Source organism: Callithrix jacchus, chromosome 6 (assembly GCF_049354715.1).
Source record: "Callithrix jacchus isolate 240 chromosome 6, calJac240_pri, whole genome shotgun sequence".
Lineage (NCBI taxonomy): Eukaryota > Metazoa > Chordata > Mammalia > Primates > Cebidae > Callithrix > Callithrix jacchus.
In genome coordinates this window covers 94,921,310-95,043,124 of record NC_133507.1, presented here as the reverse complement: position 1 = coordinate 95,043,124, position 121,815 = coordinate 94,921,310, and the positions used below count along the sequence as shown (strand labels likewise).

The window sequence follows — 121,815 nt, the reverse complement described above, 5'->3', positions numbered from 1 at the left end:
AGCTGATATCCATTCAAGTTATAGTGGTTTCTGTGGTTATTTGGTAAATTTTTGTTAAATGACAGTAACTATTTACAAATCACATAGGCATTTAACATTTTGAAATGTCAGTGCTTATATTCTTGTTCAAGTGACTGACAAGTGACTCTGTCAATGTCAATTTCCACTCTTTCTAAATAAAGCATAAACAGTGCCCTTTGCCTTTCTTTCCGGACACATTTGACCAATTTGGTTGTGCCAATTTATAACCTCAAGGAGAAGGTGATATGGATTGCTTTTGTGCCTTAATTTTCTTTATAGATGTGCCTGCCTGGTTATATCTCTGCGAAAAAAACATAACATCCTATCTAATGAAACAGGATTGGATAGCTAGATAGTGTAAGGAAGCAACAACTCTTTGTTTTTGTGCTTTGCCAAATTCTATTCAGATAACATCCATAATGTAACTCCTTTTCCCTAAATATTTTTGTGAAGAATATTTTTACCTATGGGAGTGAGATTTATTTCCCACATAAAAATTAACTGAAATGATTTTTAAATATTTTGTTAACCTAGAGTAAATTGACTTGCCTTGGGTGAAATTGGAGTATTTATTTTGGGGGCTACCTCACTTTTCAGTTCTTTTATGTTATGGAATCAAAAATTAGACCCCAGTATAATAAAGTGATATTTTGAATTGTCAGTATCGATATTGCATTTTTGTTCATACTTCTAACTAAAAGTTTCACTGGAAAAACCACTTGTCTTTAGACTTCATGTGTACTAGCTTGCTTTTATAAGTGTTGATCCTAATTCTGCCATGCTTTGTTACATAGAGGAAGGTATTTAACCATGCATGTTTATTATTGTAAGCTACTGCTATCACATTGTTTCTTAGCCACAAACTCTGAATCCTTATTGCCACCCAAGTTTGCATAGTTGGTACTCATCATCACAAGCGATGGGAGGATAGAGGGAAGCAGAATGGTGATATAATTCCTGGAAGTTCTGATAGGCTGGTGGTGATTACTCCTGCTGACCATTAATACAAACAAAATTAACAGTACTGTTGGCTGGGCACAGTGGCTCACGCCTGTAATTCCAGAGCACTTTGGGAGGCCGCAATGGGCAGATCACAAGGTCAAGAGATTAAGACCATCCTGGCCAACATGGTGAAACCATGTCTGCTAAAAATACAAAAATTAGCTGGGCGTGGTGACGTGCCTGTAATCCCAGCTACTCAGGAGGCTGAGGCAGGAGAATTGCTTGCACCCGGGAGGTAGAGGTTGCAATGAGCCGAGATCGCGCCATTGCACTCCAGCCTGGCAACAGAGTGAGACTCCGTCTCAAGAAAAAAGTAGTACTGTTGTCTTCTGCACCAAAAAAAAATACATAGCTTCTCTCCATGTGAAAAGAATAAATTTACTTTATCTTAAGTCCAGTGCGAAGGAGTTACCATGTCATAATTACTCTTGAAATAAAGGTGCTCCATAAACACAAATTGCCCCTCTTCTTTGTACATAAAAATGATGATACAGTATTGCAGGTAAGAGCCTGAAATGGTGCACTAGTCCATCCAATTCAAATCATGGTTTCCATTCTTACTGGCTATGTGACCTTGGACAGATTACTTCATTTTTCTATGTGCCTTAGTTTACTAATCTATATAGGACAGAGAGATAATAGGACATACTTCTTAGAACTATTGTGTGAGTTTTATATGAATTCATTATGAAAAATAATACAACAGGGTCAGGCACATGGTAGATGTATATTAGTATTTGGTTTTGGTAGTAGTTGTTTGTATTCTTTTGTAACTTACCTATTCCTGTCATTCTCTAGTTCTTCTTTCCCTTGATTTATAAGAGCTGCTTTACTTTCAATATTTTGATCTTGTTGTGTTGGAAATAGTTCATTTGTGTCATTTGCCTTTTGTTTATGTTCTGTTTTGTTATATAGAAATTTTAAAATCTTATTCTAAGTTTTATAACTATTTACCCTGGATGGCGTCTAGATTTTGGTGTCATACTTGGGAAGGACATTCCCACCCAAAAATTATAAAAAGATTTTTTATGTATCTTTGTACATCCATACTGTTACTTTTTTAAGGTTATGACCTTTAATTTTACGTATAATTTCTTTTCATTTATGGTTTAGGATAGGTGCCAACCTTTTTGTGCACATGTAAACCCAAGTTTGCATAGTTGGTACTCATCTATGAGTACTCATCATAGTTGGTACATATGGCATTTCTTTGGTTATCTACCTGGTAGCACAGAAATTGTATATAATCAAATCTCTGACTTGTCCCTAATAAATAGCATATTAACAATTAAAATAAGTTTTTTTGAAGTTAAACATGAATTTTGAGCACATATATCCATCTCTCTTAGGTTGACCCAGATTCTGAAAAATTCTGTTTTTAAATTTCAGTAATAGTAGAGACTGAGATATATATACCTAATGAATGCCTACATTTTGTTCATTTTTTTCTCTAAGTTGTCTTCCTAAATTCTGTAAGTTCCTCAGTATCTTTCACTTACTGTACAACTATTATAATAAGGCAGTACATTTAATGGACTTCTAAATGTTATGTTAGAGACATGATGTGCCATGTCTGACTTGTAGCTTTCTATGCTTGACACCCACATGCCCACACAACCTTTGGCAAACTGAGAAGTGTAGGCTTCATGGGTTTACCAAAAAAGAGTGTTTTTGTTTTTCCAATGAGTTCCAAAGCCGAAACATTCTTTTTACTTTAAGATTTGGAGAGGGAAGCCATTTTTATTTCAAACAAATTTATTAGCTGGGCAGGGTGGCTCCCACCTGTAGGTTGAGAGCACTTTGGGAGGTTGGTACAGGGGATTACTTGAGCGCATGAGTTTGAGATCAGCCTGTGCAAAATAACAAGACCCCATCTCCACAAAAACAGTTTAAAAATTAGCTGGCTATAGTGGTATACCCTGTAGTCCCAGTTACTCAGGAAACAAGGATGGGAGGATAGCTTGAGACTCAAAAGTCAGGGCTGCAGTGAGCCAGGATTATGCCACAGAACTCCAACCTGGGTGACAGAGCGAGACTCTGTCTCTTAAAAAAAATAAAATTAAAAATTAAAGAAATACATTAATGTTTTGGAGAAGAATGCAAAGTTTGTATAATTTTTTTTTTTTTTTTTGAGAGACAGGGTCTTGCTATATTGCCCAGGCTTGACTTGAACTCCTGGTCTCAAGTGATTCTTCCACACCCACCTCCCAAAATCCTGAGATTACAGGCCTGAGCCACTACACCCAACAGTTTATATGAATTTTTAATATTCAATTAGAAGTCTTCAAATGAGAGCCATACACAAAAATGCAAAGTCACTTGTGCACAGTGGCCTCCTGTCAGTCTACTGTTGTGCATGGGTAGGGGTCAGGACCCAGTAAATTCAGGTTTAGCCAACTGCTGGTTTAAAGTGATTCTGACCGGGGAAGAGAGCTAAGGTTTTTGGAGGACCTACCCTGTCAGAGGCTGCAGTGGGTGCTCTGCATTTAAATCAGTCAGTCCTCACAACAAACCTGGAAGCTTTTTCCACTTTACAGATTAGAAAACTGCAGCTCCGAGAAATTAAGTTACTTAATATATAACTAGCAGAGCAGGGATTTAAACTCCAGTCTAATGCTAGTGCACTTTATCTTTTTATTGCCATTTCTATGTGCCATTGACTCCTTCCCAGGCAATAACTGGTCATTTTGATTCTGAATCATTTATTTATGTAGTCTGTTGTCGAGTGGTGTGGCCTATTAGCAAGTTTTGGTCTCACATACTTGTTGTGTGACTTTGAAGTAGTCATTTGACTTCTAGGCAATAGTAACTTGAATGCTGAATTACAGTATTGGACTAGGTGGTCTCTTGGTTCTTAGGGATTCCATAGGACCTTGGGATCCTAAGAGGATCTTCTAAGATGTTCACCTCTTCAGTGTTGCCCCTTCCTCACTCTCTCCTGTAGCTATTGCCTTATCTAGTACCTTAGTTATTTCTTAAATGATTAAAAGCCTTGCTTTTATGGAATTACAAATTTAAGGGATTCATGATTTAAATTGTAAAATCACTTTGCAAAGAACACAATTTGGTTGCTTAGTGAATGTTGCCATCTTGTGTCTACCATTTTATGAGACATAAAGCTAAAACTGAGAAAAATTACATTGAAGGATTTTTTTGTTGTTTTTAGTCTAACTTAAAACATTCATTTGATTTAGTGACTGGAGAATCTTGGTTAGATTGAGATGACACAGTATCAGTTAAAACATTTTTGACATTTGTTTTGAGACCCCCTTTTCTGTTATACTTGTATCAAACATTGTGAAATCAAACTGTGAGAACTAATGTAAGGATATATCGGGTATTTTTTGTTTTTTGAGATGGAGTATTGCTCTGTTGCCTAGGTTGTCGTGCAGTGGCACAATCTTGGCTCACGGCATCCTCTGCCACCCAGGTTTAAGCAATTCTCCTGCGTTAGCCTCCTGAGTAGCTAGGACTACAGGCACGTGCCACCATGCCCGGATGATTTTTTATTTGTATTTTAGTAGAGACGGGGTTTCACCATGTTGGCCAGGATGGTATCAATCTCCTCACCTCATGACTAGCCCACCTCGGCCTCCCAAAGTGCTGGGATTACAGGCCTGAGCCACCACACCAGGCCAGGATGTATTGGATTCTAAGGGATTGTATTTCAAAATGGTTTTTGAAGAGTTAGTATAAAATGTGAGTTACTCGACTAGGCACAGTGATTTGCTAGCCTGGCCAACATGGTGAAACCCCTCTCTACTGAAAATATAAAACAATTAGCCAGATGTGGTGGCGTTGCCACACCTTTAATCCCAATTACTTGGAAGGCTGAAGCAGGAGAACTGCTTGAACCCGGGAGGTGGAGGTTGCAGTGAGCCAGTGTCTAACCACTCTTCTCCAGCCTGGGTAACAGAGCAAGACTCCATCTCAAAAAAAAGAAAAAACTGTGAGTCCCTCTATAATGCATGCTTCGCAGTCCTAGTGTTAGGTCTCTTGGTGCTTAGACCTCGTTATATGCATGTATGTATACTTAGTTATTTCACATTAAAATTGTACTATTCTGTTTATTGACAAAAAATTGTCAAAGGACAATGGAAGAGGCATATAATCTTTTTAGAGTTGTTTACTTTCTAGGCTATATTCATTCATACTGAATAAATATAAACTGAAACTGACTTTAAAAATACGACACAGAGAAAATTTTGTATTTTGGTTTTTTGTTTTGTTTGTTTTTGCTCTGCCATCCAGACTGGCATGCAGTGGCATGATCATAGCTCACTGTAACGCCCAACTAAAGTGATCCTCCTACCTCAACCTCCCAAGTAGCTAGGACTACAGTTGCACACCACTACACCCAGGTAATTTTAAAATTTTTGTAGAGATGAGGTCTCACTGTGCTACCCATGTGGTCTCGAGCCTCTGGCCTCAAGTGATCCTCCTGCCTTGGTTTCCCAAAGTGCTGTGATTATAGTCATGAGCCATTGTACCCAGCTGACTTTTTTTTTTTTTTTAACTATGTAGATTTCATTGAAAATGTTAAATGGCTTATTATTTTTTTTGTATTTTAAAAAATCTAAAATGTTATTACTATTCAAAATTACAGTCTTAAGTCCATAGAGTTACAGCTCTAGAATAGCACTCTAAAAATCATGGTTCTTCGAGTTAAAGTGTTTCTAATTGCAATCTTTTTTCCTCTCCTTATCTATAGATACTATCTCAATTATAACTCTGACTGCATCATAGCTTCTCAGTATATATCATTTCCCCTTTTCTTCTCTCTTTTGCTTTTAACTAATCAATCCTCTAGACCTCAGTGACTTGTTCAGGTTCACATAGCTAATACATGTTACAATTCATAGTTACTAAGTGTTCTGACTCTTGTTTAGAAAAATAATATAATAAAACAACTGATAGTAATATTTTTAATTTCTCAATTTCGTGTGGAGTGTTCCATTTCCCTTGGCTATTTTGTTAAAATAGTTTCTTTTGTTTCATTTTAGGCCACGGAAAGTTATGATATATGTGATCCAAGACAGTCTATTTCAGTCCAGGAATCTACAGTGGTGACAAGGACATGGGACTCCTCCTGCCAGATTACAGATGGTTCACTACAATTGACATCCTGGCTGACAACTGTGAAAAAGAACCTTGGATTGTTTTATTTTATTTTTGTGAGACACCACAATCCCAAATCCAAAGGACACATCAGGTAGTACTTCCCTGTCATTCAGAAAAATATATTTCTTTTTCTTGCAAAATTTTACCTATAAAAAGCAAGGAGCCGGACTGTTTTAAGTAACTTTCCCACCCTCTCCCCACTTTGCAGCTGTTGGTTTTCAGAAGGAACCAATTAACTTTGGTATGGGTTATAATTAAGGAAAACGTGGGTGTTTTTTAATATAGTTCAATCTATCTGTGACTTTAGTATCTACTTCTCTTTGGCTTTTTAAACGTTTCATCTGTATTTATAAATTCCTAAAATCCAATTGTTTATTTATTTATGAGTCACACTCTGTCACCCAGGCTGGAGTGTAGTGGCGCTATCTTGGCTCAGTGCAACTTCTGCCTCCCAGGTTCAAGCAGTTCTCCTGTCTCAATCTCCCAAGTAGCTGGGACTACAGGCATGCAGAGGCGTGCCACCATGCCCAGCTAATTTTGGTATTTTCAATAGAGATGGGTTTTCGCCATGTTGGCCAAGGTGGTCTCGAATTCCGGCCTCAAGTGATCACTTACCTCACCCTCCCAAAGCACTGAGATTGCAAGCATGAGCCACCACCCCTGGCCCTGAAATCCATTTAGATATTTAATGGAAAACACTCTTTCAGGAAAGGAACTTACACATTTTTCAAATTGACATAGAGAAAATAAATTCCACTGGTTTTTTTCCCCCCACAAGATTTTATTATGAAAATATTCAGAAATACGGAAAAATTTAAAGCATTTGGCCAGGCGTGGTGGCTCACGCCTGTAATCTAAGCATTTTGGAGGCCAAGGCGGGCGGATCACCTGAGGTCAGGAGTTCAAGACCAGCCTGACCAACATGGTGAAACCCCATCTTAAAAAAAAAAAAAAAAGAAAAGAAAAAAATTTAAAGAGTTTTACAGTGAACACTCCTATAACCACCCCTTGATTTTATGGGTAACATTTTAGCATACCTGCTATAACCTATGTCTGTCTATCTCTCTATATATCAATCTGTTCATTCTTTTTAAATGCATTTTGGATTCAGTTGTTTATATCAAGTTCTGCCATTGTTGGTTTTTTTGTTTGTTTTGTTTTGTGACAGAGCCTCACTCTGTCACCCAAGCTGGAGTACAGTGGCATGATCACTGCTCACTGGAATCCCCACCTTTCGGTTTCAAGCAATTCTCATGCCTCAGCTTCCCAAGTAGCTGTGATTACAGGCATGCACCACCATGCCTGGCTAATTTTTGTATTTTAGTAGAGTCTGGGTTTTGCCAGGTTGCCCAGGCTGGTTTTGAACTACTGAGCTCAAGCAATCACCCACCTTGGCCTCCCAGAGTGCTGGGACTACAGTCATGAGCCACCTCACCCAGTCAAGTTCTGCTATTTTTATTACATTTTTCACATCTTAACATGATAGCTGTCTTTAGCTTAATCTCTGATACATTAACCCAGTGTGAACTCAGTAGTTTTCTTAAACTCACTAATGATATGAAATATATTGGAATCTTATGTATTTGATTTCCTGGGGATTCCATATTCTAGATTGCCTAGATAATATGTGTTGTTTGGCTTTGAATCACTTAATTCAGGAAAGTTTTCAATGCTTTCTTATTGCTGAACATACTTGTTAATCCAGATTTCCAAGTGTATTTTGTAATAGAATGTTACTGTTTTGTTTTTTTTAAATTATTTCCTTTTGGAAATATTTCAGGGTAATTAAGAAATTTGGAATTTTAGGAATCCAGATGAAAAAGCTATGATAGGTATCCCTTTGGAGAAAAAGATTTCTAATGTCTTCTAAATACAAATATATTATTCTCAGCCATTACATTCTACCTTGATCTGGCTCATTCCTTAATGTTTCTTAAGAATTGCCATAAGTAAATGTCCATCAAAATCACCTCATATTCTTTTTTTATTTTTGAGACAGAGTCTCGCTCTGTCGCCAGGCTGGAGTTCAGTGGCATGATCTCAGCTCACTACAACCTCTGCCTCCCGTGTGCAAGTGATTATCTTGCCTCAGCCTCCCACAGAGCTGGGTCTACAGGCACCCACCACCATGCCCAGCTAATTTTTGTGTTTTTAGTAGAGACGAGGTTTCACCATTTTGTCCAGGATGGTCCCAGTCTCTTGACCTTGTGATCCACCCTCCTTGGCCTCCCAAGTGCTGGGATTACAGGCATGAGCCACGTCACCTGATCATCTTTCTCTTTAAATGTATTTATTTATGTATTAGCAATAGGGACTCACTGTTGTTGCCCAGGTTGGGCTCAACCTTCTGTACTCAAGTAATTATCCTGTTTGACACCCAGGGAGCTGGGACTACAGGTGGCTACCACTGTGCCTGGCTCACATCCTTTTTATAGCTCTTTTCTCACTGTATTGTGATTTTTTTTTTTAATGTGGATGTATATACCACAAAATTATATACTCCTTGAAGGCAGGAATTTTGCTCCTATCTATATTTTTCAACATTATTTCTGGAACATAGTAGATAGTCAGTATTGTGCAGTAACTGAATGTAAAAATGTTTCAAACTGGATTAAATTTTTTTTCTTAAGGCTTCAAGCTCCCTGTAGAATTCGAAAATAACCTTTGCTAATGAGGATGTCTGATACTGTTACTGTAAAAGATGAAACTGCTACAATGAAGGATTTGGAGGCAGAAGTAAAAGATACAACCAGAGTTGAAAATCTTATCAAAGCAGAAAACTATGGGAAGATTTTGGTAGAGAAGAATGAACATTGTATTGAGAACAATATTGATTTGCAGGTAAACAGAATTTTTTCTCTGGCTACTAATACTAAATATTCAGCATATATTTATGTTTATTTTCATACAAAACTCACTTCTCAAAATTCTAAAAGGGTAAGTTGATCCTTGGTGACATGCTTACCAGCTGGTTTTGGACCCATGTGGATTAGCTTGCTGTGAGTCTTAACTCTCATTTGCTTGTATCATGTAATATAATTCTTTTTATTTGTATGTGACTAGTGCATTTTTGTTGACTTTATACTTTCTCATTCCACTGTTTTCCTAATTATCAGTGCTGTGAAAGTTTAAAATTTTAAACTTAAGATCTCTTAGAGGAAAGAGAAATAGAATAAAACTGCAGACAATCTATTAGCAAAAACAGCCTTCAGGGTGTTCCTCAGTCACTCAACCTGACTGATAAAAAGGATTTGTGGGGGGGAAAGATAATGCTTTTGATTCTGTACATATATAATGACTTAGAACTAGCCACTGAGAAGACTTCTGATTCCAGGAATAAACGGAAATTGAGTAGATTCACAGATTCGAGATAGGTAAAAATGGTCCCAAGTAATAGTATTTCTAGTAGTATTCATTTATTTGGTAAGCTTTTCTAGTTATCTATTTTCTCAAAATGAAGGACTAACAATTTTAAACCTTTTCATTTTGAGATGGAGTCTTGCTCTGTCACCCAGGCTGGAGTACAGTGGCGAGATCTTGGCTCACTGCAACCTCCCTCTCCTGGGTTCAAGTGATTCTCCCACCTCGCCCTCCCAAGCAGCGAGGACTACAGGTGCACACCACCACACCTGGCTAATTTTTTCTATTTTCGTAGAGTTAGGGTTTCACCATGTTGCCCAGGCTGGTCTCGATCTCCTGAGCTCTGGCAATCCACACCTCAGCCTCCCAAAGTGCTAGGATTACAGGTACACCCAGCCCGCAATTTTTTTTCTTTTTACTATCTCATTTATGAGTCAGGAAATGAAGCAGGACTTGGGCTGAGAGGATTTTCTAATTTATAAGGTATCCAAAGAGGTCCTTTGTTGACATTTAACAGGCCAGTGGACTGATCTAGAGCATCCTGGACTGCTTCTATCACCTCTCTGGCACCTAGGTAGGAATGGCTGGAGTGCTGGGCTCAGGTGGGACTCAGAAGTACCTATTTATGGCTTCTCCAACAAGGTGGGTCCAAAGTAGTCAGACTTCTTATGTGACAGCTCAGGGGTCCCAGAGAGAATGTTCCAAGAAAGCCAAGCAAAGCTGCAAGGTTTTTTGTTTTTGATGTAGGCCCAGAAGTTCCAGAAAATATTCTATCATTATTTCTATATCCTAAAGACTTTGAAGTCTGTAAGCCAAAAATTACAGCTTTGCTTTTTTTTTTAATTCCTTTTAGCTTCACTTTTTTAAAGAAACCTGTTTTTAAACGTTATCTCATTCTTTTGTTCAGTCAAAAACTTTCTTTTTTCCCTATTATGTACCAGACACCATGTTAGACAATAATAGCAATTCCTCCAGCTATAAAAAAGCATTTAGGCCCCACTGATTATAGTCAAGTGCTAATTATCTAAGAAATTGGGAGGAATAACATACTTTTTCCCAGTCATTTAAAAAAGTAATAGCACTTTTTCAAACAACAAAAAATTGCCATGCCTGTAATCAGTACACTCAGTGATTGGCAGCATGCCAGTGTCCTGATTGCATCAAGGAAAATCTGCTAAAGTTCTATTGCATTTGTGATTGAAATAATAAAATACTTCATTTTAGCCTCTTCTCTACATTAAATGTTTCTTCTCCTAGATCATGCTTATCAACAAGTCATTAACTTGGATTATTGCATTTCCTACCATGTCTGTTGTGTTGCCTTTGGCAGTAAGCCACAAGAACGTTCTGATGACCACTTTCACATCATGGCTCAGTTATTTGTTGTATAAGAAAATTTTCCACATTCTCCACATCATTTATTGAAAGTCTATTCTTTACCATACTAAGGAAATACCATAGTAAACAAACATGGGTGTGGTCTTGACCTCTTGTTTCCTATAGCATAGTGACTGTAACGATTTGGAAAGAGGAAAAAATAGAATGTGAGATCTCATTTTATGTTAATCCAGTGAATGCCATATTCATTTTATTTATTTATTCATTAATAATTTAGTACATGTATGAATATTGACTCTGCTTTGAGCTTTTGAGGTCCAAGATGCTTTCATCCAAGGTGGCTGGCAAGGGAGGTCCAGTTGAAATACCTCTTACAGAACAGATTTAATTAATGGAAATTGGGAATTTAAAGGAGATAAAACTGGAAAATAGGTCTGTTCTGTGTTTTCATTTAAAATATTGTAAAACAAAGTCAAGTGGTTTAAGCATCAACAGGAAATCAGTGTTTTGTTTTAAAAAGTCTGGTTAATATGGAGTTACTTTTAACTTTATGTGGGGTTAACTATTCTAACATAGTACCAGATATCTCATCTTTCCTCTAAGATACTACCTAAAGATTGTCATCTTGAATGGCAATTGCTATTTTCACTCATAAGTTTGGATGTATGTAGCAAATAATATAGGGTTTCTATTGAGATTTTTTAATAAACTGTTACTTTATTCTAATAGAGTAGTAAGATACTCTCTACTTTGCTCTCATTCTGAAAATCAGCTACCATGAATATTATAACTTATGTCTGTTATCTTGCTTTAGCATAGTAATATATAGAGTGATTAAAGGAAACAGAAATGTTTCCCTTCCAAAAGAAGCATTCATTTCATTCATTTATATAAAAAACTGAACATCTAATGTATACATTTTGAGTAAAGTCATTTTCAGTTAAGGGATATTATAGCCTCTTTTGTACTATGAAGAAACCTTATGATTTTCTGTTAAGGATAGTATTTGCATAAAAAATAATTTCATCAAACTAGAGAGAGGCCAGCAGACATGATATGTCGTCTCAGGTGATTCCAAGCAGAGATTATGTCAAAGAGCTCTTTGACCATTTAATTTACAAATAATTCTACTTGTGTTTTCTTTCTGGTTTTACTAGTTTTCTCTTTCTACTTTTAAAATGTATATGTTTTTTATTTTGGACTGTAATCTTTTATAGAAGTTTTAGGATTACTTTCGTAAGAATTTCTTAATACTTCAGAGCTAATTCAAGAAATTTGTGTGCATTAATGTCAGGAAGTTAACTTTCCCACGTAATTGTCTTGGAGTTGTTCTGAATTATTGATTATGGTCTTAATTACCTGACAGGTTTTTGGTCAGCAATTTTTCTACTGCCACACACTGTTTCTATTGAGAATGTGGAGGTACATTTTGGACTTTACATTTTTATGAAACATTTAGAAGGTTGGGGTGGTGGGTGCCAGGTTTCTAAATCCAGAAAAATATATTTTGTTAGACTACAAGTATCACTAATCTTTAACATGGGATAAGTGGATGATGAGAAATGTTTACTTTGATTTCCTATGTATAATTTACTGATGTGGTCTCCATTGTTTGATTTTCTTCACAGATAGGTTTTTCAGATTAAATTTAGAGCAAATCGGCCTGGTGCAGTGGCACATGACTGTAATCCCAGCGCTTTGGGGAAGGCTGAGGCAGGCGGATCTCAGGAATTTGAGACCAGCCTGGGCAACATGGCAAAACCCCGTCTCTACAAAAAAAAAATATATATATATATTAGTTGGGCGTGATGGCATGCACCTATAGTCCTAGCTGCTCAGAAGACTAAGGTGGGAGGATTGCTTGGAGCCTGGGAGATCGAGGTTGCAGTGAGCTGAAATTGTGTTATTCTACTCCAGCCTTGGTGACAGAGTGAGACCCTGTCAAAAAAAAAAATTCTTTTTAATAATCAATTTAGGATAAATTATATTTTTTATTGATTTTTGCAGTCATTTATTTGAAATATAAAATTAAGAACCCTGTGCTCTGCTTATTAAAGGTTCAAACTCAACTTTCCCATTTTTTTACAGTTGTATCTTTGTACTTAACAAATGGTTTGTCCAGGGGTGTTCATCTATATACATGTGTATATACACACAACTCAAAACATATTTGGGAACAGTTCAAACAATGCCTCTCCCTCTCCATTATTATTAACAATAGGATAGCCAATCCAGGTCATATTGGTAAACAAGGCCTTGTGTGCCGGAGTCAATGAATAGCTCTGACATATATGAGTGAATTTTCCACACTGAGAGTTAGCTAAAATACATATTTTATATATTCTGTTTCAGTAATAAGCCCTTTGATAATTAAGATGAGACTCTTACGTCTTGTATCCCTCAAGTTAATTCCAATGCATTTCTTTAAAAAGGGTTTGAGCAAGATAAGGGGCAAGAAAGCAGTGAATCTAATAAGGCTGTTAGAAAAGCTCAGAACACAAGGCCACACACTTCTTCCACAATGAGGGCAGTAAATAACAAATTCCCTAATTTGCTAGGAAAGTATTGATGAAATAATTAACTTATTTCATTAATCTGTTAAGAAATGAAGTGTTAAAAAACAAACAAAAAGAAATGAAGTGTTTTTTTAAAGGACTGAATAAAATTATCTTTATATAAAATAATTCAAATAATAACCTTAGCTGTTTTCCTGCTTGTCAATGAAAGATTAAAAGGATGTGTGTGGCCAAGCATGGTAGCTCATGCCAGTGCTTTGGGAGGCTGAGGCAGGAGGGTTGCTTGAGCCCAGGATATTTAGACCAGCCTGGACAACACAGGAAGATTTTTTCTCTACAAAAAATAAAAACAAAAAATTAGCCAGGCGTCACAGTACGTGACTGTAGTCCTAGTTGCTTGGGAGGCTGAGGCGGCGGTATGACTTAAGCCCAGGAATTTGAGGCTGCAGTGAGTTAGGATTGCACCAGTGCACTCCAGCCTGGGTAACAGAGTAAGACGTGTTCCTTAAAAAATAATAATAATAAATAAAAAGTATAGCGAGGCACATTGGTTCATGCCTATAATCCCAGCACTTTGGGAGGCCGAGGCAAGCAGAGTGCTTGAATCCAGGAGTGTGAGACCAGCTGGGGCAACACGGCAAATCTCATCTCTACAAAACATTAGGCATGGTGGCTACTCAAGAGGCTGAGGTGGAAGGATCATCTGAGCCCAGAAGGTCAAGACTGCAGTGAGCTGTGATTGCACCACTGCACTCCACCCTGGGTGATAGAGTGAGACTGTCTCAGAAAAAAAAAGATATCTGTATTGTACCTAGTTCTTAAAGCCTGACAAATGGTAGGTGGTATTAACAGTGTTATAATCATTATCATAATTGTTACCATTTATTAACAATAGCACAATTATATGGCTTCTCAAATTTGTCCCTTTAGTCTTGCAAGATAGATTTTTCTTTAGTAATAAAGAGTAAAACGTACCATAAACTTCCTACATTTTCAGTACATTGGTTTTGTTTATTTCAGTTAAATTCTGTAACTGTATGCTGTATTTTTATTGTTTTTTATTCATAATGAATGAGTTCAACTTTTTAAAACTTACGATACATTTTCCATAGTATGCTTTATTTTTATAATTCTAGGATTTGGTACTCTTTCTACTGAACTTGGATCATATATACATATGGTAGCACTTATAAGCCCATTTACTTTTCATGGTGCTTTCTTGGGATGTGTAAAGATGTTTGTTACATCTTGTAGAAATGCTTTTTCATACTTACTGTTTGTACTTCTTTGGATAATTATCATGTTCATCGCTAGTAGGGTGGGATGATCCTTGATCTTCATTTATTATATGGAATAACACTAAACCAGATGGTTTGTGACTTTCTCCATGGACTTTTCATTAGAGTCTAAGAGTCAGGCCTTTGAATATGTAACTCTGTGCTTTTTGGCTCAAAAGGTTAAATGTTAAAAATAAACTGATTGTGTTTGGTTTATTGGTTTATTGATTTTTAAAATAGCTCTCCTGCCTCAGAGAACTTCGTATCTTTTATTCCAGTAGAAATTAGCATCCTGGCATCCATTATTTTTACTCCCCTAATCTTAACTAGACATGGAACATTTTGTCTGCCTTATAATTCCCATTAATCTTTACTGTTACCTAGAAAAGTACCAAAAATTTGTAAGCTCTTCACGGTGTATTGAGTATCTTAAGATCAGCTAGCTTGGAGCTTAGTTAACAAATGCAAAATCCACCAGGGCACAGTAGTTCACATGTGTAATTCCAACACTTTGGGAGGCGAGGCCAAGGGGGCTGCTCACTTAAGGTCAGGAATTTGAGACCAGCCTGGCCAATATAGTGAAACCCTGTCTCTACTAAAAATATGAAAATTAGCCGTGCTTGAGTGCCTGTAATCGCAGCTACTCTGGAGGCTGAGGCAAGTTCTCACTTGAACTTGGGAGGCGGAGGTTGCAGTGAGCCAAGATCATACCATTGCACTCCAGCCTGAGCAACAGAGTGAGACTGAGTCTCAAAAAAAGCAAAATCCTTTCTCTGCAGTACCTAGATTTATGTTTGATTGAATAACCAGCGAATGGGAATCTTGGGATCCATCTTTAGAATTCTGCCTACCTCAAGTAGAATTTAATCCACAGTAAAGTTTTCTTAATAGATATTAAATGCACTGGACTAAGATTCTTAAGATCTAGGGTTCCGTTTGACTAGTAACTGATTCTGGACTGTGAGGTCTTTAAGACCAGGAACTGTGTCTTACTCATCTTCATAGCCCTAGTGCCTAGCACAGTATCTGGTATAGAACAGGAACCTAAAACATGTTTGTTAAATGAAGTCAAATTAAGATAATTTTACTTCTCTGTAACTTTAACTTTTCCTCATCTTCATCAAAGTCTCCTTGTAGATTAAAACTGAGATAGTTAATACATGTTTAAGTCTATGAATATTCTCAAGCATGATGATAGGGACAATAGAGGGCATTCCCATTTTATACACTTTTTTAAATTAGCATTTGTTAGATTAAGTAATTTATCTTAATCTTATTGCGGGTAAGTAGAGGAAGCACATTGGTTTTCTGACATGGTCAATTCCTAATCTTTAATAATTGGTTACATTTATATACATTTTAGAGTTTTCAAAGTCCTTTTTTTAAATCTACACTTTCATTGAATCCTTTCAAGAACCCCGTGAATTAGTGCAAATAGTATGAAAACTTTTAGACAGATTAAAGTAAACTGAAGTAATTTAACCATGGTTACCCACTAATAAGAAGCAAATTCAAAAATTTAAGTCCAGCTCTTCTGCATATGAATACAGCATTTACATTGCCAGTTAATGACCCCTTTCATTTTAGAGATTTTTTAATAGAAGATTTTATACCAGTGATACTTAAAATTACAAGAAATTAAAGCAGAAGACTGGGAGTAACTCAGAAACTCTTTTCCCTTCTGCTTCCTCAGAACTCATTTAGTTATGTGCATTTTCATAGTATTCACTGTTGCTTTTCTTTTCCTTTTTTTTCCTGTAGGCCCTAGATGGTGGCATCTACCACCTAGACTAGATGGTAGCACAACTTATTTTACTTCTGTTGTTAGATTTGAGTTACAGGCAATTAGAAATCCTCTTGAGCAAATTAGAAAGTAGGTAGAAACAGAAGACAATACCAACATGCGGAAGCCCTCTTAGGCAGCACTGCCATATGCATTTGTGCATACACATACTATTATCTTCTGTATAAGAAACAGAAAGTCACTTTCTTTTATTTTTTCTATGTTCCTTTTGTTATTATTCTGTAGCTTGTGTAGTCCAGGATTAAAATCCCGAGAATACAGTGCTTTTTCATTTTGAAGAACTTTTGGCTCAAAATGAGGGCAGGACATACTGGTACTGTAGCCTCTTATTTCTGCTGACTCGACAAAGAAGGCCGTTTTGAAGTAAAATGATGGCCTTTTTTTTTTTAATGTAAAGCATACTAGTCTGGATATTAAGGATTTTATATCTGTTTTATGTTTGGTATCAGACTGGGTCCCTGGTGTTAAGAAATAAAAATGATAGATACCTGGGCCCTATACTATTTGGGGTTGGGTTTGAAGAGGAAAATTGGAAGGAAGTAGAAGGAAAGAATGTTTAAAACCTATCTGGCTCTGGTTGACAGGTGCTTCAGCTGGTTTCCCAAACCAAAGCTTATATCACATACTTGAGTTAGTTTGCCTTACCAGCTTCCCCAGTCTTGCAACTGATGGTCCGTCTGTCAGTCATGCTGGACCTTCATATTGGAAATTTGCCCTTTTTTCTTCATTTCTGCTTCATTGCTTCACCTCAGACCTAATGAATAGGTTTCTGTCACTAATAAACTGATGGTATACTTCATACAGTGTTGAAATAGCTCAGTAGATTTGTAGTTGGACTGACTCACTGCATTTGAAACATTCTCATTAAGTTGAAAAATTTTCCGAGTTTATCTACCTTAAACTGCTGTTTTTGTGTGTTGTTTTTCCTTAACCTTGGCTAAACCATAATATGTTGTAAAATAATAAAGGAGTATATTTTATTTCATTACTAAGAAGTCACCATATAAATTTCATTGTACACAATTAACAAAAAAATTCTGGCCATTTGCTGATTTAAAGAAAAATGCCTAAGAAAGAAAAAAATAAACAAAAATGCCAACCTACCAGGATTTTAAATAATCTTCTACAAGTGTGCTTCTGGGAGGAATCAGTACTCTTTCACTGAAACCAACTTTGATTTCCTCATTTTTCATACTTTATGTGCAGTTAGTTTTTCTGTGGTTTAGGAGTATGAATTAAGAAGCAAATTTTCTGTTTCAGTGTGAAATTTAATACAAATCTTTCTTGTATATTCAGCGGCCATTGCAGTCATTTGGACAGACAGGAAAAAGGTCTAAGGTATAGTAAATATTTTGGTGTGCTGGCATGCCAAGGGCTTTCCTTCATGCTTGATGAATCCTTGTTTTCATATAGCACTACATTCAGTTTAGTTCTTTCATATTTTTGGGGGGGGCAGAAAGCTTACTTTGTTTTATTTGGGGTTTTTGTCTTGCCTAGTCGCTTTTGTGCATTGCTTTTTTTATCTTGATGGTTCTTTAGCTGTAGAGAAAATCGCTTTCTCACCATTCTTTGGGATATGAAGTTGGAATTATTCTCATTCTTTCTATTGCTGTAATTTTCAAAACTGCAATAGTTTGTTTTCCTTCTTAACAAAGGCCTTTAGTAGTGATTAATGATATATTTAACTTGCACATTTCATCTACTGTTATACATGGCAGAAACTATTTATAAAGAAACTTAGAAACTCTTTCTAGGGGGCTTTTGGATATGCCCTAGATTTCTGAAATGTAGTGTTAATTATAAATACTTCTCTTTAGTCAAGCTCAAAGTTAAAGCTAGTTCGGAGCCTTGCAGTATGTGAAGAATCACCACCACCCCCTGCAGCAGAGATATCACAGGAGAACCAGGTAAAAAAAAAAAAAAACAAAGCAAAACAAATGTTATTCCAAGACATGGTGGAACTGGAGAAATTTTTTTTATATATGATTAAATTAAGTTTGTGTTTGTTATGTTTGTTTTATTTTTACTAAATGAAACTGATTTAATAATACTTGGCACCCAAAATACAGATGAAAAGTTAGCAAAACTCTTTGCTTCAATCTAAGGCTTTGAGCAATGATTTCTCTTCTGCAAAAACTTAGGAATCATGTAGTTAATTAGGAATGTGGCTTTAAGAGAGTTATAAATTATTTTTGTAAAGTTAAAAAATATTAAGGTAGCACATCCAGTGAAATACAATTGTGATGAAATTTGCCATTTTAGTTTTACCTTTTAGAAATTTTTCAAATACTTAATGCTTGTATGCAAAGAGACTGCCCAAGACTTCTTCTTGATAGGTTATTTAATGTAACTTGAATGCATGGTGAAGCCAATTTTCATATTACTTTGGCTCTTCAATAGTTACCTAGTACTTCTAATTTCTCGCATGTCTATTCTTGTAAAATTTAGAACAATGAACTTTAGGCAAACCATTTACTTTGCCTCTTACATTCTTTTTAATGCTGTGACTACTTTTCTGTTAATCTCAGCTATGGGTTGATCTCTGTCTCATGTTTCATCTGTATATTTTTGCGTAAATATTTTTGGACACTTTACCAATGTTTATCATGGGATAACTTTGCCTAGTGGCTTGTTCTACTTAAGAATAGTTTGAACAACTTAAAATGCTTCTGTATCCCAACAAACAGTTTCCAAGGAATTGAGGGAATACTGTGGTTATTTAAGAAGCTATGACTGATCCATGACATGTATATCTTTTTTAGAAAGCAAATATCATTATACATTTGATGATTCAAACTAAAACTTTTATACTTTCCCTTGATTTACATGATGCCCTCAAAAGCCTATTATAGATATTGAGGATAGTTGTCACATATTTAGAATTATACCATTTTTAAAAAGCACTACATTTTTATTGCTTCAAAAATGCAAGGAAAATGTTTTAAAATAGATTGTTGTCAATGAAATGTACTTAAAAATCTATTTGCTTTGACATTTCTTTGCGTCAGAAACATAGGGCTGAAAATTAATTTGTGATTTTTTTTAATGTAGCTACATGGGAGATAGCTGTATGCATTTGTTTGATAAAATAGACTTTCTAGCAAAAAACAGAAATACGATCAAAGTATTTACCAAATCCTTGCATGGAGAACATTTTCAAATCCTAACCTTTGGGTTTTACATGGTTGTGAAAAGGCTGAAGCACTATAATACAATCTGAAAAAAAATCAGTAAAATTGTTTTTTGAAACAGCACTTTTAAAAAGTTCTTTTGGCCGGGCGCAGTGGCTCACAGGTGTAATCCCAGCACTTTGGGATGCCAAGGCAGGTAGATCTCCTGAGGTCAGGAGTTTGAGACCAGTTTGGCCAACATAGTGAAATCCTGTCTCTACTAAAAATACGAAAATTAGTTTGTATGGTGGTGCATGCCCGGCTACTCAGGAGCCTGAGGCAGGAGAACCTCTTGAACCTGGGAGGTGGAGGTGGCAGTGAGCCGAAATTGTGCCATTCCACTCCAGTCTGTGTGACAAGAGCGAAACTGTCTCAAAAAAGAAAAAAAAGTTCTTTTGCACAAGTTAAAGAATACACCTGTTTGGGATGGAGTAATAGGCACTGTAATGTTTTCGAAAATCCATTTATTTGTTTTGTTGACCAAAAAACAGATGTTATATCATCTTAGCCTCATAACAGTAAAAGAGATTGAGGAAAGAAGGATCAGGCATTCATAAGTCTGTTAATGAATGCCAGATTTTTTTTAAAAGTATACACTGCCAAAGACACTGTATACTTTTTGAAAAAAAAAAAAAAAGCTGTACCATCACCTTTGTTTTTTCGAGTGCATTTTACCTATTTGAAAAATGTTGAGGGAGAAACTGTTATGGTAGTAAATTTGGCTAGTTAAAATTTATATGAGGAAGAAATAACAGGAATATATGTTGTATATTGATACATACCTTATTGATTATAGATAATTTTTTGTGTTGACAATTCAGAAAGATGAGTTATGGCATATGGATAATAAATAAAGGAGCTATGTCACAACTCAGTTATTTCCCTTCATATGTTCTTCCTCAGTGTCTCTTAGATACAGTAAACTTTTTCTTTTTTGGATAATAGTCTATGAATAAAAATCCTCTGAATAAAAGATACTTCCTTTAGTAGGAAGTCTTTTTCGAAGCCTTGAGATAATTAAATTGCACCTGAGTGGAAATTGGAAAATAAATTATTTCTCATGAAATGTGCGAGTATCTAATCCTTGATGGAGACACCCTTTCCAACTAATTTGCTTGATTCAGCATGTGATTTTTGAGGAATTAATCTGGAATAAAACTCATTATTCAAAAAGTGGAGAGGCAATTAAGAGAGAGATGTCACTTGTATCTAATGAGAGCTTGTGAGTGGGAAGTGACCTCAATAACAGATGTCAATGACAGAGTGAATAGTAAAGGAATTGCAGCTTCCTATGGAGAGGTAGCTATTATTCCAGTTATTTATAGTCAGAAGACTTTGTATATAAGGACTTTAGCATTTAAAATATATCTTGTTTATGCACTACTGAAAACTAGGCCAACCGAAGACAAGACCTCAGTACCTTAAGACTACAAGATTTAAAAAATATAATTCATTTTGATAAAATAGTTTAATACCTATAATTAAAATATACGGCTTTTTAAGGAGAGCTTAGAAATGAAATCTGCTACTCACTGAAAGTGCCTTTTAGTGAAGATCGAAGAGGAGGTAGTGTGAAATCTCTTCTCCCAGCCTGGATTTCATTGGGTTCCTCTTGGGTAACCAGAATAGAACATACAAGTCAGGAAAACTAAATATTATACTTCTGAAAAATAGTTCTGGGATTCATTTCTAGATACCTGTTTTACAGTTAAGAAAAGAGTAAAGAAAATAGGTTGGAAAATGAATCACAATAAGAAAAATTACTTACTGATTAATGACTAAGGAATTTGCCAGTGTCTTTGGTAAACAAGACAGAAAGAGTACATAAAGCAAATGTTTGTCATCTTAGTGAAAACTGCCATTGTGTATCATTTGCCCTATATTATGAACACAAATTTGAACTGGTATGATGAAATAAGAGATGAAAATAGAAAGTAGTAGTCCTATTGAGGTTAAAAAAATCTATGTGTCTGATTGATTGATGGTTTTCATGACTATAGAACAACAGTATAATTTAGTCTAAAAATAGGCTACACCTTTTCTTTAGTAAAACTGATGTAGAATTTGTTATAGCTTTTTTTGTAACTTTACCTAAGTAAACAGAGATACATGATTTTTACCTTTTCTGTCTGTGTGGATTAATTTCTAGTAATCCCTTTGGGTTCTGGAATTGCATGTAATGACATTGCTTTTAAAATAAAATGTGGGAAAAAAAAGAAAGAAAAAAAATAAAATGTGAATTAGTTCTCCATTTCAACCTTATAGAATGTGGTTACTTTGCAGTTAAACATTACATATCTGTAAGGATACAGTCTTGTTTGAAATCTTTCTAAACAATTTTGTGGTGATTGAAGGATTAACAGTGATATATGAATCTCAAAAAGGAAATAAAGTGTGTGCCGTTTATTTCAGAAATTTTTGTACTTACATTTTTATATGGTAGGAGAATGAAGGAGTGTGTGATTATAAAGGCTACTCAGAAACCTAATTTATATTAATCATTGCCTTGACTCTTGTACATTTGTATTGTCATGCTTGATGATAATTATGCTTTTGCTTGGCATCTTTATTGCAAAAGTAGGTTAAGAAGACCTGAGTTCTCATCCTCCAGGGATTTTTACAAGTTGATGCACTTAAACTATAATAAGAAACAATTAGTTTCTCTAAAATAATCTTGAGAATATGTTTTAATGGTATATTCAACTCAGAACACTAAGTTTTAACATTTTATGTAAAGTGTTTGATAAAAGTGGTGTTTTTAAGTTGATTTTGAATATGAAGATTCCGGTTTGGTAAAATAATCTTTTTCCTCTGTACAATTTTGTGTTACTCAAAAAAAATAAATGTGTGGTATTAAATGAATTATGTTGTATTTTCATTGAATAACTGACTTTGCCTTCCAACAGGAGAAAATTCAGATCCAGTTAACACAATCATTTGAGAAAGAAGAGAGGCCCTCAAAAGATGAAGCAGAAAAAGAAAAGGCCAGTGATAAGTTGCCCAGAAAAATGTTATCAAGAGGTTTGCAGTTCTTTTTTTTTTTTTTTTTTTTTTTCAATAATTTTGCTATTAGTCATTCCATCCTTTACCTCTCGAATAATTATATGTAATATATCTTTATGTAAAATGATACAGAATGGAAGGATGATATCTGGGCAAAATTGTTTAACACAATTTTATATATCAGTAAGACATTTCAGCCAAAATTTGCAACACATAACAGACATTGAGGAAGGTAAACATCTTAACTCTTACTGGTCCCTCACTCATAGTAAAATACTAGAGTCATTATAATGTATATATTGTTTCCACTAAGGTTATTATCACTCTTTAATTCCTTATGATACAAAGAGCTGATGCCATAATGATTAAGTGAATCCAGTAAGAATATTCTTGGAAACAGAATGTTTATTTTTCTTAATTTTGGTGGATCTTCACTATAATCTAACATTGCAGACTGCAGATCAAGAGAAATGCTTTTTAAATTTAAAAACTCAGTTACCTTGGCCAGTACTATAAATAGTATAAGGATATTACATTTAAGGAGAAGATAGCATGAATATTTGAAAGTATTTTGAAAGCAAGCCTTTTTTTAATAGACCTGATAAAAATCTAAAATTCTTTTACATTTAAAATTTCTGTCTACCTCCAAATTATTGCCTCCATTTGTATTCATTTTGCTACTAATATAGTTAATTATGTAAGTCATTAAAATTTTTTACCCATGGAGGTATTTTAAATATGAGGATGTGGTGAGTATATAAAAGGATCTTTAAAGAATCTAGAGGAAATTAAATAGACACATATAAGAGGTTAATTTTTTTTAAGAATGTGCATGGACATGCAGTTATATAAACTCTTGTCATGCACATTAGATCAGAATAGAAAAATTGTCATGTGAGTTCATTGTAACTTTTCCTACTTTGTCATTTTTTTCAATGTGGGGCATCTTGTTTTATATAAGATATACGTCATATGTAAAAGGGAATGGGATTTGTTTTCAAACAACTTTATACTGGGTTTTTGTGTTGTTGTTTTTTAGATTCCAGTCAAGAATACACTGATTCAACTGGCATAGATCTACATGAATTTTTAGTAAATACATTAAAAAACAATCCCAGGTAAAAATTAAATTTATAAGGTTTCCATTGCTTCTAGAGTGCCATAATTTTGCTATATATGTTTTCATTATTGAGTTAGAGTATTAGAGTAAGATTGCAGATATTTGAAGTACACCAAAAACATTTTAGTTTTTCAGGGCAAAGATGTTGGTCTAGTATATGCACATATATAAATATCTTTTTGCATTTTGCATGTCACCATGATGTACGAATTTTGGGAAACAGAATCACTAAGATATTTAGACTCTTAATTTAGTTAGGTATATGCCATTAATCATGATAAAAAAGAAAAATATCTCACCATAGAGAATTCAACCAAATAAGAACTTAGTGTATTCACTTATAATTAGTTTTTGAACTTTTTAAATGCAAAATTTTTCTTCTTTCTTGCTGAGCTTATAAGCCATCAACCCAAAGATTTTTGAGGTCTTTGAGTCAGTACTTTAATTGTGAAATCTTTAATTTTGTCAGATCACTAAATGAGTAATTTTTAACTTTTTTGACAACTCATAACCCCTTTGAGGCATTCTCCCTACAAAAAATGACTACCCGCAAATTATCTGACCAATACTTTGATGGAGTGAAAGATACCAAGGTGAAGAAATCTTCCTCTAAATGTTAGCTTTCCATAGTAGTAGGTATTTGACATACATTTAAATAAAAATAAAATAATGTCACTACATATAGTCACATAGAAGATATGAGAGTTGTTTATCTCTTATATAGTCTTACTTCAAGATAATCTGTTTTTATTCAGATGTATTGTATTTAGTACTATCTTGACTTTCTGTTTTGTATTTAATATCAACGTGAAAGAGAATTACCAAAAAGGAAAGTGGTCTCTGTAATAGGAGCTGAAGGATTATAGGTATGGAGTTAGAAGATAGGCAACTCTGCTTGACTTTTTTCCTCCAGTTCAAGTTTATTCCTCAGTAGTCTCAACAGAAGGATAAATTTATGAGTCTGTTGAACAGCTCTAACCATGTGCCAAGCATTGTGCTAAACACTGTAGATAAGAAAAGGAATGAGATAAAAGTCTGACCCTACAGTATTCACTGTCTCTATTCTAGAAAAAGATGTGATAATTAAAATAGAACAAATGTAAAAGAGGTTTACAGGTGCTTTAATAGCCAAAGAAGGGCCCCAACCTCTGAAAGAATTTGAGAATGTGTCAAGGTGGCCAGAATGTGTCACTGAAAAGGTAGGGCCTAACCTGAATCTTGAATTAAAGAGTGTTTTGGCCGGGCGCGGTAGCTCATGCCTACAATCCTAGCACTTTGGGAAGCCGAGGTGGGTGGATCACCTGAGGTCAGGAGTTCAAGACCAGCCTGACCATCATGGTGAAACCCCATTAAAAAATAAATTTAAAAAAATAATAATAATAAATTAAAAAGATGAGCCTCTTTATTAAAAAAAAAAAAAAAGTGTTTTAAATTGGAGCTGTCCATACAGAGAAGCATGGGAAGGGCATTCCGGATAGAGACTAGAGGATTGCCAAGGCATAGCTGTGTGAGAGGAAGTGTTATATCTAAGGAAGGATAAGATTGTACCCCCTGGCTCTCACAGGCATATGGCAAGTTGTTCTAGAAAGTAACGGTAATGGGACTGGTGAGGTATGAAACATAGGTCATATCCACCTGTCCTCAACATAGAATAATATCAATACCCTACGGCAGGATGGAAATGTGAGGGGACCTTTTGATTGTTCCAGTGAGTGCAGCATGCTATTGGGAAGCCAGGGATGCTAAAAAGACCTATAAAACAGAATGAACAATAAAAAATTGTCTTGAAATGCCATGAGTGCATCTATCAAGAAATACTGAGTATGGCATGCTAAGTTAAGGAGTAGTTACAGAATTTTAAATAGGGCCATGCCGTAATGAGATTTGTGTTTTGGAAAGATTATTTTGGTAATTAGAAAGATTATTTTGGCAGAGATAACTGTAAACAAAGAGAGTGGCTAGGAGACCATAGAGAAGAAAAGGCACATTTGAAAGATATTTAGAAAATACCATGGCAGGACTTGATGATCATTTGTATATGGAAAGGCAACGGGAACAGTAGACTGGAACAGAATGGCCTACTGCTAAAGATAGCAAAAACAGGGCACGGAGGCACAGTGGCACATGCCTGTAGTCCCAGCTACTCAGGAGGCTGAGATTGGAGGATTACTGGAACACTGGAGGTTGAGGCTGCACTGAGCTGTGATCTCACCACTGCCCTCCAGCCTGGACCCCATCTCTAAAGACAGAGATGCAAAGGAATCCTGAAAACATTTGTCCTGGAACTCAACCAAAAGGAAACAGTTTCACAGAAAATAACAGAGGGGCCCGGGGTTCATGCCTGTTATCCCAGCACTGTAGGAGGCCGAGGCAGGTGGATCAGCTAAGGTCAGGGGTTCAAGAGCAGCCTGACTAACATGGTGAAACCTCATCTCTACTAAAATTACAAAAACTAGCCAGACATGGTGGCGCATGCCTGTAATCCTAGCTACTTGGGAGGCTGAAGCGGGAGAATTGCTTGAACCCGGAAGGCGGAGGTTGCAGTGAGCTGTAGTCACGCTGTTGTACTCTAGCCTGGGCAACAAGAGCAAAGCTCCATCTCAAATTAGTTAATTAATTAAAATAACAGAGATATGAAAATAGAAGTATTGTGAGATTATGAAATATATAAATTTGGTCTCTGTCCCTGTTTTTTAGTTTATGACTAAAATGCCTGTAATCTCCGAAGAGCTGTCTTTTTGTATGCTAATGCTGACAGCTTCAGGATAGGGCTGGTCACTGGAAGGACAAAGGCATGATTAGAGGGTTGGGGCTTCAGCCCCTGCTCCCAGCCTCCTGGATGATGAGATTGATGAAGGTCAAGTTGATCTCCACTAACAATCATGCCTACATAATGAAGCCTTCATAAAAACCCAAAAGGACAGGTTCACAGAGCTTCCAAGAGCTGAATACATGGAGGTTCCTGGAGGATGGCAGGCCCCAGGAAAAGCTTGCAAGCTCCATGCCCCTTCCCCTACACCTTGTATGCATCTCTTCATCTGTATCATTTATAATAAACCAACAAATGTAAGTGTTTTGTGATCCACTCCAGCAAACTAACTGAATTCAAGCAGGGGTCATGGGAACCCCAACTTGAAGCTGGTAGGTCCAGAGGCCTAGATTTGCAACCGGTGTCTGAAGTTGGGCAGTCTCGGGGACTGATTCCCAAACTGTAGGATCTGACACTGTCCAGGTATATAGTGTCAGAAGTGAATTGGAGGACACCCAGCTGGTGTCCGCTGCAGGATTGCTTGTGTGATTGCTGGTGGAAAGAAATCTCCACATTTTGGGGGTCACGGAAGTCTTCTATGTTGATTGTTGTGTTGGTGTGAGAACAGAGGTAAAACACGATTAAAGAGATTTTCCAACACAAGTACCAAAAATAATTCATTAGATTCCGAAATTAGAAGTTGTTGGCTATTTTAACAAGTAATTTCACATTTGGAATAGGATGGTGGAAACTAGAATCAGTGAGTTGAGGAATAAGTGGGAATGTAGGGAATTCATAGCTAGTATAAGTAAAACAAGATCCTAGGCAGGCAGATTTTTTTCTTCTTTCTAAACCTGTGGGAAAGACAACAGCAAAGAGCCAAAGATTATATATCAATTTTTATGGATTCCAAATTATGTTTTGATTGTGTATTTTTCCTCTGTAGATGCAAACTTTTTTTTTTTTTTTTTGAGACAGAGCCTGGCTGTTGTTGCCCAGTCTGGAGTGCAATGGCGTGATCTTGGCTCACTGCAACCTCCATCTCCCGGGTTCAAGCAATTCTCCTGCCTCAGCCTCCCAAGTAAGCTGGGATTATAGGCATGTGCCACCACGCCCAGCTAATTTTGTATTTTTAGTAGAGATGGGGGTGTCTCCATGATGGTCAGGCTGGTCTCAAACTCCTGACCTCAGGTGACCCGCCCACCTCAGCCTCCCAAAGTGCTGGGATTACAGGCGTGGGCCACTGTGCCCAGCTGATGCAAACATTTTTAAGTTATCCACAAATAGACATTTTTTAGCTGTACAGTTTAATGGTTTTTAGTATATTCGGTATACAGATAGAAGCACTATCACCACAGTTTTAGAACATTGTCATTGCCCCAAAAAGAAACCCCATACATTGTAACTATTCCTATGCTCCAGTAATAACAGTAATACTGATAACAGATGATCCCAACCCTAATCTATTTTCTGTTTCTGTATATTTCCCTGTTCTGGACATCTCATATGAATGAAATTATATAATATGTCATTCAGATGACTCACTTTTATTCACTTAGCATAATGTTTTTAAGATTCATCCATATTTTAGCATGTATAGGTTTTTTATTCCTTCTGTGTATGCATTTTTATTTGAGCAAATATACACGCGAGGCCGGGCGTGGTGGCTTACACCTGTAATCCCAGCACTTTGGGAAGCCGAGGCAGGCAGATCACCTGAGGTTGAGAGTTCGAGACCAACCTGACCAAAGTGGAGAAACCCCGTCTCTACTAAAAATACAAAAATTGACCGGGTGTAATGCTTCATGGAATTACATGTCTGTAATTCCAACTACTCAGGAGGCTGAGGCAGGAGAATCACTTGAACCCAGGAGGTGGAGGTTGCTGTGAGCCAAGATCACGCCATTGTACTCAGCCTGGGCAACAAGAGCGAGATTCCATCTCAATTTAAAAAAATATATGTATATACAAGTAAATAATCCATGTAATGGCTAATGTATAAGTTACTATTAATGTCATTGTGGGTTTAGGAAGTTGAAGCTAATGTTAAATTTTGTGAGAAATAAGGTTTGCTGAATAAATGACTCGGTATTCTCTCTCAGTGAAGCATATAGCTAATTTCCAGATATACCTGGTACACAATTAGTTAGAAATATACAGCAAATTCCCACTGAGCTTTCGAGGTTGAATATTGCCTGGAGAATTCTACTAGATGTTAAGCAGATTTATTTTTAGTGATATGAAAATTTAGTCAACCTTTCCATTTTGGATCACTTTTATTTAAAAATTGTTTTTCACATCCTTAAATCTTCATTATCTTGTTCCTAGCGCAATAACTAAACTAAATTTCACATGTTAATAAGTTAGCTGGAATTTCTGGGTGTCTACAATATTTTCAGAGGCTATCCTATTAAATACAGTCATTAATGAATTAGAACCTAGGAGTCTGAAGGTGTTGTTGATAAAGATTACACTCACTAACATAATTTTATACCTATTTTTGTGTTGCTTTTAGCCATATTGTATAAATTTTATATGTAGAGATATGGATGGTACAGATAACTATATTATGTAACTAACAGGAAAACAGCCCCATGGATTAATTCTGACCATGGATATTTTTTAAGTATTTTGTTTTGCTCTAGGGAACATCATGTATTTGTTTGCTGTTTGAAATATTTTCTAAAAGTCGTTTTTATTGGAGATATTGTTTAAGTCATTTTATTTCTTACCTGTTGCAGAGATTTGACCAAGGGCATATGAAACATTGGATGGAAGGTGGTCAAACAGAAGCATTACTGTTTTCTGCTTTTTAAAATTTGCCACTGTTATAACAGCTGTTCCCTCTTTCTCCAAAATTACTTCTGGAATAATGACTAGAACAGTAGTAGCTGAAAGATTCTTAGCCCTTCATTTTAGCTATTAGTAGTTGTTTATTAGCTTTTTTTATTCTTTAATAATAAACAGCATGTATCAGTTCATTTTAAAGCTTATATGATAGAAGTTTTACTTCGTGCCTACTTTTGGATGGTTTTGGCTCACCTACTAAATATCAATATGCCTTAAGAAAGTAATTTCTAAACCTCTTAGTTTGAGTCTCATATGTAGGGCCCCTGTAAAGGATTATTAACCTTTAACTTATGGCTATTACCAAAGTATGTAACCTTAATTCCAGATTTGAAAATTTGAAAGCTTGTATAAGCTACAGTGTGAGATAAAAGGCAGAAGGTACAAATCTTAAGACCACAGGAAAGTTGTCTCTTTTTTTTTAACAAGTGCTACTAAAAGCAAGGTATCTTTTAAAAAATAAGTGGCCCAGATAATAATCTAAAAATCCTCTGCAATCTATAGATCTGCATAGTAAGGGAGAGAAAGCTTAACTTTGTATCAATGGCTAGTAAAATTGTTAGATTTTATGTTATTTCATGGAGTTAGTGGAAATTTCAGTGGCAGTACATTCACTGAAGAACAGTTAAAATATCTTACACCTTCTGTTTAGCTCAAATACAGAAAATCAATATAAATGTACTGTTTTATGAACTCCAAATAAGTTGCCTGCTTTTTATTATTTTTATGAGTCAGAGTTTTGCTCTTGTCCAGGCTGGAGTGCAGTGGTACGATCTCGGCTCACCACAACCTTGCCGCTCAGTTCTCTTGCCTCAGCCTCCCGAGTAGCTGAGATTATGGGCATGCACCACCACACCTGGCTAATTTTGTATTTTTAGTAGAGACGGGTATTTCTCCATGTCAGTCAGGCTGGTCGCGAGCTCTTGACCTCAGATGATCCACCTGTCTCCGCCTCTCAAAGTGCTGGGATGACAGGCATGAGCCACCAGCACCCGGCTAGTTGCCTGCTTTTGATTCTCATCTTTATTTTTTTACAATAAGGCAATATGTAAATTATAAAAGTTACTGAAAATACTGTCTCAAGATAAATTAACCCCAAAAGCTTGGATGAGGCTCTGCATGGTGGCTCACGCCTGTAATCCTAGCACTTTAAGAGGCAAAGGTGGGCAGATCACTTGAGATCAGGAGTTTAAGACCAGCCTGGGCAACATGGTGAAACCACATCTCTACTAAAAACATAAAAATTATCTGGGCATGATGGTGCCCACCTGTAACCCCAGCTACTCTGGAGGCTGAGACAGGAGAATCGCTTGAGCCCAGGTGGCAGAAGTTGCAGTGAGCTGAGATAGCACCACTGCACTCCAGCCTGGGCAACAGTGAGTGAGAATGTCTCAGAAAGAAAAAAAAAAAAAACTTTGATGAAAGAGGATCTTATGCCGGGCGCGGTGGCTCACGCCTGTAATCCTAGCACTTTGGGAGGCCGAGGCGGGTGGATCATGAGGTCAAGAGATCAAGACCATCTTGGTCAACATGGTGAGACCCCGTCTCTACTAAAAATACAAAAAATTAGCTGGGCATAGTGGCGCGTGCCTGTAATCACAGCTACTCGGGAGGCTGAGGCAGGAGAATTGCCTGAACCCAGGAGGCGGAGGTTGTGGTGAGCCAAGATTGCGCCATTGCACTCCAGCCTGGGTCACAAGAGTGAAACTTCGCCTTAAAAAAAAAAAAAAAGAAAGAAAGAGGATTTTATAATTTAGTAAATAAATTTTTTGTTGGGAAAACTATAAGAAGTAAAAATTCTTTACCCTCCCCCAAAATTTAAAAGAAGCAGAATGCTAAAATACCTTCTGGATACTGTCTTATTTCATACAAAATATATTTGTTGAACCCTTTTATATACAAATAGTCCAAAGAACTATATAACAGTAATTGTTATAAATGCTGTTAAAATATGAAAGAAACAATTCCAAGAAAGAATATAAGAATGTGTTTCAACAAAGGGGGAACAACATAATATTCAAGGTGTACCTGATAGGAGCTTGGCAAATACAGAAATAAACCAGGATGGTAACCGTTTCATAAGTTCGGGTCAGGAGATGAGGTGGAGCTGAATGAAGACCGGTTCATGCCTGACTTGTACATAGGTTTAGTTCTAAGAGCAGTGAGAAACCTGTGATAGATTTAACCAAGGGAGTGATTTGTGATCACGTATGTGTTCTTAAAAGATTGTTATGCATGTTTCATGTAGAATGGATTAGAAAAGATCAGAGAAGACACAGGGAGACAGTAAACTCCTGCTGTAGTATTCAAGCCAAAAGTCCTGATTACTTGGATCCAGGGTTGTGGCAGTGGAAACACAGATCAAAGGTAGATAAAATGTGCAGTAGTAATTAACTGTACAGGAGGATTTGGAAAAGGTTGATTTAAAAAAAAACCCCTCCAGAGCAGCCTGACCAACATGGAGAAAGCCTGTCTCTACTAAAAATAGAAAATTAGCCAGTCATGGTGGCAGCCTCCTATAATCCCAGCTACTCGGGAGGCTGAGGCAGGAGAATTGCTTGAACCCAGGAGGCAGAGATTGTGGTGCACCAAGATCGTGGCACTGCACTACAGTCTGGGCAACAAGAGAGAAACTCTGTCTCAAAAAAAAACTTCCCATGCTTCTAGTATCATACTGAGTAGAAGATGTTACCACTTACTGAGATGGGAAATACTAAAGGAAAAGTAGGGTTGGAGACAAAACTGAATATTGCTATAATTTTTGTTAAAATGTAGTTACGTCTTCAGCTTGGGATTTAAAATCACCAAATAGACATGTTTTTCTCTTGATTTTGTTAAACTAATATAAAAATGTATAGTTAAGTATTTTAATGATGGGGGAAAAGTTATTACTTAGTTTTGTGAAACTTTTGCAATATAGGAAGAGAATCAAACAGAGGTCTGATGTGTAGACTTTCGGGTGACCAAATCAGGGGCTACCAATTCTTCTATTAAAATTGAGAACAATCTACTGCATAGTGTCTATTTTAGGGAATCATTAACCTCTTGGCCTCATTTTCTTGATCTATAAACTTTGGAAGACAAAACTGAATGATTTGTAAAGCTACTTCTAGCTTTAACTTCTGTAAGTTATTTTTTTTTTTCACGTGTACATGAAATTTCCAATTAGCACAGGAAAAATCTGGAGCCATTTTCTTGGTGTGTGGGCAAGGAGGTCTGTTGGGTAGTGATACCATTAATTTGTTGCAGCCTAAGTGCACTAAATAAGACTCTAGTGATCTAAAGGAGTACATACAGGTACTCCCTAGAGTTCTTATTTATTTTATATGTTGAAGGTCTTTGGTTCACTTACATTTTTATGGGAAAATTTCAAAATATATAATAGCAATTTATAGAATGGATTGAAATGTCCTCTTCTTCTGAGTTAGTGATATAATTAATACTTCTTTGCTGTAGTCCCATCTACATACTCCTATTGGATTTCCATAGGAGTATTTCTGTTGTTACTGGCATTGCATGTTCTTTCAAGTACTGTTTCTCTGGTGTTCAGTATGGTAACAGTCATGAGCCTAACTAAAGATGTCTGTTTTTCTGTTTGCTCTCCACTTTATTGAATGAGAAAATTAAAACTAAAATACTCTTATTATCCATACATTCACAGAGCAAACTCTAATCTAGTAATACCTAGTAGATCAAAATACATTTAAATTCCTTCATTATTTATAAACAAAAAAATGAATTTAAGGATAGTCACATGTTGATGATTGTTCAAGTTGGGTGATGGGTACAGCAAAATTCATTACACTATTCTCTACGTTAGTCTGTGTGTGAAAGCTTACATAATAAAAAGTTAAACTAAAAAAATCATCTTTTATTGTTTTCAAAACATTACTTTTTTAAAACATTAATAAATATTCTAGCATCAAGATTGGGATAGTCATGAATGTATAGTTTTTAAGGGGTAAAATTTAGCTGTATAAATCACAGCCTGTTGTTGTTTGTGATTACTTCATTGCTAAGTTTTACATATAAGAGTCTTCATACTTTGTTTCAGGGACAGAATGATGCTGTTGAAATTGGAACAAGAAATTTTAGATTTCATTGGTAATAATGAGTAAGTCCTGAAATTTAACAAGAAAAGAAATTGTCATCACCATTCTCCTTGACTTACTAAATTGGTTTTTCTTGTGCTTCTAGGTCTCCACGTAAAAAATTCCCCCCAATGACATCTTACCATAGGATGCTATTACACAGAGTAGCGGCTTACTTTGGATTAGATCACAATGTTGATCAGAGTGGGAAGTCTGTCATAGTAAACAAAACTAGCAATACAAGAATGTAAGTGTCAAGAGATGTAACTACATATTATATATCTAAACAATAATACTTTATCTTTCTGCAGTACTTTTCATCTGAGGTTTTCCAACGATAGAGCAGTCTAATTAGGTTTCATGGTAACCTTGTGATAGGATTGTAAAACACATTTAGTTTACTGGGAACAAAACACATCAAATAAGGTCTATGAATGAGGAATGGGGCATGTGGTAATAAATAAAAACCCAGAGGATATAATATCAGTGATGTTTAACAACCACTCTTAGGAATTTTTTAAATTAATTCAGATAGCTACCTTAGTGAAATTTGAAAAAAAAAAATGAGAGCAGACTATGTCCTTAACAGCCTCACATTTAATCTTCTCTCAGTTTACCATTCTTTCCAAAAGCCTCCAGATTTACTCCTTTTCTCTCACAATTCTTAAGGAAGTGGGACTGTTGGTTAATGCAATATCATCATAGTGCTGTCTTCTTCCTGGGCTATGTGTGATTCACTGAGGAAAAGTTTTAAAGAGTCAGGAGGAGCTTTTGTTTTAAGAATTGATTGCTTTGTGGTGTTGCTGAAGTAGATCATCACTGCTGTTATTTGGGAGCAGAAGACCCAATGCAGAGGCACCCAAGTTATAAAACATACACAGCACATCCATTACATCTTCTGCCTATATGTAAGGCTAATCCTAAAGCAAATAGCTGAGTTCAGCTAAAATTTATATTTTGGTGGTGATTTGCCTATCAAAAGGAATTTTAAGTTTGATATGAGGCAGCAACAAGTCTGTGGTAATGAATAACAGTCAACTTCAGATGGCATAAATAATCCTTTTTGGTTTATTATTTTTCTGTCTTTCCAGAAGCCAGATTTCTGCCAGGTTCTTATCTATGAGTGATTTGATTTGCATGATTATATTTAATTCATCTTTGCCTTTTCTGATTTATGGCCTTTTATCCTTATAGCTGCCATATCACTTGCTGGAACTATTGGTTTTCTTCCATTTTAAATAGTCTTTTGTCAACTAAGTAGATATATTTAGTATTTTAAATGATTGTTCCTATAACTAAATTAGTGAATATAGATGGGTTTAGACAGGGATTTTTTTTCTTTCTATAGGGATTAAATGCTACCAAAATGTGAGTCTGATTTAATTTTCATTAAAATTTAAATTTTCATGTCCCTTAGTCTTTTTAAAATATTCTTTTCAATTAGTCTTTTTCCAATCAATTATATCATGACTACAGCAGGATAGTAACCATTAAGCTATGAGCTGAGCTAGAGTTGAATAGAACTGTAATGCATTTAACCAGTACCTCTCAACATTACTCAGAGCCGCTGGATACCCAAGCACATATACATTAGCAGGCATTTTGACTAACATTTTGGCTGGTGACTCTCTAAGGTTTTCAATACAGTGTAACCTCAGTTATTTGAATTCTATGAATGATAACAGAAAGCTTTAGGGTTCTCTTTATGAAGTTAATCAAAAGTTAGGCTCAACAGAGATGTTTATAATATACTTAAAGAAGTATGAGTCAATAACATAATTATAACCAGATATTTCAGATCATTGAAGTTACACTGTATTTTTATTTTATATCTTCTGGGATATGAAGAAGGTTGTTAATCAGAAAACCTTAGAGATCTGCTCCACATTGAATAAAAACAAACTTACCTTTTCCTCATAGGGAGATTACCCGCTCCAGCCTTGAATCAGTGGTGCGGATGTCAACAACCCAGTGTCCACTGGGGTGTCTCAATGGAGCGGGAAGTTGGCGATTACAGGGCAGTAAATTCAGGCACCTATTAAAGAATGAGGTAAGACAGTCTTAAGGTTAGCTGAAATGCCTGCCAGTGCTATTGGTGTGGGAATCCAGCTGCCCTTAGAAAAGTTGCCAGGCCCTTGGTTAAACCTTCTAGTTCACTTTGGAATAGCAATCTCTCATTCAAATATAAACTCCTTGAATAAGCAAATGTGACTTTGAACAGTTACAAAAATAGATGACATGAGTAAATGAGGTAATCATGTGACAAAAATAACATACTGCCATTGTCAGAACTAAATAAAAATCTTTCAAAGCCTTGAAGAAAACAGTCTTTTTCTTATTATTTTGGTCACAAAGCTGTTTTTCGTCTTCTTTTCTTCTTATATATATTTATGTACGAATCTGTTCTCTGTTTTACCCATCTAAGTATTTTACAATAGCGATTTTATTAACTTGCTTAGATAATTCTTTTAATCTCCTTTTGCATAATTTGACAGGAGGCTTTTACATACCTTATTAGAAATGCATAGATTAAAATAAGTGTTCAGAAGTGTTACTTCAGTTCTAGGGCCGGGTGTGGTGGCTCACGCCTATAATCCTAGCACTTTGGAAGACTGGGGCGAGTGGATCACTTGAGATCAGGAGTGCGAGACCAGCCTAGCCAACATAGTGAAACCCCATCTCCACTAAAACACACACCCAAAAAATTAGCTGGGCATGGTGGTACCCGCCTGTAATTCTACTTACTCAGGAGGCTGAGAAGGAGAATCGCTTGAACCCAGGAGGCAGAGGTTGCAGTGAGCCAAGATCACACCACAGCACTCCAGCCTGGGTGACAGAGCAAGACTCTGTCTCAAAAAAATAAAAAATTAAAAAAAAAAAAAAGAAGCCTGCATAGGCTCTATAAATAAGGAAGTTTGCTGAAAATGTCATTACTCAGATTTATTTGGATTAGAAATTTACTTAGGTTATTCACATATATTATATGACTATATAATAGATACTTGAACTGTATATTAAAATAGGGGTTCAATGAGATTTTCTCTAGAGCCATTGAATATATTTTTATATTTTATATTTTAAAAGAATAATTCCACTTTTATAATAGAATGATATTTAGTCACAAGAGTATTGATTGAATTAATTTGTTGAAGCTGAAATGTTATGTAATTGTGATTTTTCAAGGGCTACAACCTTGTGTTTGTCCTCTAGATCACAGTGGAACTTGCAATATTTCTGTAGAAGAAAGATGAATCCACTATAAAGTATATTGCCAAGATTTCATAATCATTACTTAGGTCACAACTTTAACCTCTATAAAAGAACCTCTCTTTTCTAACCTGTTCCAGTCAATGTTAAACAAAGCTGTGCTCTGCTATAACTTAAAATTCATGGATGCACTTTGAAGTAGTCTCTAAGTTCTTAGCTAATTGAATGACAGAATATTTTATTACTTTCAGTTGTATAACACCAAACTAGGTACCATAGGAGTAGCATAAGATACAGTCTTGTCCTTTCTTTGTCCCAGCATTTTTTCCTAGATTTAGATGAGGCAATACAGGCTTTGGGTCTAACTGACCCAAGCTCCAAGTATGGCTTAATCATATGCTTGCCTCTGACCTTGCACAGTTGCTTAAGCCATTTGAACCTCAGTTTGCTCAATAGTATTTATAACAGTAACTAACTTCTGAGTGTTTACTGTTTTATGTGCTATTGACATATTCATTTCATCTTCAGAACAACCCTAAGAAATAGGTACACTATACCTGTGCTATACCTGTTTTACAAACAAACTGGGAAAGAGAAAGGTTAAGTAACTTGTGCAAGTCATAAAGCAGCTAAAGTGCTAAAGCTCAGTCTTTGAATCCAAGCAGTCTGACTCCAGAGCCCACATTGTATTTGATATGGCCTCTCAACCATACATGGAATAGTGTTTTTTCTCGTGAGATTATTGTGAGGACTAAATGAGACTGCATAAGTATCTATGAATGGCACTAAAAAGCAGTAACTGTTACTGCTTTTTATAAAATGTTATGTTTAACTTCTTTGCTGATACTGTACATTATCTTTTCTTGTTCCTTTGTTTTTTTTTTTTAAGACCTGATCAGAAATTTAATGAACATATTAAGGATGATAAAAGTGAAGACTTTCAAAAACGTTATATCCTCAAGAGAGATAACTCTAGCTTTGACAAAGATGATAATCAGGTAATCTTGAACAGTTGTAGAATTTTTATAGGTGCAAGACATATTATATACCAGTAGTTCATTTTCCTAAAAAGTATCCTCTTTTCTTTAGATGAGAATACGTTTGAAAGATGACAGAAGAAGCAAATCTATAGAAGAAAGAGAAGAAGAATACCAGAGAGCTAGAGACCGAATATTTTCCCAAGATGTATGTACTAACATATTTAGATCTTCATGTTAGAATATATTCTAATTGCATTGTAGGGTCTTAGTCTCCCTTTCATCTATTGATCAAATTTGTTGCCTATAAGATCATCTTTTAGAAATATTGAGATCAGTTTTGCTTGTGTTATTAATTTAATAGTTTATAAATACTACATTGCAGTAGTTATGTAAAATTTTACAAAAGTTGGAAGCAGGTGGACTAGAGGAGTCATTCAAAGAATGTTGGCCACCATAGATAGTTTGTGTGATTTTTTTTCCCCCAGACTTCTGACAGAGTTGAGATTTTTGTTAATAGAGCATTGGTCTACTGTCTACAAAATCATGTACTCTGGAGGCTACTTGTTAGTAGACTTTCTTTGACAAATAACTTATTTCTTTTTTTGAAATAAAGCTAATTTTTTTTAGGTTAATATTTGTTTTCTACTTTTTAAGTGATTATATGAGATAGGCCTTCTAAATGGCTAATTGTTTTATGCATATATGCCAGAAGAGAATTAATTTGTTTTTTGTCAACAGCTGTTAAGCATCTGTCCTGTAATGTATGTTCATCTGCTAAAGATAGAAGTTCCCTCTGTGTTTAAAAAAAAATTAAATAACATTAAAATCCAGACTGTAAGTTAAGAACTTACAACATTCATTCAACAAATTTTATTGAGCACCTGTAATAAGTGCTGTCCTAGGCACTGTAGAACATATTCATGGACAGTTATAATAATTTATCCCCAAAACAACCCTATATGGTAGATAATATCATTGTTTTTACTTTACGGGTAAGGAATCTGAGATACCAGGAGGCTAAGTAAAATAGAGATCACACAGCTAGAAAATGGCAGAGTTGGAGTTCAACCAGGTCTGCTGAACTTCAAGCCTATACTAAATATCATCTCTAGTTTATAAGATAGATGACGTCTCTACCCTTGATAAATAGTCAAGCAGTGACAACATGGTGTGTGGTTTATATAGAGACATGAAGATATAATAGGTGACACACCAGATAAGCACCACAAACCAGAACTGGGAAAGGGATGGGAGAGTTAGCTTCCAAGAAGAAACCTTACAGAAGTGAAGAATTTCAAGTAGAGAGTCAGTATTTACAGTGGCCCATAGGTAAGGGAGAACTTGACACACATTAGGAATGGAAAGATTTAAGAGCAGGCCAGGCGCAGTGGCTCACACCTGTAATCCCATCACTGTGGGAGGCCGAGGTGGATGGATCACTTGAGCTCAGGAGTTCAAGACCACTCTGAGCACACCTGAGCTCAGGAGTTCAAGAACAGCCTGAGCGACATGGCAAAACCCCATCTCTACGAAAAATTAGTCAGGTATGGTGGTACACATCTGTAGTTCCAGCTACTTGGGAGACTGAGACAGGGGGATCTCCTGTACCCAAGAAGTAGAGGTTGCAGTGACCCAAGATGGCACTGCTGCACTCCAGCCTGGGTGACAGAGCGAGACCCTGTCTCAACAAAAAGATTCAGAGTAGCCACATTCTGACCTGAGTGATATAGGAAGTGAGGAAAGTTTAGATTGGAAAAATATTCAGAAATGAGATGATTTGTCTGTGAAGGTTTAAGGTGGTTGGACTTCTAGGGTTTTGGGTGTTGTTTTTTCATTTTTGGAGTTTGTTTGTTTGTTGTACTTTTGGCTTTTGGCTTTTTGGTCAGCAGACTTTCTCTGTAAAGGTCAGATGATAGCTGTTTTAGGCATTTTGAGCCACATAGTCTTCATTGCAACTACTCAAATCTGACTTTTTTTTCTACTCAAATGTGAAAGCAGCCTCAGACAATACATAAACGAATGGTCATGACTGTGTTCCTTATTTGCAGAAACAGGTGTCTGGCTATAGTTTGCTGATACTAGTGCTAAAACATCAGGGAGCCATTCAGGTGAGAAGAGTTATGATCAGATTGATATTTTGGAGAGATTGCTCCTGTTATGTAAAATAGGGGGAAAAAAGGTACCTGGAAAACTAGTTAGAAGACTGTTGTAATCATACAAACAAAAATGATAATCAGCTTCCTTAGAGTAATTTCTAACCCAGATTAACAGTGCTGAAGGACTTGCACCATTAAAGTATAACTATTTGTTCACTGCTCTAGCTATAGATAAACCACAGGTGATCAAATATTTGTTAAGTGAATGAGGTGGAATACATATTCTATATATACCATGAATATATAATGAAAATGGGTTCACTTATTTGGAAGATAATATTTGAATTTCAAATTAATTTGAACCACCAAATGAATGGCTTCAGGATACGTATATATTTGTTAAAAGTAAGCATAGGATCTCCAAACCAGAAAAATAGAGAATCCATCATTATTTATTTGTGTACCCTTATCACCATTTCAAACTTATATTACGACTCGTGATTTTTGTTGTCATCATTGGTTTACAGATGGCATTATATATTTGACAAAAGCTCAACTTTTTGTATCTATTCTTTCTTTCTAGTCCCTGTGTTCCCAAGAGAATTATATTATTGACAAAAGGTGAGGGAATTTTTAACATCTGTTTTGGTAATTGTCTGACTGATGCTAATAAAAATTAAAATGTCTTATTAAAATACCAACAGACTCCAAGATGAGGATGCCAGTAGTACCCAGCAGAGGCGCCAAATATTTAGGTATTGGAAGCATATTTTTAATACAGTATTGAAAAAATAAAGCATTTTTTTATTCTTTTTTTCCCTCGCATTAGCTTTTCAAAGTTTTATTTCTAAATTACAGAGTTAATAAAGATGCTTCAGGAAGATCTACAAATAGCCATCAAAGCAGCACAGAGAACGAGTTGAAGTACTCGGAACCACGACCCTGGAGCAGCACGGATTCGGACAGCTCTCTTCGAAACCTGAAACCTGCTGTAACCAAAGCCAGCAGCTTTAGTGGAATCTCAGTCCTGACAAGAGGTGATAGTTCTGGAAGCAGCAAAAGCATAGGCAGGCTTTCAAAAACAGGTATAAATATCTACATAGATCTGTGAAATCAAGTCATTGGTTTTCCTGATGTTGTCTTAGCTCCTTATTTATCATATGGCTTCTAATTATCCTAAAATTAAAATATAAAATCACTACCAATAGTACCTTGACCACCTCCAAAGTACTTAAGGGGTAATATGTTTCATGACATGAGGATTTACTCTCTGTCCTGGAGACAGATTTACAAACATCAATTAACTTAAAAATTATTCTCTATTGTGGTATAAACTTATAGTCAGGTAGGTTCAATGAAATGTCATCTCTTGTTTGAATGCCCATAGGTCATTAGAAATTGTTTATTACTCATTTGTAGTTGGAAGTTAGTGGAAGGCATGGTTTCTCACCTCAGGATTATTATTTTGAGGAATTTAAAAAACCAAGATAAATAAAATATTAAAAAATCAGCTGGGCATGGTGGCGCATGCCTGTAGTCCCAGTTGCTTGGGAGGCTGAGGCAGGAAAATTGCTTAATGCCGGGAGGCAGAGGCTGCAGTGAGCCAAGATCGTGCCTGTACTCCAGCCTAGGCAACAGAGCGAGACTCCATCTCAAAAAACAAAAAAAGAAAAGAAAAGTGACTATTTCTCTCTAACCTCTTTAGGTAAGCCTAAGAATGGAAGGGCATATTTGAATTGAAAAGCTGTAATCAATGCTTTAAATTATTAAGGATTATGAATTACAGTTGCCATCTGTTTTTTGTTTTGTTTTGTTTTGTTTTGAGATGGAGTCTCTCAGGCTGGAATGCAGTGGCACAATCTCTGTTCAATGTAACCTCCACTTCCCAGTTCAAGTGATTCTCTTGCTTCAGCCTACCAAGTAGCTGGGATTACAGGCATCTGCCACCATGCCCAGCTAATTTTTTGTGTTTGTAGTTTCACTACGTTGGCCAGGCTGGCCTTCAACTCCTGACCTTATGATCCGCCTGCCTTGGCCTCCCAAAGTGCTAGGATTACAGGCGTGAGCCACTGTGCCCGGCCTGCAGTTGCCATCTTTTTAATGTACAAGGTGGTCATACTGAAAATATCATAGTATCTATATTAGGATTTTGCTAAAAATAGGTAAACTTTATCAGTATAAGAAATCTGCTTATGTACCAAATATGCATTATTTGGAAACTGGCCACTTGGTAATCATAACAGAAAAAGCTATGTATCATGAGAAGATTATATAGACACACTGCCAAATTAAAACATTTTAAGAATGTGTACTATATGTATTGTATATTCTCTTCAGAGATGAAAAGAAATACTAATTGACCCTTTTAATAGGTAAAAAAATGTTTTTTGTTTTTAATTCCTAAGGTAAATTAATAGTTTTTTTTGAAGAGTTATTTTGGTACAACTTCAAATAGAAGCTGTCCTTCAGAAGGCAGTCTGTATAGTGTATTATAGTTGTTTCACTCATTAAAAATTAATTCTCTATCCCAGAGTCAATTCTCTTATTCAAAACCTAATTACTATATATGTAAGATCCATATCATTTTCTTTCTTTGTCTCATTGTCCACCTTTTTTAGCCACTGTGCTAAAAATCAATTACATTTTCAGTCCCTGTGTGATAGAAAATGGAATAAATTGCAGGGATGAAAGAAGTTAAAAATCAGTTATCAAATTAGTGTATTAAGTTCAGTAAGAAATAAATTTTAAGGTGAAACCAGTAATTCATGGTATCTCTGTCCCTTGATTAGATAAAATACTCAAAGTTGATTTTACATTTTGGGAAGATGCTATGATAGTATACTGAGAAATGAGATTCTGCAATTAAACTGGACAATTGTTTCTCTTAATACAGAATTTATCATTTCTGTTATTTCTTACACTAAATCTTTCTGTGTTCTTATAGATAAGGCATTTCTGATATTAAAGGTTTTGGGTATTTTTCTGTACTAAATTCTTTTTCCTAGGGAAAAATTATAATCTATATATTTCTAGGTATTAATCTAACAGGTAAAATGTACATAACTTTGTCCTTTTGGGAATGTGAGTAATGTGCTTTTTGTGTCTGTCTGTGGCTGGTGGTGTTATAAATCTGCTTAAGTTGCATGCTTTTGCAGTGATTTCTCTGACAACTTAAGTAATCAGTTTGCTGTATTAAACTTGTTCCTTATAGGGAGGGTAAGCAAACGTGGACAGTAAATTAAAAATAGCCAATGCTTTTATGTAGTAACTGCATGTTATGCAATGTAAATTTTATTGTTATGTCTTTAAAACCTGTTTTTATATGAGGTTTAAAAAATCCATATTTTTCATTACTCCTCTTCTAGGTTCTGAGTCTTCTGGTAGTGTAGGGTCATCTACAGGCTCTCTTTCTCACATCCAGCAGCCTCTTCCAGGTACAGCTCTCAGCCAGTCTTCTCATGGCGCACCTGTCGTCTATCCAACTGTCAGCACTCATAGTTCTCTTTCCTTTGATGGTGGCCTAAATGGGCAAGTCGCATCTCCTAGCACTAGCTTCTTTTTGCTTCCCTTGGAAGCCGCAGGCATACCACCTGGCAGTATTCTGATCAACCCACAAACAGGTTGGTATCCAGAAAAAGGTGTTTCAGGAATTATCTGAAAATTTAAGGATACTTATTAAATGTATTTTCTGAATATGTATAGTCAGCTTTTTATTATTCATGAATACTTAGCATTTTCCAAGAACTTTAACGAAAACATTTCTGCTAGGAAAGATTAAAAGACATTTATATTGGAAAGCATTTGTCCCCTTGTGACATCATCTAGGCCAGAATAATAGCCTGATTATAATTTTTAAAATTTTATTTCCTAGAAATGAGACAGCTACCTATGAAAGAGCTTTGTTTGATATAACGGTTATTTTAACCAACAGTGATTTCTTGAGATGATATAACAATTTTATACTTGGGAAAATTGGTGCATTTTATGAAGAAGGACCGAATAAGCAGCTCTTTTTCACTATATAATGGAGTGGGGAAAAAAAATAATTGCCCTTCAGAATGTGGTGATTGTTTTCTACTGAGGAAAAGCTAAAGGACATCTTAGTGGTTTTAAAAAAAAAAAAGTTGGGACCAGTCATTATGTATTAATATTGACAATACATATCCTTTGCAATTAGCTAACAGTAATTTATGTTTTTGGAGCATTTACTTGTACCATATGCTCTGTTAGGTGCTTTAAATATGTTATAATAACCTTGATAGGTAGGTGAAATCCTCATTTACAAATAAGGAAACTGAACCTCAGAGAGGTGAATAAACTGCAGTTATAGTACATTTCACTATGTAAATTGGTAAAAATTATTTATATAGAAAAAAATATGATCTTTTAAAATATCACAAGAAGTCTTGGTCTCTTCAAGATAACATAACCCAGTCATTTGGCAAGGTAATAAAAATGCTCCTGGATCTTTTGATAACTTTAAACCTCATGGATTTAGCTGTGATATAGTCTCATCATAATGACAGTAGTTTACAGGCCAATACAGGTGGAAGTATCAGGTCTCTAAGTGTTCCTGGACCTTTCCCTTTATGTGCAGTAGAGAAAATCATGGCTTGGGACTCACTACTTTCAGGTTTTGTTCACATCTCTTTTTAAGATAAAGTATGCAAATATTTGTTTCTCTTATAAGAATTAAATTAGCATGAATAACTGATTTTCAGAAATTCACTTTTTGCTTAATAATTACCTTCTTAAGTAAAACAAAAAATATTTTAAAAACAATAATAATAATTACCTTCTTATTCTTCAGGTTATTAGGTTACTAACCTTCCTGTTTTTGTGAAGCAAAATATAAGATGATTTAATATTTTACTGTTTCCTATTTTTCATTCAAAACATATTAGTTAATACGGTTTTGGTAACATGAAAGATTCTCCTGCTTAGGAAGGGATAGAGTGAGAAACTGATTGCCCTGAAATTGAATTGTGCTATTAATTCAGATGAATCCAAAAGTGATCTCTTTGGTTTTTGACAACAGTATTACTATACGTTTAACTTTTTTCAGAGGACCCTTAGATTACTTTTGACCACTTTCACCCAAATCTGCTCAACCAGTTATTTTCCCCAAATTATTTAACAGTCAACAGATACCCTGCACAACTTGTTTTTAGTTATCTGTAACTATCACACAAATTATCAGTATGCTAATTGATGAAAATAATTTTACTTTAGAGCAGTTTTTCTGCTTGATAGCTATAGACTAGTATAGTCTTCTGTCCCAAATATTATTTTATAAGTTTTCTAAAACAAAAAAATGGAAAGGGATTTACTATGGAAGAATGGATCTTTTTAATGACAATTTAAGAAACCGTTCTTCAATCAAATTTTTCTGTTTCTCTGTAATTTTCTCACTCACAGTTGTTGAACAGGTAATTTCAGCTAGTCATTTCTTGATTCTTTTTTTAACAATCCAATTTTAGTGAAGAAAAATACTAATCTTTTGATTTATTTAATGAAAAAATGTCTGGAAGACAGTATCCAAAATGTTACTTGTATGATTATGGGGAATTCCACAATAGCAAAGACATGAAATTAACCTAAATGCCCATCAATGATAGCCTGGAAAAAGAAAATGTGGTACATATACACCATAAAATACTATGAAGCCATAAAAAAGAGCAAGATCATGTCTTTTACAGGAACACAGATGGAACTGGAGGCCATTATTCTTAGCAAAGTAATGCAGGAACAAAACACCAAATACCACATGTTCTCACTTATAGGTGGTAGCTAAATGCTGAGAACACATGGACACATAGAGGAAAACAACACATACTGGGATTTATTGGAGAGGGGAGGGTGGGGAAAAGGAGAGAAGCAGGAAAAATAACTATGGGCGACAAAATAATTTGTATAATAAACTACCATAACACAAGTTTACCTGTATAACAAACCTGCCCATATACCCCTGAACTTAAAATAAAAGGGAAATCACACACACAAAGATTGTGGGAATTTCTTTTTTATCTAGATTATTTTCTTAGACTAAAAATGTTACTTTTTATAATAAGAAAAAGTTGTTTAGAATATATGTGTAGAGAAGCCAGGCACAATGATTCATACCTATAATCCGAGCACTTTAGGGGAGACCAAGGCGAGTGGATCACATGAGGTCATGAGTTCGAGACCAGCCTGACCAACATGGTGAAACCCCATCTCTAACTAAAAATACAAAAATTAGCTGGGCATGGTGGCAGGTGCCTGTAATCCCAGCCACTTGGGAAACTGAAGCAGGAGAATTGCTTGAATCCGGGGGAGGCTGAGGTTGCAGTGAGCTGATATCACCCCACTGCACTCCAGCCTGGGCAACAGAGCGAGACTCTGTCTCAAAAAAACAAAAAGAGGTGATAAAATAAGGATAGTACCATCAAGTTTACAATATGAAGCATGAAGCTGTTAACCTTTTTTAGTTTTCATCCAGTTCTAATTTTGTTAGTGAAATATATGTAATGTGGCCTAAAAATTAAATATTTCCTACCTCCTAATAAAAACTAATGAACAACTTTCCAGTATCCTGAAGTCATACCTTTTCTCTTTGAACTGAAATATAGCCTTATAGGACCCCAATCCTGTAACTGAATTTCTTAGGCTGTGTTTCATAATTCAGTTTTTCAGAAAATACTACATATTATAAAATAAAGCTGGGATTTCTTTGGGAGGCCAAGGTGGGCAGATCACCTGAGATCAGGAATTCAAGACCAGCCTCGCCAACATGGTGAAACCCCATCTACTAAAAATACAAAAATTAGCCAGGTGTGGTGTCACATGCCCATAATCTTATCTACTCAGGAAACTGAGACAGGACAATTGTTTGAACCCAGGAGGCAGAGGTTGCAGTGAGGTGAGATCGTGCCACTGTACTCCAGCCTGGACAACAGAGCAAGACTCCATCTAAAAAATAATAATAATAATTGATTAATTAAATTAAGCTCACTGGCGGTCTGGGGCAGTACCTCATAATAAGAAATGCAGTAAAACATTTGAATATTTACTCTAAGTGAAGAAAATAAAGACTTTTAATAGCCTTATGTCAGATCAGGCTATTTCCCAAGCTAAGGAAATCTTTTGGTTTTCAAAATATTAGATTTTTTATAATTGTGGTTAAGGGATTTTGGACATGCTTTGTAAATTTTTAGTAGAATCACCTATTTTCTATCTTTATTCTAAGTTGTTTTTTTTTTCCTTCTTGTTAAATTTTTCAGGTCAGCCTTTCATAAACCCAGATGGGAGTCCAGTTGTGTATAATCCTCCTATGACTCAACAGCCACTTAGACCCCAAGTGCCTGGACCTCCACAGCCACCTCTGCCACCCCCACCTCAACAACCAGCAGCTAATCACATTTTCTCACAGGTGCACATATCCACGATTACGTAATGCTAAGTTGACGTGCCTTTACATATTTGGGACTAAATTCACTAATTATAACTGAGATAGCCCAAGTAAGTAAGTATCTCTTAGAACTTTAATCTTCTGCCACCGGTGATATTCCACTCACTACTCGTAGGAAAAGAGAGATAACTTCAAGGGCTTTTCCACTGATAGATACTGAAAATATATTGGAAAGAAGGAAATTGCTTTAATCTTATGAGACTGTCTGGTGAGTATTATCCCTATTTCACAACAGCAAGAAATGGACAACAGGAGGAATAAAAACGAAACTGAGATTGTTCATTGGCCCAATGAGCAAAGTGAGTTGTTTTAAGATTCCACAGATTAAGCAGTTCGAAGAAACTGCGAGAGGCTGCTGAGGCTCTACAAGGTACTCTTCATCCATTCTACCTACCCTATGAAAGATAAAGCAGTTCTGAGTTAGAAATCCCAAAAGTACTCTTAATAATATTTTGAGTTTGTAAAAACGTTTAGAATTTACACATTCATTTTCACAATCAGTCTTTTTCCCCTAAAGATGTATTTTGTCCACTTTGGGGAAACATTTTGGGGGAAGAGTTCATATACCAGTATGAACTCTTATTTTTATCCTAACTTTTAAAGGTTATTTAACATATAAAAGTTTATGTAGTTAGTTAGACGTCTTTTTCCCTGCAAGACTCTAAATATTCCATTGGTGAAAACATGCAGAGTAATTTTGTATGAAAGAAGTATGACGGGCTGAGCAGGGTGGCTCACACCTGTCATCCCAGCACTTTGGGAGGCCGAGGTGGGCAGATCATAAGGTCAGGAGTTTGAGGCCAGCCTGGCCAAAATGGTGAAACCCCCCGCCTCTACTAAAAATACAAAAATTAGTCGGACATGTTGGTGTGTGCCTATAGTCCCAGCTACTTGGGAGGCTGAGGCAGGAGAATCTCTTGAACCTGGGAAGTTGCAGTGAGCCGAGGTCTGGCCACTGCACTTCAGCCTGGGTGACGGAGCAAGACTCTGTCTCAAAAAAAAATTAAATGAGTGTCCCTTTAAAAAAAAAAAAAAGGATGATGATAAACTTGAACTGGAGAAATTTTATTAATTTTGCTCACAAATGATATTGCAGGGTTGAAGAACATGAGTCTAATTACATTATTTAATGTTGTGAAAGTCATTAAAATAATTGTACTTCTGGCAATTAAGACTCCTAATACTGGGCAAGGCAGTATTTTTTAAAAGAAGAAGAACTTAAAGGTTTTAGATATACTTCTAAGACCATACAAATCAGTTCATGTATGTAGAATAGATTGCCTAAAATTATTTCCACACACTCCCATATTCCCTTCCTAATCCCATTTGGTTACATACACTAAGCTTACATAAAACTTCCTTGGCTTTCTCTGTCTTGGCTTTAGTCACCTTGGTCCCAAAGAGTTTCCTCCTTACTATGCTGTCATGTAGTTGTCTTTGCAGTACCATGTATTTCACCAGGAGCTTTAAAGCACTGATTTCCATTTGGTTTCATTTTTATTTAAATTTCAGTGAGAATAATGTTAATCTGGCAACTTTTAAAAACTCTAGGATTTATCCGTGATTATATATTTCAGATTGTTATCTCTTAGAACTTTGATTTAGTTATAAGAGACAGTCCTAAATGAAGATGTAGGCCACCTAGTTTAAAAACAGAGGCTTTAATGAGCTATAATTTGAATTCTTGGGATATTCATCAAATTTCATAACTTATTTTTCTAACATTACTCCAAGTGTTTTAGGTAATTCATCATCAGATCCAGAAACAGAGACTCAAGAACAAATGATTCTCAATAAATACCTTTTGCACAATCTGAAATAATTTATCAATGAGATTTTAAATAACCAAACAAAATAATGCTGTGATTTCCAAAGCCTTCAGAAGGGCTACTTTTCTTGGACATAAGATAAAACCAGTTACTTTAGGTGAATGTTGTTTTGAAGCCAGTTGCAATTCAAGTAGAAAAAGGAAATGCTAAGGCTTTTTCTTCTTTAAATGGTGTCAGAATTTCACTTTGATCAGTCAGTCTTCTAGCTCACAGTTTTTTCATTACTCTGAAACTCAAACATTAATTCATACCATTGGTGTTCACAGTACTTTCCTTACTCTCCCAGCTGACTAAAACTTTTGTTTCATCTGACACTGATGTAGGAGGTCAAGTCGTCTGAAAATTATGTCTTAATGGTTATCTAACTTAGTAACACATCAAGTAGCCTGTTCTTGAAAGTTCTAAAGCTGTTAAACCTCATGTAGTGTAATATTTGCTGTTATTCATTAGGAAGCTCACTTATTTCTAGCCATGGGTTTTGGGAGGGACCAGAGGCTGTAGATCTTTCAGCTTTTACTGAAAGATTTTTTACTGCTTTAATTATAGATTTGTTTGCTTTATTTTAAGCTATTCTAAGCCATTGCTTTTTAGAAACTATTGTGTTGATTTTGTGGTAAAAGTGCAACTCAAATCATTATCTATCTATGATGTCATAGACAAACAATGTCTATCTTAGTTGACATAGAAGTTCTCTATTTAAATTATTCCCTGAACAATCTTAATTCCATTAGTTTAACATTTTTAAAGTATTCTCTTCAGAGGTCTATTATTCAGAGGGAGATGCATGAATATACATTTCAACTAAGAGTTTTTATCAAATAAGATTCCCTGGGTTTCTCATCTACTTGTTTATGTGGCTGTCTACAATTCTTTTAATTTACCGTAGTCTGATTGTCATCTATAAAGCGGATTGCTGTAGTCTTTAAGCCAATATGTATATTACCTTTTTTGTAGTAAAAAATATATATGTGAGAAAATTAAATCAGATGCCAGTTTTAGTTTGTGGATGACCAACTAACTGTTTTCCCAAAATTGAAAAGTGATTACAACTTAAAAAAAAAAAAAAAAGTGTTTTTGAGTACCCCTGGGAAACATAAAACTGTTTTTTCCTGAAACTCATAGTATTTCATTAATGGCCAGAGATTTCAGGTAACTGGTTTCTTAGCTCTTAACATGTACTGTCTTAATAGAAATGTGTTTAGTTACAAAGAAAGTGTGTATCTTCCTTATATTAAAGAGATGTGTTTGTGTGTGTGTGTACGCATCTCTGTATGTATATGTGCGTTGTTCCTTAGGCTTTTATTGTTAATGGTTCCACTATATTTTTTTACCCAGTGAATTTTTCTTTGCTAAAAGTTAGAGACTTTGGTCCCAAAACATTGCTTAATTATGCCTTATCAGTAAGGTAATTGGAATAGTTATTGTGTAAGTTCTTACTGTCTGATAATAAGAATGAAGTTTTTTTTTAATTTAGTGTTACACCACTAAATAGGGCAGCCCTTTCATAAAACCAAGAAATAATGAGAAGTAGTTTTGCTTTTACAGACTTAATCCAGAGGTCTTGGTTAAATAATAGGATTCGAAATGCCTAAATCACCTGTTGCCATTAATCTATAGTAAAGGAATATTTTTATTGCAAAAAATTATCCTCCTAATTATGTAATAAATTAAGGCATACATATGTTTTTGAAAGTTTTACTATATTAGAGTTTCTTCACTTTGTATTGTTTTTGTTGTTTTCTATGTTGTTGTATTTTAAATGACTTTATAAGTGTAGTTAAAGCTATAGCCAAAAAGTGTAAATTTCCATTTTATGCATTTCTTCTGACGTTTTATTCTGACATTAACATTGTTTGCCAACCTGTTATTCTTTAGCCTGTTCGTCCTCTGCAGTCCTCTTCACAGCCTGTTCAGTACTCTACAGCCCCTTACCCATCCCCGCTCCTGCCAGTCTCACCCACCCAGCAATATTCCGTGGTACTATATCTCTATTCACCTCCTGCATTGTTTCTGTGGGTGGATGTGTGATGAATGTGCAAGAATGTCATTAACGTAATAGGATCTTTGTGATTTTTTTGAGTCAGGTATACATATGTATCCAAAAAAAGTATTTCTGGTTCATACTAGTAATAATTTATTCCGTGCCATAAAATATTGGTTATAATGGCTTATTATGGTAATTATTTAAACTCTAACCTTTTCCTACTTTTTCATAATGAAAGAATTTTTAGATTGATTATTCTAGTCCTAAGATGTTTTGGCAACTTCTCATTGAGGTCAGTGCAGGATCTATGCTGTCCTGGGATGGCAGCTTTCGTCTGGGTTTAGACATTCTATTTTTTCCCCAGTGCTGTAGGTCCAGTAATCAGTACCAGTTCTTAGGGTGATTTGTAGCTTACAGCTACAGAAGACATTTCATTATATTTTCTAAGAAGATTTCTAGATATTTAATATTTGATTATAATGATACTTTCTTTAATCCAAAATATGCCCCAATTTTTATTGCAATAAGAAAATGACTTTTATCCAAGGTGACTCTTGAGAGTGGTGTTACAGTTACGGTACTTGTGTTAACAATATTTGATCATATAACATTGAAATCACAGTCCATAGGTATGTTTTTTCCTTTTGAAACCATTCCCTGAATTAGGCTGATAGTGCTAGAGTATGTCAGAGTGACAGTTTGGGAAGAGAGAAACCATATATTTCCAATCATTAAATCAGGTGTCTCCTTTCAGTCCTTTATCTTCTCCATAGCCTTAATTTACTTTGCAAAATCCAGCAGATCTAGAAACTGCAGACATGTCAACTTTGATCTGATGACTCAATTGCCCTAGTTTTGTAAGTCATTTTTTTCAGTGTTGACCTCTTATCAAAATGTGGTATATTTTGTTGCCAGTCTGTGGTTTCTTGGGAACAGGGAGCATTTTAACCCCTATCATCATTTCAGTGATATTTTTCTGGAACAATAAGAGCTGATCCTTATGTTGTTGACTTAGAGAAATGTTTGTCAGATAGCACATAAATCATAATTCTTGTCTTGGTAGGGCACCATTTAGCAAAAGCATAGGAAACTGTCATTTGAATTACATTTGTCAAATATATAACTTCAGTAACAGACTGAAAAACAACACAAAGGAAGAATGGAATGTATGACCAAATTATTTTTGAGAGATTAGAGAAAGAACTGTGTAGTTGGATTTTATGTATTTAATTTCTGCAAGTAATTTTGATGGTTAGGGATACAAAAATGCATAGAGTTTGAATTTTGCCTTCTAAGAAGAAAGGATATAGTTTAAAGGAAATACTAATTAGTACCTTGCTCATTGCTTGGTCTTTGAAGTCCTTTCAGAAAATATTAATTGTATAATGTGAACATGGCCAATTTCACTTATACATTCTAATGTTTCTTTCATCTTCATTTAAATAAATGTCTTTTCATTTTTTAATGTGAAATGTGGTACCCTACTGTTTTCTGCATGTTGTACATCCCCATTAGATATATTTTTTAAATAATTTATAATGACAGCATTGTAATATTCAGCAATAGAGTTTTCATTTTCTTGAAGCTTCACTCTATTACATCATTTCTTTGGTAGATATATATAATTTTCATAATGTGTACTACTGCACCTTATTTAAAAATAGGAAGTATTTTTCTTTGATAAGTTTGGCCTATGTGTAGAGGGCTTACTAATTTTTGACTTGTTCCTTTTTTAGCAGGATAACCTTGGGTCTCAGTTTAGCCACATGAGTCTTGCTCGCCAGCCATCTGCTGATGGTTCTGACCCTCATGCCACCATGTTCCAGTCCACTGTGGTTCTTCAGTCTCCACAGCAGTCTGGTTATATCATGACAGCAGCCCCTCCACCACCACCACCACCACCACCACCGCCACCTCCTCCTCCTCCCCTACCACCTGGGCAGCCAGTCCCTACTGCTGGGTATTCTGCCTCTGGTCATCCTGTCAGCCAGCCTGTGCTCCAGCAGCAGGGATATATTCAGCAGCCATCACCACAGGTATACTGCTTTTTAATCTTTTCTTTCTTGTGGAAACCTCTCATTAAGATCAGTTTTAGCTTCAAATAACTTATTTTTAAATTCTCATGAAGAGAATTTGTGAGAGTCTGTAAACAAAGCATATAGTCATCTTTCCCCCATGTTAAGTATATGCTAAACAATCACATGACAGGTAAATGCTCTAGTTGGTTGGTAAAGTATATGAGCTTTGAGGGGTTTTTCTTCCTGACTGAGAGGTGTGGATTTTTAAAAAACTAACCTAAGGGAAACAGAATAAAGTGTAAATGCACTGAAAAATAAAATGGTAAGGCTGGGCACAGTCGCTCACACTGTAATCCCAGTACTTTGTGAGGCTGAAGCAGACTCACAAGGCTGGGCTTGAGCCCAGGAGTTGGAGACCAGCCTGGGCAACATGGTGAAACTTTTGAATGTTTAACTAGCTTTTAATTTCTGAAACAGACTCCACTTGGTTATGATGTAGTATCCTTCTTATATATTGTGGGATTCGGTTTGCTAATATTTGTTAAACATTTTTGCATCTTGTCCATGAAAGATATTGGTCTGCAGTTTGCCTGTAATATTTTTGGTTATAATATCTGGGTGGTAGTAGCCTCAAAATGAGTTGGGCATTATTCCCTCCTCCTTTACTTTCTGAAGGTGTTTGTGTAGGATTGATGTTATTCCTTCTTACATGTTTGCCAGAATTCACCAATGAATTCATCTGTAGCTGGAGATTTTTGTAGGGAAGATTTTTAAATTACAAATTTTGTTTCTTAGTAGATATAGAACAATTCCAGTTCTCTGTTTCTCTTTGAATTAAATTTTATAGTTTGTGTCCATTTCATGTTGCACATTTTTGTCATAAAATTGTTCTTAATATCCCTTGTGCTTTTAATACATGTAGGATCTTAGTAGTATCCTCTTTTTATGTCTTGATATTGGTAATTTTGGTCTCCTTTTTTTTGTTCCTTTATTAGTTTATCTAGATAATTTATCAATTCTTTTGATGTTCTTTTAAAAAAAAAAAAAAAAAAAACACAGGCTGGGCGTGAATTAGGATTACAGGTGTGAGCCACTTCGCCTGGTCCTGAATCAGTTTTATGGTTAACTTTTTGTTTTCAATAAGAAGAGGACTGCGTTCTTTTTCTTTTCTTTTTTTTTTTTTTAAAGACAGGGTCTCACCTCTATCACTCAGGTTAGAGAGTGCAGTGAAGCACCCAGTCTAGGCTCCACATAGGTGCTGACATTCTGCCTACAACTGCCCCACCAAGGGGTTGAGCAGTCTGGACTTAAACACCTCCGAAGACAGAGAACCCACTACCTCCTGGAGAAGCCTGTTCTTTGTAAACCTCTGGCTTTTCTATGTTCTCTGTAATTTCCATCTTAGTCTCTGCCCCATGGGGGCCATGTGGGACAAGTTATTTTTGGCAAAGCACCTAATTGCTGGCGCAGTCCCAGGGCATAGCATTTGCCTTTTGGAAATAAGCAGTGCTAGGACGTGGACACTTTGGTGTCCTGTCCTTACCTGAGTATTAGTTCACTCACTTCCTTGTTGGAGAGTGCTGAGAAAACCTTACTGGCTCCCTTATGCTCGCTTGTTCTCGCCAAAGCAGTGGGGGGACGAGAAGGGGATGTGATGTTAGCAGCCTTCTAAACCTCAAGACAAATGAGGACTCAGTTCTGTGCTTGCCCCACAAAAATGGATGCTCACAACATCAGGAAAAAGTTCAGCTGGAAGATTTATAACTTTATTGCTTTCCGTGAAGTTTAAAGATCTCATGGTTGCCCAGAGCTTGTACCTTAGATTCCTGTACGGACTTCACACACTGTTTTTACTGAGAAAACAGTCTCAGTGTCAGACAAGTGCTATATTTTCAAGGTGGAAAGACCTTTAAGCCTGCTGTTGTCCAGTCATCCATTTTTAGAGATGGGGAAACTAAAGCTCAAAAAGATGTGCCTGAGTCATATGGCATTACCAGAACCAACCTCTGGCCCTCTTGGCCTGTCTAGCATTCTTCTTTCTGACTTACAGGATGACTCTAATTCAGTCTAAATCAGCTGCCCTCAAATTCTTGAGAACTTATAATTGAGCAGAAATTCCCAAGGCCCTCCTGGCTCTCAGGGACCAACCTGCAGAACTCAAGATTGAGTGGAATGATCAGGCCAGTTAAGTTTAGCAAAATGAGTGGTTAGGGAAAATAGATCTAGCCTGTGATTTAAAACCAGGGTTCAAAAGCTCTAGTGGGAAATGTATTATTGTCCTGGCATTTAAATTCTCATGAAATGGGCTTGATCTGTGATCTCTTGGTCAGATCTGCCTTCCAGGTGATCCTTGGAGGTTGTGTAATGCAGCTGGCCCTGGCTCCTGGTCCCTGTTACTGAGCTGGGCCATTAAACTGAAGGTCAGATGAGCTCAAGAGCATGCCTTGGGAAGCATGGTGCTTTAGGGGTGCCTTTTTATTCCTTTCATTGTATTATAGACGGTTTCCAAGTTTATGGTTAGGAATGGTAAAGTGGGTTTGGTGATTTGAGGTAGAATCCAGCCTGGTGCAGGATAAGAACTTTTCTTGAGGTAGAAATGTCTAGAGTCAGTTGTTTTATCTAGCTTGCATCTTAAAACACAAACCCTTCAGTTGCTTTCACTTAATGAACACATTTGCCAATGACAGAGGGTTGTACAGGATCCCTCTTTTACATTTATTTTGTCTGCTATGCTCATCAGAATATATTTTGGGGTATGAGGTTTTGGGGTTTTTTTCCCCTCCATTTTGTAACTGCCTTATTGAAAAGTAAGTGCCCTTCCATTCCAGGCCTCCTCATATTGTACTTGTTTCCTGCCAAATCTGGGGGATCATTTGTATTTTAACTTCATAATCTATGGCTCTGTACTGTTGAAAGGCTCTTGAATCTATGGGGTCTCCTGAGTATGTATGTGACTTTTCATGTTGCAATATCACACAGATGGGATGGCCCAACTTTTGCTCTTAATAAACAATCTGAATGAGTAAGAAAAAAAAAAAGAGAGTGCAGTGAAGCAATCACTGCTCACTGCATCTGTGACCTCCTGGGTTTAAGTGATTCCCCCCACCTCAGCCCCTGAGTAGCTGGGACTACAGGCGCTCGCGCCACCACCCAGCTAATTTTTTAATTTTCAGTAGTGATAGGGTCTCACTGTGTGGTCCAGCCTATTCTTGAACTCCTAGGCTCAAGTGATCCTTCTGCCTCAGCTTTCCAAAGCACTGGGATTATAGGCATGAGCCACCACACCCAGCCCAGAAGGATTACATTCTAAAAGAATAATTGAAAATATAATAAATGCATAAACCAATAAAATAGTCATTTATTATCATTATCAAGTCTTATATACTGTCTGCTATACTTTTAAACAACTGCTAGCACAGTAGGACTACAGAAACCTGAGTGATGTATTGTGCTATGATGTCACTGGGTGATAGGAATTTTTCAGCTCCTTTATAATCTTAGGGGGCCACCCTTATATATACAATCTATCATTGACCAAAATGTCACTTTTCGATACGTGACTATATGAGCAAAATTAAAGAATGGAACCAATATAACTGTGCATTAATATGGGAATGGATAAAATAGTTTATACAATGAATGTTATTCAGCAGTTAAATTGAATGAGCTAGCTGTATGTTTCAGTAAAGAAAGATGTCTCAAAAACAATATGAATTGCAAAATAAATTTCATGAAGTTATATGTAGTTGAGTTTCCCTTATTTCAAAACCCTGGAATCAGAAGTTTCAGATTTTTTTTTAATTATTATTTGCATATATGCAATGAGATATCTTGGGATAGGGCCGAAGGTCTAAAACCAAGTTCACGTATGTTTTATATATAACTTACACACATAGCCTTAAGGTAATATAAGCAATATATTAAATAATTTCATGCATGACATAAAGTTTTGACTGTAACCTGTCACATGAGGTCAGGTGTGGAGTTTCTTTTTGAGTACTAACATGACATGATGCTTGGTACTCAAACATGACATCACGTTGGTACTCAGAAAATTAATGATTTTGGAATATTTCAGATTTTGGACATTTGGATTTTTAAAATACTCGGCCAGGTGCAGTGGCTCATGCCTGTAATCCCAGCACTTTGGGAGGCTGAGGTGGGTGGATCACTTGAAGTCAGGAGTTCGAGACTAGCCTGGCCAACATGGTGAACCCCACCTCTACTGAAAATACAAAAGTTAACCTGGCATGGTGGTGCACACCTATAATCCCAGCTACTTGGGAGGCTGAGGCAGAAGAATCACTTGAACCCAGGAGGCAGAGGTTGCAGTGAGCCAAGACGGTGGCACTACACTCCATCCTAGGCGACAGAACGAGATTCCACCTCAAAAATAAATAAAATTAAAAATAAATAAAATAATCAATACATGTATGGATAATAGATATATAGTAAATATATACTATATAGTAAAATCACCAACTACAGAATAATGGCTTCTACGGAAGTTAGAGTAAAGAAAATAGGATGAGTCTTTAGCTAATTCAGTGATGTTTGTTTCTGTAAGAGAGACATCTGAAGCAAATATGGCAAAAAAATTAAAATATAAATATGATTGGTGATACATATATTTTTATGCATATTATATGTTTGAAGTTTTTTAATTTTTCAGTTAAATTTAAGAAAACTCAGTTTTCATGGTTAGTGCTAGAAAGAATTATTACTCATTAAATTCTGATGTTCCTCACAGAAAAACATATGTAATCCAAGTAAAACTGATTTTTTCCCTCAATATTAATGATCCTAGATGCCAGCCTGTTATTGTGCTCCAGGCCACTATCACTCCAGTCAACCTCAGTATCGCCCAGTCCCTTCTGTTCATTACAATTCACATCTAAACCAACCACTGCCACAACCTGCACAGCAGACAGGTGAGTCTTGTTTCTTATGTCATAACTTCTGAGCCATGGGTGTTGCTTTTTTCCATCTTATTTCTATTTCAGTATTGCTCTTAAGATAGTACCTAATCAGTCTCTCAGAATCTCAAATACATTCATGCCTATGAGTTTGCAAACCAGTGAGATTAAAAGAGTGAGCAAATCTTACCATCCTCTGGAAAATACTACTCTGTCAGGTCTGTAGGTTAAAGGGTTGGGAGCTGTACTTGGAATATCCTAAGCAGTGTGTTAAGTGGCTGCCATCCCTCACTGCCATTGAAATTGAAGCTCTCTGCAGCCTGATGAATCACCTATGGTAACAGCAAAAGAGAGGCAAGGCAAGGTGACTTATGAATGGCTAACCAGAAGCAAAGATCAAAACCACCTAACCAGGATTGAGAACTCTAGCCTAGGGATGATATTTTGATGTTTTAGTAGGCATGCCTTTAAAAGAAATGATGCTCTTAGCATATTTTCTCTGTTTTGCTCTTCAGTTTGTTGATTGATAGTGAAAGTATTTTTAAACCAAATTTATTAAGTCCACTTAAATGAAATTTATTAAAACTCAGCATTGTTTTTGTTTTAGCACTTTGCAGATTTTCTTCAAGCATTCAGTGAAAACAATTGTGATCTCAGTGTATAAAACTATCTTACTGATTTTCAATGAACTCATTTCTCTATATGCTTCTCACCTAGATGTGTACTTCTGTCCCAGATGTTTAATAAGGTATTTATTCAGCCTTTCATAACTCTAGGAGATGAATTAGAATTTTATCATTGGTTTCTTTAGAGCTTTCTTAACTGTTTTTTACTGTTGGAGGCTCCCAGACTATGTGAGTGTGACTCACTGAGAAACCCATAACCTCCACCTCCACTGAGGCTGTTTACTGCTCTTGATATTGTGTGAAACTCTTCATGGTTACTACCAGTTTAGGAGAAGCATCTCTGCACTGGCCCATCTGATGAGTAGTAGCCATACTTCTCTTTACTGTTGCGGTCTTCAGCAATCATTGTGACTCCTAAACTTCCTTTGCTAGACATAGATCATACTTAGCATAGCCATATAGGATAACTTCCAGGTCCTTAATCTGTTACTTTTAGGTGTTGTCTTGTGGTTAGTTTACAGGTTCTCCCCTTTTTAGTATGTTGCTAGCTTTGTATTGTACGTTTGACAAATGTTCTTCCAAAGAATGTTCAATACAAACATTGGTCATTTTAGCCAAGTTAGAATTTTAGTTGCAGTTACCTCAATTTAATAATACAGCCCATGGTCAAATATTGTAAACTAGTATATGATCTAATTTCAAAAGGTATCAAAAGTTGTTCTGTATCCATGTGAACATTGGTTGTGGCACTGCTCATTAGCTTTATATACATTGGTGTTTTATTCAGAAACAATTTTCTGAATTTTTCTGGACCTTAAGTGATTGAATTTTCATACTGTTTTTTCTTGACGTTTTTCTCCCGGAATTATAACACAGGCTATAGCTGATGTCATGATAATAAAGAAGTGTACCTTCATGCTACTCATTTAAATTCCCTTGTGTGTGACTAACTTAATTCATTAGTACACTCTATTAATAAGGCAAGCAAAAATCCTTTGTTCTGTATTTGAGTTCGCTTACTAAGTTCTTCAACATGGCAAAATTTTTCTTCTTCTCCATTGTCAAACTGCCTACAAAATCACTTTCAATCACAGGTTGGGACTGGTGTGCTAATACAAATGCCTCTCTGCAGGAAAAATAATCACACTTAATAGAATACAACTAAATATGCCTGATTGGGGACCAAAACATCTGTGTAACAGCATGTGTTTATCATTGGTGATATTTTTAATTCTAAGGTTTTCTCTGATGCTATTACAATGAGAAGGAGGAAACAATAAATCAGATTTCATCTGGATAGTGCTACAGGCACAAAAAAGAGAATCATGTCTTTGAAAAATGTTTGACATTGTGTTTGACTCTTACGAGTCAGTAATAATATAACAGTTTATTAAAGCTAGACTTGTCTTTTTGGCTATATTTATGGTATCCTCTTAACTTGTAGCTTAAGTTAGTTGACTCTCATTCAGTTGGAAGAATAAAAGAGGAATAAATCTTCAAAGCATTCTTATCTGAAAGAAAAAGGAATTTTGTTATGCCAATAAGTATCATAAAAATTTCCCTTTTAAGAGAAGTTCAGCAGTGCCAGTGCCAACTTGTATTGGTAATTGCATTGAACCTTTTCATAGAATTAGTGGGAATTTGAACTGTTTTTTTAAAAGTTATAATCTAAAGACTTTTTTATAGTTAGCTCATTGTTAATTTTTATGTCAAAACGTACGGAAGGGCAGGTGTGGTGGCTCACACCTGTAATCCTAACACTTTGGGTGGGTCACCTGAGGTCAGGAGTTGAGACCAGCCTGGCCAACATGATAAAACCCTGTCTGTACTTTAAAAATACAAAAAAGTTAGCCGGACATGGTGGCGCACTCCTGTAATCCCAGGTACTCAGGAAGCTGAGGCAGGAGAATCACTTGAACCTGGGAGGCAGAGGTTCCAGTGAGCCGAGGTTGAACCACTGCACTCTAGCCTGGGCAACAGAGTGAGACTCCATCTCAAAAAAAACAACTTAACAGAAAAGTGTACATTTATGTTTGTTTGTGCTAGTGTAGAAAAGTAAAACGTACTGGGAAATTAGCAAGATAGCTCATTGTTTTTGAGGTTTTTTTGCAGATATATAGCAATTGCTATCTCATATTTTATATTTTTATATGGAAACATATTTCTGGGTTTCCTTTTGGTTTTTATTTTCTTACCTGTCTCTATATTCTACTATCCCAATCTGAGTAAAAATTAGAAATAATTTTTCACATCTATTTTTATATCTTGTCAAACAATGCTTACCCTACAAAGAAGCGTGTTTTTTTATTATTTTTACATACAAGAGTGAAACTAATTATTCAACCAAATAATGAAAACACTAGTAGATTTGGAATGATTTTTTTTTCACTGTAGCACAAATAATGTTTAAATGTTTATATTTGAATTTCAAGAAATTTTGCCCTAAATTAACAAACCCGACAGCACAGTATATTTTTAGACCAGATAGGGTATGGGCAGTAGAAATATAGGATCTTTCGTTATTTTCCTTTGGTGGGTAGGGAGGAGGTTGGAGAAATATCTCAAGGATAAAATGCTCTAGGTCATTTATCCATGTGTGCCAGTGGACCACAACTAAAATCAGGACTACCATTATTGCTGGTGAAATGAATGTACTAGTCTTTTGTTATGAACGTAAAACTACTGAACTGTTCATTCAAAACAAGGTTGAGTAAACCCCTATCAACAGAAACAGAAGAAACATCCCTGGTTACATACATAAGACTTTCTGGACAATGGATTGTGTAATGGGAAAGAACAACAAAATAAAATCAGAATCCTGATGGCCCTTAGTCATTTTTAACTGGTGTTAGGCATATCTCTTAAAGGCACTGAGCTTCAGTTGGACTCATTTGGAAAGTATGGAAGTTTTACTATATTGTCTATTGAAGCCTGTGTGTACTCTGCAACTCCATGATTCTTTGTGTCTTATATGAGTCATTTCTAGTGCAGAAAGGTAGAATATTAGAGAATGGGTTTGTAATAGCTTGGCAACCAACTGTCAATAACTGGAGTCAATGAAAGCAACTGTTTAAAAAGATCGGATTACTTATCAGTTGCACTAATAAAGATTTATTACTTTAAACCTTTATCATAAAATGTATACTTTGAATACTATAAAGTATACTGCATATAAGGAGTTTGGTATACTATAAAGAAACTTTTTTTGCAGGTAGAAATTATTAGCAAAGACTTTAGGTTTATAAAGCCCTAGCTCTTTTCTGTGTAGCTGCTGTTATTCTTATGACTTGAAAAGTTTGTAGCTTCACCATATACATTTAATATTTTGCAATAATTGGCCTTGTTCCTGAGCTGTTGGATTCGGGGCCGTAGCACTGTCTGAGAGGTTTACATTTCTCACAGTGAACCGGTCTCTTTTTCAGCTGCTTCCTGGCTTCTTTTTTCTCAGGTTTCCACTGCTTTTTTCTTTTTTTTTAATTAATGCTGTATGAAGGTGTTAACATTTGTTTCTATTTTTCATTAATTGTAATACCTTTAAATCATGCATCATACTCAGAAATAGGGATTTGAATTTAGTGACAGCTTTGGCTTAATATAATTTACCTATTAAAAATTTGTGAAAGCTATTTCTAATTTATTTTCCAAAATAGAATGGATGGCAAATTCAGTTTGGTTTTGAGCTATCTAACAAGCTTAATGTTTTAAGCATACCAAACTCATTAGCAGAAATCAAATAGGTTTCTCCCTATTGCTACACAACTTTTCAGGGATATTATATGAAAGCATGACATCAAACAGACCTAATACACCTAAATGCATTTGAAGCTACTTGGGCTCGGCTCTTACCAATGATACAATCTAATTTTTTTTCATACAGTGATGTTTTTGCACACCTATATGAAGCAAAATTATTCTGTAAAACTATACTTTTAGTTTTGCAACCATTTGATAACTTCAGAATTTATTAATGCATTTTATCTTTAGTCTTAGTTTTTCAGTTAACTCAGAATCATGTGATTCCAAGTTGATTAAGCTTTGTTACCAGCAGACTATAGCAGGTTCCTGATCAGCGACACTATGGAAGAAACATGTTAGGATAAACAGTCTTCAATGTGTGCAGATTGTTGACAGAATTTCAAGGCACAAATTTAAGGGTAACTAGGGTGTAAAAGGCAAGCAAGGAAAAAACAGCACTATTGGGTAAGCAGTTGAGGGGGCTTATTGCCAGGAGAGTTAGCGATGTCAAACAGGGCCTCTAGAAACAAAGTCAATAATTTCTTTATTGACAACTTTCAATCCAAGTAATAGGAATTTTGTATTTGTAAATTTCTAGATAGTGACTCTGGCTATTCTTGTTTTTTCATTGGTTCTGTGAGTATTTCTTAGTATGTATTGTGTGATTCAGCACAGATTCAGACATTGTATAATACCTACAAATCCACCTATTTCCCTTTTCCCTTCTCCATTAACCTGCCGCCACTGAAATCTGGAGCCAAATATATCTGGTAAGTACCCACAGATTTCCTTGAGTTGTGTAGACTGTTCCATGGAATAGTTATTTAAACAGCTGTGAGCTATAATCTCTGTGTGGCTGGTTTATTAGAATTGGTTTTTGTTTATGTGTATGTTTATTTCAGGCACAGGAGTGAGAGAAGAGAGGATAATAGATGAGAAGGAATAATGAAGTGTGATAGAAACAGCAACTGCATCTCCTTCAAAATACACCCATAGGGCTAGCTTTAGTTTAACTTGCCCACCTACTGAAATAGTGCCACAGACAGAAGACCAAGATTATAAGCTTGAGGTTTTAACAATTGGTTTTGCAGATGCCTATTTAGAAATAAATTCAGCTTTAGTAAAATGGCGCATCTTTAAAAAAAAAAACTTACCTTCACAGCACTTCTATTATACGAGCACAGTCTTGAAAAAAAATTAATAGGTACTATTAAGTGAAGTAACCTTGGATTCATGGGTATTTTAAGCAGTTCTTTAATTATTTTTGTTTGTTTTTATTATTTCTGTTATTAAGAATGCTTTCCTTTAGAGCAAATGCTAGTTCAGATCACCTATATAAAATAAAACTAGCCTGTTAATGCCTGTTCAGTACTTTTCTGCTGAGCACTGCTTTTCCTTCCTGCTCTCTTCTCCATTAAAGTGAAAGAGAGTTAAAAATAGAATATTCTTTGGAGCCCTCCAGGGAAGTGCCTGAACCATCAATTTATATTGTCCTAGTTCTCTCAGCTTGCAGAATTGATTGTGCTTTCCTCTGAAAGTGCTGGAAGAAATGCCATAATATTGCAACAGTGCAGTCCTTTAACAAAGCAGAATGGGAAAAAAAAGTCTATGTTGAGATCTGAATATTTATTCTGCTGTTTGGTATCATCTGCTATTGGCATTTCGTACTCTACAAAATAGAGGCTTTCCCACAATATTGACACAAATACCTATAAAAGATTTTCCTCTACTTTCCAGGTTAAATTCAGATGTATCACAGGAAGAATTTTCTTTAATTCTAATGTACTGAAATACACTTTTTAATGAAGAAAGAATAATTTATGTGTTAGCCAAGTTGATGTCAGGATACTGGAAATATTCTTCTTGTAGCATTTTTTATACCTGTTCGTACTTTTCATTCACTAGCAATCTGCTTCTCCTTCCTAATCTTCAACCTTCTCCCTCTTTTCCAGATCATTGGATTTTTCTTTCTCATACTTGGCAGTCTTCAAACTATATTTTTGACACTATCAGAACTCTGTACCCCCTCTTGCTTTTGTCTGAATAATTAGACAAGGAACCTAAACCACAATGCCACCTCTCTAGGTGCCACTCTAACAGTTCATGCTCAGCAGTCTGAAATTTCTTTGTTTAAACAAAAGTTCAAAGGAATTCATAAGCAACTTGAACAGTTCAAGATGTAAATTCTATTAAGCAATGTACATAATGTGAGTGATACCTGTAATTAAATGATCCTTTATTTTATATTAACAATTATTATATTAATGATTTTGTCTTACATAGGCAACAGTAAGATTATTTTCTTTGATTGAATTAGGAGAATGATATGGTGGGGCTTTTTGTTTGTTTTTAGTGCTTTCCAGCTGAGTATTTCTAGTTTTGCTTGTGATTATAGTAATTTTAACCAGCATAGACCCCAGTTTTCTTTTTCGTTAGAAAAAGTTCGGTAATCTTTAATGTCCTGCTCTTTAGAGAATATCATTCAAAATTATAGGCTTTTTAGCCAGTTATTGTGTTATATGTTTGTTGTCATTATTAGAATGAGTGATAAAACATTTCATCATGACTTCTGGAAAAGCCATTCATATACCTGTCCTAATGCCAGTAGAATTTCCCTCCTGGGGTACCAGTCATACTTCACATCAAATGTTAAATGACAATTTTAGTTGTGATAGTTTAGAAAAGTTCCTCAGACCCTGATACACAGTGTAGTTTAAGCCTGGTGGGTTTTTCTGCCTTGGATGTAAATATGAATGAAATGCTACTCAGTGGATGGAAAAAAAGCCATGGCTTCACAGAACTTCAAGACTTCACCCATAAAACATAGCAGCTCTCCTCGAACAAAACATGTACAGGTTAAAGCTAGCATTGCCCTACTGGGTAAAGTCTGACTTCTTGGCAAAGCAGCCTGACTTTGTGGAGAAGACAGCCAATATCTATGAAAACTCTGCTAGACCAATCTTTTATAGACTCATCTGGAATGTGGCAACAGCAGCCTCTGAGGCAAAACAGCAAAACTAAGCCCAAAGAGGAACATTGGAGATTCACATGAAAATACTCAGACTGAGAGACAAGACAGAACTGTGAGATGTGAAACCTGAAATAGTGTCACCATTTGAGCCAGCTCTTCTCCTTCCCAATTGTCTTTTGTTTGGTCATGTTTTAATATTTTTAGAGATGGCGTCTCACTGTGTTGCCTAGGCTGGAGTGCTGTGGCCCTTCCTAATTGTTTAATACAATTTATGAATATAATCTAATTATAGTAAGGCAAGGAAGTGCAACTTGGAAATACATAAATAGTAAACCACGCATCTTGGGAGTAGTGGGCAAAATAAGGGAAGGACTCTCCCTCCCACAGAGAGGACATTATGGGCTAATCATATCAACTTACTTGCACCTGGTCTTTTTTAAAGCCCCAAGTTCATATGGCTAACCATCTGGACTGTCTACTCAAAAACTTTCACTCTGATTCCTGTTTTGAATAACAATGCTTATATTCACCAATAAGTCTTTAGTTCAAATGAACAAAAAGTGTCCTTGTTGATTGATACTGATTACAGTAATTATCTGTTCTCTATAATTAAGTTTATCTTGAGACTTAGGTATGTTAAGCTACAGTAAAGTCTTCATTTATCAAAATTGTCAGAAAATGAAACAAGGCCAGGTTCTGCTTATTTGAACAATATTGTAATACTTTTTCTACTTCAACATTTGTTCCTCAAAAAAGTAACGGAAGCATTATATGAAAAACGGTTTTGAAATAGTTATGTATCATACACCCCAATTTTTATAAATAATGAAAATGAATATATATGTTGTTCTCTGCATAGAAAATTAGGCTAGTCACATATAAAAATGTACATGAGGGGTATCTGTAAATGATTATTTTCCCATATAGACTTTTTATCTCTTTAGGCCGGGCACGGTGGCTCATGCCTATAGTCCTAGCACTGTGGGAGGCCGAGGCGGGTGGATCGAGACCATCCTGATCAACATGGTGAAACCCTGTCTCTACTAAAAATACAAAAATTAGCTGGGCATGGTGGCACGAGCCTGTAGTCCCAGCTACCCGGGAGGCTAAGGCAGGAGAATTGCTTGAACCCAGGAGGTGGAGGTTGCGGTAAGCCGAGATCGCGCCACTGCACTCCATCCTGGGTAAACAAGAGCGAAACTCCGTCTCAAAAAAAAAACAAAAGACTTTTTATCTCTTTATATTTTTTTCCAAATTTTCTACTATAAAAATCTTTTATTATCTATAAGGTTTTTATAAAAGATGTTAAGTCTACATTTTTAAAAATATTGAGGCTGGATGCAGTGGTTCACCCCTGTAATCACAGCATTTTGGGAGGCCAACGAGGGTGGATCACTTTGAGCTCAGTAGTTCAAGACCAACCTGGACAACATGGTGAAACCCCATCTCTACTAAAAATACAAAAATTAGCTGGGCAATGTGGAGCATACCTGTAATTCCATCTACTCTGGAGGCTGAGATAGGAGAATCACCTGACCAAGGAGGCGGAGGATGCAGTGAGCCACTGTATTCCATCCTGGGCTATAGACTCTGTCTCAAAAAATAATAATAAGTAAATAAATTTAAAAATAAAAATATTCAATAATACCTTCATTACAAGCTTTACATACTAGATATAAATTTAAACAGTTTTGTATTCTTCAAGTTCTTCCTAAGCACCTTGAGGTTTATTATATGAAATCTGTGTTTTAGCTGCAGTACAGTTTTCTAGGAGAGACTTAATGAGTGATCCACAAATTCCAGTCTGGGGTTACTTGTATTCATGGGAGTGTTACTTTAATGAAAAGGTGGTTAAATGTGTTTAATCTTATAAATCAATGTTACCTTAAAATTTATTTATTTATTTTTATTTTCTGAGATGGAGTTTTGTTCTTGTTGCTGGAGTGGAATGGCACAATCTCGGCTCACTTCAACCTCTGCCCCCCCAGGTTCAAGTGATTCTCGTGCCTCTGCCTCCCAAGTAGCTGAGATTACAGGCATGCGCCACCACACCTGGCTAATTTTGTATTTGTAGTAGAGACAGGGTTTCACTATGTTGGTCAAGCTGGTCTCAAACTTTTTACCTCAGATGATCTACCCACTTTAGCCTCCCAAAGTGCTGGGATTACAGGTGAGCCACTGCGCCGGCCCAATTTTACCTCAAAATTCAAATTCAGGCCAGGTGCCGCGGCTCACACCTATACTCCAAGCATTTTGGGAGGCCAAGGCAGGCAGATCACCTGAGGTCAGGAGTTCAAGACCAGCCTGGCCAACATGGCGAAATTCCATCTTTACTAAAAGTACAAAAATTAGCCAGGCATGGTGGCACATGCCTATAATCCCAGCTATTTGACGAGCTGAGGCATGAGAACCTCTTGAACCCAGGAGGCAGAGGTTGTGGTGAGCCAAAATCACACCACTGCACTCCAACCTGGCCAACAGAGTGAGACTCTCTCTCAAAAAAAAAAAAAAAAAAAAAAGACATACAGAAACCATGAGATAACGACTAACCAGAAAATGTTTATGTTACCTATTGAGTTTTATGAGATGTGGTATAAAGGAATGGGTGAAATCATGAAGGGGGATTAATAAGATAGATTCTTAGGGAAGGCTGTTTTTTTAAGTGCTTGGCATTATTATTTTTAATAGCTCCACTGTGTTCAAAGTTTCAATCCTAGCTTATTTATGCTACTTCTGAATGAAGTACTGATGTTAGTGTTTTTTCTTCTTTCACAATCTTTAAAATCTAGAAATTCCTGGTTATTCTCATCACTCTTCTATGTGTAAAACCTTTGCTTCTTCACCAGTATTCTGTTCTTCCTTCATCTTTGACTTATCACTTCACATAACCATATTCATTCATTCCTGACTATTCCCCATTCCTCAAACATATTAACTGTTTGTTACTTTTTCCAAACCTTTTATTTTTGCTGGAATGAGCTTTTCCTTTAAGTCGAAGCTCAAATGTCACTACCTCCATAAATATCAGTCAGGTCTAATTTCTTCCTTTTATTTTCATAAGACTCTGTTTATACTTCTATCCTCATATAGTATGGTGGCTAAAAATGCCTAATTTCAAAGATAGGGAATGTCACATCTATGTTTATCTAACCCAGATGGTGTCCTTTTTACTACCCTTTGTAACAAATGACCAGGTGCTGAGATCAACTGTTTTGTATTTCATGTTGTCAGATTTTCAAAATGTGTGTGGCGTTTGTAAAAGAGTGTGTGTGTATGTGTGTGTGGCAATTAGTAAGCATGGATATTAATGGAGGTTAGACTCCATTAAAGAATAAGGTGGCCAAGCGTGGTTGCTCACGCCTATAATCCCAGCATTTTGGGAGGCTGAGGTGGGCAGATCACCTGAAGTCAGGAGCTCAAGACCAGCCTGACCAACGTGGTGAAACCCTGTCTCTACTAAAACTACAAAAATTAGCTGGGTATGGTGGTACACACCTGCAGTCCCAGCTACTGGGGAGGCTGAGGCAAGAGAAACACTTGAACCTGGTAGATGGTGGTTGCAGTGAGTCAAGATTGTACCACCATACTCCAACCTGGATGATAAGAGTGAGACTACATCTGAAAGAAAAAAAAATTGGAAATTTACCGATCCAGTTTTCATGATGTAGCCAGGCATGGTGGTACGCACCTGTAGTCCTAGCTACTCAGGAGACTGAGGCAGGGAGGATCCCTTGAGCCCAGGATCTCGAGGGTACAGTGGGCTATGAACATGCCACTGCACTCCAGCCTGGACAACAGAGTGAGATCCCGTCTCTAAAACAAAACAAAACAAAAAAACAAATTCCATGTTGTAGTGCCCAGCTGACCCCACATTAACTCACCATGACATGGTTTCTCTAGGTATTTATTGAAAGCCTTCTGTCTCAGACTTTTTTATCATAATAGAGAATTTTAGGCAGGAGACCTCCAAGACGAATCTTTAAAAATTGTTAAATTTAGGTAAGTAAAAAAAATAAGGCCAAGGCAAGTGGATCACCCGAGGTCAGGAGTTAGAGACCACCCTGGCCAATATGGTAAAACCCCATCTCCAATAAGAAGACAAAAATTACCCAGATGTGGCAGCACACGTCTGTAATCCCAGCTACTCAGGAGGCTGAGGCAGAAGAATCACTTGAACCCGGGAGGCAGAGGCTGCAGTGAGCCCAGATCGTACCACTGCACTCCAGCCTGGGCAACAAAGCAAGACTCTGTCTCAAAACAAAAAAAAAAATCAGAAGTATATTTGCACATAAATTGGCTTTGTTTTTTAAAGCTTTCTTTCAAGGCAACCTATAACCTTGAATATTTCTTGAATAGACTACAGAATTAATATGCATAACATTTTTAGTTTCTTAGGGGGATATGACTGCTTTAAGTCAAATTATTTTAAGTCATATTACAGTGAATTCTGCCTGATGTATAGTTTGTTTTCATTTTAGTAGACTATAATTCTGCCAAGTCTGTTATAAGAAGTTATTATCTCAGTCTATACAGAACCCAAATTCTGATGCTGCAGTAGATGTATGCATGTGTTGAGGTGGCATTTCCAACACAAAAAAGGGATTATGTTCACATTTCTTTTCCATTCTTGACTTTTATTTTCCTAAGGGTGGAAATTTGTCATTGTATGTTTTAATAGTGTTTGGAATTTGGGGTACAAATTTGAAATACTTGTCATTTGATGAATTAAAAATAGTGTAAAATGTTAATTGTTAGATTAAAAAGGAGGAAGTTTATTCTGTTCTCTGCCTTTGCCTGCCTAAGTTTAAGTAGTATAGGAAATTCACAAGAAATAAAGGTTTAGCAAACAGCAAATTATCAAATACTTTATTACAGATAAGGACTAGAATACACATTTTTTTCCCCTTTGGTACAAAGTTAGATTGGTGAGAAGGAAGTCATTGGAAACATGACCATAAAGTACTGTTGCCATAGAAATAACATCATTTTTACAAAAACCCATCACTGTTAAGGGATTCACTATAACAATTTTTACTTTGGTTTTGGTTTTTTTATGTTTTTGGTTGGTTTGGTTGTGTTTGTTTTTGGGGACAGGGTCTCCCGCTGTTGCTTAGGCTGGAGTGCAGTGGCGCTATCTTGTATTTTTTTGTGCAGGCAAGATTTGGCCATCTTGCCCAGGCTGGTCTCAAACTCCTGAGCTTACCCACCCCCATCCACCCAATCCATCCACCTCCCAAAGTGCTGGGATTATAGGCATGAGCCACCACACCTGGCCAGGATTTTTACTTTGTTATTTTTAATGTATCACTTTATTACTAGATACACTTTGTAGTTACATTTTTAGAGAAGATGGATGCTCGATTTTATTGAATTATTTGGTCCTTGAGCAGAATTATTAAGGCTGCCAGACAACTATGGTGATGCTGTTGTCTATAATCAATATTTGAAATTGCCTTTTCTGTTGCTTTAGGAATTAGTGAGGATGTAAATGAAAACTGATAACAAAATATATTTATGGTGTTATCAGGGAAACAATTTCCTTGCCCTTTAGCTGTTAAAGTCTTTATATGTCGTGCTCTAATTCAGTTTGTCTTTGTAAAAACTTTTCAGTACTCTGAAGCTAGATGATTATTTTTACCTAGTTCCTTAAAATACCAAAAAAAACTTTGGGTAGCATCTAGTTGCTAGCATCTAATTTACAGGAGTCTTTAGCTAATTAATATACCTGAAAAAATCCTCTTAGGATCAGAAGACAAAATACAATTCATATTCACTGCTTAGAACTTGTCATTGCAGATTCTTATTTGAGCAAATAAGTTTACTTGATAAAAGTAAATGTATGCTGTTAACTTACCACTTAAATTGCCACCAGTCAGTTTAGGTATTTGCTTTGTGACCAAGATTACTTGATTTGTTTAATGATCTGTCAAGTGACCTTAATCATACAATGAAGAAATAATCAAAAAAATTACTGTATAACTCCATTTGCCTGTGTCTTCGACCCATTCAAAACTGGTTCTCTCCCCCACTCTTCTTCTTAATCCCAGCAGGGACTGTTTTATGGGAATGGAACCTCCGCAGATGCACAGAGCCCCATGCTTGTGTTAATTGTCTGCTTTTACCAACTTGAAATTCTTAACATTTTTTTTTTTTTTTTTTTTTAACAAGGGGCCCTACATAATTTTCCATTTACTCTGGGCCCAAGTTATATTGCAACTCCTCGTCCTGAGAAACTAGTTGTCATAAAAGATTGTAATGTTTCCTGAATAGTAATTGTTCTGTGTTATCTGAGTATATAACCCTATAAATTTTCACAGCTGTAGAAGAAATATTTGTAGGCAGATTTTATTTCAATATATTTTAGTCAGGGAATGTAGGTAACGTTAGGCTAAAATGTTATTTCATAATAGATGGTTTCAGGGATTTGCCATTTAATTAAAATTTTGTCATTTTAGAACATTAAAGTACTTGCTTAAATTTTGTTTAAATCTTATTAGATGAAATGAATTTAGAGCAGGATTTAACTCGCTGTGCCATTACAGGTTATCAAGTTATACCCAACCAGCAGCAAAACTACCAAGGAATAGTTGGAGTTCAGCAACCCCAGAGTCAGAGCCTAGTCAGTGGCCAACCCAACAGCATTGGAAATCAAATTCAAGGAGTGGTCATCCCCTATACTTCAGTGCCAACGTATCAGGTATATTGTCTCTTTTAAGTACTTTGGTTAGAGATGATTTTGAATAAATTAAGTGTACAACTATATCTTCTGTGTTATCCTTTTAATACAAGAAAAACACTTCTGTAATATACTTCATAGTCTTAAAGAGTTTTATTAGTCATAGCAGCTTTGTTTTATCCTCATTTTATTGCATTATTCATTTACTTTATTAATATTTAGGTTATCTGAAACATATTGATATTGGCAAATAAATATTGTCTGGCATTGTCTTATGTTTCCAGCAATATTAGGTAGATGAGCAAATGTCTCATTCTATTCCTCAGCTCCTTTAGAAAGTCTTCATTGCTGGGAGAGAGAAATAGGACGGAAAACAGAGGTTGGGGAGTAGGTATTTGAAATAGCGAGATACAGTATAGACCATAAATCTGTAGTTATAGAATAGGGAAGTATGTGCAGTTTCCTGTGCTGTGACTGATTCTTTCCTTCCTCTCCATTCCAAAAAGCGAGTATATGTCTCTTATTTTAAAATGTCACAGATTTTAGGCCAGGCACAGTAGCTCATACCTGTAATCCCAGCATTTTGAGATACCTCGGCGGGCAGATGACTTGAGGTCAAGAGTTTGAGAGATCAGCCTGGCCAATATGGTGAAACCCCGTTTCTACTATAAAAAAAAAAAAAAATGTCTGGGCAAGGTGGTGGGCACCTGTAATCCCAGCTACTCGAGAGGTTGAGGCAGGAGAATCACTTGAACCCAAGAAGCAGAGGTTGCAGAGAGCCAAGATCGCACCACTGCACTCCAGCCTGGGCAACAGAGAGACTCTGTTTTACATAAAATCTTACAGATTTTAATGTAGAGTTCTAAAGCAGAAATACCTATTATTTCATGAATAAGCAGGTATCTTCAATATAATATGATTCATTTTCAAAAATTTGTTTTACCCTTCTTTATCTTTATGGAATTACCTGCAAGAGAGTTTATTTTGTTAGCCTAATCGTTTTTCATAGCTGAGTCTGATTTTAAGAACTCCAGGCCAGGGCAGGGTACAGTGGCTCATGCATGTAATCCCAGCACTTTGGAAGGCCAAGGCGGTTGGATCACTTAAGGTCAAGAGTTTGAGACCAGCCTGGCCAACATAGTAAAACCCCATCTCTACTAAAAATTCAAAAATTAGCCAGGTGTGGTAGCAGGTACCTATAATGCCAGCTACTCAAGTGGCTGAGACAGAAGAATTACTTTAACCCGGGAGGTGGAGGTTGCAGTGAGCCGAGATTGCGCCACTGCATTCCAGCCTAGATGACAGAGACAGACTCAATCACAAAAAAAAGAGAGAGAGAGAGAGAACTCAAAAGACTGCTTTCATTCATCTCAACAAAGAGACAGTAAACTACTTGGGAAGATAAAATGTACATGCATTTTATCTAAACACGTGTAAACATATGGCTAACAGGAAAGCCTGTCGGCAGTGTTAGCTTATTTCTGACTGCCCATGCTTTAAAAATTTATGGAGACTGCTGGGTACCATGGCCCACGCCTGTAATCCCAACACTTTGGGAAGCCAGTGTGGGTGAATCACTTGAGGTCGGGAGTTCAAGACCAGCCTGACCAACATGGTGAAACCCCATCTCTACTAAAAATACAAAAAGTAGCCAAGTGTGGTAGTGCATGCCTGTAGTCCCAGCTACTCAGGAGGCTAAGGCAGGAGAATTGCTTCAATCTGGGAGGCGGAGGTTGCAGTGAGCCAAAATTGTACCACTACACTCCAGCCTGGAAAATAGAGTGAGACTTGATCTCAAAAAAGTTTAGGGAGGCTAAAAACATGAACATTTGCGAGGCTTCGGAAAAAAACCTTTTTCTCTTGAAATTGTCTTTCATATTTTAGGTTTCACTGCCTCAAGGTTCTCAAGGAATTGCCCATCAGACTTACCAACAGCCTGTTATGTTCCCTAATCAGTCTAATCAAGGATCTATGCCTACAACAGGAATGCCAGTTTACTATAGTGTCATTCCACCTGGTCAGCAAAATAATTTAAGGTGAGTATGACTAAGTAACCTAATCTTCAAGCTTCCCATTGTTTACCAGGATTATGGTCTGTTGCTAGTTTTAAAGTTGACTAAGGGACATTACTTGAGAACATTCTCTAATGTAGAATAGAAACTATAATATAATACAGTCTATTTTTAAAATACTTCTTTCGGCCGGGTGCAGTGGCTCACGCCTGTAATTCCAGCACTTTGGGAGGCTGAGGTGGGTGGATCACCTGAGGTCAGGAGTTCAGGACTGGCCTGGCCAACATGGTGAAACCCCATCTCTACTAATAGTACAAAAATTAGCGGGGCAAGGTGGCACACACCTGTAATCCCAACTGCTCGGGAGGCTGAGGCAGAAGAATCATTTGAGCCCAGGAAGCAGAGCTTGTAGTGAGCCAAGAATGCACCATAGCACTCCATTCTGGGTGACAAGAGTGAACCTCTGTCTCCATTCGTTGATTCATTCTTTTATTTCAGTAAAGTGAACACCAGCAAAGCAGTCCATATAAAAACTAAAGGGAGATCAAATCTCTCTTGTGCCTAAAAATTAGGCCAGTCTTCTTTTACTCACGCAAATGGAGTAACAGTTGGCCATAGGCTTTGGAGATTGGAGTGTAATATTTAAGGTTTTCGTAGGGGTCTGGAAGGATTGTATTTCCTGTGTATAACTTTAGCAGCAAAATATCTTGCTGGAATATTTCTGGCTTAGGGAAGCTCATTTTTCATCAGTAAGGGGACTGGCGAGCACCTGTAGTCCCAGCTACTCGGGAGGCTGAGGCAGAAGAATCACTTGAACCGGGGAGGCAGAAGTTGCAGTGAGCCAAGATCACACCACTGCACTCCAGTCTGGGCAACAGAATGAGACTCCGTCTCAAAAATAAAAAAGAAAGTAGGGTGGTCTAAATTGTGAGAAAATATGATTGACAGGTGGGAAAGGTCATTGGCAGATTGGAAAGATGAGGTAGTTGGGGTTTCTCCACAAGCATAATCAAGCTACATGGTTCTTCATAGGACATGTGTGCAGAAAATGGCGTTAGCATGATCTAAGGGTAGAGTTTTAGGCCCTCTTACACCAAAAGGTCACTCTCTGCATACCTGCGCAGGCCTAGTTGAAAGGTTTGTGATCTCAACCAGCTTGAACTAGACATGAGCTGCTCCCTAGATACTGAAAAACAATTTTAAACACCTGTTATGTAGTTACCCACAGTCAGAAATACTATCTATAAAGAAAATAGAGTTTAGTTATATATTGCTTGACCCCATGACTTCCTAGTGGGAGTTTTAAAATTAGCTAAAAGTAAGCGATTAAAAGCAAGCAAAGCCGGTTAAGTTTGACAGACTGATTAGGTTAGCCCCCTGTTTCACCTGGGTGGTTGCCAGAGGTGCAGCTGTCCTTTTAAGAATGGGGACCGGCTGTTGAAAATAGCTTTGCAGTTCCTTGAAGTTAAATATATAGTTACTATATGACCTAGCAGTTCCACTCCTAGGAATATACTCCTCCAAAATTAAAAACCGTGTTCTCATAAAAATGTGTACACAAATCTTCATATGAATATCAATATTCATAATAGCCAAAAGTAAACCCAAATGCCTGTCAAAGATGAATGGATAAATAAAATGTGGCATATTTATGCAATGGAATATTATTTAGTCATAAAAAGGAATAAAGTTTTATAGATGAACCTTGAAAGCATTTTGCTAAGTGAAAGCAGTCACAAAAGGAAGGCTACATAATGTATCAATGTATCATTCCATTCATATGAAATGTACAGAATAGAAAAATCCACAGAGACAGAAAGTAGGGTAGTTTTTACCAGGAGGTGGGGGATATTGGATATCCCTTAGGGATATTGGAAGGTATCGAATTTCTTTTTAGGATGGAGGAAATGTTCTGTAATTAAATAGTGATGTTAGTTTTACTGTATTGTAAATATACTAAATCCCACTGAATTGTACACTTTAAAATGGTTAAAATTGTGAATTTTATGTAATGTAAATTTTATCTCAATGAGAAAATTAAAAATAAAGTATGAGGGCATTTTCTTTTCAGAAAAAAAAAAAAAAGAATGGGGACCTAAATTACCATCACTGATAAGAGGTTGTTAGGCCGGAGGCAGTAGCTCACACCTATAATCCCAAAACTTTGGGAGGCAGAGGCAGGTGGATCACCTGAGATCACGAGTTCGAGACCAGCCTAGCCAACATGGTGAAACCCTGTCTCTACTAAAATACAAAAAATTAGCCCAGCATGGTGGCGGCCACCTGTAGTCCCAGCTACTTGGGAGACTGAGGCAGGAGACTCACTTGAACCTGGGAGGTGGAGGTTGCAGTGAGCCGAGATCATCCCATTGCACCCTAGCCTGGGGAACAAGAGTGAAACTCACACAAATAAGATGTTGTCATTCAGTTATGGTTTCAGATGTCATTTGTGGGTAGAAAAGGGATTGACATACCTTGTTGGACTGGAAAATGGGGGCTTAGTTCTGAGTTTGTCAGAACTCACCCTCCACCAAGAGGATCTCACATATTTTTTCTCTCCTTCCATCTTTATGGCTGCCAGTGTTTCAGTACATGATTAAGAAGGCCCAGGCTTTTTTTATTTTTTGAGACGGTGTCTAACTCTGTTGCCCAGGCTGGAGCACAGTGGTGCAAACTCAGCTCACTGCACCCTCTGCCTCCTAGGTTCAGGCAATTCTCCTGGCACAGCCTCCCAGTTATGTTTGATTACAGGTGTATGCCACCATGCCCAGCTAATTTTTTCGTTTGTTCGTTTTTTTAGTAAAGATGGGGGTTTACCATGTTGGCTAGCCTGGTTTCGAATTCCTGACCTCAAGTGATCCACCTACCCAGCCCTTCCAAAGTACTGGGATTACAGGTGTGAACCACTGTGCCCAGCCTAGCCTAGGCTTTTTAAATGGCAAATTGGTTGTGAATCCCTCAGGCAACCTTGCAATTTAATATCATACTGAGTCGTAGGTCCTTTGAGGCAAAACCACTGCACAATGAAAATAGAAATATGTACTCGGTTAAATTTCCCATTTGTTGTATAAGTTTAAATTTCATAAGTAAGAAAAAAACTCGGAGTTTTTTACCCTGATAAATCTAAATTTGGGATCTGGAATGCCAATTCAGTTGCTGAATTGTCAGAGGCAGAATTCTGTGTGAAAGTAGGATGAAATGGAAGGTGAGATAATTGTTGAATTATCTACTTTTTGAACCAAAGTTTTATTTTTTCTTTATCAGAGAATATTACCAAAGTCATCATTTCTATGTAGGGCAGAGGCTGAGAGATGGGTACTAAGTTACCTCTGAAGGCCTGCATACTGGGAAGAGGGGCTTTCATGAGGGAAGGATATCAAGCCCATAAGAACCTATATAAGATGGCTTAGGCTTCCAAACGTTTTCACGTTTGTTATATTTGTCAGTCCCTTGAAACAAAAAAGATTTTGTGTGCTTGACTTGTAAGAGAGCTTGCCATAAGAGTGTGGCTACATATGAGAGAGCATAATTATGTGCCTGCCTCTGTAGTGAGCATTATTTTAAGTCTAACGGCAGAATCCAAAAGCTGTCAGGTGGGTGCTGATGACTACACTTTGGAAAGATCCTTGGTTTTAGTCCCTGGCCCTGCTTCATGAAGAAAATTTAAAAAGTTGAAGAGCCTTGGCCTTGGCCTGAGGGATAGCCTGGAGCACAGAAATTAAAAGGTAGATGAGATTCCCCAACAGTCTCCAATGTGAATCTTAACTAACTCTTTGGTTCTGGGCATGGTGACTCCCGCGTATAATCCCAGCATTTTGGGAGGCTTAGACAGTGGATCACTTGAGGTCAGGAGTTCAAGACCAACCTGGCCAACATGATAAAACTCATCTCTACTAAAAATGCAAAAATTAGCCACGTATGGTGGCGAGCACCTATAATCCCAGCTACTCGGTAGGCTGAGGCAGGAGAATCACTTGAACCTGGGAGGCAGAGTTTACAGTGAGCCAAGATTGCACCACAGCACTCCAGTCTGGGCAGCAGAGCAAGACTCTGCCTCAAAAAAATTAAATTTATTTAAAAGTCTTTGGCCGGGCACAGTGGCTTATGCCTGTAATCCCAGCACTTTGGGAGGCCAAGGCGGGCAGATCACCTGAAGTCGAGAGTTTGAAACTAGCCTGATCAACATGTAGAAACCCATCTCTACTGAAAACACAAAATTAGCTGGATGTGGTGGTACATGCCTGTAATCCTAGCTACTCAGGAGGCTGAGGCAGGAGAATCCAATTGCTTGAACCAAGGAAGCGGAGCTTGCGGTGAGCCACGATCACCCCATTGCACTCCAGCCTGGGCAACAAGAGCAAAACTCTGTCTCCAAAAAAAAAAAAGTCTTTAGAATTACTCACAGCATGGGGCTGTGACCCAAATGAGGCAGATAAACTTGAAATAAGGTGGGTGTAAGCTGACAGTAGTGATTGGTCACCATGTGACAAACCAGCACTGATCTGTTCCAAGTATAGAGTACCAATATGAGAAATTGAATGGGTTGTACATGAAGCAGGGAATGTATATTCTGTCAGACTCATATCTTGGTACATTTTGGACTAGTTACTTGGTAGGAAGTCAAGTCATGTACATATTTAATTAAAGATCTCTGGCTGGCCACAGTTGCTCACACCAGTAATCCCAGCAACTTTGGGAGGCCAAGGCAGGTGGATCACTTGAGGTCAGGAGTTCAAGACCAACTTAGCCAACATGGTGGAACCCTGTCTCCACTAAAAATACAAAAATTAGTCATGCGCAGTGGTGAGTACCTGCAATCACTGCTGCTTAGGAGGCTGAGGCAGGAGAATCGCTTGAACCTAGGAGGTGAAGGTTGTAGTGGGTCAAGATGGCACCACTGCAGTCCAGCCTGGGCAACAGAGTGAGACCCCATCCCCCAAAAAAAACACAGAATTAATTTAAGATCTCTTTGGTTGGAGAAAAAACGATTTGTAATTAACTAATGGCATTTTTAAAAACATAGCAGCATTCTTTACAGAAAATGTTGTTTCTGCTTCTGGGCAATATTTAGTAGACACATCACCATAATATTTCAAGTTTACTTGGAACCATCACATAAAAAGTCAACTATTGGTAATTTTTATTAATGAAATAATTGATTACCATCTAAGAGCTAATGTTTAGAGGCAATTCAGAAATTTAGATTTAGTGGTTTATATAAATTATATTTCAGTATATTTACCTGAAAAGCAGGGGCTGATCTAACTGCTGAAGCACCGGCTGGGCTCAGTGGCCAGGCGACAGAGTAAGACTCTGTGTCATGAGTAAATACATACATAAATACATACATACATACATACTCAAGCACCTAGAACAGGGCCTGGCATAAAGTCGGAGCTTGGTAAATCTATACTGAATGAACACATTTCTTAAATGTCAAAGGCCAGCTTGCACATGTGTATATGTACATATATATCATTAACTATTGGCCTCAATTTTATTTTGTTTCTGTAACCTCTCTAAGCTTTTTAAATTTTTCATCAATTTTTTTTAAATTACAAAACAAATAATGCTGTTGATATAAGTGAAGCAATACAGAGCTGTGTAAAGGGAAAAGTAATCATCATACCCTACTCCACCCCCCATCCCCAGGTAACTAGCATTCACAAGCTAGGGTGTGTTCTGTCACATTGGTCTCCTGGCTACACAAACAGCACACAAATAAATACTCATATATAGGAATTGGGTGGTGAGTGTTAGTGAAATACACATTCTCTTGCATCTTTTTTTCATTTTATTCTTCTTTTGGACATCTCACTCTGTTACCCAGGCCAGAGTGCAGTGGCATGATCAGGACTTCCTGCAACCTCCTCCTCCCAGGCTCAAGCGCTCCTCCCACTTCAGCCTCCTAAGTAGCTGGGACCACAGGCACACACGACCACACCCAGCTAATTGTTTATATTTTTCGTAGATGTGGGGTCTCACTGTGTTGCCCAGGCTGGTCTCGAACTCCTGGGCTTAAGCAGTCCTCTCACTTCTACCTCCCAGTGTGCTGGGGTAACAAGCATGAGCCGCTGTGCCCGGACTGCATTTTTCTCTTAACAATATATCATATTATATGTCATATTATCAAAAATAATATATCGTTTTTTCTTAAAAACATATCATGAACCTTAGATTAGGAAATACTAATCTAAAACATCCTTTTTTATTTTTCTAATTTCTTGACAAACCTAATTTTATGTAAATGAGATTATGTCATCCAGGCAGTTTTTATTGTCCTAATCTCCTTCTCTCTCCCTACCCTACCACTGGACCATTTCCCACACACACACGCTAGTTAACCCATGTTTCTCTCCTGGTTTCTATCCTTCCTTCCTCACTTTCTCCTTGTGCTTATTCATATACTAACACAGATATGGTACAGTGACATGAATGAAATAGCACACATACACACACTCAAATTGAGTTTATAAATAGTTTTAAATATAAAATGGCTACAACTTGGTTTTGGGTTTTCGTATGACCACATCATGTCTGACATGTGGTGGGAGAATCCATTCACATTTACTATTACAACTGATACACCGAACTTTTTCCACCAGCCTGTATTCACTTGTCTATTTCACCACACTGTACTTGATTGGTTAGTCTTCTGCCATTTTCTCAGATGTACATCTAAGAAATTTCTCCAAATACATGCTGTATTCATTGAGGCTCTTCATTATGGAATCCCGCTGATCTGATACCAGGGAATATGTTGGTCCAAATAAACTAATTTTTCAGATAACTAAATCTCATGCCATTAAACGTTCATTATTAGGTGGCATAATGTGGTTAGAAAAAAACATGGGCTTTGGAATCATATAAACCTGTCTTCAAGCCAGTGTGACCCTGGACGAGTTACTTATTTGTACTTCTGTTTTCTCGTTTGTAAGACAGAAATAATGCCTTACAGAACTGGTGTAAGGAATTACATGTCTTGAACTTTGTGTATGGAAATTGCAAATTTGCCAACCATATATCTGATACCCAAAATGTATAAGGAATTCTACAGTTTAGCAGGAAAAATAAGCAGATCCCCCCTCCCACCGAAAAAAATTGGGTAAAGGACTTGAATAGAAATTTCTCCAGAGAAGACATACAAATGGCAAACAGGCCAGTGGAAGTTTGTTGGACATCACTAATCATCAGAGGAATGCAAATCACAACCATAATGAGATATCACCTCACACCTGTTAAAATGGCTATTACGAAAAAATCAAAAGTCAATAAGTGTTGGTAAGGATGTGGAAAAAAGGAAACCCTTGTAATTAAAAATGTAAAATGGTACAGCTGCTATGGAAAACAGTACAGAGGTTCCTTAAAAATAAAAATAGAACTATCATTTGATCCAGCAATCCCAAATATTTCTAGGTATTTATTGCAGAAGAATTGAAATCAGGATCTTGAAGAGATATTTACACTCCCTTGTTCATTGCAGCATTATTCACAATAGCCAAGATGTGGAAACAACCTAAATGTCAATTGATGGATGAGTGGTTAAAAAAATTTGGGTATGGCTCATTCTTGTAATCCCAACACTTTTTGAGGCCAAGGCATGAGGATGGCTTGAGCTCAGGAGTTTGAGACTAGCCTGGGCAACATAGGGAGACCTCATTTCTACAAAAAAATCTTAAAAGTAGCTGAGTGTGGTAGCACATACCTGTGGTCCTAGCTACTCTACTCAGGAAGTTGAATTGTGAGAAGATAACATGAACCTGGGAGGTCAAGGCTACAGTGAGCCATGATTATACCACTGTATTCCAGCTTGGGCGACAGAGCCAGACACTCTCTCAAAAAAGGAAAAAAGGTTATTTATGTACTGTAATGGAACATTACCCTTTAGAAAGAAGGAACTCCTGCCATCGGTTAACAACATGGATGAACCTTGAGAATATTATGTTGAGTGAAATAAGCTAGTCACAAAAGGACAAATACTGCCTTATTCCATAGTATGACCTCTAAAACTTGGCCGGGTGCAGTGGCTCACACCTGTAATCCCAGCACTTAGGGAGGCTGAGGTGGATGGATCACCTGAGGTTAGGAGTTCAAGACCAGCCTGGCCCACACGGTGAAACCCCATCTCTACTAAAAATACAAAAATTAGCTGGGCATGGTGGTGCTGGTTGTCTCAGCTACCCCAGAGGCTGAGGCACAAGAATCACTTGAACCTGGGAGGTAAAGGTTGCGGTGAGTCAAGGTAGTCCCACTGCACTCTAGCCCAAGTGACAGGGCCAGACTCTGTCTCAAAAAATATGTAAAATAGAAGCAGAGTAGAATGGATTGTTGCCAGGGGCTGCAGGGAGGGGGAAGTGGAAAGTTACTCTTCAGTGGATGTAACATTTCTTTTATCCAAAATGAATGAATTATGGAGATCTGCTATACTACATTTTGCCTATAGTCATACTGTGTTGTACACTTGAAGTTTTGTTAAAAGGGTAGCTCTTGTGTTAAAAAAAAAAAGGGTTATGATGTCTTTGAGAGATTTGTGACATCGTTTTAATAGTTGACATGCCTTTAGCATTTACCTGGTTCTGAGCTCTGTTCCAGATCATTGTGATGAGTGTATACTTCTGCAAAGCAAGTATGAAAGCTGGAACAAAGTATACAGAATCATTAATTTATCCTTAAAGCAACCAATATTTTTATTTTGGCTGTTGTTCCAAGTTAAACTAAATGTAATAAGATGTGAATTTTTTTAGTGTGATTTTTTTTCCTGATTAATGTGTTTTCTGTGTAACCTGAAACTATGCCATTATTCTTTTCTGGCTGGTCAAACCAATTTCTTCAACAACACTACCTTTTTTGGTTTAGGAAAATTTATCTTTTTGTTTACCTCAGTGAATTTGAAGTCTACATTTTTACAAGAATACTCAGCTGAGAAATGAAAAATAAATAATATTAATTTCAGAGTTACATAAAGAAAAATATGTGTAGCAGTTTCTCAATATTTGTAGATTTTGCATTCGTAAATTTGCCTATTTGCTGAAATTATTTGTAACCCCTAAATTGATATTCATTGCACTTTCTTTATCATTCCTGGACACATTCAGTGTGGCAAAAAAGTTTCAGTCATCAGGCAAGCCATTCCCAGCTGAGGTCAAACAAGGCACATGCTGCCTTCCTGTTTCAGTTCTTCTATTGTAAACAATTGTCCTTTTCAGTCTATTTAGTGCCATGTTGTTCACATTTTTTGGGGTTTTGTTTGAAATGTCTCTCAAACACAATGCTGATTTTCTATCTTGTGTTACTAAGCACAAGAAAGCTCTGCTGTCTGTTCAAGCATGAGTTGGTATTGGCTATCGGTTCAATATTAATGAATCAACAAAACAGTACATCCAGAAAAACAGGAAATTCACAGATGTATATGTGAGGCCACTCCAGAAAGTCCTCAAGTAACATCGAAAATGCATGACAAAGTTATAAAAAACATGGAAAGGCAGCTAGATTGGTGAATTCATGAAATGATGAGCAAGTTTATCTTCCTGTTTTGGGGGATTTTTTTTCTGTTCTCTCTTTTTTTTTTTTTAAATCTTTTTATCTTTGAACAAATTGCTCCAGATTTTCTGTTCTCTTGGCTTCTCAATATGATAATCAAGTTTTTAACAAAACATAGTGGACAAGATTGTTGTGAAACTGAAAGCCAAAGAAATGTGTTATCATGTTACCCAAGGTTAAGAAAATGTTAAATAACATTTTATTACCAAGAAATAGTGTGAAGAGCTGGGCACAGTGGCTCACGCCTGTAATCCCAGCACTTTGGGAGGCCAAGGCAGGTGGATCACTTGAAATCAAGAGTTTGAGACCAGCCTGGGCAACATGGTGAAACCCCATCTCTACTAAAAACACAAAAATTAGCCAGGCGTGGTGTCAAGCACCTGTAATCCCAGCTATTCAGGTGGCTGAGGCAGGAGAATCACTTGAACCCATAAGGCAGAGGTTGCAATGAGCTGAGATGGCGCCACTGCGCTCCATCCTGGATGACAGAGCAAGACTTCTCTCAAAAAGAAATACTGCAAAGTTTCCCAAAGATTTTACGTTTCTAGAATTTCATTTGTCTTCACAGTGTCCTTCTAAAAAGGATAAGAGTATTTATTTGTTTTTATTTTACATGTAGACACTATGAAATTTCAACCCTATATGTCCTCATATAATTGGTCTGGCCCTGATCTTAAGCCTGAGCAACATTATTTTTTAATGCCCTCCTGGTGATTCTAGTGGGCACCAAGAGTTGGAACACTTTGGCCTAAATTAACCAGCCCTCCAGTCTTGTTTTCATTCATGCCTTCAGCTGTCCACAAGTAGCTATATCCCAGTAAAATTTTACATATTAGCAGTAAAGTCATGACGTCTGTTTGTCACTGTTTGTTAGTAGATTTTCATTAGAAATCCAGTGTCCTGACATAAAACTATACAAAGTACTACATACCAACAATTTATAAATCTCAAGTTCTTACATGGAAAGTGTATCTTAAACTCTAGGCTACAGGGTCTTGATCCATACAGTCTTACTATGTTTTAGATGCTAAATGGATTGTAGTAACCTTCATTTTGTTGCAAGATTATAAGGAATACGATTCCTATAAGAACACTTTAGTTAAGTGAGCCTTTGTTTTGAAAAATGTCTTACTTGGCTTGGGTTGCTTAGCAAAATTGTTTTCCTACAGAGGCCGCTTGTGTAGAAAGTAGAATTTGAATTATTATGTCTACTTTCAGCTCAACCCTTCAGTTCACTGAGGCAGTTCTGTGTTTTGATTGGATTGTGTTGTTACTTATTAAGATTGAACACAGCCTGATGATACAAGTCACATGTACTGTCTTTTAGCGAGCAAAGTACGTACTAGTCAGGGACACTACTTTTATAACAGCTTGTGACGTTTTTCTCAGTCCTTATTGTGGAGAGAAAATTAGTTTGATACCAGCAGAATCTTCAACAGTGGGCGAGTGAGTTGGATATCTTCAAAATGCTCTCATTTTTACTGGTTCTTCTCCTAGTTTACCTTTCATTTTCCCTATTTTTATCTTGAAATTCAAAAGGATAATACCTTTGTCTTTGATGTATATTCTCAAAGGGGTAGCATACAGAGAGGAACTTGAAAAAACTGTAGCCTTTTTTTTTCTTAGAACCTTTAAAAAATGTTTCACAGAATCTTTATGAAATTATAAAAAAGAAAACCTACTTTCAATTCTTTTTCCCTTTTTTCTCTCCATAGTCTGTTTTTCCTCATTTTTGTATCCTAGTATTTCTCTAGTGTCCCCTTTGTCCTACTTGTGAATCCTCTCTTGTATTCATTTTATTTATCCTAAGCTTCTAGCTTTACATTTTCAGTTTTTTGTTTGCCTCAGTTATTCTTTGAAATAATTGATAATGAGTCTGTCAATCTGAACTATATCTTTTGGTATAGTTTAACTTCTCTCATTATTAAAAATGAAGTTACTAACACCTAGCTTAGAGAAATAAAATGTAGTAAGAAGTAAAATTTCGATTATGCAAGATAAGTTCAAGAGATGTGTTGTACAAGACTGTTTCTACAGATAAATATTGTATTATACACTTAAAACTCTGTGAGGCTAGATATTGTATTAAGTGTACAGTCAGTGCATCTGCCCCAGTAGGTTTCAAATGTATTATAAATAAACAATTATGTCTAAACACATGTGTTCATGCGATTCTCCTGACTCAGCCTCCCAAGTAGCTGAGAGTATAGGTGGCTGCCACCACACCTGGCTAATTTTTGTGTTTTTAGTGGTGGGCTTTCACTGTGTTGGCCAGGATGGTCTTGAACTACTGATCTCAAGTGATTTACCCGCCTCAGCCTCCCAAAGTGCTGGGATTACCGGTGGGAGCCACCATACCCAGGTGGGTTTTTTTTTTTTTCTAAGTGGAGATCAGTGTTTTTGTTTGTGTCATTTAGAATCTTTTTATGAATGTTTTATTCTGCAACTTGTTTGTCTTATTAAACATTATGCTTGACCAGGTGCAGTGGCTCACGCCTATAATCTCAGCAGGTGGATTACCTGAGGTCAAGAGTTCTAGACCACCCTGGCCAACATGGCAAAACCCCGTCTCTACTAAAAACTACAAAAATGAACTGGGCATGGTGACACTTGGTTATATTCCCAGCTACTCAGGAGGCTAAGGCAGGAGAATCGTTTGAACGCGGGAGGCGGAGGTTGCAGTGAGCCAAGATCGTGCCATTACACTCCAGCCTGGGCGACAGAATAAGACTGCATCTCAAAAATAAAAATAAATGAACATTTTGCTTAAACTTTTTTCCATAGAGCATCTGAATTTTAGGTAAGAGCCTCAAATTTGTGTTTAAGACTCTTAAAAACAAACCAAAAAATTAGTCCAGTAGCAAGCAGTCTTTGAAGTGAATTTGAAGTGAACCCCCAGGCAGAAGGGTACTGTATTATGTGCATCAAGCGGTGGCATCCTCAGCTGTGGTGGTAGCAGTAGGAAGGGAATTAATCTGGGGTGTAGTTTGAAAGAAGAAATTAATATTTTATGTTATTTTAAGTGAAGATTAAAGAAAGATTTGAGATTTCTTAATGGGTAATGCCTCACTAGCAGTAATACATGTTGGGATTGAAAATGAGTGTAACTGTTATTTGAATATTATTTACTTTACCTACTAGATCTAATGTCAGCAAACGTTTTCTGAAACAGGCCAAATAGGAAATATTTGAGGCTTTGTAAGCCAAGATACAGAATTGTGGGTTCTATTTAGGTACTTAATAACAAGGGGGAAAATGTTTTTATAAATTTTTATAGATAAAATTTAGAATATAATGAGCACAATGGATTTATTTTGGGTGGTAGATAATACTTTACTTAATTGGGGTTCAGAGTTAGCGTTCTCTGTCATCAAGTAGATTTCAAATGTTCATCTGTAAAAACCATTCTTAGCTTGTAGGCAGTACAGAAGCAAGCAGTGGGCTGGGTTTCACTTATAGGCCATAGTTTGCCAACTTGATGGTTGAGAGCCAGCAAAAAAAAGACCAACCTATACAGCAGTGGTCACAAATGAAGACCAACGATTATAGGAAAAAGGAGTGTGGAACTGAACATACGAAGAGACTTCAAAGATTAACAGTCAGGTGTTGGGGGTAGGGGACGAGGAGAGATGAAGACCATAAAGGGAAAAAAAAAATTAGATGTGACCAAAGAGGTCATTTGTAATCTTGGAGATAGTATGTGGTAAAGTAAGTAAGTTTGGACAGTTCATGAAATATTATGGACAAAATGTCATAGTATTTATTCAAAAAGAGGAAAGATGTAACTACTTTGAAAATTAGAAGAGAAAGAACTTGTATGAAGGAAAAAAGAATTTTTAGGCCAGGTGCAGTGGTTCACGCCTGTAATCCCAGCACTCTGGGAGGCTGAGGCATGCAGATCAGCTGAGGTCAGGAGTTCAAGACCAGCCTGGCCAACATGTCTCTTCTAAAAATACAGAATTAGCCAGGCGTAGTGACACCTCCCTATAATCCCAGCTACTGGAGAGGCTGACACAGGAGGATTGCTTGAACCTGGAAGGCAGAGGTTGCAGTGAGCTGAGATGGCGCCATTGCATTTCAGCCTGGGGACAAGAGTGAAACTCTGTCTCAGATAAAAAAAAGAATTTTTAAAAAATTTAATATGAAAGAAAAAGGAATGATTCTCTAAATCTTCCCTGCCTACTTTTGAATTACTCTTCAGTTTAGATTTTTACCGCTTTTATTCCTCAAGTAAATTTTAAGCTTTTCCAAATTGTTTTTTAAAATCCACAGTGACTTTTTTTACTGCCTAAGGTTTTGAATGGCTGTTGCCAAACTTGCCGTTTTAGATATTTCTTGAGGCCACAAACAACCTATACAACAAGCAGTCCCCTGAGGTAGGCCAACCCAATTTACAAAGTAGAAGTATGTGTTAGAAGTGTCCCTCAAAAAAAAAAAAAAAAAAAAAAAAAAGAAGTGTCCCTCTAGCATATCCTGTGTATTTTATTTTTTGAATAATTTCCAAGTCTTGGGAGTGTGCTGATTTTGGTATCTTACTTGGTATCAGGGCCAATATGAGGGATATTGAAGAAAGAATCTTTAAAACTTGCATCCTCCTGACTTCTGTTTTTAGCCTAAATGGAGTAATAGAAACTGATTTTCTCCTCCTACCTTAACCAAAAAGCCAGAAAATTATGTGAAACAATAGTTGCTAGATATTGGGCATTGGAGTGGGAGAGACAAAAGAAGTGAGTCTCAGGATTGCCCCAGCTTAGTGCCTCAACGCCCCCTCCCTGCCCCCCCACAAAAAAAGTTTCCCAGCCACAGCTCAGGGAGGGGGAACCCAAGCAGAGTCTCTGAGTTAGGAAATGGAGTTGGGACTTAAGGAAGCCAAGGTAGCTAGAGTTTGCAGAGCAGAGTACTGAAGAGGAGAGCTCTAGAGATCTCTGGAGGGACCTCCTTGAGTCTTAGTTGAATAAATGGGTGCATATGTTTGCAAAAACTACCTGAGGCCAGGAAAAGAACCACTCAAAAGGAGCAAACATAAACAGTCTCTGGAACTCACCCAAGGACAGTAGTCATTTGTAGTCCTACCAGCTAGTGTCAAAACTGCATAATATCTGAAGCTTCAAGTAGAGGACTTAAAAGGACACTATCTCAATGTGGAGAGAAATTGGTCTTAGATTAAAAGCTGCTGTTTGGCTCTAAGCTTCCTGTTGCCCCATCACCAAAAAAAATTAAAAACAAAAGGGTGCTGTGGTCCTGCCTAAAAAATCGTAAAAGCAAAACCCAAAAGAATTAAATTGTTTCCAGACAACTTAACTGTGGTCTAGAACAAAGCTCAAAAATACTATTACAAATTACAAGAGTATCGAACACCCAACAAGGCTAAATTCACAATTCAGTGTCGACTCCAATTATGTCTCCAATCAAAAATTCCTGATAATGCAGAGAATCAGGAAACTAATAATGAGGAGAAAAATCAGTGAGTTGAAACTGTGAAACAATGCCAGTGTAAAAATCAGAGAGGGAAAATGATAAACCAAGCATCATTGCTCTTAAGAGGCCTAATTCATATGTAATTGGCATCCTCAAAAGAGAGAAAAGGGAACAAAAAATACTTGAATAAGTGATGGTTGAAGTTTTTCAAAATTTGATGAAAATTATAAACCCACAGATCCAACAAGCTCAGCAAAGTCCAAGCAAAAGAAATGTGAAGAAAACGTCTTTAAAAGTTATAAAGAGAAAATCTTAAAAGCAGCCAGAGGGGGAAAAAGAGTCATTGCATACCGAGGAACACAGTTAAGAATGTCAGCAGACTTAAAGCAATACAAGCCAGAAGACAGTGGAGCAACATCTTTATTTGAAGAAGTGAAACAAAGAAAACTTGCATTCTATACCCGTAAAAATATTTTTCAGAAACAGAGTTTCAAACACACAAAAGCTGAATTAATTGCCAGCCAACCCAAACTGTGAGAACTGTTAAAGCAAGTTTTCAGACAGAAGGAAAGTGATACCAAATGGAAATTGGTGGTACACAAAAAAATACAAATAAAAGGTAAGCAATATACAGGCTTAAAAAACAAATATATTTTTGTCCTTCTGACAAAGGACTTGTGTGTATAATATATCTAGAATTCTCAAACCAACTACCTGGAGAAACAGTTTGTTTTAAGCATGAAACATATTTCTACCATATAACCCCACTTCCAGGTATTTAAGAGAAATGAATACTGGAAGCAACCCAAATGGTTAGCTACAGGTGAATGGATAAACAAACCATGGTATATTCATCAGTGGAATACTACTTAGTAATAAAAAGAATGACCTATTGATAAAGCAACATGATGAATTTCATAATTAACCTGAGTGACCAAAAAAAAAGGGAGGGACAGGCCAAAAAATAGTATATAAACCATATTATTTCATTGATATTAAATTATAGAAATGTAACCTAATTTCTGTTGACAGCAGACAGATCAGTGGTTACCTGGAGCCAGGAGGCTGGGAAGAGTTTATAGGGAAGAAGGAAAGGTGGGACTACAAAGAGGCACAAGGCAACTTTGAGAGTTGGTGAGGTTTCATGATGTATATATACATAAAAACTCATCAACTTCTATACTTTATGTGTAGTTTATTTTCTATAAATTATACCTCAGTAAAACTATAAAATAATCTCAAATTAAAATTTTTTTAGAGGCTGGTTCTTGCTGTCACTTGGGCCAAGAGTGCAGTGGTGTGATCCTGGCTCACTGAGGCTTCAACTTCCTGAGCTAAAGCAGTCCTCCTGCCTCAACCTCTAAGTAGCCAGGACTAAGGAGCACATCACCATACCCAGATAATTTTTTAGTTTATTTAAACATAGGATCTCGCTATATTACCCTGCTGGTGTCAAACTCCTGGGCTCAAGTGATCCTCCCACCTCAGTCTCCCGAACTGCTGGGTTTATAGATGTGAGCCACCTTACCTAGCCTTCTTTTCTAATAGTTTAAACAAAGACTAGTTTTAGATAAAATGAAAAGAAATACTGTAAAACTAACAAATCATTAAAAACAAGAGTAAGAATTTGTAAGAAAAGATAGATCACAGGACATTTAATGGAGTGATAAAGGTAGACTCAAATTAACTGATTTTAAAACCTGTTACAGAGTCATATTGAAATGAAATGTTAAAATTTAATGCAAAACATTTTTTAAAAAAAGCAAATGACTAAAAATAACACCTTTCAGCCAGAGGTGAGAGTTTGGGGGATGGTGGGGGAAGAAAGTCCAAATAACCATTTTGGACCAGCCTGACCAACATGGTGAAGCCCATCTTTACTAAAAATACAAAAGATTAGCTGGACGTGGTGGCGTATTCCTGTAATCCTGATAAAATACATGTAAAACCTTTATGCCCAAAACTGTCTTGTGATGTGGAAGGTTTGTGCTCCCTATGATTTATGTCTTAGATGTCAGAAAACTACAGCCCACAATCTAAGAATGGTTTTTAAATTTTTAAAGGATTATTATTATTATTATTTTTGAGACAGAGTTTCACTCTTGTTACCCAGGCTGGAGTGCAATGGCGCGATCTCGGCTCACAACAACCTCTGCCTCCTGGGTTCAGGCAATTCTCCTGCCTCAGCCTCCTGAGTAGCTGGGATTACAGGCACGTGCCACCATGCCAAGCTAATTTTTTGTATTTTTAGTAGAGACAGAGTTTCACCATGTTGACCAGGATGGTCTCGATCTCTTGACCTCGTGATCCACCCCCCTCGGCCTCCCAAAGTGCTGGGATTACAGGCTTGAGCCACCGCGCCCGGCCTAGGGATTATTTTTTTTTTAACTCAAGTGACCACATGTTCCTCAGGGCTAAAATATATACTAGCTGACTCTTGCAGAAAAAGTTTGCCAGCATCTGCCTTTAAAAAAACCTTGATAGATGGGTATCAGAGACATGTTTATGAATATTTGTAGCAACAGTGTTTAGCCTAATACTGGAAGTAACCCAAATAAAATGGAATAGAATGCCTAAGTATATTTTGATGTATTCGTTTCAGACACTAGTGTACAACAAATAAAATTAATAAACTACAACTACTTGTATCCAATTGGTTGAGTCTCACAGATATGATACTGAGTAAAAGAAACAGTCATAAAATAATCTATACAATGTTATTTCATTTATTTAAGATCAAAAACAGGTAAAACTTAACTATGTTCTTTTGGGATATATATATACATGGTTAAATTATATAAGAAATAAAAAGCAGGTAAGTGCTGGCCAGATGCAGTGAGTCACACCTTTATTTCCAGCAGTTAGGAGGCCAAGGTGAGCAGATCAGTTGAGGCCAGGAGTTTGAGACCAGCCTGACCAACATAGCTGGGCGTGGGGGAGCACACCCGTAATCCCAGCTACTCAGGAGACTGAGGCATGAGAATAGCTTGAACTTGGGAGGCGGAAGTTGTAGTGAGCCGAGATGGTGCCACTGCACTCCAGCGTGGGTGACAGAGTGAAATCTGTCTCAAAAAAAAAAAAAATAGCAAGTAAGTGCTTATCACAAAACTGGTATGAGGGGTCTCTGATCAGTTAGAGGCATGCATAAGGTGGGAAGGTAGGGATACTTCTAAGATACTAGCAATGTTCTGTTTCCCAGTCTGAATGAAGTCACATAGATACTTAATTTATTATTATAATTATTTAAACTGGAATATATGTCTAAGTACTCTGTATTAGTCTGTTCTTGCACTGCTATAAAGAAATGCCTGAGACTCGGTAATATGAGGTTTAATTGGCTCAAGGTCCACAGGCTGCACAGGAAGCATAGTGACTTCTGGCTGGAGCACAAGAAGGAGAAGAGTGAGGGGAGTGCCACACAGTTTTTACCACATCTCATGAGAACTTACTCACTGTACAGTACCAAGGGGACTGATGCTAAATCATTAGAAACCACCTCCGTGATCCAGTCACCTCCCAGTAGGCCCCACCTCCAACATTGGCAATTACATTTTCAATGAGATTTGAGTGGGGACACACATCCAAACAATATTATACTCATATATATAAGATACAGATTCCAAACCCCAAAAAATAATAAAATCATTTGAAGAGAGACTTAAATATGAAGAAGACTTTAGTAGAAAAAAACTAAGAGAATGGAGGAGAGGAATCGAAAACAATAAATAAAGACAGCTTTTGAGGAGAATTGCTTTCATAAGGATGAGCATTGAATTGGGTAGGTATATGGAGAGGATGAGGTCAAGGCAGAGGATCCTTTTTTAATTGAAAGAAAGATGTATGTGTTTGTATGCTGTATGGAAAGGCTTAGTAGATACAGGAGATTTGCCAGTACAAGGGAGAGGAGACAGTTGTAAGATCCCCAGGGAGGGTGAAAGCCACCACAAAAATGGGAAAAGGTTAGCCTTAGATAACAGTGCAGAGGATTCATGGACAGTAAATGAGGACAAGGAGAGTATAAAGATACAGATATGGATGAGTGGGTAGATGTGACAGAGAGAGAAATTCTCTTCTGAGTGCTTTTCTCAGTTAATGAGGAGTCAAGATATGAAGTACATTATTAAAGTAGATGAATTTTTTGAAGTTCTGTAAATATAAAAATCTACAACTATACTAAGATTAGGCCAGGCACGATGGCTCACGCCTGTAATCCCAGCACTTTGGAAGGCCGAGGCGGGTGGATCACGAGGTCAAGAGATCGAGACCATCCTGGTCAACATGGTGAAACCCCGTCTCTACTAAAAATACAAAAAATTAGTTGGGCACGGTGGCACATGCCTGTAATCCCAGCTACTCAGGAGGCTGAGGCAGGAGAATTGCCAGAACCCAGGAGGCAGAGGTTGCGGTGAGCCGAGATCGCGCCATTGCAGTCCAGCCTGGGTAACAAGAGCAAAACTCCATCTCAAAAAAAAACTATACTAAGATTAATATCCAAAGGAAAGAAACAAGATTTGGGGAAATGTGACAAGTATGTGTAATAAAACCTTATTATATAGAACATTTTTACCACTTCTCTATGTTCTAGGATGATAACAGTGAGACTATAAGTAAATAATCTGTAGAGATAAACTGGCATATCAAGCCCATTTTTCTATAAATCAGTCAGGATATTTAACAAAATGCAAAATTGCTGTACTTTTTAATGCTACCTCTAAAATTTTATTACAAAGATAATTCACCCCAGAATTTCAATTTTGGCTAAGCAAATTTTAACAGTGCTATTATTAACATTAAGAATCCAACTGAAAAAAGGCAAAAGAAATATGGAATAGCCTAGTAACCTTTGAATAGTTTAAGTTTTTCTCTCCATTTATTTTTCTGCTTAAGTGTTTAAGTCAAAGTCAGATTTGCTTAGTTGTCACAGTTTCTCAGATAGTGGGACCTGTGAGTTTTAAAGGTGTTTGTTCTGTGTTAATTGCTCTACTATCTTTAATTCAGAAGAATAAGTGTCTGATACTTAAGCTACTATAGTTCACAAATGAATTATATTGATTACTTATAGCATTTTCAATGAATAGAGCACATGTCTATTAAGTTCAAGAAGCTTGCTTAACGATCATTGACAGTAAGGCATCAAATAGTTTAAAAGGCAGAAAACCCAATGAGTTAACACACCTTGACAATTGTTCATAAATTTTCAATGAAATTGTCTCTAGTAGCCACTAAAAGCAGATGTATGGCCTGCTTTTCAAATGAATCAGTTATTGCTTGAGAATAATATACTTGTTCCTCCTCTCCCATCTCAAAAATGATCATTTGAAATAGTCATGAAATATTTACAAAAACATGAAGAGAAAAGACACATGATGGCAATATTCATGTGGAATTTCCCATGCTATTAATTTTCCTAAGTCTCGACCTTTTTGTGGGTTGTTTCATATAATAGGACTTTGTAAATACCTTTCATATGCAGTAGTCCCCCTTATCCACAGGGTGTATGTTCCAGGAACTCCCAGTGAATGCCTGAAACCCAGGAATTGAATTGAACCCTGTATGTACTATGTCTTTTCCTATACATACATGCCTCTGATAAAGTTTAATTTATATATTAGGCACAGTGATAGATCTAAAAATAACTAATAATACAGCAATGATAATATACTGTAATAAAAGTTATATGAATGTGCTGTCTCAAAATACCGTACTGTAGGCCAGGCACCGTGGCTCATGCCTATGATTCCAAAACTTTGGGAAGCCGAAGTGGAAGAATCACTTGAAGCCAGTAGTTTCATCCTTAGTCAACATAACATGACCTCATCTCTACCAAAAAACTATAAAGATTAGCCAGGTGTAGTGGTGTATACCTGTAGTCCTAGCTACTTGGGAGACTGACATGGGAGGATCACTTGAGCCCAGGAATTCAAGGTTACAGTGAGCTAGGTCTTAACACTGCAAAGAGCGAGATCCTATCTCCAAAACATAGTAAGTATATACACACACATACATATAAATGTACTCATCCTTGTGATGTGAGGTGAGGAAATGCCTGTGTGATGAGATGAAATGAATGATATAGGCATTGTGACATAGTGTTTGGCTACTATTGACTTTCCAACAATATGTCAGGAGGAGGATCATTTGCTTCAGGGGATCCTAGATCATCATGTTGTGATAGTGTTGATAGCTGGATGTCAGGAGCAAACAATGTCTGTGGCTAACAGGTTGGCACATGAATATGCTGGACAAAGGGATGATTCACATCTTGGGCAGAACACTGTGAGATTTCTTCATGCTACTCATAATGACATGCAATTTAAAACTTATGAAGTGTTTTTTCTGAAATTTTTCTTTTACTACTTTTGGACCATGGTTGACTGAGGGTAACTGAAACCAAGGAAAGCAAAACCACAGTTAAGGAGTGACTTTGGTATACACCATTTTTATTCATTCTGCCATATTCTTAATCTTGTTTTTAAACCGCTCTATAGAGATAAAATTTATATACTTTACATTTCACTCACTTAAAATGTACATTTCAGTGGTTTTTAGTATATTTACACATAGGTGCAACCATCACCGTGATCAATTTTAAAACATTTTCATCCCTCTCCAAAAGAAACCCTGAGGTGGAAGCGGCTCAAGTGTCTATCAACAGATGAATAGATAAAGAAAATGTGGTATATACATACAGTGGCTTGAGCCAAGAGTTTGAGATTGGAGTGAGCTATGATTGCACCACTGCACTCCACACTGGGCAACAGAGCAAGACCTTGTCTCAGGAAAGGAAAAAAAAAAAAGTCTGGGTACAGTGGCTCACGCGGGTAATCCGAGTACTTTGGGAAGCCAAGGTGGGCAGATGACCTGAGGTCAGGAGTTCAAGACCAGCCTGGCCAACGTGCTAAAACTCTATCTTTACTAAAAATACAAAAAAATTAGCCAGTGATGGTTGTGCCTGTAATCCCAGCTACTCAGGAGGCTGAGGCAAGAGAATCACTTGAACCTGGGAGGTGGAGGTTGCAGTGAGCCAAGATAACACCACTGCAGGACCAGCCTGGGCAACAGAGCGGGATTCCAGACTCAAAAAACAAAACAAAAACATATAAAGAGATCTCAGTCCAGGAACAGACTTAAGAAGTGGCAAAAAGAGAGCAGCATAGAATCGACTATACTAAAACTGAGATTATTGTTTAGCAGGTGTTTTCTGTCACTTCATGGAGCCACTAAAGTGATATTAACTAACGGATCTGCTAATACGCTGTTTGATAATGGCTGGTTCATCTTGATAGGCTGGTCAGAATATGGCCTGTCTCAAAATCATTCGCCAAGAGCATCAGAGACATCTTTGTGGTGAATTGTGTTTTTATCTACCCTCCAGTTTCTCAAGCCAAAGGCATCTTTTCTATTAAATATATAATGCAGACTCTTTTTCTAGGTTTCATATAAGTACTTGTGTAAGTACTTGAAAAGTTCACAGCTCCTTTTTAAGGAATATATTAGCCCTTCTTGCAAGTACTTCTGCATCCTACCTATTTATTAAATGGAAAATAATCCTCTTTGGGCAAGATTTCCAGTCCAGCTTCTAAGTTTCCTAGTAAAACATGAAGTATGTTTTATATGTGGTATTGGAAGAGTGGATTCCTCTATCATTAACTACATGCTGTAAATTTATTGTAGAATACAATTAAGATATTTTACTTATTTACTTAACTGCTTGCTACGCTTATCATCCTGGCAGTTAAATAATCCCTGGACTCACCATTTTATCTTCGATGCCAAGAAACAAAGCTACATTCAGAGCTCTGTGAAAGCAACAATCTTAGGGCAGGTGTCCCCACTTCTTTTTTTTAATACTTTATATTTTTAGTCAAATTCATTTTTTTAAGATGACTTACATAAGGGAATAGATGAGCTATAAAATAATACTTCTATAAATATGAGCATCTAACCAGAAAGCCTAGATGAATTAGCTATTAGCATTTAAAGGAAAACCCAAAAAAATTACTGATTAAGGGTTTTGACATTTTAATTAATTGAGCACATAGTCAAATTCTGATTAGTTTCAAGTTTATTTATATTAATATCATCCTAGGTATATATGGCCTCATCACAAAAAAATATATAAAATGGAAATCACTATGACTTTGAGAAAGCTTATGAGGCAGAAAGCTGGTGTTTTCTTTCAGAGACCACAAGCCTAGTTGAGCATCTTGCCCTCAATCAAATTGGTGATTGATTGATTAAGTCAGAGTCTTGCTCTTTCACCCAGGCTGGAGTACAGAGGTGTGATCTCAGCTCACTACAATCTCTGCCTCCTGGGCTGAAGCACTTCTCCTGCCTCAGCCTCCCAGGTAACTGGATTACAGGCACCCACCACCACACCTAGCTAATTTTTGTATTTTTAGTAGAGATGGGGTTTCACCTTGCTGACCAGGCTGGTCTCAAATTTCTGACCTCAAGTGATCCACCCACCTCTGCCTCCCAAAGTGCTGGGATTACAGGAGTGAGCCACTGTGCCCAACCGAATTGAAGGTTTATATTGCAGAATATCAGCATAAACATCTTCAGATGACTATCCTCTGACATCTGCTGAATATTTCTGAATCAGATTCAGACTGTTTCATTGAAATTAACTTTCTACTATAGCATTTAAAAGCTAAACTTTTTAGTTTTCAAAAGCATTTTTTAATTACAAAATGCATGCATACTTTTTTATGAAACACCAAAAAAAAAATGATCAGGAATCATTCACAGTCCCATAACTTTAAATTGGCTACAGTCAGCATGTTAATACTTTTCTCACTCTTTCTGCTTTTCTTATATAGTTTTTTTTTTTTAGATGAAATATATATTTTGAGACAAAGTCTTGCTCTGCCTCCCCGGGTGGAGTAGAGTGGTGTCATCTTGGCTCAGTGCACCCTCTGCCTCCTGGGTTCAAGTTTTTCTCCTGCCTCAGCCTCCCAATTAGCTGGGACAACAGGAATGTACCACCATCCAGCTAATTTTTGTATTCTTAGTAAAGATGGGGTTTCGCCATATTGGCCAGGCTAGTCTCAAACTCCTGACTTCAAGTGATCTGCCCGCCGCAGCTTCCCTAAATGCTGGGATTACAGACATGAGCCACCACATCCAGCCTCTTATATAGTTTTAATGTGGTTGAGATCTTACTGTATATATTACACTTATTGAGCATAGTAATTTTTTCATCCCATTTAAAATTTCTTCATTAATACAATTTACTGATCATACTGTTACATTTTATGAATATATAATAATATACCCTACTGCAGAACATTTAGGTCATATCTTTCTACTTTATTGAGCCATCTTGTAAGCAGTTTTAATTCCTCCCTTGGCATGTGCCCATAAAAGGGAATCAGTAGGTCAAAGGATATGACTGTTTTTGAGGTCCTTGGTTTATTTTTGCCAAAATCTGTGATTCACAGCCCCAATATATACTGACTCTGCTTAATTTTCACATTTCATAAATGGCAATATATATTAATTTGGCTCTGTGATTATTAATGTTAAGTTTTACACTTTTATGTTTGTTTACACTTCAATTTGGCCAAATCTTTCTTCATAGTTGGTAAGACAAGTGTTAATTGCATGTTTATTGATGAAAGAGCTGAAGTTCAAATAACATGTTCAGACTCACATAATGAATAGTAATAGAGTTGGAACTCAGCCTCATGCTTCCTTCTGACACCCAAATACATGGTGCTTTGCCCTAGGTCAAGTTTTAAATGTCAAAGGCATTAAAATAGCAATGTACTATCACTTGAATTTGCAGGATCTAGTGAATATATTTTAATATCAAGCATTGATTTCCACTTTCTATCAAATAGATTACCATGATCTAATCAAAATAGCATCAGCACTGCCCTGTAAAAAGCTAGTTTTAAGCATTCATAGTCATATGACATAAATTTTTCAGGCTAGGTGCAGTAGCTCATGCCTGTAATCCCAGTATTTTGAGAGGCCAAAGCGGGAGGATCGCTTGAGCTCAGGAGTTCATGACCAGCCTGGGCAACATAGTGAGACCCTATCTGTACTGAAATTTTAAACATTAACCAAGTGTGGTGGGCGCTGGTAATCTACCTACTTGGGAGGTTGAGGCAGGAGGATCACTTGAGCCCAAGAGTTCAGTGCTTCAGTAACCTATGATAACACTACTGCACTCCACTCTGAGGAACAGAGTGAGACCTTTTCTGTACAAAAAACAAAATCACACTTGGATAAAATTTTCTGACTTTAAAAATATATGTTTGTCATTTTTTTTATCATGGCTTCGATTCCAAAACCTGGTAAGAATAGAGAAATAATTAACTGGAGAGAAGGGGAATCTCTGAATTATCCTATAATGTTATAGGAATAAGATGAGCACTGTAAAAACCTCAGAAGAAACCTGTGAGATATCCTATAATGTCTTTCATCAATCTCCAGTGATCCTAGAGAAGCATTTCACAGCAGTTTGCCTGGCTGTACCTTACACAGAGAAGAGGCAGCTCCTAAATAGATAGGAAAAAATATTGGTAATGATTTTTGTTGCAGTGGACTTAATATATTTGAAAGTAGATATTTTGATTCATTTCAATGTACATATTCATAATTTTATGTCAGGACTTTTCAGGAAGTTTGGGAATAAATGGCATTCTTTGAGATTGATGTTTTTTCTGTTAAAGTGTAGAATATCAACTTTGAATGACTAGGCCTGGTACTTTACTTTGAAAGTCCCCTTCTTTTTCTTTTTCTCCTGTCTTGCAATGGAGAAATGTGAAATTACTACAAAGCTGATTTCTCTTTGGTATAATGTATCCATATTTTTAAAGAGAGAATGTAAAGACTGACTTCTATGCTTTTCTCTAAAGTGTTTAAGTGATTTAAGAGGGTGTCTCATTGCCTAGTCTATGTCCCTTGAATTATCTATATGTCTCAGAAGATTAATAGAGACCTGGAACGTGGTCACATAATTCTAAAACTTGATTCTTACTCTTTTACCTAATGGGTAATCTAGTGCTAGATAACTGTTTTACACTAACTGTATTAAAACCCACTAGAGTGGTAAAATGGAATCGCAGTTTGTAGTTTAGTAGAGTATGGGATATATTGCTCACCTCAGTGACCTGAATGTTCTCTTCCCTTTGCACGATGGCTTGCTTTCACCCACATATCTCAGACCTTAGCAAACAAGATCAGAGTGAGGGGCATGGCCCAGGAGAGCTGTTGACATGGGTTAGAACAGAGCCTAAAACACCTTCCACCTGTGGTGACCTTTCTGTTTTCCTCAATATCAGCACATTTACAGACCATATCTTTCCTTTTTCTTTTTTTTGAGACAGGGTCTTGTTCTGTTGCTCAGGCTAGAATGAAGGGTCGAGATCTCAGCTCACTGCAACCTCTGCCTCCCGGGTTCAAGCGATTCTCCTGCCTCAACCTCCCAAGTAGCTGGGATTACAGGTGTGTGCTCCCAGACCCAGCTGATTGTTGTATTTTTAGTAGAAATGGGGTTTCACCATCTTGGCCAGGCAGGTCTCAAACTCCTGACCTCATGATCCACCCGCCTCAACCTCCCAGAGTGCTGGAATGACAGGCATGAGCCACCACGCCTGGCCTACAGACCATCTCTTAAATTGTTATTTTCACAGGTACCTAATACTTAAATAATGCATTCCAATCATAATTAACATCAATTTCAGAAAGTACTGTTTTTTTAACTTATAATCCAAAATCACTTCCTATTAAATCTTCCCTTTATATTTCTTTCTTTTTCCCCTTTTATTGAACCACACTGAGTCATTCCTCCTAAAAAAGCATAAAGCATCTGGGCACAGTGGCTCACACCTGTAATCCCAGCACTTTGGGAGGCTGAGGCTGGCAGACCACAAGGTCAGGAGTCCAAGACCAGCCTGACCAACATGGTGAAACCCTGTCTCTACTAAAAATACCAAAATTAGCTGGGCATGGTAGAGCATGCCTGTAATCCCAGCTACTAGGGAAGCTGAGCCAGGAGAATCACTTTAAGCCAGCAGACGGAGGTTGTGGTAAGCTGAGATTGTGCCACTTGCACTACAGCCTGGGCAACAGAGCAAGACTCTGTCTCAAAAAAAAAAAAAAAAAGCATAAAGCTTTACTAATTCTAATTGTCAGCCTGAAAGACAGAATTGTTAACTTTTTATTATAAAAATTTTTAAACATATATAAATGTAAACAGAAGTATTCTGAACCCATATATGCCCATCACCAATTATGTAATTACTAATCTGTTTTCTTTTTTTGTTGTTGTTAATTATACTTTAAGTCCTGGAGTACATGTCCCGATCTTGCAGGATTGTTGCACAGGTACACACCTGCCATGGTGGTTTGCTGCCTCCATCCCCCCGTCACCTACCTCAGGCATTTCTTCCAATGTCATCCCTCCCCAATTTTCCCACCCCCTGCTGTCCCTCCCCTCGCCCTCCACCCCTCAACAGGCCCCGGTGTATGATGCTACCCTCCCTGTGTCCATGTGTTCTCATTGTTCAACACCTACCTGTGAGTGAGAACATAAAGCATTTGGTTTTCTGTTTTGTGTCAGTTTGCTGAGAATGATGATTTCCAGATTCATCCATGTCCCTACAAAGGACACGAACTCATCTTTTTCATGAGTACATAGTATTCCATGTGTATATGTGCCACATTTTCTTTATTCAGTCTATCATTGATGGGCATTTGGGTTGGTTTCAGGTCTTTGCTGTTGTAAACAGTGCCACAGTGAACATACGTGTGCTTGTGTCTTTATAATAGAACGATTTATAATCCTTTGGGTATATAACAGTAACGGGATTGCTAGGTCAAATGGAATTTCTATTTCTAGATCCTTGAGGAGTCGCCACACTGTCTTCCACAATGGTTGAACTAATTTACACTCCCACCAACAATGTAAAAGTGTTCCTTTTTCTCCACATCCTCTCCAGCATCTGTTGTCTCCAGATTTTTTAATGATCACCATTCTAACTGGCTTGAGCTGGTATCTCAATGTGGTTTTGATTTGCATTTCTCTAATGACCAGTGATGATGAGCATTTTTTCATATGTTGGCCTCATAAATGTCTTCTTTTGAGGTGTCTGTTCATATCCTTGGCCCACTTTTGGATGGGGTTGTTTTTTTCTTGTACATCTGTTTTAGTTCTTTATAGATGCTGGATATTAGCCCTTTGTCAGATGGGTAGATTGCAAACATTTTTTTCCTATTCTGTTGGTTGCCGGTTCACTCTAATGATTGTTTCTTTTACTGTGCAGAAGTTCTTAAGTTTAATTAGATCCCATTTGTCTGTTTTGGCTTTTGTTGCCATTGCTTTTGGTGTTTTAGTCATGAAGTCCCTGCCTATGCCTATATCCTGAATGGTATTGCCTAGGTTTTCTTCTAGGGTTTTCATAGTGTTAGGTCTTATGTTTAAATCTTTGATCCATATGGAGTTAATTTTTATGTAAGGTGAAAGGAAGGGGTCCAGTTTCAGCTTTCTGCACATGGCTAGCCAATTTTTCCAACATCATTTATTAAACAGGGAATCCTTTCCCTATTGCTTGTTTTTGTCAAGTTTGTCAAAGATCAGATGGTTGTAGATGTGTGGCATTACTTCTGAGGCCTCTGTTCTGTTCCATTGGTCTATATCTCTGATTTGATACCAGTACCATGCTGTTTTGATTAATGTAGCCTTGTAGTATAGTTTGAAGTCAGGTAACGCGATATCTCCAGCTTGGTTCTTTTTGCTTAGGATTGTCTTGGCTATGTGGGCTCTTTTTTAGTTCCATATGAAGTTTAAGGTGGTTTTTTCCAGTTCTGTAAAGAAGGTCAATGGTCGCTTCATGTGGATAGCATTAAAACTGATCTATTTTCATATAAATCTCCTCCTCTTCTACCTCCAATATTAGTTTGAAATAAATCACAGGTATCATAGTATTTCATATTCATGAGTATTTCAGTATAGGTATCCCTAAAGGATTTTTTAAATCCCATGTAATTGTAATATCATTTTATATCTTAAAATAATGAGGTTAATTTATTAATTACATCAAATATTCAGTTAATATTTGTATTTTCTTCCACCCTACAAATATTGCTGCTGCTGCTTTTTTTTTTTTTTTTTTGCAGGTATTGCTTCTATATTTACACATTTGTCTTAGAGTTTCCTATAATCTGGATTTTACTGATTGTATCATCATGGTGTCATTTAACATGTCTTCCTATATTCTCCATATTGAAGTAGTTGTATATAACATTTAATGCAATTATATGAGACACAGGTGCAAAAAGTTATTCCAACTAAATTAAGAAATGCTGTTTTTGTAAGAGAGTTTCTAAAATGACAAAAAAGACTGTTAATAGGGTTTTAGATATAAATTATGTTTACCAATTACTCATGAATTCTTAGAATAAATAGTATCATTCTATGGTTTTTTAACTATTATGAAAAAATTTGTTAGAGAAAACTTCAGAGATATATTTTGACAAACCCCATATGTAATTGAGTCTCAAAGACTGTTCAGTCCAGGCACAGTGGCCTGTTAATTCCACCATGCCTGTTAATTCTAGCACTTTCGGAAGCCGAGGCAGCTGGATCACTTGAGGTCAGGCATTCAAGACCATCCTGGCCAACATGGTAAAACCCCATCTCTACTAAAAATACAAAAAAAAATTATCCAGGCATGGTGCTGTGGGCCTATAATCCTACCTACTTGGGTGGCCAAGACAGGAGAATCGCTTGAAGCCTGGATACAGAGGTTGCAGTGAGCTGAGATTGCACCACTGCACTCCAGCCTAGTGACAGAGCAGGACTCAGTCTCCAAAAAAAAAAGACTGTTCAAAAATACAACAGTAACTTTTTTTTTTTTCCTGAGGCAGGGTCTCACTCTGTCACCCAGGCTGGAGTGCAGTGGCATGATCTCAGCTCACTGCAACCTCTGCCTCCCGGGTTCAAGCAATTCTTCTGCCTCAACCTCTGTAGAAGCTGGGATTACAACCGCGCACCACCATGCCTGGCTAATTTTTGTATCTTTAGTAGAGATGGGGTTTCACCATGTTGGTCAGGCTGGTCTCAAACTCCTGAGCTTGTGATCCACCCACCTCAGTCTTCCAAAGCGCTGAAATTACAGGCATGAGCCACTGCACCCAGTCTTACAGCAGTAACCTAATGGTTTCACACTAATAGCCTTTCATTTTTTAAAGTATTTTGTTAAACTATGTCAGAACATGTTCTGTTGTTTGTTCTATTCTTCGTACTTTTTTTTTTTTTTTTTTTTGGCTTGAGACAGAGTTTCACTCTTGTTGCCCAGGGCGGAGTGCAGTGGTGCATTATCTGCTCACTGCAACCTCCACCCACTAGGTTCAAGCAGTTCTCTGCCTCAGCCTCCTGAGTAGCTGAGATTATAGGTGCCTACCACCACACACCGGCTACTTTTTGTATTTTTAAGGAGAGAAGGGGTTTCACCATGTTGGCCACACTGGTCTTCAACTCCTGGCCTCAGGTGATGAGCCCACATCCGCCTCACAAAATGCTGGGATTACAGGCGAGAGCTACTGCCTTTTAAAAACTGTGGCTTTTCCTGGCTTTTAAAAATCAATATTATTGTCATAAACATAAAATGATTTTGTGTGATAAAGTAATTATAGTTGACAGAGAAAATAGTTGTTACATTTCACTTTTACTGCTAACCAATTTAAAATAATTTTCTTTGTTTTTAAAAATCAGTATTACTGATATAAACCAAGTGATTTTTACGTAATACTTATTCACAGAGAAAATAGTTAGATTTTACTTTTACTGCTAACCAATTTGAAAAATAATTTTTATTTTAAAAATCGGTTTTATTGCCATAAAGTTTTTTGTTTTTTGGTTTTTTTTTAGAGACGGGGCTTCACCACCAGGTTGGCCAGGATGGTCCTGATCTCCTGAACTTGTGATCCGCCCACCTCGGCCTACCAAAGTACTGGGATTACAGGCGTGAGCCACAGCACCCGGCTGTTTTTTGGGGTTTTTTTTTAAGACAGAGTCTCACTCAGCCTCCCAGGCTGGAGTATAGTGGTACAATCTCAGCTCACTATAATTTCTGCCCCCCTGGTTTAAGGGATTCTCCTGCTTCAGCCTCCTGAGTAACTGGAACTACAGGCGCATGCCACCACACCCAGATAATTTTTGTATTTTTAGTAGAGATGGGGTTTCACCATGTTGGTCAGGATGGTCTTGCCCTCATGATCTGCCCACCTCCCAAAGTGTTGGGATTACAGGTGCGAGCCACCACACCTGGCCAATAAAGTTATTTTTCTGCAATATTTACTTATAATTTACAGAGAAAATAATTACATTAGATTTTACTTTTACTGCTAACCAATTTGAAAAATAATTTTATTTAAATAAATTTGTTTAACAAACTCTTCATTCAGAGGACTGTTCATTCAAAGAATCTTTATAATCATCCTCATCTCATTGTGCTGTGTTTTTGTATTTGTTTTTTTCCATAGCTCTTCAGTAGGTTACTTGCAACATCCAGGATCAGAACAAATACAGTTTCCTCGAACCACTTCACCATGTAATTCCCAGCAGCTTCAAGGCCACCAGTGTACAGGTATGAAGAGATCATTGAATAAAGGTAACGATTTGTTCATGTGAGAAATAGTTCAATTAATTTCCTTAGGCATTACTACAAAAAGGTTCTCAATTTGTGATGTGCTGAGATACACCCATAATATTTAGGGTGCTGTACTGAAACAGGCATTCTACTACTTCCTTTCATACTACTGCTGCTATCACACTTCTGTCCTGATTCTCCTTTTGCAGAAGTATTGATATTCTCTAGCGTTACTTCCTATGCCTTCCTCTCATTATTATTCCAGCTGTTCTTACTTACTCCAAGCTTATTTTTAGGATAAGTGAGATGTTTAGGCCTACAGAGTCCCTCTTAATGCCTGTTTAAACACACAGTACAATTCACTAGGGCTTCAACCTGGTTTTCTTAATTAATAGTAAAATTTTGTTGAGACAAGTAAGATTACTACTGTTATCCTAGTGTTCAGAGATAACAACTAGTTGCTCACATATACTGACCGTAGTGTCATAATTCTGATTTTCAGCTGTGCCACCACCGCCACCTGGTGGGGGGATGGTGATGATGCAGCTCAGTGTACCAAACAATCCACAATCTTGTGCCCACTCACCCCCGCAGTGGAAACAAAACAAATATTACTGTGATCACCAGAGAGGACAGAAATGTGTAGAGTTTAGCAATGTAGACAGTATTGTCCAGGTAAGATGCTTTTGTTCATTATCATTTTGAAACGTTACATTTTTGTTATACAAGATTTGACCAATATAAGGCTTGAATTTGAAATCCTGTCAAGCAGATTGATAAAATAATTTGGGCCAGGTATGGTGGGATTACAGGGGAGAGCCACCTGGGAGGCTGAGACAGGGGGATTACCTGAAGTCAGGAGTTCGAGCCCAGCATGACCAACATGGTGAAACCCCATCTCTACTAAAAATACAAAATCAGCCAGGTGTGGTGGCACATGCCTGTAATCCCAGTAAGGCTGAGGCAGAAGAATCATTTGAACTCAGGAGGCAGATGTTGCAGTGAGCTGAGATCGCACCATTGTGCTCCAGCCTGGGCAACAAGAGCGAAACTCCATCTCAAAAACAAAAAAAAAAGAAGAAAAAGAATTTAATTCAGTATTTAAATATTATTTGCTAACTTCTGCATATTCAAAAAATGTTTTTTAACTTTAAAAGAAAAACTAGATCTAAAATTTGATAAAGAAAAACAAGCATTTATCCTACCTTTCCCATATGATTATATATTAATGTAACCAAATAGTTGATAAGGGAATGTTCTTCATAGAAGAATCCAATTAGTAAATGCAGAAGCAATGTTAGAATTAGAAAATTGCCAGAAAATCATCAGAAGATGCAAAAATATTAGATTAAAAAATTTTGGTTGAGAAGCTGCCCTCTTAAAAAAAGAAAAGTTTTGTGTTATCTTTTAAATGGATAGATTAGACAGACAGCCCTGAACCCACTGATCAATTGGAACATCCCTAAAACAGAGCCAACCAAACATTATTTACCTCTTAATATGGTATAGAAGGAAGTAAACAGCATTACTTGTGATATACTCTTACGAAATTTGGACCTGAATCTGTTCAAGCCTCTAACCTTAGCTACTAGTTTGTGGGAAATATAGGAAGAAACAAAAACAAATTAAATACGTGATACCAGTGGGATATTTTACTGGACAAATTGGCCCTGTTACTTTACTAAATGACATTTCGAAATAGAAGCTTTGTCTGTTACACATTAAGAGACTTGAGAGATATAATACCAGATACGGTACGTGGATCTTATTTGGAGACTGAACATTCAGAAGACATTTTTTAAGGCCATGTGCTGTGGCTCATGCCTGTAATTCCAGCACTTTGGGAGGCTTAGGCAGGCTTTGAACCCAGGAGTTTGAGACCAGCCTGAGTAACATGGTGAAACCCTGTCTCTATTAAAAATACAAAAAATTGGCCAGGCGCAGTGGCTCACACCTGTAATCCCAGCACTTTGGGAGGCCGAGGTGTGTGGATCACAAGGTCAAGATATCAAGATAATTCCTGTCAAAATGGTGAAACCCCATCTCTACTAAAAATACAAAAATTAGCTGGTCTGGTGGCACGCGCCTGTAGTCCCAGCTACTTGGGAGGCTGAGGCAGGAAAATTGCTTGAACCCGGGAGGCAAAGGTTGCAGTGAGCCGAGATCATGCCGTTGCACTCCAACCTTGGCCACAAGAACGAAACTCCGTCCCAAAAAAAAAACAAAAAAGAAAAAAAATGATCTGGGTGTGGCAGATTGCTTTAGCCTAGGAGTTCAAGGCCACAATGAGCTATGATCATGCTACTGCCCTCCAGCCTAGCACCTTCCATCTCCTGAGCTCAAGCCATCCTCCCACCTCATCCTCTTGAGTAGCTAAGACCACATATGCACACCACCATGCTCAACTTATTTTTCTAAATATATTTATTTATTTAGAGACAGAGTCCCAAAGTGCTGGGATCATAGGCTTGAGCTGCTTTACCCAGCCAGGTTTTAACTTTTTAAAAAGATAAAGGTTGAGTGTGGTGGTTCACACCTGTAATTTCAGCACTTGAGGAGGCCAAGGAGAAAGTATTACTTGAGACCAAGAGTTCAAGAGCAGCCTAGGCAACATAATGAGATCTCATCTCTACAAAAAATTAAAAATTAGCCAGGTGTAGTGGTGTACGTACACCTGTAGTTTTAGCTACTTGGGAGGCTGAAGCAGGAAGATTGCTTGACCCTGAGTGGTGGACGCTGCAGTGAGCTGTGATCACACTACCATACTCCAGTGTAGGTGACAGAGTGAGACCCTGTCTCAAAAAAAAAAGGGGGGCAAAGGTAATTTATAGATCAGTTCACAAACTATCAATGGCCATTAAACAGATGAAAATAAAAAACTCCTTTTTATCTATATAATTGGGAAAATTCAGGAAGATTAATAATCCACCATAGTAATAGTTTGGCAAAGATCAAGTTATAAACTCTCTTGGACTCTCTTTGTGGTAGTGTAAGTTAGTACAGCTCTTTGGAATGCACTTTGGAGACATTTTTCAAAATGTAGATAGGCTTCTGGAACTTTGTCCAGTAAAAATTATATCATCAATGTGCAAAAATATGTGTACAGTATTTCTTTTTTCCCTGTTATAATATTGAAAAACTGTAAACAGTGTTGACATTCATCAATGAGTAACTGATTTTACTGTACCATTTAGGAGAATGGCCTTAAGTATGTAATACTGAAAAGAATGAGATACACCTACTATTAAGGTGGTAGTTTCTAAATAACTATTCTCCATTAAAAGGAACTAGGGCTCCTTAGAAAAATAACTGTTGCCAGATTTGGTGCAGGGAAAGAACCAGATGGGTGAGGCCGTCTTGCTGTGCCAGAAAGTAAGGAAGGGATAGGAGAAAAATAGGATGTGTTGAATACAGGATCAGGAGTGAAGGTTTGGAGCATAAAAGAATGATAGAGGCTGGGCATAGTGGCTCACACCTGTCATCCCAGCACTTTGGGAGGCCAAGGCAGGCGGATCACCTGAGGTCAGGAGTTCAAGACCAGCCTGGCCAGTATGGCGAAACCCCATCTCAAAAAAAAAAAAAGAATGATAGAAATGAATGATCACCCATAGAATAAAATAAGAATTCATGAACCCAGACTGATAAAAATCAGTAATTGGAAAGTGAAACTCTGTCCTACACTAGTGTACGTGAGAAATATAGAAGGGATCATGAAATTAGAAAATCATCACCAAGAAGCCACCACTAGATGCTACACAACCAGCGGGTGAAATTCTGATGAAAAGCTTAATTTTTTTTTAAAGTATATCCCCACAAGATACTTAAAACTACAAAGTAAAAAAATTGTAATTTATAGTGGAGAAACCTGGTAGGCAACACCTTAAAACAACAGTTGAAGTTGAAATAAATATCATCAGTACTAGACCAGACAGATAGACATCAGGTTCCTTCTGATGTGATCCATTGAGAAGGGCACAACATTACTTCTCTCATGTTCCTTCCCCAAATATATAACATGAATGACCTCAGGTGATCCTTTTTAATGAGGAGACAGCAGACAAACCCAAATTGAAGGACAGTCTACAAAATAACCAATCTTCTGAAACAAATCTTCAGAAATGTCAAAGTCATGAAAGAAAAGAAAGACTGTGTCGTTCTATTTCAGATTAAATAAGATTAAAGAGCCATGACAATGAAATGCAGCCCTTGATTCTAGTCTGGATTCTGGACTTGAAGGGAAACATTTTTCTTATCTTTTGCTATAAAGGATGTTAGTGGGACACTTGGCAAAATTTAAATTAACAGTAGATTAGATAATACCATTGAATTGTTAATTTTCTGGCTTTAATTATTCTCCTTTGATTGTACTTTAAAAGTCCTTGTTCTTAGGAAATAGACACTATTTTGGATTAAAGGAGTATCATGTGAAATTCACTTTCAAACAGTTCCAGAAAACACAATGATATATAGGTATATATGTGTGTCCACGAAGAATGATTTAGCAGTATGTATTCTCTCATGCAAAAGTATCAGCAATAACATTGCCGAGGTACAAAAGCAAGTTTTGAAAATAGGATGTATAGTCTGTTCCCATTTTTGTGAAAAATGGATGTATGAATGCATGTGCATAGAAACAATCCGTTACCAGTGTTTATTTTTGGGAATTGCAGATTACACATTTCTCTGATGTTTGAATTCTTTTCTAACAAGTACATATCTGTAATCAGGAAGAATAAAAAATAAGCGTGCCCAAAATGCTGACCCATTTTCTTGACAAATTGTAATTGCAGCACAGCCCTCAACTCAGTAGCCCCATTATTTCACCAGCTCAGTCGCCATCACCAGCTCAGCTGTCCACCTTGAAAACTGTACATCCCTCTGGACCACCACTTTCCATCATGCCCCAATTTCCTAGACCTTTTGTTCCCGGGCAAGGTAAGTGTACATGAAACCAGTTACAACTTCAGAGAATGTAACACATCCATTCCCAATCACTTGGTAATTTATCTTGGTAATACCGCCTATTTTCCACAGGGCTGCATCTTCACCTCCACTCAGGCATGTATATTTGTGACCATATACTCTCCTAACCTTAACATGTAATTGCTAATTAATAATTATTATTTCAGTAATTACTTATATTCAGTAATTACATAATCACATTAAAATGACTTTAACTTATTCTTAGAATCCATTCCTCTATAGTAATAATACAGTTTTCTACATTTATTCAGTATTTTAATTTCTATGTTAGAGTAATGTATATTAAGAATTTATCCAGGCCAGGTGCAATGGTTTACATCTGTAATCCCAGCACTTTGGGAGGCAAATGCAGGAGGATCACTTGAGGCCAGTCAAGACCCTGTCTCTGCAGAAACTACAAAAATCTGAAGTGGTGGCACATGACTGTAGTCGCAGCTACTCAGGAGGCTGAAGCAGGAGGATCACTTGAGCCCAGGAATCCAAGACTACAGTGAGCTCAGATTGTGCCTCTGCATTCCAGCATTGACACCATAGCAAGACTCTGTCTCAAAAATAAAACAGAAAAATGAGATTATAAAAAAATTTATTCAGCAAACATTTATTAAGGAAATGCTATGTCCTTGGTGTATAAAGATAAATGAAGAGAAGTCCTCACCCTCACTAACCCTTAGACTTGGGGGAGCAGATATGCTAGCAGATGATCATAAACTAATATGCAAACCATTTTATTTGCTGGAATTTATCCTAAGAATATTGCACACAAAGATTTATACAGAAGAGTTTATCCTGTAGCAAAAAAAATAATTAAAAACAACCTAACTTTGATCATCAATGAGTAATATTTAAATTATGGTATATTCATGCAAGGAATATTATGTAGCTATCTAAAAAATCATTAACAAGGGTGGCTGGGCACAGTGGCTCACACCTGTAATCCCAGCACTTTGGGAGGCCAAGGTGGGTGGATCACAAGGTCAGGAGATCAAGACCATCCTGGCTAACACAGTGAAACCCCAGCTCTACCAAAAATACAAAAAATTAGCTGTGTGTGATGGCACACACCTGTAGTGCCAGCTACTCATGGAGGCTGAGGAAGGAAAATCTCTTTAATATGGGAGTGGAGGTTGCAGTGAGCTAAGATTGTACCACTACACTCCAGCCTGGGCGACAGAGCAAGACTCACTTAAAAAAAAAAAAAAAAGTGGGGAGGGGCAGTATTCACAATATGATGAGTGATTTTGAAAAACAAGTTATACAGACACTTTGAAGTAGTATGCAGATGTCTAATAAGCCCTTGAAAAGATATTTAACATGAATCATTATAGAAATGAATATTCAAGCCAGAATGAAATATCACTTCACGTCCATTAGAATGGCTATAATCAGAAAGATTGACAACACCAAATGTTGGTAAAGAATGTTCTCACTTGCCCAGCATAGTGGCTCGCACCTGTATTAACAACACTTTGGGAGGCTAAGGTGGGTAGATCAATTGAGGTCAGGAGTTCGAGACCAGCCTTGCCAACATGGTGAAACCCCGTCTCTACTAAAAATACAAAAGTTAGCTGGGTGTGGTGGCACATGCCTGTAATCCCAGCTACTTGGAAGGCTGAGGCAGGAAAATTGCTTGAACCCAGGAGGCAGAGGTTGCAGTGAGCCAAGATTGCGCCACTACAATCCAGCCTGGGCAACAAGATTGAGACTCCATCTCAAAAAAGAAAAAAAGAATGTTCTCACTTATAAGTGGGAGCTAAACACTGATGGACATAAAGAAGGGAACAATAGACACTTGGGCCTACTTGAGGGAGAAGGGTAGGATCGAAAAGTACCTATTGGGCACTGTGCTTATTGTCTGAATGACAAAAGAGTAAATACACCAAACTCCTACAACATACAAAATCCATATGTGAGTAATTAAAAAACAATGTTGGTAAAGATACAGAGCTACGAAAATTCTCACACATTAGCGGTGAGTGTACAATGATGAAACCACTTTAGGAAAAGGTATAGCAGTTTTCTAAGACTTTAGTCACTTGCCATGTAATCCAGCAATTTCACTCTTAAAGGAAAGAATTGCAAACATTTTCACACAGTCTTGTATACAAACATCTATAACAACCTCATTTTATAATAGCTCAAACTGGACATGACCCACATGTCCATCAACAGGAGACTGGATAAGCAAATTGTGCTGTATCCTTACAAGGGTGCTAGTCAATAATAACAGCGAACAAAGCAAGCTACTGACACACAACAACAGGATGACTCTCTGGGTCATGATGTAAACCAAAAAATAAACCAAATAGAGAATATATTCTATGTGATTCTAATTATATGAAATCCAGCTGTAGAGAAACTAATCTGTGGTATTAAAAATCAGATAGTAGTAGAGATGGGATGTGGAACTGACTGGAAAGGGGCTAGAGGGAACTCTTCCAGGGATGGAAAAGTTCTTTATGTGGGCAGGGAGGTGGGGGGTGGGGTCATGGTTACGTGGACTTTTACAATTGTTAGAATTCATCAAGTTCAACACTTAAAATGTGTACTTTGTTGATTGTGTGTGTTAATTATATCTCGATTTCCTTAAAAAGTTATTCACACACATATGCATGTGTGAGTGCACACATATAGAAGACTGAAAAGATACACACCAAAATGTTAGAATTGATGGAATTACCAGGGTAGGTTTTATTGTGATTAATTTGTTTGTTTTGAGAGAGCGTCTCACTCCATTACCTAGGTTGCAGTGCAGTGATGCACTCATGGCCCACTGCAGCTTTGACCTCCCCAGGCTCAGGTGATCCTCCCACCTCAACCTCCTGAGTAACTGGGCTTACAGGTATGCAAACCCCGGGCTAATTTTTGTATTTTCGGTAGAGGCAGGTTTTTACCATGTTGCCCAGGCTGGTTTTGAACTCCTTTGTTGAAGCCATCCCCCTACCTTGGCTTCCCAAAGTGCTCAGATTACAAATGTCAGCCACCACACCCAGCACCAGGATGGTTTTTATTTTCTCCTTTGTAATTCGCTATCTCCAAATTTTCTACAAAGGAATTCCTTATTAAATTTAGAAAAAAGCCTGGGCACGGTGGCTGATGACTGTAATCCCAGCACTTTGGGAGGCCAAGGCGAGTAGATCATGAGGTCAGGAGTTCCAGACCAGCCTGACCAACATGGTGAAACCCCATCTCTACTACAAATACAAAAAAAAAAACCCATGGTGGCACACACCTGTAATCCCAGATACTCAGGAGGCTGAGGCAGAAAAATTGCTTGAACCCAGGAAGCAGAGGTTGCCGTGAGCCAAGATCATGCCACTGCACTCCAGTCTGAGCGACAGAGAGGGACTCTGTCTCTAAATAAATAAATATATTTAGAAAAATAATGCATATTTTTAAATAATAAATTGAAACAGTATGTGTCATACAGTCTCATATGAATGCCACAAGAGGAACACCTAACCTAGCCTATTAGAAGGGGTCTTTGTACTGCTGCCTATAATCTTATCTCCATACCTGAAAAAAATGCTATTACACATGACTAAATACTAGGTGTCTTTATCTAGGGGGTTCCAGAATTTTTAAGCAACATTCTCTATATTCTATTAATGCTAAGTTTTTGAGCTTCATTAAATTTTTAAAATTTCATTATTGTAGCGCTCTAACTTCTTCACAATTTTTTTTTTTTGAGACGGAATCTCACCCTGTCAGGCTGGAATGCAATGGTGCAATCTCGCCTCACTGCAACCTCTGCCTCCTGGGTTCAAGCAATTCTCCTGCCTCAGCCTCCCGAGAAGCTGGGATTACAGGTGCACACCACCATGCCCAGCTAATTTTTTGTAACTTTAATAGAGATGGAGATTCACCATGTTGCTTGGCCAGGCTGGTCTCGAACTCCTGACCTTGTGATCTACCCACCTAGGCCTCCCAAAGTGCTGGTATTACAGGTGTGAGCCACTGTACCTGGACTTCACAACTATTATCTATACACCTTCACACTTTACTTAGCATCTTTGATCTCAGTGCTAAACCCCATATCGTCTATGGGTTGGGAAAGAGTGTGTCATGCATATGTTCTGCCACGGAGCTGCCCAGGCATCTTCACTGTGTTCACCCCAAAGGAGCCCTGTGGAATGGCAAGAAGTCCACACCTTGCCTCTTTCTGTTATGAAGCTCTCAGGAGAAGGGGTTTACAATTTCCTAAGGTTGGTTTCCTAGCACCTACTGATAACCCTCCTCCAAACACAAAATATACTAAATTTGAGAACTTATGATTTTAAAATAAAATGTAGCACAAACAAGAACCGTATTCTCTAAGACAAAGTTTTTGCAGTCAGCATTTATTAAGCCTTTATCCTGTGATGACTTTAGTCTTTCCTGAGTGAAATAAAGCCGTTGGAAGATCTCCATCCTCACTAATACACATTTATTGATTGAGGAAGGGGATACTTATGAATAATGACACTTAAGAATTATACAACTTTTTCCAAGCAGATTGAAATTATAAATGCAAATTTCACTTAAAGATTAAGAAGGCCGGGCACGGTGGATCACGAGGTCAAGAAAATTGTGACCATCCTGGCCAACATGGTGAAACCTCGTTGCCATTGCACTCCAGTCTGGGTAACAACAGCGAAACTCCGTCTCAAAAAAAAAAAAAACAACAAAAACAAAAAAAAAACCCAAAGAAACGAAATCTGTAACTGGTTGTGATCAATTAGTTGTAAATACCACTGCACTCGGACCAGCCTTTCTTGTTTTTTTTTTTTTTTTTTTTGAGACAGAGTCTGGCTCTGTCCAGAGTACAGTGGTGAGATCTAGGCTCACCGCAACCTCCGCTTCCTGGGTTCAAACAATTCTCCTGCCTCAGCCTCCCGAGTAGCTGGGACTACAGGCGTGCACCACTATGCGCAGCTAATTTTTGTATTTTTAGTAGAGACGGGGTTTCACCATGTTGACCAGGATGGTCTCGATCTCTTGACCTCGTGATCCACCCGCCTCGGCCTCCCAAAGTGCTGGGATTATAGGTGTGAGCCACCACGCCTGGCCCAGTTACAGATTTCTTTGTTCCTTCTCCACTCCCACTGCTTCACTTGACTAGCCTTTAAAAATTAAATAAATAAATAAATAAATAAAAATTAAGAAGAGCAGACTTAAGACCTAGGACGTACAATTACCCTTTGTTTAGAACTATTAAAGTGCATTTGAGTATATGTAAATGTGTACGTGCATATATGCATAAATTTATAGCAATTAATAGTGAATTGGGGAGATAAAGATTTAATGTTTATCCAGAGTTTCTTCCTTCCCCTGAAAGGTAAGATTTTAATGATAACAGAATGATGTGGATTTCAGCACCTCAAGTGATTGGTATGTGTGTCGTTGTTATTTTGGTGTCTTTCATATGGGATGTTAGGATTTAGTGTCATGGTTTTCTTAGATTCTTCCCTTCTATATCTTCAAAGTATACAGAGAAGTTTCTCTCCATCCTGTCTCTATTCACGTAGTTCCTACCACTCACCCTCCTTCTTAACCACTGTTATTAGTCCTTAATCTTTTCAGAATTTTGCCTGGGCTTTTAAAAGGATATGTGGAAATTATTAATTATTTTTTAAAATGTTATTTAGCCAGGCATGGTGGCTTGTATCTGTAATCCCAGCAACTCATAAGGTGGAAGGATTGCTGGAGGCCAGGAGTTTGAGACCAGCCTGGTCAACATAGTGAGACTTTATTTCTACTAAAATAAAATTAGCCAGGCATTGTGTTTGTAGTACCAGCTACTTGGGAGGCAGAGGCAGGAGGATCACTTGAACCCAGGAGTTCAAGGCTGCAGTGAGCTCTGATTGCACCACTGCACTCCAGCCTGGGTTGTCAACAGAGCAATACCCTAATACCCTGTCTCCAAAAGAAAAATGTCAGTTACCTATACTTTTTTATGCTACCATATTTGTTTCCCCTGTTCATCTTACTTTGACCCATTAGAAAACTCTGGCAAGTACTTTTTAATTTTTTTTTTTTCTTTTTGAGACGGAGTTTCGCTCTTGTGACCCAGGCTGGAGTGCAATGGCGCGATCTTGGCTCACCACAACCTCCGCCTCCTGGGTTCAGGCAATTCTCCTGCCTCAGCCTCCCGAGTAGCTGGGATTACAGGCACGCGCCACCATGCCCAGCTAATTTTTTGTATTTTTAGTAGAGACGGGGTTTCACCATGTTGACCAGGATGGTCTCGATCTCTCGACCTTGTGATCCACCCTTCTCGGCCTCCCCAAGTGCTGGGATTACAGGCTTGAGCCACCATGCCCGGCCTATTTTTATTTTTTTTGAGACAGTCTCTCACTCTATCAGTCAGGCTGGAGTGCAGTGGCACCATCTCAGCTCACGGCAACCTCTACCCCCCAAGTTCAAGCAATTCTTATGCCTCCACCTCCTGAGTAACTGGAATTACAGGCAGCCACCACCAGACCTTGCTAATTTTTGTATTTTTAGTAGAGATAGGGTTTCACCATGTTGGCCAGGGACGTCTTGAACTCCTGGCCTCAAGTGATCTACCTGCCTCAGCCTCCCAGAGTGTTAGAATTATAGGCATGAGCCACTGTGCCCAGCCTCTGTCAAGTCCTTTTTAACTGAGGAAAGAAAAAATGTAAAAATATGTTATTGACTTTCAGGAGATTCCAGGTATCCATTACTTGGCCAGCCACTGCAGTACAACCCTCCTGCTGTTCTGCACGGACACATTCCAAACCAACAGGTATGAAAGACAGCTAACCTGCTAGGCTTTGTTGCAGAACATCATAGCTCCCTCAGAGTATGGTGGGCAACCCCGAGCCCACCTGTTGGCACTGCCCAAGGAGAGCTCTGTGCCCCAGCCAGTTGTTTTACATAGATTATCAGTGGCTCCATCAGGGGCAGAGCAAGGGACAAGATGGTGTGCTGCTTGGCAGAGCAGTAATTCCTTAGTGCCACCCAAAGACAGCCAGTGGCTAGGGATTGGGGCACTCTTGCTGATGAAGTCAGCAAGTGATTGGTTGTAATGAAGGACAGGAACGCCATTGCCATAGAGGCAGAATTCAGAAGGCCTGGGACTGGTTTTCTTCCACCAAAGTGCAAAACCCAAACTAAAGGTGTTTGGGTGTTACGTTTTTAAACATCTGAAGTACATTTTTCAGCATTATTAACCTTGTTTCTCAACCATTTGTGGGTTTTCAGGGTCAGCCTGGTAGCAGGCATGGAAACCGAGGAAGGAGACAAGCTAAAAAAGCTGCATCCACGGACCTTGGAGCAGGAGAAGCAGGTATGTCTCTGAGGGGCAACTGGATGTGGGTCTGCAAACTGGTGACAGTCTAAAAATACACCACAGTGACTGGGTGCAGTGGCTCACCTCTATGATCCTAGCACTTTGGGAGGCTGAGGCGGGTGGATCAAGAGGTTAGGAATTTGAGACCAGCCTGACCAACATGGTTAAATCCTGTCTCTACTAAAAATACAAAAATTAGCCAGATATGGTGGCACATGCATGTAATCCCAGCTACTAAGAAGGCTGAGGCAGGAAAATCACTTGAGCTCAGAGCCGGAAGTTGCAGTGAGCCAATATCGCACCACTGCACTCCAGCCTGGGCAACAAAATGAGACTCCATCTAAAAAATAAATAAATACACCACAGTACAAAATGAGTTTTCCTCTTCCTAGAATCCTGCAGAAAGTGATAATAATCTTTGCCATCTCTGAGTTAGGGTTCTTGAATATGTTCCTGTAACCCTGCATCATTTGAGATGTGAGAGTATATATAGTAAGGTGCTGGTAGATTTAGGAGGGACAGAGGGGCCAAAGGGAGATGTGTGAGAGGAACAAGTAGAATGACACTCTTAATTTCAGTTCTTTGAGAAAGTGTTTGTCCTTAAATCCATGTGGGAGAGTCTGAATGAACAAATACATTCCCTCTCTGTGGTAAAGTGCCTTCAGGTTTGTACTCTAACTTTCTATTCAGCAGCTTTGTGGTGTGGTATAGGCAAAGGCTTTTATTTTATTTTCCAATGGAAATGTGAAGTTCAGAAAATTGTTTGCCCGAGATCACCTAATTTAGAGAAGCCACTGTACAATGCTTCAGTTTATTTGTGCAACTGCCAGTGAAGACTGACATCAGTAGTTTTGTTTTCTTTATTTTATTTTATTTTTGGATGGAGTTTTACTCTTATTGCCAAGGCTGGAGTGCAATGTCAAGATCTCAGTTCACTGCAATCTCCATCTCCCAGGTTCACGGGATTCTCCTTCCTCAGCCTCCTAAATAGCTGGGATTACAGGTGCCCCCCACACCACCCCCAGCTAATTTTTTGTGTGTTTTTAGTAGAGATGGACAGGGTTTCACCATATTGGTCAGGCTGGTCTCGAACTCTAGACCTCAGGTGATCCACCTGCCTCAGCCTCCCAAAGTGCTAGGATTACAGATGCACCCGGCTCGATAGCTTTAACACTATTAGCACTATACCCTTTGCCTACAGGGTAAGTAGGAATAATTTAAAAGATAGATGTCCCTGGCCAGGTGCCATAGCTCACACCTGTAATCCTTGCACTTTGGGTGGCTGGGGCAGGTTGATTGCCTTAGCTCAGGAATTCGAGACCAGCCTGGCCAACATGGTGAAACCCTATCCGTCTCTACTAAAAACAAAAACAAATTAGCCGGGTGGGGTGTCAGGTACCTGTAATCCCAGCTACTTGGGAGGCTGAGGCAGGAGAATTACTTGAACCTGGGAGCCAGAGGTTGCAGTGAGCCAAGATCATGCCACTGCACTCCAGCCTAGGCGACAGAGACTCCGTCTCCCCCCTAAAAAAAGATGGCCCTAACAATTTTAATCTTGTGGATTTGAGTGATGTCCCATGTCATATTTGGGTCTGCAGTGCTTTTTTTACCCAACTTATTTTGGTCACAGGGATGTATTAATTCTGCACCTTTTCTATTCTAGTTGTTGGGAAGGTCTTGGAAATTACTGAACTACCAGATGGAATAACTCGCATGGAAGCTGAAAAGCTTTTTGGGGAACTCTTTAAAATTGGCGCCAAGATCCGGTGGCTCCGGGACCCCCAGTCCCAGCCACGTCGTCACCCCCTCTGCTGCGGCAGCAGGGACAACACTGTCAACCCCGAACGCTCTAAACCCAGTGACTTGGCCTCCACCTACACGGTCTTAGCCACATTCCCCTCCATTTCAGCTGCACAGAATGCATTGAAGAAACAAATTAACTCAGTTAACAAGTTTAAACTGAGAACAAGCAAGAAGCACTATGACTTTCACATTTTGGAAAGGGCAAGTTCTCAGTAACAGCCACCTTTGGACCCTTCACCTTTATGATTCCCCTGCCCTCTCCCATCTTTGATTGGCTTGGTATTTGGAGCTTCTGTTAACATTATAGAGACTCCTAGGATGTGTGGTCATGGCGTTACAGCTTTTGAAGAAAGGCCAGTGATCCAGCAAAGGGGAAAAAATACGCATTTCACCCCACATGACTGTAGGAATCCACATCAGAATGATACAGAGTTAGCAGGTTTTTCTAAGGAAATGCCGTTCAAATGCCTCCTAACTTTTATAGTTGTTTTTTTTTATATTTGTGAATTCTTGTATCAGATCCAAAGCTCTATTGTATAGCAAATTATTCTTCAAAATGATTATAACCAGTTGCAACCTGTATTTCTTTTTGCAGCCAGCACAGTGTGACCCAACTTAAAATGTGGGGGGAAAAGAATGCAGGAGTGAAATAACCAAGTCAAAACCGTGTACTATCTCTTTGGGGGTTAGGGATGCTAACAAGAGCCCACAAATAGAGGATTACCCTTCCCCAAATCTCTAAACTCAGAAACATTTGCCAAAAAATACAGAACTCTTCCCTGTAGGGTCATTTCCTTATTCATTTAGGTAGTATGAACATTAAGTATAAAATAAATTATGTTCTTAATGCCTCTTAAACCACTTACATTCAAAGGAGAACAGGAATCATTCTAAGCAGGAAAATACTTCCACTTTTTTTAAGTATCTCTCTAATAACTAAATGCCACTTACTTGCATTCCCCTCCTTGTGGATTTTTTGTCACCTAAGGAAATGCATTTGATGAGTGCTGGAAACTTCTTAAGTGGTTTACAATTTGTTTTCGTTGTTTGCAGCAGATCACTGGACATCAAAGATTCATTGCACTTATGAACAAGGAACCTTCTTTTCAATTTCTGTGTAATTTGCAAGGCTGTACAATGTGTGCTGATGCAAGCCTTTTTCAGTTCAAGAGAATAAATGTTTACAAATATAGGCTCACTTTGTCTTTTTTTTAATGAAAAGCACCTTTTAAATGATTTTCAGTTTTGAAGACAGTAACCTTTCTGGAAGATTTAAGTCAATTTCAGATTTACAGAAGATGAAAAAATGTAAACAACCTAATTTACAAATGTCCTAAACATCCCTTTCTCTGTGGCAGTGATTCCTAGTGGATATGATTCATCTTACTGTGTTCTCTATCATAAAGTTACTACCAACCGTGAAATTTGGGGTATGAATGAACATACTTACTGTCAGGCAACTAAAAACAGAACGTTATGTTTGGTGAGGTAAACATTTTGTTTTTGCCGGGCACGGTGGCTCAAGCCTGTAATCCCAGCACTTTGGGAGGCTGAGGCGGGTGGATCACGAGGTCAAGAGATCGAGTCCATCCTGGTCAACATAGTGAAACCCCGTCTCTACTAAAAATACAAAAAATTAGCTGGGCATGGTGGCGCGTGCCTGTAATCCCAGCTACTCGGGAGGCTGAGGCAGGAGAATTGCCTGAACCCAGGAGGCGGAGGTTGCGGTGAGCCGAGATCGTACCATTGCACTACAGCCTGGGTCACAAGAGCGAAACTCTGTCTCAAAAAATAAATAAATAAATAAATTTGTTTTTAGTCTGGGCACAGTGGCTCACACCTATAATCCCAGCACTTTGGGAGGCCGAGGCATGTGGATCATGAGGTCAGGAGTTCAAGACCACACTAACCAACATGGTGAAACCCGTCTCTAATTAAAAAAAAAAAAAAACTGTTATTAGCTTATGTATTGTACACCCAATTGTCCACTTAGGCTCAAATGCTTTATAGACATCTTTTCCCTTTGGTTAGCCAGACAAAGTCCCACTGCTGGGAAATCTAAAAGGTGGTGTCTGCCAATTGCAGCTTGCCTGGAGCCTGGTTATTTTTCAGCCCAGACTAGGGATTTTACTATGAAATTGAAGAGCACTAGGTGTTACCAGACTCTGGTGCAGATGTGCACTCACTCTAGAGCATTTGCAAGGTCCCATTGATCCCAGAGAATGGTAGGCCTCTCCACCAACTAGCACATCCCAAT

General features: G+C 37.4%; 1 protein-coding gene across 37 annotated transcripts; it reads left to right on the top strand.

Moving 5' to 3' along the window:
* Positions 1-6,097: 6,097 nt before the first annotated feature.
* On the top strand, positions 6,098-120,750 carry R3HDM1 (R3H domain containing 1). 37 transcript variants are annotated; one of them, XM_035305025.3, is made up of 27 exons: positions 6,098-6,235; positions 8,775-8,985; positions 17,736-17,777; positions 18,257-18,346; positions 22,516-22,630; positions 23,652-23,730; positions 33,383-33,442; positions 33,526-33,666; positions 37,516-37,624; positions 37,716-37,811; positions 40,286-40,323; positions 40,407-40,457; positions 40,561-40,787; positions 43,068-43,322; positions 46,965-47,113; positions 50,857-50,958; positions 52,705-53,001; positions 57,791-57,914; positions 71,774-71,928; positions 73,792-73,943; positions 105,375-105,478; positions 105,984-106,156; positions 110,272-110,416; positions 110,516-110,539; positions 117,127-117,209; positions 117,668-117,752; positions 119,419-120,750. In XM_035305025.3, the coding sequence occupies exons 2-27, from the start codon at positions 8,815-8,817 to the stop codon at positions 119,772-119,774; spliced, it is 3,423 nt and encodes a 1,140-aa protein (XP_035160916.1). In that variant the 5' UTR covers positions 6,098-6,235; positions 8,775-8,814; the 3' UTR covers positions 119,775-120,750. The 37 variants fall into 37 exon arrangements, with proteins under 37 accessions (XP_035160916.1, XP_035160914.1, XP_078184025.1 ...); XM_035305023.3 differs by having other exon boundaries at positions 52,702-53,001; XM_078327917.1 differs by lacking the exon at positions 6,098-6,235 and adding an exon at positions 35,340-35,469 and having other exon boundaries at positions 8,773-8,985; positions 52,702-53,001.
* The last annotated feature ends 1,065 nt before the right edge of the window (positions 120,751-121,815 follow it).

What these genes read in the sequence shown, in the direction of transcription:
- R3HDM1 (XM_035305023.3), top strand. Translation starts at nt 8,815, where the DNA reads ATGAGGATGTCTGATACTGTTACTGTAAAAGATGAAACTGCTACAATG. An exon ending in AAAACTAGCAATACAAGAAT is followed by an intron (nt 33,667 to 37,515) that starts GTAAGTGTCAAG and finishes TTTTTTTTTAAG; the next exon opens with ACCTGATCAGAAATTTAATG. An exon ending in TCAAGGCCACCAGTGTACAG is followed by an intron (nt 105,479 to 105,983) that starts GTATGAAGAGAT and finishes TCTGATTTTCAG; the next exon opens with CTGTGCCACCACCGCCACCT.